General features: G+C 42.9%; 3 protein-coding genes across 3 annotated transcripts; 1 reads left to right on the forward strand and 2 right to left on the reverse strand.

Annotated features, from left to right (window-relative positions):
* Positions 1-23,283: 23,283 nt before the first annotated feature.
* On the reverse strand, positions 23,284-89,776 carry arhgap35a (Rho GTPase activating protein 35a). The gene is made up of 7 exons (XM_061073564.1): positions 89,130-89,776; positions 44,867-48,718; positions 38,544-38,685; positions 31,877-31,954; positions 29,725-29,856; positions 28,035-28,140; positions 23,284-27,145 (listed from the first exon to the last, which is right to left on the reverse strand). The coding sequence occupies exons 2-7, from the start codon at positions 48,599-48,601 to the stop codon at positions 26,665-26,667; spliced, it is 4,674 nt and encodes a 1,557-aa protein (XP_060929547.1). The 5' UTR covers positions 48,602-48,718; positions 89,130-89,776; the 3' UTR covers positions 23,284-26,664.
* Positions 89,777-92,994: 3,218 nt separating this feature from the next.
* On the forward strand, positions 92,995-99,423 carry ap2s1 (adaptor related protein complex 2 subunit sigma 1). The gene is made up of 5 exons (XM_061073751.1): positions 92,995-93,138; positions 94,063-94,212; positions 94,691-94,804; positions 96,519-96,578; positions 97,468-99,423. Exons 1-5 carry the CDS (start codon positions 93,136-93,138, stop codon positions 97,567-97,569), a joined length of 429 nt encoding a protein of 142 aa, XP_060929734.1. The 5' UTR covers positions 92,995-93,135; the 3' UTR covers positions 97,570-99,423.
* Positions 99,227-113,099, reverse strand: rab4b (RAB4B, member RAS oncogene family). Its single transcript, XM_061073752.1, has 8 exons — positions 112,943-113,099; positions 108,884-108,964; positions 107,591-107,705; positions 107,440-107,502; positions 104,774-104,928; positions 104,334-104,429; positions 103,995-104,165; positions 99,227-103,867 (listed from the first exon to the last, which is right to left on the reverse strand). Exons 1-7 carry the CDS (start codon positions 112,956-112,958, stop codon positions 104,050-104,052), a joined length of 642 nt encoding a protein of 213 aa, XP_060929735.1. The 5' UTR covers positions 112,959-113,099; the 3' UTR covers positions 99,227-103,867; positions 103,995-104,049.
* Between the last annotated feature and the right edge of the window lie 31,080 nt (positions 113,100-144,179).

Below are 144,179 nucleotides of genomic sequence, written 5' to 3' on the forward strand. Positions count from 1 at the left end.
CACACACACACACACACACACACACACACACACACACACACACACACACACACACACACACACACACACAATCTGTCCTGCACACTGTAGATTAGTTAAAAGCCCTTATCCTGCGACTTGCTGTTTAAATCTCGGCGTCACGTTCAAGACAAATGCGTTGTCGTTTTTTTTCCCCTCTCAGTAAATGAAGACACCTCTCCTTTCCCACGTCCTTCTCCTCTATCTCCTCCTGTTGCTCTCTTCATTTTCTTTTTATCTCTTTCTACTTGTTTAGTTCGGGCGGCCCTCCCTCCCCTCCCTCTACCTCTCACGGTTGCTTCACTAACCCGCCCCCCCCCCCTTCCTCACCCCTCTCCCATTCCTCTTTACCCTCTCCCTCCCCGTTCTTTTCTCCCACCCTCTCTCCCTCACTCTATCACTTTCTCACTAGATTACCCCATCTCTCTCTCCCTCTCTCCCAGCCTCACCTACTCGATATTCCAGCCTTGTTCTCCTGCAGTCTCCAGCACAACTTTTTGACCCACTTCCTCTCCCCTCCCTGGCCCCCTGATCAAAGCCTGCAGGACGGCATCGCCTTGGGCAGAGGAGAGGGAGAGCGCGAGATGGGGGGATGAAGGGATCCGAGTGGAGAGAAGAGAGGAAGAGACAGATCGAGAAGGGGATAGAGCGGCACGAGAGAGGGGGAACAGAGAGATCACAAGGACGGGGGAAGAGGAGCCAGGTGCCCTCTCAGCCCAAGGACAAAAGCTCTTCCTGGCTGATCACACACACACACACACAGTGAGTCCTGTCAGCGCCGTCAGTCCTGCTCATGTTCGTTGTCGGTGACGACGGCGTTGACATTAATGTGGCGCGATAAAAAAATACCTGTTTTTTTTCTCTCTCCCTGCGACTCAAACCCCCAAAACAGCTCAACTTTACAAGCGGTGCGGCCATTAAAATTCAACAGGATGTTTAATAAATTACACTTTCAGATTACATGTTGTCCCATCTTGTTATTCTGTTTTGCACGCAGGCGTCGCACAGGTGAGCGCGCTGACAGTGTGTATCTGTATCTCAGCGGGTGTCAGTCACAGTGAAAACTCCACTTCTCACCGAGTCAATTTGACCTGAATGTTTTATTTTCTTAAAACAAGGGATTAAATACTCATGTTATGTTTTGTTTTTACTCAGTTTGTTCAATAAAGCTGCATTTTTCTATATTTTATGGCAGAAAAACTTCCTTCTTTTTTTTTTGGAAATTCTCTTTTTATTTAGAAAGGCACATTTCCATCACATACATTAAATACAGCTTTAGTCTGTCAAGGACATAAGAAAGGATGGATGTAGTAAGTTTGGGTGATTTTGTTCATACTGCCTTTCTGGGGTTTTGTTTTATGGACCTAAATGACTCCATGTAGGAACAATAACAGAGGTAAAGATAACACAACCGGGGAGCGCACATCACATCAAAAAAAGGAGGATCACACAAAACACAAGTATATTCAAATAAAATCAGATCTAACTGGTTTTACATACTCAGTCCATTTGGTCCAGGTCTTATAAAAAATGTCTTTCTCGACCTTGAGGAAAAAGAGATCTTTTACATAACATAGATCTCATACACAATTTCAATCCATTCATCAATGGTGGGAGGGTCCACTTTTAACCATTTCCCCATTTCTTACTAGCTGCCAACAGTATAGCGAGCAGTTTTTTGTCTTTTATGTTCCACGTTTCAAACAATATATTGCCCAAAAACAAAGTTTCACATTTTAATGGGATGTTCACATTAAATACATTGTTAATATGTTTGTGGATCTCTTCCCAGTAAGACCTCATTGCTTGGCAGTCCCAGAAAATATGGAAGTGGTTGGCTCCAATAGATCCAGAAAACTTCCTTCTCTTTCCTCGTTGGGAGACAATTGCTCCGAGAAAAATGACGACAGTTCATTACAAATGATTTGCAGCGACCTCTGCTAATTCAAATAAGTGTTTCAGGACTCCGTTATGGACAGGAGTGATTTGATAAAGGTGGAGTTGTCTCGCGGTGCGCAGCCTTTCCTCTCGGCGGAGTCGTTATAATTTTAAGAGTCTGCGATCTGGGCTCGGGATGGAAGATCTGTCCATCCCTGTGGCCTTGTCGGCTGGGCGGTCAGGACGGAGGAACACCGGCCCATTTGTACCCAGAGCGAGGCGGCGTGTACGTTAACATTCCCCGCGCATCCCGACAAAGAGCACTAATTATAAATAAATTAGGGACACGACACGGTGTGCCACAGGGGGGACCAGCCAGAGCAGTCACAGAATAGAGAGACTGATAGAGAGAGAAGAGGGTGTGTAAAAGAAACAGAAAGGAGGTTGGGGGGGGGAAGGAGGAGGAGGAGGAGAGGAGAAGACAGAGGAGAGCAGACAGGAGAGAGTTGGCAATGACATAGAGGAGCAAGTAGGAGAAGAAAGTAGATAAGAAAATAGAGGAATGGAGCACAGGGAGGCCTGGGGATAGAGGAAGTGAAGGGGAGGAGGGGGGGACGGAGGGGGGGGGTACAAGGCCTGAATTCTCAAAATATAGCTTGAACAAACATCTGCTGCCAAAGACCCGACAAGATTCTCTCTAGATGACACGGCCAGAGCAATATGTTTGAAAAGAGATAGAAAAAGGTGGCAGGGAAATTAACAACCGGAAATGAAACAGAGGGAGGAGGCGTCGGGAAATAAAGAGACGCGATACAAGATGAACCCGTCAGGAAACAAATTCATCTGCTCCGTATCTGTGAGGAAGCGACTCCCGTTATTTTTTAAGGATTTAAATAATACAAATCAGATTAAATAAATACTACGCAATCATGGTAAGGTGGCGATATCTGGCAAAGTGTTGTACACACACTAGTAGTCAACACTCGCTACCTGTCACTCCGGCTTATCTGAGAGGAGTTGTCAACCAAGCAAGTGCATGTCAAGAGACTGTGTGTGTGTGTGTGTGTGTGTGTGTGTGTGTGTGTGTGTGTGTGTGTGTGTGTGTGTGTGTGTGTGTGTGTGTGTGTGTGTGTGTGTTTGTGGAAAGAAGAGATCTGTTTCTGTCCGTGTGCACAGGTGTGTGTGTGTGTGTGTGTGTGTGTGTGTGTGTGTGTGTGTGTGTGTGTTCACCGGCGCACACGTGCTCACGCCCCCGTGTTTGTTTGTTGCACGGTGTGTGCGTGTGTGTGTGTGTGTGTGTGTGTGTGTGTGTCTGGAATAAGTGTCTGAGCGGCGCCGGGAGAGCACCACGCCTCTTATCTAAATGGATCACACTTCAGAGTGTGCCACCATTTCTCAGGAGCTGCCATCTCCGTGCAGACAGACAGACAGAAACACAGACAGAGGGGGGTTTTTTTTGGGCGGGGGTGGTTGGGGTGGGGTGGGGTGGGGGGGCTGAGCCGACTTGCTCCACACTCAAGGTTACGTCCTGCCTGAAGTTTGAGAACTGATGACTGTCGCCACAGCAGAAAAAAATAACCGCCGTCTTTACACTTGGGGCATTTCTCCGTGTGACGCTCCGGGAATGTGTCTCTTAAATGATGGAGGGATGAACCTGCTCTCATGATGCAGCCGGGAGACATTCATCGATTCATCGTCTCCCAACAACCGCTCTGTGTCCCTCGCTCGGGAGGTCAGAGGTCAGCCGACTGTGACACAGACAGAGAGAGGTCAGCGGACTGACCTGCGATCGGCCCCTGACATAGTGACGCCCCCCCCCCCCGCCTGACACGGCAGGTAGTCATGGCTACTGAGCTGCAGACAAACATGATGACAGAATCCAACTTAAAAGGGGAGGGGCTAAAAGGGTAAAAAAACAACAATATGCGATTCCACTCATCTCTACCACAAAGTTATCCACACACACACACACATATACACATATACACAGACACAGACACACACAGACACAGACACAGACACACACACACACACACACACACACAGTAACAACAAACCATTAACATCATCATCACACACCGTCTGCACCTGATTTGCAGAACCAACCCCTACACACGGTTCTTCAAGGTGCAAATAACACAGAAGCGTCCGTGTTCCCCATTATCAAAGTCCACGCTCGTGTCTGTAGTCTCTAAACTTTCTGTGCGAAGGAGAGTTGAAGAAGAAGAAGAAGAAGAAGAAAGGTAAAGAGGGGGGTGGGGGGGGGTGAGAAGAGAGGAGCAGCTTGTTGCATTAGCATTCCGGCAGCAGAGAGGCTGTCTGTTTGCCTCTGGCAGCAGCCGAGAGAGGGGGACACTCTCTGCATCCTCACGCAGCCCGTCTATCTCTCCCTCTGTCACTGTCTATCTCTCCGTCTGTCGGTCTCTGCCTGTCTCCCTCTCTCTCGCCGCGCCGCTCTGCCTGTCGGTTACGTTCTCCCGCTCCACTCCGCCACTGCCTGTCACCGTTTTTCCTCCACTCTGGACAATTTTCTCCCCCGCCTCTTTTCGTAACCGGTCCATCTTTGAGTGTCATCTTTCCTTTTAGTAATTTCTGTTTTGACCCTTTTTTTCTCTTCACCTCCACATTCATGACCTCATGTGCCCCCCCCGACACACACACACACCTCACAGTCTCCCCAAGTGACGTTTGCTATTCGCTCACAGAGGAAACCCAGAGGCTTGAGCCTGAGGGCCACAGGTGAGTCATGAGGCTGCAGTTCATCCTGTCGCGTGACGCTGACACTTCAAACCTATTTGTTTTCCTGTTTGTCTACCAGATTCATCCACTTGTGTATCCATTGAATGAATAAATACACATTCAAACCTGCGCAATTGAGCATTTTGTGCTCTTGAACACACACTCTCACTGGTGCAGACAGTTAAGATCGCCTCATTAGATCCTTGCGTTACAGCCATAAATGTCACAGACAATTTGTGAGGGTTAATCTGAATTAGAATTCAAAATGAATCCGTGTGTGACCACGTCTTCAATGTAAATACAGTCGTCCGGGCCGGTGCCGCAGGACGTCGGTTAAGCGCAAAGGCAAATCTCCTCCCCGCTGTTGCCATGGCGACTTTAATAAACACAGCCTTGACCATTCCACGCATGCAGATACATCAAAAGCGATCCATTAAATAGTATCATGTTCACTCTCAATTATTCATTGAATGTATTAAAGGTTGCATTTTTGCATTAATTATTAAACGTAATTCCTGCTGTAAATGAACATAAGAAGGAGAAATGGAGGAGCACGGCCAAAGCAGAGCGTTAAATTTAATCTCCTTCACTCAGACTCTGTACGTCGGTCTGAGAAGAAGAAGTAGAGAAAAGATGTTCCCTCTCTCGCTTATCTGGGCTGGAGGATGACAGCATGTGGACAAATGTACTGTGTCGTCCATAAGGAGCGGAGCAGTGATTACATCGTTCTGGTTCTGTTCTCAGAATTGGATCTGAAATGAGGTTCAAGTCTCGTCCTTCAGCTTTTAGCCTTCAAGGGTGTTTGAATCCATATTAGATGAAAAGTGTATTGTTGGCATTTTCCTACGTGGGACAGCACAGTGGCAGCAGGACTATAATAAAAAGCACAATGCTCCGGCTTTTGAAATATTTGTGAGCGGACTGATCCAAACTATCACGTCTTTGCTTTGCTGGAAACCAGACTGAAATCTGCAAAGACTAACAAAATGAAATGGATGCAGGAAAAATTTCCTCTGGTTGATATAAAATGTCTGAGGTGTATGGCCCAGAACTAAATTCTGACATATTACAAATTCTATATTCATATTTAAGTTTATACTTCAAACAAAGCTTCAACCTTCATGGAGCAGTTTCCTTTTGTTGTCTATGTTCACCATCACCTGGGTTAAAGGTGCTTGCTGCAGATGTAAGATCATTTTGATATGGATGGATAAAATGAAAAAGATTTTTTTTTTTAAAAGCTGCAGTTTAACTGATTATTTCAAGAAGACAGTGTTTTCCTTTTGTCTTTAAACATGTCTGGGAGGAATCGTTAACTCGTGCTTCTGCCTCCCACTGCGCAACTGTAGGGAAACAGTTACAGTTCATTTTATATTAATTTTATCACTTCATTAAGGTTGAACTAGAATCCTAATAAGATAATACACAAGTCATGGCTGAGCAATCCACTCATGATTGTCTAGTCCTGAGTAGAAAACTAAAAGATACAAGTGGTCTGATAACCTTTGTCATTTAGGTTATCAGTCCACTTCTTTCATAACCTCCTTGGCTGATGTTATGAAATTAAAATCCAATTTCACAGGGGTTTAACATAGTAGCCTCCTAGAACAGATGTTATTCTACAATAAAGGTAAAAAAAAAAAAAAAGTTTAAAGATGTAACCCTTAAGAATGAATGAAACAAACTAAAAACAGTGCAGAGCCAAACAACAGGAAGATGGGCATCGTCCCACCACTTACAGCCTGCACTGTTTGTTCAGGTGTGTGCCCCCATTTGACTTGAATTCCAACTTCTCTAGACCCAGTCTGTCGCTCTCTCTGACACGAAAGACCTCAAACATTTAGAGAACTCAACTTTTGTCTGCATTCTCTTCCGGATTATGTGATAATCCAGCAGTTTACTGTCGTCTTCTCCCTGAAAACAATGAGCCAGACTGCAAGACAGTGACTACGGCTTAAAAAACACAATCAGACGACAATGAAAAAAAAAAAGCCTTAAATGAAAACCTTCAATCGTGATGGAAGGAAATCAGCGTATCAGTATGATGAGTACTCACCATTATACTCTGAAGATTACCCTGCTTTATCAAATTTAATTAGATTATAAAGGCTTAGCCTCAGAGTAGTTGCGGGTGAGTGAATCCCATGCTGTTCGGGAGCTGAGCTCCAGCCAAGCCAACTTCTTACTGTAGCCACTGAGACCAAATGCATTCAAACAAATTAATAGTCCATTAAATTAAAGCTAAACTCAGCCAGCTAATAGTGCCTTAAAAGCACATTAGCATTAGCAGAGACACTGGTTGGTCTCATAGGGCGGCGGGATGAGTTAGCGGCCGAGGTGATTCTTTTCCTTCCATATATGGGCCATCTGGAGGTCCGTCCCCCCAACAACACCGTGAGTGATGCTTTGACCTCACCCCAACACGATCAATTCCTTGTTTTCTTCTTTTCCTCCCCCTTTCTTTCCTCCTCACCCATTGTCACTGAAACTCATCCCTCTCATTTAAAAGCTGCTGCATTTCCCTCGTCTCAATTAATCTCACTCTTTCCCTCCGTTTGCCCTTCTTGCTTTTCCTTTCCTCGCATCCCTGCATCCATCTTGTTGCGGTCCTCCCCCTTCCTCTTTGCCCTTCCCCCCCCCAAGGCCCAGGCACCACTCTGGTATTCCCAAAGTCATCAGCAATCAGACATCTTCAATGGATTAATTACACCGTCCTCACACGCAGCTCGACTGAGCATCCACGCTCCCCAGCTCCTCAGACCCAGATGCTCCCTCCTCACCTCCGCCCACTGGCAGAGCCTCCAAACGCTTTCTTCTCGCCCTCTTTTCATCTCTTTCTTCCGCTAAACCTCTACCTTCACCTCCGGACCCCGACCCAACCGCCCCGCTCTCTAAAAATGACCACAGCAGTCGTCCTCCTCTTCCCTGGGCCTGCGGAGCCTCTCTAATTGGACATTGATTGGTGGGGCCCACTCCATGATCTCCCCTGAATATCGGGATCACACTAATTGAAGAATTATCTTGGGTGAGACTTGAGCCACGGAAAAGGAAGAGGGAGAAGAGGCAAATACAGACAAAACGCTTCAGCTTAAAGAAAAGCGATACGGTTCACGCAGGGGTGTAACCAGGCGCACGCACGGGCACTCATGTACAAAATGAGGAAAAGACATAAGACATAAATCGGTATAGACACTTTGCCACATGGTGGGATTCACGAAATGCTGCACTGATCATTGTTGTCTGATATAGAGTAACTTCAGCCAGTGAAGCAGAGGTTTAACAGTTTAACTACCGGCCTCACTTTATTTTGAGCACAAACACACACAGTGTCCTTTTTCACTCCACACACACAGAAACACGCACACACCCACTTCACATCAATCATGGATCCCAGACCATAACCCCCAAAAGCGTGAGTGCTGCTTTGAGTCATTCTAAAATCATGATGGATGACAACTTCCCAAAGCAATCCCTCTGCGTGCCAGCATCATTTAACTAAAGGCATCAACCTGCCCCAGCCAATAGCACTCCTCCGTTTCCCCAGACTGAGAGCGCCGGACTTCGTCTTTCAAAACCCCCTAACGTGATTCTGGCAAAAAAAGAATAATAACAGTCCACCCACCCCGAGGAGACGTATGCAGGATGCCACAGAGGAATGAGCTTCACCCAAGTTCCTGATCATGAATCCCTTTTCAGGAGCGGCGAGGAGGTGAAGCCGACCTCAGGCTCGCGCTTCTCCGAGCAGCTTTACCCCCGGAGTGCGAGATGACAAAACATTTAGCCCGATCTCGCTCGCAGCTCACTGACAGGCAGCAACAAAAGAACATCCTCGGAGGAATTCAAAATCATTGAATGAATGTCAATTAATTTCACAAGACAGAGTTGAATTGATTAGAATATAAAACAATCTTTCTCGAAAGCAAAAGGGAATTGATGTCCAAGGCCTTCAAACAGCGAGAGTGGGAAGACAGAAAAACGACAAAATGAAAGAAAGACAGATGATGCTGTGTGTGTACGTGTGCATGTGCTTGTGTGCCCAGGTGCCCAATTGTGTGTGTGTGCATGTGTGTGAGCTCAGCAGTTGTGTTGCACGCTTGGTTGGCAGGGTGTGTGTAAAGTAATTAACATGATAGGCTCCCTCTCAGCCTGATAGCCTGTTCCCTGCAGCGAGGTCGTTCAGCAGACACCAACAGACAGCTGAGCTGTGTCTTAGACACAACCCTGGATCACATCTCTAATGCACACACACACACATGCATGCACGCACACGCACACGCACACGCACACGCACACGCACACACACACACACACACACACACACACACACACACACACACACACACACACACACACACACACACACACACACTCACTCACTCACTCATTCACACAAACACACACTAGTGCCTGGCACTGACAAATGCTTTAAACATACAGCCATCAGCAGGAATGACATAGTACAGTAGAATATTGCATGATAGCTGACAAGCAGCTCATTCGATATGAAACTGGCATTTCTTAATTCAGTCAGTCAATCATACGGACAAAATGCAAAACGATGTATTCAACAGACGTGTGGCAGCAAAACCAACACACTGTCAAGGCTGCATCATGTCAATATCTTTTTTTTTTTTTAATAATAAATACATCTAAGATGTTTGTCATGCACATCTGGATCTGAACTATAAAAATGCATTCTGATATGTTTATTCTTTCTTTGTATAATATTTTTATGTATTAAAAAATGTATCTAAAGACAATGTGTGCTGCGGAGGATTTCCAGAATTTTGAGTTCACACAGGAACGTCCTCCTGAGAAACCGGGAGGATCTCTGGACTACGTGTCTGAAAGCAGCTTTATAGGGATGCACCCTCATGAACCTGCAGCTTCTCTCGGCTTCATGAGCTTTGCTGCGAGTTCCGGTTCATTGTTTAACTGTACGACCCACAACCTGCTGTTGGTTCACCATCACTGGTCTCAGAATCTTTTACTGATGCAGCAAGAAGTGGTTTTCAACACAAAACAAAAATAAAGACCCAGTTAGCTTTTACCCTGTGAACAATGACGAATATTTTCGCTGCTCCGGAGTCAAACGTAGTCGTTACGGGGGAAACAAGCACATATGAGTTGTAACTGAAAATATGTTAATTTTACCAAACTGAAAAGGAAACTGACCAAAACCATAATACAGACAGAGAGACTGACTGAATGTCAGGAGCTCACATAGTTCAGTCACAGCAGGTGAACTGAATTTCCATGACCTCTGAACTATCACCAAGTTCAACAAATACTTAATAAGTCATTACAGCAATCACAACTTGTTTTCTCTGTTCCAAAGTACAAAGTCGAAATGAATCATGCTGAGTCAGACTCCAGTGAGTTAGTGCAAAATATAATTATCATCAGATGCATGTGCATCAAATTTCTTCAAGTTGAAATGTTCACATTATATCCAGACGTGTTTTTAATGAATGAATGATGCATTTAATGATGCAATTCAAAAAAGTTAAATTGATCCAATCTATGTCTACAAAAGAAATATGAATGAGAATAAATTTGACATTTAAAAAATACTGAATAACTTTTTAAAAGTCATCTAAATATGTTGTGTTGCAAGATTCTGTTCAGACAGAAATGTGCAACGCAAGTATAGAAATTACTATGAAGCCTCCCTGGACTACAGATCAACGTTAAAATCTGTGAGGTATAAACTTGATCAACTAATAAGACAAAGATGAGGCGAATATATATCTCTATGTTGGAGATAATATGAGCTCCTATACGACCACTGGTGGCTGACAATATCCTTCCCTATTATTCTTCCGTAAAATCTATTGTTTCCCTCCTCTTCATCCCTCGTCACCCCAAGACCTTCGCTCTGGTTCTCTAATCCTAAACCTGAGACCCCCAAACGCCCCCTTCAGCCCCACACAGCCCTCATTTGCTGGGGGATTAGAGCGGGGGCACAGAGGTCAGAGTAAGGCCACCACCAGAGACCCTAAAAGAGAAGAAATGCACACACACCAGGGACAGCAGCAGCAGGAATACACGGGCAAACACACACACATTAGCATTGTGTGAACCCTGCACGCATGACACTGCTTTAAAAGCCGGCATTATGTATTCAAACACTGTAGAAGTGTAGGCCGGACCCACATCCCCAGACACGCTCGGAAACAGACACACATTTGCATGAGCATGTGCAGAACTAAATAAAATGACCTTAACTCTCGAACTAAAAAAAAATACAAAAAGATGTTTGTGCGACTTTATAAAAACAGGACCAAAAAACTTCAGAGTGAAAGAAAGAGAAAGAAGGAGGGAAGACGGCTGATAAATCGCAGCAGCTCAGAGGCGGCAAGACACGCACCTCCGCAAAGAAATCTAAGTGAGAAAGAAAGACAGGAGGGAGAGTTAGCGAGAGAAGAAAAGTGATTGTCAGGGAGAGAAGAAACATCACTCTGAAAACTTCTAAAGAAGGCCCTGCTCTGGGTTTTAAATGCTCTCCTCCCTCTATCACTCCCTCTCTCTTCCCACTTTCCTCTCATCCCTTTCATGAATTAAAAGCACGGCCGGTCTGTGGGGAGAAGCATAGTTAATTCCGATCAGATCTCCTCCTCCCCTCTCTCCGCCTCCCCCCCCCACCCTCCTCCCCCCCTCCCTGGGCGATGGTTGCCGTGCAGTCTGACAGACGGAGATGGGATCTGACAGTAAACAGGCGTGTGGATGCCCGGCTCGTGATTGACACGTAGGCAGGTCGGCGGGGGCCCGCCCCCCTCCTAATCCTGCCCTGTCAGCTCTAATTGGGGAGGTGGGGCTCCATGTCACCAAGGTGACTGATTGACAGGACCCCAGCTTTGCATAGATATGAGGGAAAGGTGGGGAGGTTCACGCAAGGCATAACACGCTTAACACTACTATACTGCTAATAGAGATATGTGTGTGAGTGTGTGTGTGTGAGTGTATGTGAGTGTGTGTGTGTGTGTGTGTGTGTGTGTGTGTGTGTGAGAGTGTGTGTGTTTGTGTGCACTGAAGCACATTCACAGACGCCCAGATGCAGGTGAACACACTCACGAACATGGCTGAGCACACAAATAAACCTACAACAATAACCATGAGCAAAATCAACATGCACACGAGACATCCGAGTGCACACACACTCTCTCTCTCTCTTGACATGCTGTGATGAAGAGCAGAGGGTTGTAAACGCTACAAGCGTTGAGATACCAGACGCAAAGGTCTTCACCATGTCGAGGCCAATGAAAGACAGGGCGGGGGGGTGAGACACTTTGCTATGACACCTCCACCCCATGCACACGCAAACGTACGTGCTAATGTGTTGATTGAAAAACTGTGTGTGAGTAAATGTGTTGGGCGGATGCCTTTAGGACACATTTGATGTTCAGTGGGTCTCATCTTAAAGCTGCATCCCAATCAACAAGATAGAAAAAGAAACAAGAAATGCTAAAAGTCGCAATTCAATAACTAAGGTTGAATGTTCAATATGTTCAACATATGACTTTAGCACGAGGAGTTAGAACCAATCACAGACAGTTAATGATGGGAAAACCAGGGGCCAGTGGTTCATCCTCTGGGAACCATGAATACTTGCTGCTGAGATATGACTGTCTGACTGACAGGCCGACATTACGTAATTCTTTCCGTAACCAATTACTAGAAAAGTGGCAACAACAAACCATGACATCACCCACTGGTTTGTGTGCTGCCGCTTTAAAGCCTATCGTTTGGCGTTTGGCTAAATGTTTAGGGATGTTGAGAAGTAGCATCATTTCTCCATAGATTTCTATAGAATCTGATTTCTATTTGCAACCAGTGGAGTCGCCCCCTGCTGGTCAATTGAGAGAATACAGGTTTCAGGTACTTTCTGGACCCGGTCTACATCCACTTTTCTAAACAGTCTATTTGGATAGCTCTTATGATGTTTGTAAAAATTGTCATGTTTCTGGTAAGTGCAGTTCAAATAACTTATTGGATGCTATGAAAATTGGGTGAAACCTCTTGATTGTAAATTGGTCTGAAGGGTATTTCTCACTCTATTATTTTAGACTTTCGTCAAATTGTGAATGTAAAAAAAAGTAAAGATCGAAAAATGATAAATATGTAAAAATCTAAGAATGAATTATCCCTGTGGTTTAGTTGCTCAGTCTCACAGATATGAACAACTCATGATGAGGGGTCACAAGTGGATGTTACTTTATTTTAATGGTTGGGAACCAGTGAGACCATCAAATCATCTGCTCCCAGGCATCTCAACTTGTACAGCTAATTATAAATTGTTAATTGTTGGACAATATAGCCATTACCTTTTACGTATGAATTTATTTTAGTGATGGTGTGCGTGTGATGGCATGCGTGCACGCGAGTGTGTACGTGCCTGGCGTGTGCGCCGGGTGCGTTTTGATTGACAGCTGCCACTGACCTGTGCCAGTCAGAGTGCCATGCTGCGGGGCGGCGGGGTCGATCGCTACAGAGACGACCTTCGCCCTCATCTGCATCCTGCCTTCATTAGCACAGCCAGGCAAGGAGAATAACAACCCAATAAATTAATAAAGAGAAAGAGGGGAGACGGGGGAGGAGATGGAGGGGAAGGAAGGAGAGAGGGGAGGCAGTGGACAAGAAGAGAGCAGGGAGAGCAAGGGTAAATGTGAAAGAGAGCGAGCGAAGGAAGGAGGGAAGCGGGCACGAGGAAAGGGCAGAGAAAGAGAGGAAGGAGCGACGCACTGAAGTATAGAGGGCTGGAAGTAAGGACATGCTGCAGAAAATACAGTGTGTGCGTGTGTGTGTGTGCGTGTGTGTGTGTACTCTAATAGAAAAAGGCTAATGATGTAGAAGTAAAGAGAAGCTAGCCATCACTAGCAATAAAATCCAAATATCGATAAAAGAGAAAACAACATATATATATTGTGAAAATGCACCAAAGCACAACTGAACTGAGATATACTGGAAACCGATATGGCCAAAAATATCTCGGGGCCTGATTAGGAAATGTGACTCGTGGCCGTGTTTAAACAGAGTATTGATACATCACTATCTGCTCTGGTTCTTTAATGCCTGTATGGACAGAGATGCTCTAACTGGTCCACAGACCGACATTTAAACAGGGAGGAAATGCACCAGATCCCTCCCTCTCTCCCCGGCTCATTCACAATTGGGTTGAATTTAACATCCTAACCACACAGTCAATGTGTCAATAAACTATGAGGTTTAATCATCTCCTGTTGCACCGGATCCAGTCGCACCACAGAGAGGGAAATACCTCTCCAACACCTCCACAACTTACAGTGAAAACACACACACGCGCGCGGCAGAGTCCAGGGGAAGCTTGTCGCATAAATAAATAATGAAGGAGTATGTTGCGCGGGATAGACTGTTGGTTGGGAGCTTTCCCAGGAGGACTCGAGTAATGATGCTTTCTCATCTTCTCAGCAGAGTTGTATGGCACACTGCGCCTTCCATTACTCCGCTGTGATGGACGGAGATATGGTCCATTCCTGTGGCAGGAAATCTGTGCTTTGGATTTCTCATTGAATTGTATATTTCAAACTTATCTTGTGTTCTGCATAGTTGAGCTGTGTTTCTCAACATGTGGTTTTATCGGACGTGTCCCTGCCGACCTCTCAGATCTGCTAAAACTCCATCACATTGACACAACCAGTCTTTATCAAGATGTTTTGGTTTTAATTGATTATTTTATAGTATTTATTATATAAAATTGGATGATGTGAATAATTTACATGACTCAAATGCAAAAAATGTTGAAGATGAAGTTTCAACCATTGATCTATTACAAGTGCAATGCTCTACACATGCCAGTTTGGAGCGTAGATGGATGTGTCTCCACTTCCTCCCACTAAATGAAACTAGAATATCACAGATATGAATGCTGCTCTCTGCGCAGTAGTGTTCAAGCCATTGAGCCATGGCAGCGAGGTTCCACTAATAGATATGTATTGGACTTTTTAGTTTGGTCCATGTCCCATCCACTATAATGGAGGAGGTGCGATTTATGATCTATAGAGCACACTTTGGCTTTAATTATAGGGCGCTGCCATCTTTTTATACAGTTTATAAACAGGCCCTTAGCGTTGTCCATAATGATGCTATAATTACAACTTCCTTGCACAGTGAGAGTCACCTGCAGTGATTGAGACACAGTAAGTAAAGACCAGCTGTGGACTTGGTGAGGACAAGGTGGACACCTCAGAGTCCAGAGGCTGAACAAAGAGCTGTTCACCTGTTTGTTGAAAAGTTCAGTGGAGCTCCACTCAGAAGTCTGAACTAGAGAATCAGTTCCTCTCGTCCTGATTGATTTCACTTATGAGTACCAGTCCCTGCTGCTACAGAGCACCAGTCAACTATATATTATTTTTATTATTTACGAATTTCCAGATAAACTTTGAGACCCTAACCCATACATACAGAACTCATATTGAAATAAGATACTTGGTGACTATTCTAATAATTCACACTGTTGCTTGCCTGCTACCTACAGTAGTTTTCACACATTCTTAACTTAAGCTGTCAGTGCAGAAGAGGAATAAAGCTGCACAGAGATCAGTTCTGACTGCAACCTGTGTTAGAAAAGACTTTACAGCTTGAAACATCATTGAGATCATGACAGCCACGTCAGTCGAAATCTGAAGAGACAACAACACCTGCAACATGCGGCCTGCTATAACCACCTAATAAATCGCATTGCATCGACAGATCCCATCTGTTGAGAAGGCTCGGGTGTAATGTGCCTGGCCCTGTTTCCCCTGCCGTCCCTCTGACTGAGAGGAGCTGCCTGCTCAGGGTTCAGGAGCGTGAGCGCAGAGGCCTGCTGTGCTGGGGAGGAAATTCTCAGGGCGATCGATGGGGAGGATTAGGGCCGGCTTTGGGGCTCAGAGGCCTGGATCTGAGCAGTATTCTCAGTGGGGCCCCAGGGAGAGCTGGAGAGGAAAGCTGGAGGGGAGAGAAGAGGAGGGCCAGGGGGAGAGAGAGGAGTGAGGGCTAACCTGGAACTGTCAGGAGGCTGAGAGAGGGTCAGCCAGGCTGGGAATAGAAGAGCTGCCAGGGTCCCAGTTGACAGTATGAATGGCACTGAAATCCTGCCACCCACTCCGATAAACACACAGTGGCCAGTGTGATTGGATAATCTGCGGAACACAGGGAAAAGAAAAGGATATTCAATTTTAAAAAAAGAGGAAGAGAGGAAACAGATTTACAAACACGGATGAAGTTGGTTATTTGGTCTCTTCACACTCTGCGTCTTCTAATTTTCTTCGGGCCAAATCGGTAGTTGTCCTCTAACTTGATGAGTGCAGCGCACAACAAAAGGCTCACTCCGTCTGTGTCTGCCTCTGATGCTCATGATTGGTCAGCCTGTTCGCCAGCTCGCCGCTCTCCCCCGGGTACAGACGGTTGGATCCATGATTCATTTTGCAATGAGGAGAGGAAAAAAAAGAAAGAAGGAGAGAGCGCGTGTGAGAGAAGAAACAGCCAAGACCACTGGGAAATTATACGGTGGAGCGGCATGGTGGATCTGGAATTAAACGGCATAATTAATCAAGCAAAAAAACAAGCACGTTGCTCATACATTTATTATTTGCATTTTTTCCACTTCAGGAGATGTAATCAGCAGATATACGTTGGAGCCCCGGATCCGTGTTGCCGGGACCTGGAGGCCGAGCCCCCATTTCGACCGCTGAACCTAAAAGCGTAAAGTGGGATCAGTTCTGCTCAAAGCTTTACTTTTTTTTCCTGGCTGACTATTATCTCCACACAATGCCCTCTGCCTCCAAAGCAATCTCCACAACAAGCAGAACAAGTCCCACGGAATCGTGTGGTGTTCTCTCGGCCCTTTAAATTAGGGTGTCTGCAAAATTGGGTTCACAGCTCTCGGCTCTCTGCGGAGTTGTTCTGCATTACGCAGTGTGTGCACTTGACCCGATGAGGAGCAAATACTAGTCACTTTCAGAGTAATGCCGCAGAAATATCAGAAAAATAGGATCTCATGGATGTAAGAGGTGGACAAAGCAATATAAACACCTTGGTAATAAGTTAACCATTGCACACACGGGCCACAGGGGTCACGTTAGGTTGCCTAGCAATTAGCAAAACCAGTGTGGACGACTGTATGTCTGTCATGACAGCCGTTTGGTATGAGCTGAGACTGGTCGGCTAATGATGTGCAAGTTGTGCACGGATGGAAATTCATTTACCAGGGCAGCGATAGCCAGGTCTGCTTTGTGCACTCTTGTTTTGAAGCTGCTGATTGACGTGCAACATAACAGGACCTGATATTTGTAGTTTTTTAATGAGGATTTAGTTACTTGAAAGCATTTCTTCCTATACGAGTGGCCTTTTGATCATTTACTCTGTGATGTTTTTTTCAAGGTGCCATTATAAAAAGTGAAGTCAGTCAAGGAGAAGCAGCCTGAGCTGCTTACTACAACATGAGGAGTTCAACCGAAACGCTCTGGTTCTCCTTTCATACATGTTCCATTTAATAATGTTTGGTAAATTTGCTGTAACACTGAAAAATTCAAAATTATTGGACCAACTTTAAAAAATCTTCAATTTACAACACAGAAATTAATTAAGTTTGATCTAATTAAAGTTAATAATTGCTTGAACTAGCGCAGTGGCCTTTCTGTTAGGATTGGGCTCCGTGTCTGTGGTGAAGCTGAAGCTGCAGCGATTCTCAAACTGGAAACGTGACCTGCAGTGATCGCACCTCAGCAACTAAAGATGAGACTTAGTCAACACAACTCTGCAGCTGAACCACCGCTGCTGCACAAACAGCTGTTCACCTGTTCAAGGTTCAGCGAAGCTCAACTCAGTTCCTACAACCCCCGAATCGGAGAATCAGTTGTTGTTGCTGTTGCTGTGATGCCTGTTGCCTGTTCTTTCAAGTTTATTACCATTAGACGTATCGTGTATCCAAATTGCACCAAATTGGTCACTGCACTTCCTCCAGCCTTTAACAATACACATGCCAATTATGAAGCCAATAAGATGAACTGCTCTGGAAATACAGAGCTCCACGCACAGACAGACAGATTTCTTGATTAAGTAGGTAGATATTACTTTGAGTTGAACAAACCTCATTCATTTGTGTTAGCAGCTGGAGTGTTTGTATAAGTTGGTAAAACATTTTAATAAAAAGCAAAGATTCGAGAACACTTAAGCCTATTTGTGTGTGTGTGTGTGTGTGTACCCTGTCTTTCAACGCGTGTGCTCTTGGATGGAAACAAGAGACCTAGACGACAAACAGTCCTTGCATTAGGCATTAAGTTTTAGCAAGGTATATTTAAGACTTGTTAAAAACATAATGACAGAAACTTACGATTTATGTTGAGTACGACAGATATAAAGAAATATCAAAGCAACTAACGATAAGGTGAAGTAGTCTCATGGAGAATACACCTCCCAACACCACATTATCTAACTACAGACAGAAATATTTTCCCACAACCAAGCTGAGTGAACTGAGATCCATTCTAACCAAGGTTTTTCCAGACTATAAGTTGGTTGTATTTGTAGTTTTAATTCTATAATCTAATATCATTAAGAAATAACTAAAACACACAGAGACATTGCAAACTATGCATAGCAACGTTTTCTCCTTAAACAATTTAAAGGTCAACCGAGGTAAAGTTAAATGAACTAGAATTAGACATTTTAAGACCCTGCAGAAACCCTGATTATCATCAAGTAAATCCTGTAGAAGTAGTTCACACGTAGTATATCTTCATTTATGCACATCACGTATGCAGTTTTCTTACTTTGATTTATTATTTGTTAGTTGTATGTGTTTTTTCTGCTAATCTGTATTATATCTGACTTCCCCTGCTCTGTTTTTGTGCTAGTGATCAATGAAGTCGCATCTTATTACAATAAGAAAATCTCCGTGCAGCAGTACTAATAATATCGATAAAAATCTCAATCTGTGTGACACTTGAATTCAGCACTTCATCTCTCACCTGGGCTCCCTGTGCTTCAGCCCTCATTAGGCCCATTATGCATGAATACATCCGCCTATAGAGTCAAAAACCTATCGCTTCTCCAGCTGCTCAATAAGGCTTGTTCCTGGAGCAGCGTCATCAATCGAGTTATCAATATGGAAATACCACTGTGACCCAGACATTAATCAATGGGGCCCCTCCGGGAGTACCGGGGGGGGGCAGGGAGGGCAGGGGCACCTAAAAACCATCAATGAGACGGATCGGGCCTTGGTCCCACTCGGACAGTGCGTATTGATGGGAGCGTTTCCACCTGTGGCGGCGGCCGCGGCGCACAGACAGGCCCGCATCTGAATTCAATAGCCACCACCGCAGCTGCGAGCTCCAGCCCAAGAAAGACACGGTTGAGCGGAGGTACGTGCCTCGACTCATCATCAGAGCCAGTCTCTTTCTCTCTCCCTTTTTCTTTTTTTTCTCTCCCATTCCAGCCTCCTCCACATATACAGTACGTCCCCTAAGTGCTGCTCTCTCTCCGGCGGGCGGGCAACTTCCCTGGTCATGGCTCTGAACCGGAGGAAGCACTTCACATCTCTAATACTGAGCAACAATGACTTCAAATTAGGAGGCGGCCGTGCAAATGTTGAAAGATAGAAGTAAGATTATCCGGAGGAGGAGAGGAGGAAGTGGATCCAGTAGGTGGCGGTAATGCACCTTGACATTGGTCACCACCCGTCAATTAAACCAAACAAAGATGAAACACAAATATCTTGTCTAAATCAGGTTAAGGAAGTGGATTTCATTATTTAAGGATTTTTTTTTTTTTTTACAAAGATACAAAAACAACATTGATGTTCTCTTTCCATCATCTGGCTCCAGAACTTATGTTATTTGTTTTGGTCTCGTCCACACCCGAGGTGTTTATAACAAGATATTTCCCACCGTATTGAATTCTCCCAGTCTTATTAAAAAAATATGTCTTCTTCTATTACTTGTACAAAAACAATAATGCAATATTATACATTTAACCCGATCCTGTTAAACGTTTTTTATATTTTTATTCTTTATATTTCGTATATTTATGTTCTAATATTCATACTTGTTATATATAGTGTGTTATGAGCCTGATACATTGCTGCTGTCACACAGACATTTCACAGTTTGTGATCAATAAATTGAACTCTTTGAATAACTAATCTACAGTAATCCAAATATTGTAATTATATAAATTAAACCAAACTATGTGTTAAAGTAAATGTCAGTTCCGAAAGTAGTGAGGTAAGAGGTTTTTGTGGACGGGACTATTTGAACTTTGTGTGACTTTGTCCCCATGTGTTGTGTTGACGTTGTTACAAAGTTAAAAACCAAAGACTTCACGTTAATTTTGTCTTCACTCACCCCCTCCCTCATCCCCCTGTCTCACCCCCTGCCTCACCCTCACCCCCCCACCACACACCTCTCTGAGGCCAGGTTTCCTGCTCCATCCTCAAACTGCGAGAGGAGGAAGTCGGGTTCTCGACATCAATGGGAGATGTGTTCACCTCAGTGTGAGCTCAGGATTAAACCTTCTTCTTCCCTGTCGACATCCACAGTCTTCACCACACCTGTCGGGCCCACGTGGCTCCGCAAGCGCTTCTCTTTACCCGGATACAGCAGAGGAGCGGTGCCTGATGGGTAACTGTGGGACAACACCGACTCCCAGTGGCGCAGCTGCGTGTGTACAGGGAAAAGTGCCTTTGGAGAAATATTTTACAGAGGAAGAAAAGGGGAGTGGAATAGTTTTTAGTATTAAATGGCTTGTGATAAATACAAATAAAAACAAAATAAAACAAAAATTAAATAAAGACAAAATTCAATTTAATAAAACCAAACTAAATTTTTTAAAGAGAGAATGACCTTCACCAAGACCCAACAGTCCCCTAATGAAACCACATTTACATTCAGTAGATCCAGATTGTTGGATCTAGTGAATTGGATCCAGATTGTTATTTGGATCTACACCAAATTCCTCGTAAAATATCAGTCCTCTAAACATGTATTTTTAATCAAGATCCATAATAAGTTATTCTCTGAGAAATCTGAGAAAAATTCCCCAAATCGCAACGTTAAAGAAAGTGAAAGAAAGTTCCTGGATGAACCCCCTGATCTGAATCTGCACCAAATTGTAATGACTCCCCCCCCCCCCCCCCCCCCCCCCGACCCATTTCACATCCTCCCATTAAGTTTCATGATAATCCCTCCAGTAGTTTTTACTATCAGACAAACCATTCATTAACAGTCAGTGTAAATAAGAGCCAATGTCAATAATATGTCAAAGCTTTAATAAAAACAAAGATAAAAGTGAACGGATTCAAAAGGCGTTGGAGAATGAGTCTGTTAAAGTTCACCGGGGGGGGGGGATTCCATAATGTGTTGACTCTGACAGCAAAGGTTCAGTCACCCTCTGTTACAAGGTGAGACCTGGGACTAACCAACATGGCTCCATCTGTGGATCTTAGTGCTTGAGAGGAGACGAACCAGGTCAATACAGCTGACAGGTATCTGGGTGCAAGGTCACCAGGCAGAATGAAGCCGTATGAGCTTGTAATTTGTGCAAATTGACTTCACACTCATGACTTATCCTGACATTCCCGATTGGTTTCATCCCCCGTCCTTGACTTCCAATCAAACCACACTCCACTCGCTCCCTCACGACACTTCTTAAAGGTTAGAGTTCAAGGGTCGTGTGTCCTGTGTGCACACAGGCCTGCCCTTTTCACACCCAATCAGCTGCTCTACTTTTTCCCCACTGCGCCAGAATGGAGAGATGCACCACAAAGGTCATGGAAATAGATTTCCTTTGGTTTGACTCAATGAAAAGGTCAGATGAGGGCACCATGAAATGGCAGCGAGGCCTTCACGTCGTCCTCTCGGGGACCCGAGTCCTCACATCACCCTGAGATGGCACGGGATGAGCCCGTCTGTGGGCCGTCCCTCAGGAAGTGGGAGGGTCCCGTGGGCCGTTGTGACCCCGGCTGGTCCCCGACTGTGGTAAGTGTCCCCACAAAAGTGTGAAGAGAGAGAAGAGCGACAAACTATGACGCAGAGTTTATCACATTATTTAACACAAATTCGTGTGACTCAGGGGGATGTAAAGGTAATTTACTTAACTCCCTCACTCAATGCCATCATTACTCTAAGAACACGTTCCTGTAGATTCATGCTGTACAACATCCGGAGAATACGTCCCCTTCTCACTCAGAAGGCAGTGCAGGTTCTGGTCCAGGCCCTGGTCATCTCACGCCTGACTACTGTAACTCCCTCCTGGCTGGTCTACCTGCTAGTGCCATCCGACCTTTACAGCTCATTCAGAATGCAGCAGCTCGACTGGTTTTGAACCAATAGGGTTAGTTAAATACTAATAATTCTTGAAACTAACAATTTAGTAGCACTTAAATGGCGCTTACTTATCGCACTTTGTAGTTTTGCTTTATTTTTGAAGAAATTGTACTTTCTTGATTCTTGTTGTTCTTGGTTTTACCCTCGGGGTTAAATGCACTTATTGTAAGTCACTTTGGATAAAAGCGTCAGCTAAATGAAAAAATGTAAAATGTAAATGTAACTAACAGTGTTACACAAACTGACCTGCCGCTGACAAAGGATTATGGAAATTACTCTTTACTTTCTTTATCATGTGTCAATGTAAAATGTGTGTGTGTCAGTGTAGGGCCTGTCCTTGTGAAGGTGTGTTTTTTTTCCACACCCCAAAACATTTTCTGGGTTCATCAGAAGAACAGATTGTCCATAAACTCAAAGGTTTGTGGCAGCACAGTGAAACAGTGGTTAGCACTGTCGCCTCATGGCAAGAAGGTTTGAATCCCTGGATCTCCCCCGTGTCTGTTTTGGTTTTCCATGAGCTGCTCCTCCATCAGTCCAACATGACGACACGCAGATTGGAGTTAGCTGATCAGAGACTGTAAATGAACTGAAAGTGAATGGTGGTTTGTTGGTGTAGGTCAGCTAGAATTGAACCCAGATCCCCCTTCCGACCCTTACAATTGAAGTGGTATAGATGATAGATGAATGTAAAGTATGTAGAAATCGCAAAATGCTTCCTGTCCTTGAGCAAGGCTAGAACCCTGAACGGCTTCCAGTGACCTCTGAAAGACTCTGGACCACTTCACTCTTTGTAAAGCAACTGTACAAATTTATAATTTAAATTTAGCAAATAATGACAAAGTGAAAGCATGTTTTTAAAGATAAAAAAAAAGTCTTTTATAAAAGTACAATACTTTATAGAAGCTCATTTGGCAGTAATCAAAGGTTTGTGTAGAATGATGAGGAAAAGAAATGCAAAATTTATTTCCATTTAAAATTAAACACAGTAAAGTCTGAATGATGTCTGAACACATAAGGAGAATAGATGTAAATCATCAAACTGGAGGTCTTTACTGCAGAAACTTGCTCAGGATTTCATGTGTTCCACGAGTCAGCAGTAAATCAATGAGACGAGAAAAGCAGGAGTTTTACAAGATTTGATTTATTAACTATGATACAGATCACATAAGGCCTTGCTGTATACACCATTCCCATTTTAGACAAATTACCATACTCAGCAAATAATGACAGTTTTTTTGTTTGTTATCTTTTCATTTTACAGTACTTCTTTTTTTTTTTCATATTTTCTTCCCCCCCACCCACCCCATCATTTCTTAATATTTTTTTTTTTTATCATCTCTTTAAATAGTGAGAGTGGTGGAGCCCTCTTCCTTTGCTCGGGAAGAAATCATGCACTATACTGGGCTGGTCTCTCAGTCGTTCACAAAGAAATAGTTAAAAAATGCTTTGTATTATTTAATTATTAAAATAAAACATAAAAAGAAACTTTTTTTTTTCTATCACCACTGACTAAAGGGCAAAGTGTTAGAACCCCCTAACATACCAATAAACAACCATTTGAATATAGTTTTGCTTGTTTCTCATTTTAAATTAACAGACATCTGTCACCATTGTTGCAAAAAAAGAAGGAAAGAAAGAAAAGCAATGCAGCCACATATTATCTCTGAACCAGTCACATTTTTTTTTTAAAATTCAATTGTTCTTCAAAACTGTCACTTTGCTTCCCATCGCTCCCTTGACCCTTTTTTCCACAGTCTTTGGCTGCCTCACAGTCAGTTCAGTATTAACACATTGATATACACGGGGAACGCCACTGGCCGACGTTCGCACACAAGTACCAGTGGTCACCCCTGCTTCCTCCCTCCGTCTCCCAAATAATGATCCCATTCACCCGTTTGCCGCCCCCCCCCCCCCTCCACCTCACTCTGCCCCTCGTCTCTGAGGCTCAGTGTGTATAATCTGGACGAGCTAACAGGGTGACACAGCCACCGGGGTGATGACCGCGATGAGAGCTGCATCCTTCACGTCTGTGCCGATCGGGCTCGTGGCCGTGAGCCAAGCACAGCGTGTTTGCACGTTAGCTCAGACCCCTTTAAACATTCACCCTTTAAACACAGACACTCACAAACACAGACACACAAGGTAAATAGGTAGTGTAGACTGATAAAAGCTCCTTTTAGAGTTCAGTGATTGGTTAAAAGGTTTTTTTTCTCTCTCGTTTCAGCCAGACAGGAGAATCTGTGGAGACACGCATTTCAGTGTCAAACAGGAGTGACCTTGGTGAGCATCTGCTTAACGTTAACACATGTATGTTCACATGAGAACTCTTTCTCCAGCTCATGCAAACAACACACACACACACACAAACACACACTTCAAAAGCTTAGATGAAGGCTCAGCAATTCTGCTCGAGCCCCATCTCGCTGGTTTCTACGGTAACAGCAAGCCGGGCCGAGGAATTCTGTGATGCTCCACTCCAGTCATGCAGACAGATGAATGGACTGTCTGTTCTGACCCAACTGTCTCACACAGACAGGGACTGACTAGCAGGAGGGGGGTGGGGGGGTGGTGTAGTGGTTACACTCTTGCAAATTATATTTCGAGTCCTCGAGTCTCTTCTCCACAGGCGCAGCGCTGTGTTGTTAAGAGAATGTCGCTGGTACCTGGAGCGACGGCTGCCAGTTACTTCCAAGAATAAAAAGCCTCCCACCTGTCTCGGGTCGAGTCTCGCGCCCGGCTCTTGCGTTCTGGCCTGTGGTGCTACATCTTGTAAATCATCACCTCCTTAATCTCAAAGGACGAGGAGGAGCCACACACCGTTTATAAACACCTGACTTGCTTTGGCTGCCACGGGGGAAAGCGGACACTGACCATCAAAAAAGAGAGAGAGGCAATTTCACCCGCTGCATGTCTGACCAGCTGCTCTGTGGCCGGATGCTTTGTGGCTACAGAGCCTGAATCTATGGAATCTCATCTGATCTGTGCCCAATTTATAAACTGCTGTTCCTCTTTTATTTACACTCTTGAGTTCTAATGTTAATTTTTTTCTAGCCGAAATAAAACATTACAATGCATCTTGACAACTGCACCTAATGAGAGAATCTGATGCTACAACAACCAGTTTGAAAATGGTGCTACGCCCATGCAGTAGTGGAAGTGAGGTTATGGCTGCAATACCCATTTCTTCCTCTAGATGTCAGTGGTGTGCTCCAAGAGAGAAAGGGAGATGGTGAAAGAGAGAGAGAGACAGGGAGGGTCGAGTGGACTGACAATATAAAGTGAATGGTGGCTGTCATGTCTCGGCAGCTCCAATTTAAAATGTGCCTTCAAAGTGCTCAGAAAAGTGCTTTTTGAACAAGGTCCTCACTACGAAAACTGCACCGACCGACTCGCGCGTCAAACCACCGTAAGAGAAGCAACATGACAGGTGAAGTCCGACACTGGAATTATTCCCACTATTCTCCTCATGTAGGGAAATTCAGGTGAAAGAAAAAGTTCATGGACATCAGCTCACACAAATGGATCGTCAGACAGCCAGACGCTTACCCACAAGGCCGTTCATTGACAGATGAGGCTCAGGTTCAAGTGAATTTTCTCAAATGTAAAAAAAATACACTTGGGAATGTGAACGTAGAATTATGAAATCCACTTTTTTTAGCCGTTTACTTTGTTTGTTTCAAAACTCAGGGCATGAGGTCAAAGATCAAATAAAGATAGAGCGATAGCAATCAGGAGGAAGGAAGGAACCTTCCCAGAATGCCACGGGTGTAAGAGCACCCATAATCCTTTGCTCCGATTTGCTGCCCAGCAGATCCTGTTGGTTGAGTTTTTTTTTCTTTCTGTGCTTGGCATGCTGCCTCGACTGAGACTGATTTTGTCCGTGTGTGTGTGTGTGTGTGTGTGTTTGTGTGTGTGAGGGGTTGACGGATAGGAATGTGTGAGTCGCAGAGGACAGAACATCCTGCCGGGTGAGTAGTAACACATGTTTCTTGCTAAAGTCTTCTCTGTACAGTGGTGAAATAAACACGTCCACGACTCGCGCTCTGCTACACTCCCAGCCACGGCCTCCAGGTAGGTACAGCAGGTGGGTCCGCTTGCAAAAATAAAATTAAAAAGAATTCCAAATTTCCTAGCACAATCACAGACTCGGGAATTGAGGAGAATGGTTGTCGGAGGCACACTGGCCACTGTGTGTGTGTGCGTGTGTAGTGTAGTGTAGCAATCCCAACATTACAGATTTCACATTCCCCATTTTGCACTTTACTTCCGAGTCCCTCCCTGAGTCCGATTAACAGTGACTGGCAACGTCTCCCTCTTCATTAGTGTGTTTGTGTGTTGGTATAAGGCAAGGAGAGAGACAAAGGGATACAAGTGGCGACGGGGAAGAGAAAGATCATACAGCCGGTTCAGAGGCTCTGCACTGTTCCCCTTTTCGGTCTTGTGTGTGTGTCCATTTTTTCTAAAAGCAACGGAGGCTCAAACTCCTCTTCTTCTCCCAAACATGTAGGTTTCTCCCTGTACATACTGCATCTCACTCAAAGTCTCCCAACTTCTCCTGTCCTCCTTTCAATACGTCCTCTTCAGTTCCTTCCCAAATTTCAAGATATCTTATTTTGAACCTTTGAACCTCTCTGAATCCTGTCCTCTTCTTAGTTTTTTTCTTCTTCTCTTTCCCTTGATCCCTGGTTCACAGCGTGTGTTGTTCCGTATGGGGGTGGTGGGGGTGCAGGGAGGGTGGCAGCAGGGCTGGGATGGGGGACTGAGGAGTAGCAGGCGGGGAGTGGGGTGGGGTCTGGTGATGATGGTGGTGGTGGTGGTGATGATGGAGAGGAGGGCCGTAGTGGGGGATGACAGGAGGCGTGGCAGGGAGGACGTAGGGAGCCGGGGACGGAGTCGGCGAGGATGAGTAGCCTCCAGCCATGCTGGAGTACGCCGAGGTTCCTCCCGAGGAGTAGGAGGAGGTGGGGGAGCCGGGGAGGCCATCGGCCAGCGGCTGGTTGTAGAAGAAGTACATGCACTGGTGGATGAAGCTCTCGATCAGTGTCTGGTAGATGCGGGTGGCGGTCAGGGCGTCCATGGTGGTGAAGTCTGGTCTCATCAGTGTGGGCCAGAAACAGATGGACAGGTTCTCACTGGTCATCAGGTTCGACTTGTTGTTCTGACTCACCCTGACAAACAGAGAAAGCAAAAAGAGGAATGAATTGGCCGTAATTCAGTACTCTCCAGATTTGTAATAAAATCCCTCAGGTGAGTTCTGTAGGGCTGCGATTAACAATTATTAATTGATTTGCCGATCATTTCAAAGTCCTAACTGATGTCATCATATATCTTGTTTAGTCAGTTTACAAAGATACAAATTAAAGAACAGAAAATCACATTTGAGAAACTACAACCAGAACAGTCCTAGACTTCCTGCTAAAAACAATAAGCAAAGTTTTATATTAATGTTTTCATTATTATTTGGACTTGTGAAGGAGATCAACAGAGTCAGAAGGGTTCACATCTGAGGACCATGATCTCACTGACCTACACTGCTGCTCCCACAGCAATATGCTACTATGACTAAGAATCCACCTCTTGTGCTTATCCTCAATATCTCTGCACACCAAGTTCAGACTTTAATTCTGAAAACAAGATAATGAACTACAATTTATTCAATTGGTTCACAATCTTTTCAGCTTGGGACATCTTAAGATGAAGCAATACCGGAGATCTAATTAAAGCTGACAGCTCTGTTGTAAACATATTGTCTCAGTAGCTGATTTTACAAACATAAAGGAAATGCTTTATTATACAGAACAGAAACGCAAAAAATTACTGATGTCTATTTTCCTAGTGACGCATCAGAGTTACCTTGGGACCTAATGATGGTCTAACATAACATAAAAATCCTCTTACAAAAGGGATATTAAATAACCACTGTATTACCACAGATCATGACTCAACCTCTACATGGTCTGTGTGCCAGTTTCTATGATGTCACTGCGAGGTCACTTGACCAGCGGTTTAGTCGGCGCGGCTGCCAGGGGCCGCCTCTGACCCGCCGCATTCACTCACTTGAGCAAGTGGCTGGTGACATATTTGAAGACCTCGTAATTCTCCTTGGGGAAGCGGCGCAGAATGTCCTTCATCGTCTGGAAGCGCTGCTCCCTATCGTTGATCTCTGAATGGTGGAAAGAGAGAGAGAGAGAGAGATGTTAGGTTAGAGGAGGGAAGAAAAGAGGCTGAAAGTAAAGATTAGGGGGAATCTGAGGAAGAGATGTCAAGGGAGTGAGAATGAAGGGTGAAGGAAAGATGAGAGGGGGATTGGGAGGGCAGTGGCCAAGAGGAGATTTTGAAGATCACAGTGAGAGGAATTGGATTCAGCCCTCAAAAGGATCTGGACAGGACTCAGGAGTTTATTCTACAATCGCCAGAGATTCTCACAACTGAATGACGAAGACACACACACACACACGCACACACTCAAAAGGACTTAATATTACAGTTATCATGAATAAATCAGACAAAGACTTTACACATTCCAGAGGAACATACCAGGCGTTCACCCATCACAGTGTCCTACAGCAACACACACACACACATGCACACATGCACTGGGTGTGTTGAGCCTGATGGCAGCGAGGAGTGAGTCAGAGGAGCTGACGTCACCCACTAACACAGTCCATCCTGTGTGTCTGAGAGCGCGAGGCAGAGAGCAGCAGCGGCGGCGGCAGCGGCGAGAGCAGCAGATGTTCTCCTCCACATCCCAAATGTGATTTACAATCAGGGAATCTGAGTTTGTATTCCCACAATGAGGTCAGTGTGGATCAGAAACAGATTTACTGCGGAGTGACTTCACACGGGCCCGGTTCCCTCCCGCTGTTCATCCATCATCCGCAATCAAAACTTAACCCAACTTCCTACAGCTCATTTAAAGTAATGTCACCATGACAACATCCACCTAAATCCACACAAGCCCTGTGTCATCTGAACCTCCCTCATTCCCCACCTCCCAGTCTGGTAACAGTTAAATAAATAAAGCATAAATAATTAAATAAATGAAAACAGTAAAAAGCCCAATTTGCCGTTTTCTTCGAAAGCTTCTTCATCTCGGACTCCACCCCACATTCGTTTTCACTCTCTCCTCTTCTTCCTCTGTTGCGACACAGTCTGCAAGAGCTTTATCAGGGCTACGTCACGGCTGACGGGTCTCACTGCGGCCATTAAACACACACACATACACACACAAATACAAGCACACACACGCACGCAGAGCTCGGTGAGCATCAACAACCCTTCAGCCCGTGGGTAAATCTCTCCAGCGAGATGCAAGACTGAGCTACGCCTTCAATCTCCGTTGCGACAGATTACAGGACACAAAAAGAAAAAGAGAGGCGGTGCAGAGTGCAGCAGAACCGTCATTTATCTCAAATATGACCGTTTTCTTATGACTTCATTCAGAGCCACGTTATACATAGCGCTGGTGTGTCACTCCATCATGTGCAATCATCCCCGCCTCCTCCTCCACCCTCTCTTTCTATACTCCCTCCCTCCGGCTCCTGGGCGAGTGGCAAATCCAATTCTCCCCATGGATGGATTTGGATTTGCAAGACTTTTTGCTTGTTATGTTTAAGAAAAGTTACAACGAATGGAAAAAAGTATTTCGGGCAAAATCCAAAATGCCTCGGGTTTTAAAGACAAACTCTGCCCGAAGACCGTCTGTCCTCCCGCCCACCCCCCGCCGTACCAGAGCCCCACTACTTACTGAAGGCATCCACCAGCTCTCCCTGCATGTGGTAGGGCACCAGAGGGTCCGGCAGCTCGGAGAAGAAGGCCTTCATGGCTCCGGCCACTGTGTTGATGGTGAAGTCCTTCTCCACCAGGTCCAGGTTGTGGTCTGGGAAAAGAAAAAGGACGTTTGAATCCCACATCACTGTTACATCCATACATGAATATACAAGAGAGGTCGAGATAATAAACATCTTATAAACACTCTCTGAAATAAAAGCCACAGAAGCTCTGCTGTATTGTTTGCTCTATACCAATGGTATTAAAGCTTTTTTTTAAATTGTATGTCCTCTCAGGAATTTCAGGACAGAAGTCTGAAACAAAACTCTGCCAATATAATAAAGTTTCAAACTTACAAAAAAAGAAAAATGTCTCGTTCTATTTTCCTTGCTTAGACTTTTATGTCATATCTTCTGGTGTTTTATGTTGTAGTGTGTCTGAACCTGGGGACAGCGGTACGTATTGCTTATATATCTCTGGGTTTTATGAGAAAATATTGCAAAAAACACTGGAGTTTTTAAAAGAAAAGAAAACAAACTTTTGTAGGATTTATAAATCAATTCTATAATTATGTGTATGTAATCACATGTGTATGTAGTCACATTTTCAAAAATCAGAAACAGTTTTGTTATTGATTTTACAGAAAAAGTGCTTGATCATGATATGAAGAGGTATTATAATGCAAAACTATATTTACAGTGTTTACTTTACTGTTTTCATGTTTGTTGATTTTTATATAATAACAGGATAATTAAAAAACATTAAAGCCTAGATCACACCACACACTTTTCAGCCCAATTTTTCAGTGTCAGACAAGCTTTGAAAGTCAGTTCGGAGACAAATCAGCGTTCAATCAGCAGTTGCCCTTTGCTATGTGTAAACTCTTCAAAGATGCAATTTGAGAGACTTTGCAACCAACAGAGTCTCCAACTACATTTCTAGCAGGCTAAATATCAATTCTGCGACAACTACAGCCAATCAGAGTGCAGGACAGGATATTGTGAATGTACATGTAGTGTTGAGGTGCCGGCTGACTTCTTACATCTTCTTACATCTGACTGCTTACATTTGTTTGTAATCATGGAAAACAAGCAATAACCATGCATGTCAGGGACAGGGGAACTCAAACTCACTGCAGGATTAAGCAAAAACGACTAAACTGATCCCACCGAACTTGACCTGGGAGCCTGTGATCATCTTTGCTGACGCATTATTGGATCATTCTCATTAATTAAAGCGGCTAAATAAAAGTAGAAGGAACACAAAAAGAAACAGCTCAGAGAACCAAAGACAGCAAAACCACTTAAGCACCACTCTTGTAGAAAGAGTGTGTGCGTGTATGTGAGCAAGCGACTTAATTAAAAAAGTAATTTCCTGATAACATTTTGCCTCACAAAGGTAGAATGTGTAGAAAGAGAAAACTAATACAGATAAGGTTTGAGAGTTTCTTTCACAGTCTGAGAGGAGCTCCCACTTTGAGAGGTTCCAAAGTGCAGAGCTTCTGATGCTGCTTCCTCCTGTAATACGTTATCGGAATCTTCAGGGAACTGATGAAGTGCCATCTTCAGTGCGGCTATGAGACACATGCGCTGTAGCTTCACCTGTAATTGTCTTGTCCCGTCGGCCCGGGGCTCAGAATGATTCAGCGCAGCGCTTCAGTTCTGATTACCTGAGCTGGATTTAACCTCAACCAGGCGTGGACGCCCTCACACACATCCACACAGACCATCTTGCTCTGCTATCTATCTCGACAGCGACATGCTTCATTAACCAAACCAATCTGGAGGTAATTAACTGCCCACACCAGACAGACACACACATGGAGACACACATCGTGGGGTTTGGTACACGCACACGTGTGAGCATGCACACACACACAGGAGCAGGTAGATGACTGAGGAGGCAGTTCTGCAGTCTAAAAGGAAGCGAAGGCCAATTCCCTCAGTTGGATTAATGCTCCCCGGTTAATTAAGGAGATCCCGACTTGTTATAGATAGAAGCAGATGTGCACACACACACACACACACACACACACTCGTGGCCTTGTATTCACACACACAGCCTGTCTGTGAATGTTTGAAGCAAGGATGAAAAGTAAGTGTGAGCCCTGTGAACAGACAGTAACTCACCTTGGTCAAATTGCCGCTGCATGCTCTCCATCTCTGATTTGTTCCCACTGACCCTGTAGATTCCCTCTGTGCTCAAGCCTGAGGAAGAGAGAGAGAGAGAGACAGAGAGAGGGATGTTATTAGCTTAGTGTTTTTCTCCATTTGTTTAATTTGCCACAATTATCAGGTATTTATTCTTCTTCTGAAACTGTGTTTTTACTACAAGGTGAATAGATTCCCTCTGAGGGGCTGATAAAGGAGAGCCACTGCGGGCTGCTCTAATAGCCTCTCCCCACATCCCCTACCATCTAAACACGGTATTAGCACTATTTATTAAACCTATAAAGCACTCCTGCAGGCCTGCTAACAGCCCACTAGTGCACTGTGACAAACAGAGGCTACCTTGGTGCCTTACACATTAAAAAAGGGAATGGTGGAGACCGAGTAATTTTCCTATACAACTTCAGTCATTGGAGGTTATTCAGTTAGACATGGCAGAGACATTTAGACAGAGAAAATGCATCCATGTTCACTTCATTGTCACAACAAGGACGAAAAGCAGCCACACCAAAATGTCCATTTTTGAGTTTTAGTAATAGGCAATTACCAAATTTCTATTTAGAGGTGCAAAATATTCTGTAAAGGGCAGCTCGGGGTCTAAGACACTGATGGCAGCCGAGCCGAAGTAACTAGAAAAAGCAGATGTAATCAGTACTATACTGAAAACACACAAAGGAGAACTATCACTACATGGAGAGGTTTACAGATAACTTTGATTCATCTAATCTTGATAAAACAGCAATGAAGAATACTGCAGCAAATTCACAGATCAATATTAGAGGAATGTAACAGGAACTCTGTATTCGTCACCTCAAAAAAACAAGAAAAAAGGGCAGGACTGCTGCAGTCAGCTGTTTTTCCCCTGTTTGTCTTTATCTCACCTCCTGTTTGAAACATGCAGATTTACAGACACTTCACGTTTCAACAGCAGGTGCAGACACGTGTGATACAGTTCTGATCTTTTTGTTGAACTGATAAATACCAATTATCTCAGCTAATATTTCCTCACATCCTGCATCATTTTCTAAAACCAATTGGACCCTACTGTACATATACAATGTTAGTACATACCCCATGAATTGAATAAGTGAATTTTGCTGAAGCTGTATTCTGCACTTGATAGTATTTTGCAGTAAACGTTGACTACATCCACCCAAGTTTTAGTATTAAGAATAATCAGTGTTGTTACGGTTGTGCCATGGCGTCCAGACACCAGAGTTTTGAAGCGCCGAAAACAGAGAACTTTCGAAAGGCTTCTTCTGGAGTTTGAGAAACACCAGGGCTGTGTTTTATATAGACAGGTTTAAAACGGAGATGTTTGGAAACAATGACACTTTCACCTGCATTTGCTTGCTGATGGGTTCTACCAGTGGTGAATGAAAAATGTTGTAAACTGAACAGTTCCATCTTTTGTTGATTATTTTTCACTACTGTTGTTTTTTTATTCCTTCTTAGTATTTTCTGTAACCAAGCAACCAGCTGCAGAGTATTATTACTGATATAGAGAAAAAAATGATTGTGTTTTCCCATTAGTAGTATATCTTAGAAATACATCCAAGGAAAACACAAGCAACCGGGTCACAGCAGGACAGTGACTGAAAGGAAAGGCATGTGTATAACAGGAGAGAGAGAATGCCCCCTTCATCTTGGTTCATTAATACTTTTTTCCAGTTTACAAAAAGATAAGATTTCACCTCCCAACCCTTGATTCCCTCTCCGTACACATTTTGCTGGCAATCGGGGAGACAAAGAGCAATCCAGAGCGGGTGAGCGAGATAGGGAGTGGCAGAAAAAGAGGGAGAGATAGGCAGAGGCAGGGAGGAAATGAGAGAGCTCTCAGTCAAGGCATACAGCATCGATCTCCTCCTTCTACCAATCAATTATCCACAAAAGCTTTTCTAGCCAGACACTAAGAAAACAGGGATGGGACAGATAGGGAGAGGGGAGTAGTGTAGCAGCGGTGGGGGAGAGAGAGTGTGAGGGAGATTGGGGGAAAATAGGACAAGCACCCAAGGATGAGGAGCGATAGTGGGGGAGTGTGAGGACGCATAGGAGTCAGGGTCAGACTGATGAAAGAAGGAATGAGAAAAAATAAAGGGATTAAGATAAGGAGGGGTATATACGAGGCTAGGAACTGTGCTTGAAACAACAAAATGTATTGAAGACGGAGGTTGTGGAAGAGGGGAAAGAATGAAAGAGCAGCAGAGGAAGAAGCGCCAGAAAGGTGAGCTCTGCGAGGCAGCATCCTCTTCCTCTGGGTTCAAACAAGGAACGGGCACTTCCTGAGGTCAATGTAAATCTGAGCACTTCCTGCAACAAACAAATGTTTCTTCTACATCCTCTACTTGCCCTAGCCCTGATGAAAAAACACAACTTAACTAACTATAGTGCATTTTAGGCTAGATCATTACATTGATCAGACTTTTGCATATATCCTCATATGCTTCCTGCAACACTCAAGGGGCCAAAAACACACCTGAGAACCTGCAATCCCACAAACTAGGAGAGAACGATAAATGCTGCTGCAGTAAGCAGTTGCGCTCCGATGGCACGTTACTGTCTAACAACACTCCAGCTCAGGCACCAGCGTTTCTCTGGGTTCAGCCCAGAGGCTGACTTCATAGTTTACCATGGAGACAGGCAGTCGCTGGGTGCTGCCCTTTACGTCGCTATGGAGGCTCCTTAGGCCAGTAGATATGCCTGCACACCCTAACGCACAGTCATCACCTCAGCACCCTAGAGCAGAGCACACTGAGCCTACCGCGCTGGGAGCCGAGGAGAGATAACAGCAGTCACTCTAAGGATTGATTTTTATAAAGCTGCTTTTCTACCACCTCCGAATGCATGAAAATAACACAAAATAGCAAAGCCACTCCTATTATACTCCAGGACAAAGGGAGAGAGCCACGGCGCATGAATGAAAAAAGCAACAAAGACGACGTTTGAATAGAAAAATGTAAAAGCAGAAAGCAGAAATTCTGAGTTTTTCTTCAGTACGTTTGTGCATGTAGAGCCAAAATAACAGGACTGCAGGATTGTTTATGTTTTCGAATGCGTTCAAAATACCAGTCTGGTTTGGGAAAAACATAACATAGATAACACACATATTAAGAACTCAGCTCAGACGCGAGTTCAGGTGAGGGGTGGAGCATGGGTTTTTGTTTACAGTATATCAACATCTGCATTGGCCCTCAACGCCAAACATATTGAACTCTGTTGTCTTTCTAAATGGGCGTTAGCTTCTATGTCGTCTATGTGTATGACACATCTTTTTCTTTCTGATTCTTATTTTTTCAGTTTGGCTTCCATTGTGTGCTATAAACATGAAGAATTATAAACATAAGTGCAACTCTGAAAGCCGCAATATATATATTATATATATATGTTATATATATATATATATATATAAGTATATACATTTGTGTCCAATGGTATCATTCTTTAGTGTAAAAAATGAAAGTTAAGTTAAGAAAGAACTAACTATAAGAGGATTATCAATGACATTTTGACATAAAAGAAGTAAGGTGGGAGACTGCGTTTGGGTTTAAGTTAACCATGAGTATTTCTGTTTGAGGTAAAGGGAAAAGGGAAGGATGTAGGTCAAAGCTGCTGGTCTAGGGTCAGCCTTTTGACGTCACTCATTATCAGCTCACACTAAAGTGACAAACACAGTGACGGCGCTGTGTGGTCTTTTCCTGTGTGTGTCTTTATACGCACAGATTGTAGACGTAGATACGGGATAAGTAAAGTCTGACTTACGGCCACTACAATCCAAACTAAATAAGACATTGTAACTCATTTCCCCTTCCAGTCTTAGTAATTCTCTGTATACGTGTGCCATTCTGCTATACATGTAAACAATACGGTTCTGGAAACATTCTCAGTTGATCCGTGTGAGGCTGTAATACTCGCACATACTCACAAGAACAAGTTAAACCCATAGAAAAGAGATGAGCCTAAACGTTAATCCAATTTCCGACGTTGTGATATTGATCGGACAGAGGGAGCTATCGGGTAGGACATTACCTGGCAACCCCCTGGCTAAAAACACACACACAACATCCTGACAAGAGGAAGGGGGGGAAATAAAATTACAGTGAATTGAAAGGTGAGGATAGGACCGGGGGAGAAATAGAAATATGGGTTAGGAAGATGATGAGAGTAATCAAAAGTGACAAGTGAAGGTACTTGGAGAGACAGAGAGAGAAGGATGGGCGGATCAGGAGAAACAAGGACACCACGCAGAGAGAGGAGGGGAGAGGAAACATGGGATTAGGAGGAATACTGAGAGAGTGAGCGAGGGTAAAAAAGTGGAAAAGCACCTCTGAACGAGCAGCGCATTCATCTTAAGTGCGCACGCACACACACAGCTTGTACAGACGTAAATTCAACCAGTTTTTCTCCTTCATCCAGAAGTAACTGCCGTGACTGCTCCAGTTAACATGTGAACGGGTGAGGTGAAATCCAATGTGATGCCTTGTTATCTAGAGCTGTGCCCCGACACTCCTACACTGAGGAAGGCGGTGGATGTTTTGAACGGCTGCAGTAATCCACAAATACATGCTCTTTTATCAGCACAGAGATTACAATGGAATGCATTGGCACGTCAGTGAGCAACAGCAGTGTGTTGACAAACTCACTTTTTTGAACTCTGGAGGCTGATTAAGAGAATCTCAAGGAAAGAGTGTTGGTATTTTAATTAAACATTACCTAGATGTATTAAAGTATTGTTAACCACAATAAATAACATTTAGGATAAAAACCCAATAACTCTGAAATCTTGTAAATAGACTTATATTGAGCATTTTTTGTCTTATTGATCAAATTCACAAACACAGTCATGCAGCTAAATTTGGGGTTCAGTATCTTCACAAGAGTTCCAACTGGACAAGCTGGGAATCAAACCACGGACCATGTCAATAACATCGTCCTTTAGCATCCGATAGGGAATTTACATTTCACAGTTATAAATACTTTCTAGTCTGATTCCAGTATTTTGAGACACAATATTTTTTCAACTAAATGTTTCATTCAGCATTACTACCAAATAATCTCAAATCATAGACAATTTTTGCTGTTGATTGTAAACTTAGATTAAGTTATTATATACTGAGATAATTAAATGCCTAAGTGGTGATAATTCCCAAGGGCTCACTTTCTTTTTCTTGCCACTAATGTTGGTCAAATGAATAGAGGACAGATCTTTCAACTTGATTACAGTAGTTGGGTTGACTGTATAAGCTGTTCTTGATTTCCAGAGGAGTTTCAAGGAAATTAAAAACTTAAATATCCAATTAATAAAAAGGTTGAGCTGTTAATTGTTAGTGGGGTTAGATATCCTTACTATGGGGATGTGAACAAATATCTATACACATGTATTGTCCCTGCACTAAGTCGCCTGTGAACAGCTGGTGGGAGGTTGGGAGGCAAGCTGGCAGTCCTGGGGCAGTGGGACACAAGAACAGCCTGGCAGGGGGTCTGGCATCTGGGCAATAAGGTTAGATGAGACTATGATACCACATCTGTGTTCCCAGTACTCTCCCAGAGAGGAGAGGAAGAGGAGAGGAAGAGGAGAGGAGAGGAGAGGAGAGGAGAGGAGAGGAGAGGAGAGGAGAGGAGAGGAGAGGAGAGGAGAGGAGAGGAGAGGAGAGGAGAGGAGAGGAGAGGAGAGGAGAGGAGAGGAGAGGAGAGGAGAGGAGAGGAGAGGAGAGGAGAGGAGAGGTTGGGAGGCAAGCTGGCAGTCCTGGGGCAGTGGGACACAAGAACAGCCTGGCAGGGGGTCTGGCATCTGGGCAATAAGGTTAGATGAGACTATGATACCACATCTGTGTTCCCAGTACTCTCCCAGAGAGGAGAGGAAGAGGAGAGGAAGAGGAGAGGAGAGGAGAGGAGAGGAGAGGAGAGGAGAGGAGAGGAGAGGAGAGGAGAGGAGAGGAGAGGAGAGGAGAGGAGAGGAGAGGAGAGGAGAGGAGAGGAGAGGAGAAGAAGAGGTTGTAGATAGTTGGAGGCAACAAATGAAAGACATGTTCGCTAAACAGAAGGTTAAATATATAATATTTCAAGTAAAACACTTTCACATTATACTTAATGATAGACCTATTTGTTTTTTCTTATCACCCCATTTATCTGAATGCGTCTCTAATGACTCCCTCTCAAGGTAATACAAAATAATAGGTAAAGATTTATGTAATGTGATATGTAAACAGGCACAATACTTTTCTACACTTAATTTAGCCTTTGTCATCATTTAGGTTATTAAAACAAAACTGGGTAACGTCCCTGGAACCATTTACCAAACCTTAACAAAGACCAGAGAAGACACAACCGAGAGCAAGGATGCATGTGCACTTGTATGTTAACATGCTGGAAAATGAGTGGGATTTTAAGAGAGATCGATATTGTGACAATCTTAGTGGTGAATGAAACAAACCCGCCAACATTGCAAGAGGATTAAAATTAAAACATTTTATGAAAAGAGAGTAATTAAAAGAGACAGGTATCACACAGAAACAAACCTGGAAAAAAATATATTGAAATGACTGAAACAACAACCTGTGCTGTGAACAACTGGATAACTTTAAATATACTCAGAGTACACCTTAGTACTTAAAGTATAAGAGATTCTTACCGGTCGTTTCAATGAAGCGGATGCACTTCTCGATGAAGACTGGGATTGGCCTCTCAGGGGAGACCACAGTGGCCAGTGGCACCCCGAAGTAGTTGCTTTCACAGGGTTTTGAGATGGAATGCCTGGGTTTGGCTCGAGGTTTCTGAAAGAGGAAAGTTGAGAGGATTAGTGAGAGTCCCTCAGAGGAAATCCAATATTATTTGAGCCTAATTGACATGGACACGTCTGACGTAAGCAAACATTTCCAAAATGACATCGAGCCCTGGGGGCAATTTTATTTAAATTACTTGATTTAGAGGGAAAAGATCATGACCTTGTTTTAAAATGTTTTATCAACACACACATGCACACACCCATCCCACACATTCCTTCGAACTGATAAGTGATCACACATTCCTGTCTTAAAGCCTCTTGTGTGCGTCAGTGAGAAATATATCAGCTTCTCCGTCACTCTGCTCTATTCATCCTTCCTTTGGAATCACACAATGTTTCTCTTCTGCCTACTCTCTACTGCACTGCAGCTCTCAGATAATCAAACTCTCTTGTTTTTTAATCACTTTTTAACTCCTGTTAAGAGACCTCCAATACACCCCTGCAACATCCTCTACCTGCCTCTGTATGGCTGAAGCATCAGCAGTAATTGTACTGTGCTCTAATGGTCTTCGGCGGGACTGTTTTGACGGCCCCTAAGGCCTGCATCTCTAGTTAGTCTGTCAGCCCCCCCTGAGGCACTGTCCTGGCAGGCTGGGTGGTGGTGAGGCAAGGATGCATGGTTGGCTGCTTACATGGAGTGTGGGTGCAGAGCAGGCCTGAGAGACAGACACAAGAGAAGGAGCAGGAGTGCTCATTAGAGAGAGGGAGCCCAGCATGCCCTCTGCTCCATTTACTGGCCTTGCTCCCCTCCACCAAACATGCTGGATACCACGTATACACATTCTCGCTTACAGCGGTACTCACGGAAACAAGCAGGGGAACACTAATTGAGACTGGGGTGATCAACGAGGGCTCACCTAGGCTATTGTCGGAATATTAAGAGAAACTATTCTGGGTTTTTTTATCTTCTTTTTCAACTGGCTCAAAATTGCCAAGCTATTATCAGTTTTTACACGACAGATATATATGTACCCCTATGTTATCTGCTAGTATGTGCTTGTTAGAGATTTATCATTATCACTGCATATGTATGACAATAACCAAAAAAGACCTAGCTAGGCAGGAAACATATTATAATACCTATGCTGTCAAAAATGTTAGGTATATTTGTATTTTTTTCTCAATTCTATTCAAGCCAATCAATTATATCCAAGGGCACTTCTCAAAACAATAACATCATTAACTCTATATTTTCTCTTACGTTCAACTGCATGTCACAAGAATCAGGTCCCATGTTGACTCCGCTGAGAGAGAGCTCGTTTTAGTCATTGAAACTTTGTACTGTTATTATGTAATGATCTTGGTTATTCTATAAACCCAGCTTTATGATGCATGAGCCTCTGCTCTAATGTACTGCTCTGCAAGGATATGAGGCTTAAACAAATGTAAAATTGTAGACACCAGAGAGAACAGAGTTATACAGAGAATAGCACTATACTCTGGTTTCTGGGGATTCACAGACTTTGATCAGTTCAATGTAAATGTGAAATAATCCTACTGTGGAATCCTCTCATCAAAAAGAAGTCATGTGTATATGTGGAGCAAATCATACAAATCTCATGAGGGCAAAAGAGCTTTATTAATTTCTGAGAATATGGGTATCGAAAGCATAATTTATGTTGTGGTGGTAACTAAATTAAAAGTAGGTTGTTATTGGAGTTTGGATACAAAATGGTTTGAAAACACTTAGAGGATACATCAATGCCAAGGTGATGATTCCCATAAAGTGTGAGATACACCGAAGGAAAACAGGCACAAAATCAGCAACAAGGAAAGCTGTACGTAACAGCTTAGCAGTCGCTGCTGTTGGTACAATTGAAGGAAGAAATGCCCTCAAACAAGCAGCAATTCAAGACCTAGCAAAGCATCTCAGGGGAGGAAACTCTGCATTCTGTTTCTGAACTTCAGGCAATCGCTGACAACAAAGGATTTTGTTCTAAATACGAAAGTTCATAATTTTAATTAGGGTTATTACTCAGTCTGTTTCTGATCTCTTGGTTTTAGCTCCTGTCTCTTTAAGTTGCCCCTTAGATAAAGCCCAAACTGCTCTGATTGGGCAACTTACTAAAACTGTCAGATTTGGATTTGACTGTAGACTTTAGTGTCACAGTTGAGGGCTGGTATCCTTCCTCCAGTCATTAATCAGGTTGATTGATTCAAAACTTTCCAAGAGGAAATCAGACAGTGTAAGCTGTGTGATTTGGGTGTAGGGGAAAATGAGTCCAGTTTTTTTTTGTTCTGTACAAATTTTGACAATTCAATATGAGCTAAAGAAAATCCATGAAATAATCTGTTGTAAACTCCGATGAGATTTATTTAGCTTATTTTATCAGTATTTATTTTAATCTCTCCAGTACTTCAGTAATGTGGATTTGTCTCCCATTTATGACACCAGAGAACAGCTGTCTGAAGATTTGATCTTGAGAGGTGCTTCTCTATTTTTGGACTCTCTGCTGTTTAAATATGTGAACACAGCACACTGCATTCATTCATGTCTTCATTCATATCTTCACCCAGACCTCTTCAAATTTGTTATGCAAAAACATAATATTGGTCATTTTATTAATACTTCTATTGGCCTGTTTTCCTATAATAAGAGCTGGAAAAAGGGCACAGTCACAACTACAACTTCTGAGACATGACTGGTATACTTCTCATTTATCTTTACATTATGACACCTTGTGAGCAAATTCCTGACTGGACCTTCTTCACAAAGCACTGCCAGCTACCTCCACCGCTGTTCTGCCCAATCTCTCTGTGACACTACCCCTCTGAACATACAGAAGTTGTCACACTTATAGGTTTTTAACTGTGTACATAGTGGATATGTAAGGTTTGAGCACAAGAGTATTTAACTGAATTAAAGGGGCAGTAATAATAGAAATTATGAGACTAGACTCCCTGGCAGCTTGAGTTTTTAGCTCAAGGTAGCAGCTCATAATCTATTTGTGTCTCATCACACTAACTGTGTTTTGCATCTTTGCCCCCATCTCACTTTAGCAGAGCGTCTTTATAGTCCCCCCTTTCCTCCTCCACCCACTTCTCTCTCTTTCACTGTCGTCTACCCCTGCAGTTTTGCCTTCTGGCCACTCCTTTTTAGCTGCTGACTGAGACAGGATATGTTGCCAGCACTGAGAAGACAAAACAGACTTCGACCACAAAAGGCAAACAGAACATATCCTTAATAATAGCATGCAGACACCATGGTTAGCGTTTACATACACTCTACGCTGTGGGATGCTGAAAAACAAACCCACAAATGTAAAAAACAAAAACTAAAAGTCAGATCAATTCAACGGTAAACTCGTATCTCTCTCTCTACTGAATCTTTATTTCTCGTCTCCCTCACACCTATTTCTTGCACGAGGACACTAGACTGTAGCTAGGTGACTGAGGAATTTGAAGCATTCCTCTTACTGGCTGAGGAGGTTTGAAAAAATAAAAAGCTGCAGGAGAGAGAGAGAGGAAACATTTCCGGACTCTCGCTGAGGGAGGGCGGGCGGGACAAAGACACGGTTGGTCATTGCCTGTGGTAAAGTGGGTTTTAAAATTGGCTCAGTTCGGGCTGAGCGGTAAAAAATCATAACAACAATTATCACAATATGATTGTCTTCAATAGCAATATAACAAAAGCTTAGTGTATATATAAATAATGCTTGTTGAGAGCTCTTGAATAAATAAAAACTTGAAAGCAATAATGATTTGACACCAAAATAATTAAAGATATCTAATTAAATGAACATGTCTATTATAAAAAAAAATTGACCCAGCCCTATCTAGCTTAGTCTTTAGTTTACTGTGGATAACTGACCTGAACCCACCCATCAGAAACTTAACAAGTACCGTTGATCACGTTCGTTTGACTTTGTACTTGATTTTTCATGCTGTACGTGCCTGTAATCTAGCCGAACATCGGCTTCAGATCGGGTTCGAACACAAAAATGTCTGTCGGGTTTGGGTCAAGCTCAGTTAATTTTCGCTTTTCTCTCTGACAGGTTTGGACATAAAATTTTTGGCCTCTGCCGCACTCAAATCTAGTTTCAATTATTTGTCCCTACCTGTCATGACAGTAATTGATTGACAAGACACAAAGGCTCGAGCCTGAAAAGTGTTCACACTGCATAACATCCAAGGCTCCACTATTAAACCAAATGAAACTCTGGCTTTGAATTAAATCTGGTCGATTACACGCCAGCAACGGGAGCGGCTGATTCTATCACCAGGTCACAACTACTATACATTTCCCTCAGATGTTCAAAACTCAATAACACATCATCCTGAGAGGATTTCAAGGTGCAGCAGATTGGAAATGGGCTCTTATCTTTGAAATGGCTGCTTAGAAAAACAGGTGATGGAACTTGATCACTTTCTTACAACCACAATTAAGCCATAACGGCCTGTAATGTGAATATCCAGATCTCAGACCTGCTGTAGGACACAAATCAGAGGCTCTAATTAGAGTAATGATGAGAGCACCGATCTAAATTCTGCTGGCTTTAATTTTCCTGGGGATTTGTTTATTAGACAAGTAGGTTTATAATGTGTCATGTGATACTTAATTGATCCCTCTTTCGAGTTGGGTTGAGTAAAATTCAGTAAAATTGGAGATTGTATGAGGCATGGGGCTTGGACTGTGATGTGCACTTCATTGGTAGTTGTCTGACTGATGAGCTACCTGATGCCTGGTGTTTGAGCGATCCTGGCACACCTTCTTCAGAAGGACAAATGGCACTGAGTAAACTATGAACAAAGTCAGTTTGTGCATAAAGGAGAGCACGCAGTTGAAGCAGTTAAGAGCTATGTGAGATGACAGCCTTCATGCAGGTACTTGGACATCACAGCTGAGTGTGTGAAAACATTAATCATCCTCCTCCTGTTACACCCTACTGACAGCCACGGTAGTTATCACAGGCGCACATGCACAACGAAGACAACTGTAACTCCTATTCAACTGGCACCTCTGTGCCAAGCCATGTGTGTGAATGAATAGCATGCCAAGCTGATAAGCCTAACGGTGTAAGGTCGTAAGTATTGCGCCGCAAGACATGTGAGGGACAGAAATGAACGCGGAGGGGCAGACTAGAAAAGAATTGAAGTTGGTGGTGGGGGGAAGCCTTCAGCAGAAAAATAGAAAGGAAAGACAGATATGAGGAGAACATAATAGGGAGAGAAACAGAGTGTGACAAGAATATGAAAAGAGGCAGAAAGTATGAATCAGTATGAGGGGAGGACAAACACTATTAATATGAAATAAAGGATGAAAAGAAAGCCAACCTGTGAAAGAGTAGAATTGGGAAGCACGTACTTCACTGCAGTGCTACAACAGTGAACAGTAAAAACCACTGCTCTCACTAGATGATGCTGATGTTGATCACTAATGGGACATTAACTGAGTCCTTTAGCATTTATGTTGTCAAGCACGGGCCATTGAGACAAGAAGTCGTGTACAAGTAAGTATGAAGGCAAGTTGATTACAGAATCACGTTGTGTAAATTACAAGTAGAGTGGGGTACTTCAAATGTAATGCTCCTTACTACTGTAATGTCATGAAATGCAGGGATTTGTAGAGAGACATGACATTCGATTTAATTTATTTTTATGTGCCATTATAATAAGAATTGTAAGATGGAAGTTGACGCTTTCAAAACATCATTATTTCAGCTCTCATATACTGGAAAACCAGATGCAATCAAGCAGACATGCACAAGCTCTCATAAAGCAACTGTGGCACAGTCCCACTCATTAAGAGTTCTGTCTTCTGGTGTAAAAGTTTGGTTCCCTCTGATGATCTGGATAGTTAAGAAGGCTCCCGCAGAGCTGTCAGGGGAAAACATGGAAGACATGCTTTCAGAGGAACCAACCCCCAGTATGTCATGTTTTCACTGAGCTATACTGAACTGATCAGTTGTAGCTCAAACTTTGTAGTTAACATTGACAATCCACCAAAGCAAACAAGTGTTGTATCTCAGCCCCTAGATTATACAGCGGAACAAATTACCTATGTATACATAACAACATTGTTTTTTGCTGAGGTAGACATTGAAAATGACTTAATCAAAATTACCAAGTGTTGTACTTGGGGATTGTTCCTGGGTAAATATGAAACATCTTAAAACAACATTTGCTAACTACTGTTCAGACAATATTAATACTTGGAAGCTAATACTAACCTTAGTATTCCTGCGCAGGCTCTTAAGGATATTCCTTCTTTTAGGGTCCTCAATCTCCTCAATGGAGTTGTCCTTTTGGGCTCCTGCGTCATCCTGGCTAGCCTTGGGTGGACCCACCATCTCATCATCACTGCCAATAGAGAAGCTTGTCCTGAAACTGCTGAACTTGCCAAGTCGTTTGGATCTGTCTCTGTAAAGCTTCGGTTTTACCCCGATGGCAGACAACTTTCTCCTGCGTTCCAGTGAGCTACTGTCCGCCTCACTGTCGGAACCATTCCCTCCAGCGCTCCCGTTGGAGTGACCTTTGCTGGCGTTACGGATGGTGATAATTTTGCCCTGTGTGCTGTCATGAGGGACAGAGTAAATATTCTCCTCTTCTGTGAGTCGAGGTTTGCTAACAGCATCCATGGGCTCGGCATAGTCGGAAGGGTCATAGCGACCATCGCTACCTGGAGCCCAGGTGACAGCTTGGGGCAAAGAGCGACGGTTGGTACCACCTTGCTGGTCCATGAAGGGGCTGAGGTTAACCTTACGGACAGGCTTGGGCTTCACTTGAGGAGGAATCTTGTTGTTAAGCTTGCTCTCAAAGGTGCTAAGCTCAGAAATGACAGAGAAGGTATCACTTGAATCCAGATCTGGCAGCTTGAAGCTCCCAAGGTGAGAACTCAGGCTACCATCCTCCCTCAGTGTGGGGTAAGGGGATGATGGGTCAATGTCATCCTCAGAGTCCATCAGAATGTTAACTGGACTAGGAGAGCCACAGCGAGGGCTTATGCTGTCGTTGGTACATGCCTCAGCCACATGATCATACATGTGTGTGGCCTCAACAATAGTGTGCTTCTCAACCACGTCCTTGAGGAAGGGCTGGAAAAGGTCTATCTTATGAAGGCCCCCTACCACCCCACCATGTCCACATATTACTGTATTAAACCTGGCCTCAAGTTCATGGGCAAGTTCATCTCCCTGACTGACCTGCTCCTTGGCTGACTCTGAGTCTGACAACTCCATCTGACTCTCCCCTACGGCTAGCAACTGGACTGGGATGATGTCTTGGACCTCACACAGGAAAGCACATAAGGTCTCCATAGAGGCCTTGCGCCGAGCAGAGTAAACTGCAATATAGCCATGGACCAGCCTGGTCTTGCGGAGGGAGAATGTGGAATGGAAAGAGAGTAGTGACAGTTCAATATTCTGCCTCTGACCTCCTATACTGAGATCCAGGAGAATGGAGGTGCCACTGCTAAGAGAAGAGGCAGGACGACAATGCTGGGGCAACAGGAAGGGAGCAAGCAGCTGGTCTAGGTCGTATGTGTCTCCGCACATCAGGCACATAACAATCCTCAAGTCTGCCTCTAGACCTGGCTGGGACTGTGAATCTCTGAAGGCAGAGGATGGAGGGGGCAAGGGAGGGGAACTGCTCCCTACGCCTCTCCTTAAATCTAAGAGACCCTTTAGCATCTGGTTGATCTGCCTCTCGCTTACATTGCGTGTGTAGCCCATACCTGGAGAGGCAGGGTCTAGGTATGTACACTGCAGCTTTCCAGCCACCTGCTGTCCCTGTTGGATCAGAGTCTGAGCTGTCTCACCCCCAATATCCCCTATGGACCCCACACCCCGCTTGGTGACCAGAATGAGGGACAGCGGGAGTTGTGCTAAGCTGTTTTCCCTTTCCCTTCTGCTTATAGTTGACTCTCTAAGCTTCTCTATACTCTCAACAACATACGAGAGGGATTCTTTTGAGTTGTACAAACACAGGCAGCCATGGGGTGTGAAAGTTGGTGTGTGGAAGGAATTGACTGGCAGACGTACGTTGCCCTCAATAGGACGAAGGGCTAACTCATACATCTTGCCATCTAACACATACCGGTCATCACTGCTGCACAAGGCCCTTATCTCATTTGCCATCTCTCTGGCTAGCCCATCTTTTCCTAGGATGACAAGATTTATCCGTTCAGCTCTACCCCCTTCCAGTCTTGAAGTGTCTGATGATGGGTAGCGGGTAGGGAATCTGGAGGACAGAATTTGCTCTAACTTGCTGTCCACACAGTGGGGGCTGTTGGGACAGGTGTCCTTTGTGGGGTGGTAGACAAAGTGGATATGTTTCAATACAAGAGCATCCCTTTCTGCCTGCAGTTTCTGCAGGGCTTTAAACCTTTGTTCTTCACCCAACACCTCCTGAATGGCTCCCATTTTCTCTTTACTTGGCTTTGCATCCACTTCAAGCTCATAAAAGAGCTCAGAGTATTCGAGAAGCAGTTCCTGAAAGTCCTCTTTGGCTCGGTCAATGATTTCCTTCTGGTGTTTGTTGTAGATATCCAGATATTCTGCCTCATCCAGCCACTGGTAAAAGTCTTCATTCATGATGAAGCTTCGGGCCTCCTCCCATGGTTTCCCTGGTGTGATGAAAGGAGAGATACTTAGCTTCTCCTTGAACTCCCATCTCATCTCAGCCCGTTTTCGCTCATTCCTTAGCTGCTCCAGGTGAATCTCATAGATATTTTCAGCTGCAGGGGTCTCCAGAAGGTCCTGGGGGATTCGATCATCCTCTATGTTATCAATGTGTGGTGTGGTCTCCCAAGGGTTGTCATCTAGCACTATAAACCATTGGACGAAATCTCTCTTTGTCTCAAGTACTTTCTGAACTCCAGACCAGCTGAGGTGGTCTATCTCATCCAACTCTGGTAGCAGCACAGACAGGGCCTGTGGCAGAGTAGTTAGATAGGCCTTCCTACGTTTCTCTATATGGTCTTGCTTGAGTCTATGCACATGCTGTTGGAAAAGCTTTTTGGCTTTAATTGTCCCCTCAAGGAAAATGTAGTCCTTGTACTCAGGGGAAGACTGCATGCGACGACTGACATTCAGCCATGTCTCATTGTGGTTTTTCACAATTCTGTTCACCAGCCACTCATAGCGGTCTTTGGCTGAGGCAATTTGTTGACTCTGCTGTTTTAATGCCTCGAAGTAAGGAATAATTTTGGGCTTTCCCCTACCCTTATCTATAAGCTGAACCAGTGTTAGAAAAGCTGAGTCAACATTGACATTAGAGCGTGCTGATGTTTCTACCACCTGCAGGTTCTTCTTGGCAAGGGCAAAGGTGTGTGAGTCTTTAATATAGCGCTCAACGCCTTCATCACATTTGGTAAGAACCAATACCACTGGTTTCTTCGTCTTGGCTAGCTGGTTGTACAGGTTTGTGACAAACTTCATCTGGTCCTCAAAGCTACGGTTCATCCCCCTGCTAACATCCACACAGAGTAAGAAGCCGTCCACCATTAGCTTGCCTTCAGGCATCTGTTTCTGCTCAAAGTCCTGCTCCAGCCCCAGCTGATCTGTGCAAAAGTACATCAGCTTCTCAGCTGAGGCCAGCTTGCTGGAAGCTGCCCTCTTGATGTAAGGCTGGAGCGCTGTGCTTCGGTGCGGCTGGAACGTCTGATCATCGATGAACTCTGTCTGCTCCACAACATTCATACGGCATTCTGGCCCCTCCTCCATTGTCCGCCCAGCCTCTCCCCAGAACAGGAAGTGGTCATTGTTCACCACACGGCCCCCAAAGTCACTTGTGCTGAGGACAGAGGTGTGGTCTAGGTAGAAGTCATCTGCACCTGGCCGGACATAGCGGTTACACAGGCAGGACTTGCCCACCCCACACTGGCCCTTCTCCTTCTCCGTGCCGGACAGCCCGACCGCGACCAGGTTGTAGATGGGTGCCCGGACATCTTGCTTTTTGGCCATCATTATCGCTGGCAGAGGCTCATCCTGCCATGCTGGCTGCTAGCTCTAGGGTGATGGGAAGTATGCCAAGGAAGGTGGGTTTCCATGCAGGAAGGGAGCTCACTGGACTGGGGTTTGGACCTGTATCATACAAAATACAAAGAGAGAAAAATATTTAATGTAAAAATTTACAGAAAAAACATTCCATTCCACTGACAGGCTTTATTATTAGAGAGCTATTGTGTCTCTCATCTAGGCTCCTACTGTGTGGCTATGTGCGGTTAATGATGTTTAATCTGTGATCCTATTTCTCCACTGAATGTTTCCTGAAAAGATTGAGGTCAGTGGCAAAGCAGCTGGAATGCTGCAGATTACTTAACACAGCTGTAGCTTAGAAAAAGGCAATTTTTCCCCATTTAACTCATTCAATTTTTATACCGTCACAACTGCAGTGCTCGCAATAGAGCCTTCCACATTTCACCCGCATGTTCGCTTTGACTTGATATGTGTTTTGGCTTATTAATTGATATCTAACAGTCTCAATGCCAGCAGCAGCAGAATAAAGTTGTGTAGGTTTTTGCGCTATCACAGAAAATAGACATGAATGCACACACACACACACACACACACCACTACTTTGAAAACCGGCACACTAAGCTCCCTGCACCCCAAATGAAAGAGACACACAGGAAGATGAAAGAGATAAGTGTTCCAGAGCTAAAGTTACTAATTGGCCAACTAGGGAAAGCCATCTGCATTTTAAAAGGCTGCACTGCCTGTTGGCTGACTCGTCTCTATCAAAAAGATGGTGTCCTATGTTCCTCACCAAATGGCACACTGCTAACAGATCATAGTTGGCTGATGAGCCCTAAATAATAAACATATTTACCTACAGGAATTTCAACAATTTGGTGTGCTGTCAAAAAATAGCCCTTTCCCCCAGGAGGACAAATGTAGATTTATTCGACCAGTATCCATATAATTTATTACATTTGTGGATGACACCTAAATATAAATTAACGAGAGAGAAGACAGGGGTGTGTGAGATAATGGATTTATGGAATGGCGCTGTTTGACAGTATATTTTTTGTGGAACAAAAACCTCCTGATTTGGTGAGACAGCCAGCATACAGACTTGCAGTACGAGACCGTCCCCTTCACGTCAAAACTGGCGTTAATAGAGTAAAACAGACATTAAAACCACTATCAATTATGAAAAGCTCTTTTGATAGATACCACAAAAGCAGAAAAAAGTCACTGCTGCTGAATTGAGTTTGTCAAACAACAGAAGACAGTGGATGCGCAAAGATGAACTTCAAAGTCGACAAAAAAATAGAAACACATTACACTGTAACACGATGTTGAGAAATCAACCCCACAACTAACAAACTATCAAAACTGCATCCATAGTATAAGCCTGTGTCTTGTTTCTGAGTACAACTAATCAAAGTTCAAAGCTGACACTTAGAGCAAAGCCTTGAAACATTGAGTCTAAAGCAAATTCCAATAAGATTATAAATTAACACTACAGAGGCAAGACCTCCTTAGTGCTTCCCCAGGTGTAAAACCAAGTAGCAGCTGAAAAAAGGGAATCAATATCAAAAAGAATGTCTTGTGTGTCTTGTGTTTGTAGAGGAAACTTGCATGAAAAATGTATCAGGGTGCACACAGACCCAGTCCCTGCAGTCATAAGGTGCGGTGTGCTCAGCCAGACTTGCTGGTCGATGCATGCAAATAGGTATGCGGACTGAGGATTATGGTTAATTTAAGGTTTTCTCTTTCAGTAAAAGTGTGTTTTAACTGCATCGTCTGGAAATAGTTTAGGTAATGTATTAAATACAGCCTTGACTGGATGAGAAGACCTGTAGTCGTGGAATCTAAAGAGCTCAAGTCAGCAGGTTAAAAGCGCACCTGTGTCCTGACCTCGTCATGTTCACATTACAGCGCAGACGGCCTTAACTGCAATCAGCCACAGAAAAAAACATGACCTGCTGCCCTTGGATATGGTCCACTGGCTAAACAGAACATGCACCCAGCCTGCTAATCATCATTTTTTTAATGTATCGCATCTCCGTGATCCTCTCCTGAGCGACCCAGCGACCACATTCACAGACATAAAACTGAAAGGTTACATTCCAAATACATTAAATATGAAGTCCACTGATAATCAGTAATGGATCCTTATCATCTGCTCTCTTTTTAATTTACTGCTAATGCAATTATGTGTGGCAGATGTCCCTGACTGCATACTAAACGGTGTCCAACGTTTTTTCGTTTGGAGGTCAAAATGGATTTCAGGTGGGATTGTGGGCTCAGTCATCGCAAAGGTTGCTGCGGACTGTATCTCTGTGGAGCAAACTGTTGTGACATGCTTGAAATAGCTGCCTACTGAGCTGACAGAGGGTGTTACATTAACAGATAAGTATGAAAGTCATGGAATAGACCCACATCAGCACATATGACCTATATGAGCTCACACTTGCATACATGCATGTGCACGCACGCACACACACTCACGTATATAGCCTCCGAGATTTTATCCCATCTATCTTGTTGATCACTGTGTTTTGTGTGAAATAGGTCATGTTCGGGACCAGTTGTGAGAGTGTCTGGATTAAATAAAGTCGAGCACTCACAAAGTCCCTCTGGTGCAAGAGGCTCAACACTCACACTGATGCATTGGTAGCATCTGCTTCAATTACCCCACCTATATTTTTTTTCTAAGAATGTTCATATGTGTGCACTTTGTATGTGAATCTACAAGCTCATACACATCTAGTGACACACAACTAACACAGTACTGCAGTAAAGAGTGGATTAGGATTGTGTGTCTGTCACAGAGGGCTGTAGGAGTTTTGCAATAATCTCAAAGGGAATGGCGAACAGAGGAGACATATTGCACTTATCTGTTTTTCTGCTCTGTCCCATAGTGACATGTCAGTGCAGGAAGTTAAGAATTCAATCATAAGTGACGTGGGGATGCAGTGGTTTAGAACCCAGCAGAAGATGATAATGGAGGAAAATAAAACGCCTCATGAGACCGGCTGATGTACCCAAAGTGAGACACATATGTGACATTACAAGCACACATTTCAGCTCGTTTCAACAGCCTGTCTACCGGCGGTCTAAGTGCAGCATTTCATACACAATAGATCTAGTCATTTAGGGAATACATTTCCTCTTTCCGCAGACCTAGAAAGACACCACTGCCTGTGCTCTAGCTTTGGTGCAGCAGTCCAGTTGCAGTCTCCCAGTTCCCCTGAGGCATGGTGTCTGCTGCGCATGTCCAGCCACATACCATTGTCTCGAGGCCGAGGGCTGTTTAGGGCTGAGGCAGAGATAGCTTAGGGCCTGCGTTGCATCTGCCTCTGACCCTGAATCATGAGGGTAAGCAGAAAAGGAGAAGGAGAGAGAAAGGGAGGAGGTGAAGGAGATGCAGGAAGGAGTGGAAGGCACTGGGGGAGGAGACAGGGGGGTGGGAAGTTAGTGCAAACTGAGAGAATGGGGGTATTTAGAAGAATGGGTATGAGGGGAAGGGGAGAGAGGTCAGTGGCCTGGGTCATGTGAGCTGCACATTGCAATCCCCTCAGGCAAGAGGGCCAGGGCGTGGTGAGGCCTGGATGAGTTGGCCTGATGAAAAGATAGGATGCATGTGTAGGGCAAAGGAGTGCAGCCTGAAGCAAACACTGGGGTGGCAGTGCGTGAAGTTCATCATAACACGTGCTACAAAGGGCAGCAGGGAAGAGGCTGTGTTCACTGGCCATGAAGAGAGAGACCATGTAGCTTTCACGCGGTGGCTGCATTCCTTTCATTACAAAGTTAAGAAGAGTAAGCAAGGGAGCATTGCCCACGAGTTTAAAATAACTGTCAGTCAGGTCTGTTTTGATATACCCCCAAAAAAATCCTTATTGCTTTGAAACCGGAGCCTAACTGAAGAGTGCACTTGGACTGACACAATATGAATATAACAGCGAATAACACCGATGTTTTTCTAATATAAGAGGGAGCATATATCCTTAAATCCATTACACCGCTTATCCTTTGAGTCAGAGGGCGAGCTAGAGTCGAGTAGGGAAACACCCTACACAGATTACCAGCATATCACAGAACCAGTATACAGAGACAAACAACCATTCACACTCAAATTCACTTTACAACAAGTATGTCTCAGGGAAGAAGCGGGACTACTCAGAGAAAAATCCACAGAGACACAGAGAGATACAAACTCGGCAAAGAAAGACCCCTGCCAAAAATCTAACTTTCTTGTTGTGAGGAAACAGTGCTAACCCACCTCAACTTTTGAGATGCTCTTTGTGGGTTTCTTTGTCAAAAGTATCAAATAATTCTCACTGGCTGACAAATTTCCTACTAAAAACTGCTAAACGAGAATAAACAAGCTTGCTTGCACCGTTCACCAGCAAGCGCTCTGGTTGTATAATATTATAGACTCAGGAAGGCTGGGAGTTGACAGAAACATAGGTCATGAAATAGTCATGAAAGAGTGTGATGGTGATGATGATGACAGAAAGGCAGCAGGGAAAATCTCTCTCCACCCTGTTCACTAAAATACAAGACAGAGTGGCCATCCTATTGCTTCAGACCACAAAGTGCCTTCCATCTCTGTTTTACTCATCCGGCCAAATGTAAATTTACAGCCAGTTGTGCGTCCGCTTAGCTCTTTTGTCTCTCTCAGCTTTGACCTGCAACATTGTTTGTTCCGTCGAACGGCATCTCCATCACTCGCTCCCACGCTCCTCTTCCCTCCCATATTCACACCCTCTCTGGAGACGTGTTGTCCATTAGTAAGAAACTGAGGTTGTGGGCAGAGGACTGACGTGTGGGTGGGTGGACTCAGTCCTTACACTGACCCCACTTCCTGATGAGATGTGCTCTCTCCATGGACAAGGGTTTGGAAGGACGAATACAGAGAGTAAAGAGGGCGTGGGTGCTGATGAAAATGGATCCAAAACCACAAAATGCAAATTTAACAATGCATAACCATAAATCAACTTTACCAACGACTTAAATGTACAACATGTTACTTCAGACGCTAGGTGTCTCACAAACAAAACAATAACAAAAGACCTAGTTTAATGATTTTGTGAAGCAGCGTGCGAGTTGTTGGATTTAAAAAATCTACCTCAAAGGACACAAGCGCAAATCATGTTCACAACATTGTCGTTTTTAGACATATTTATATAGAATTGTTACATCTTATAACTTTAAACATGTATTCATATGTAAGTGGGTTCACACTCCACATCGGACATACTGAAGTGCTCTGTGGTCCAGCGTATCTTCTAAAACACAAGTAATTTGTCTCTTTCACGAGGGCAAACAGGAAATATAAATTTCCTTGCCGTTTCCATCCACTGTATGTGAGCAGACACCGGCAGAAAACATAAACACTGCAATCAAACCATCGCTAATGTGTTTCACATGTGGCCAGGCACACAAAAAATACACAAAATACACTGCCAAAACCACACAAGCAAATCCCATAATAAATTATTCTTACGAGAACAAAACACAGATTAAAAAGAGTTTAGGACGGTCTGAATCAATCCACCTCATTTACCGTAAAACACAATTTTGGAAATCTCATCACAACACACAAAACTCACCAACTGCTATTGCAGAAGTAATCTTTGTTATCAGAGTTTCACTCAAACCAATTAAATCCCTCGTCCGTTGACACTATCGTCTATTTGGATTTATATAGACGTAAAACCCATTTGGTTAATTTCTGCATGTTAGCGGTAGCACCCATTCATTCAACTAATGAACAACTCCAATTTGTACAATATCAAATTATTAATACTTAGTCACTCGCTTCAATTATAACCTGAGCGTGTCCGTGCTGCAGCAGAGCAAAGACGTTTGATCATGTGCCGACGGAGGAGAGACGACCGACACGGTTCAGGGTTTGGTGTCAAAGTGAATGGTACGGATTTATCCTGAAGCCCAAAAGGGAACCGGATGACGCTAATGAGGTAATTGGCAAATGTTGTCTGTTGAAGGCTGCAGCATCTGGAGGGAGTTCACACACTCACACACACACACACACACACTAACACCTTGAAGTGCACCACAACAGTGAAGCCTGACCGCAGCAAAGACAAAGATCTGAGTAAGCGCTCTGTTGATATTAAACCATCAAATGTCTTTTCTTAGCACCCCGTTTACTGACATGCATTTATATTAATGCGGCAACAACACATCCATCACATATCCAGGTCCTGATCCACGAAGAACTGGTCACTTATGTCACTCTGTGGATTAGCTGCGGCTATTTGCATATTTCTATTTGCAAAATCACAAGTGGCGTTGTCTATTAGCATGATCCGATGGCGTGGTGATGTATCCACATGAAAAAAACATCACATAAGACGCAAATAACAAATCCCCCCCTGTTGTTTTCTCACATTTTACATGCTGACAGAAAACACATATTTAATACAGGCATCTTCTACTCCTGCACAACTTAACCTACAATACCCAGTACTCAGTCCACATTTATCGCATTTTTTTTATGTATTATATCATTATTACTATAATCACTGTCATTAGCTGTAGTATAATATTATGACAACTAAAATGTAACGTTGCTGGCGGCTGGCGGCTCTCAGCTTCACGTTCACTTCCTCCCTCCACCTTGCACTGCGGAGATAGAGGGCTAGCTGCTAATAGACCCCCTGAGGAGAGGAGCAAATGGGCAGACAGAGGGAGGAAGGATGCAGGATAAGAGCAGAGGAAAAAAAAGGGCACGAGCTGGACAAAGACGTAAACAAAAACTCAACAATTGAGAATGTACAATATCAGTCTAAGAATAAGACAGAAGGAAGAGGGCACAGAAGGCTATATACAGTGTAATTTGAAATTCAAGACTGTAACTGAACACTTCAAGACAGAGGAGGGAGCAAAGTTTAAGTCCGATAAAGAAGTGATCTTGAAAGACTGGACAGTCTATTTAGGGAGTGGAAGGAGAGAGAGCAGGGAGGGCAGGAGAGGGAGTGTGTCACTGCGGTTTAACCTCTTCAACTGCAGCAGAAGGCCTCACAGATAGCACAGCTAAATATAATGTGCTGGAAACATGGACAATGACGGCTATAAATTTAAACGGCGACCACATGAATCCTCACACGTGCACAAATATGAACGCAAATACTCACAGCGCGGTGCCGTTGCCACTGAAAAGGTCACTTCTTTGTAAAGCTGACAGCGAGTGAGTGAAAAGTGAGCTCTGTGACCTTCACATACCACTGCTACCACTGTTATTTTACTCAACTTAAATTATTTATCAAGCAAACACTAAAAACATTCTCTGATTTAGGTTTTTCAAAATGTGTCGAGTTGCTGCTTCTTTTCATGTGACTTTAATTTCAATATATCTCCTGAGTTTTGGTCAGACAAATTCAGGCTTTTCAAAAATATACCTTCGGCTTTAGAAAGTATTTCTCAATATTCAGTCTCTTCCTTCACTCTCTCTACCCACTTGTACTATCTTGTCAATTAAAGCTATTTGACCAATTGATACATTGTTTTTTTACTTGACAATAATTCCTAAGATGTCATTATCAACCACTTAGGACAAAGAAATGTAATGTGAGGGATGATTTTTTTTACTGTTTAACCATATAATGTATTATAAACAACTATAGAGAAATAGAAAAAACTAAACATATAGGACTTGAATTAAGATGCTAAACATGTAAACATTAATGCACATCTTTTCTGCGTTGTTTATTCTATGAGATTAACATTTTCATATCTTCTGATATCTGGACATTTAATTGCTGATACCGATGAGGCTCACACCAGTTGATATTGTCAGCTAACCGATAAATCAGTCAGGCTCTTGTGAAAATCCTCATTAGGTGCAGAAAAGCTGGATGCGTAGCGCCTGGACTGACAGAGGATATGGGAACCGAACACCAAGATCTGTGCATTCTCGACACACACACTGTTGTACATGGAAACATTTGCTCCTGAAAGTCCCTGTTCAACAGGCTACACAACAACATGGACATCAACAACTGTTGCTTTACATGCAAGGTCAGACAAACAGACAAGCCTGTGTTTTCTCTTTGGCACAGAAGCTCATGTGTGGGCCTCGACTCTGCCTCCCTCTTAATTCCCTCAGCCAGAACTGCCTCGCTCCTCGCTTCTTTCACTGCCTCTGGCCCTTGTCTGATTCTCCCAATATTTCCCTCCTTGCCGCCCCTCAGCTGTCTCCTCCTGCAGTAGTACCTAACCTCGCAGGCCAGCCCCTGTCAGAGTAGCAGACTGTCTGCTGGTGATGTTACACGCACACATCTGATCCCCGTTCCCCCGCCAGCAGGCTTGTCAGCATCAGCACAACTGTGTGCACACACTCCGACATCCAATACAGTTGTCCTGTCCTCCAAGCCTAACAGCCCAAACAAACAGCCACAACACAGACAGATTTAGACTGTACGCAAATGTGTCCAATACACTCAACGGGACAGGGTATTAAATGCAGATGGGGCATGAACACAAACACACACACAACTGGTTGGTGGTAATATATGACAGCATTTTGCTTCCTCTTTGTTAAGTAGGAGCGGGGGGGAGGTAGGTGGGTCATACAGCCAGCTGCTAATCTTCCACCTGAGGGAGCCGCCAATTGTATCGGCTAGTGTAACTAGTTTGACAAAAAGTGTGTGTGTGTGTGCAACATTCATCTTTCAAGACCAGGGGCCAGATATCAATTGAAGAATACATTTCCCAAGTTTTTCTAGCAAAACAAAAATTCGACATTTGTCTTCGTCAAAATATATGTCCACGTCTTGGTGCATTAGCGTTAATGGGAAATTGCATCCAGTGCATCCTCTCTTGTTTACAAATGAAATCAGACATGAGTGCATGAATGATTGCCTCAATAAAAGAACCCTTAAACCACAGAGGGGATTGTTGGAGGAGTAGAAGAAGTGAACAGTTGCAGAACCGAAGTCTGTCCTCTTTATGTGCCACAGATGACTCTCACCTCTGGGTACAAAGGCTTAATATAGTCAGGAAATATCTGGATAAAACAAATATTGCAGCTCTACCTGTCTTAGATTTCCAATAACGCGACTCAGTGACTCACATATATTCAAAGCCACAATTACCCTCAGAAGGGAAAGTATCCACATAAAATAAGATGATTCGTGAGCGACAGATCAACTGCAAACATTACCCTTAATTTAAGTGCCATTATTAACCCATTTTCAGTGGAGCGCTCATCCTTGGCTGTAGAGCGAGTTCCTAATAGATGTGCAGGGTGTGTTTTCCAGATGGTGAACGGGACGGGAAAGCTGTGCACGCTCTCGGTTAATGCTGCCGCCACTACAGCTTCGGTTTTATCACTTTATCAACCGCTGTGAAGATTCTAACTGCCAGACTCAACTCTCGGCACAGTCTTGATTGCAACAACTGCTTGATCGCAGCTACATCACGTCCATTGTTTAGCCTAACGAAGACAAAGTTTCCACTGTGTAGCGTATGGGCTGCATTCACCTGTTTCAATTACACTCCCTGCATCCTGCTTTAGCTGGGTAGTGGAAGGATAGGGTGGAAAGACCAGTGCAAAATGGCTACTGCTGCTTCGGAGAGGTTACATATCAACATCTAATTTAGCAAATTACACGCAGCCATATTTTGAGATGCATAAGGTGCCCCAGTAGCTGGTAAAGGTTTTTATTTAGCCTCACTACACTCCCAAAACAAAACAAAATATGATTAGGCATAATCAGCCATAGTCTATATCTTAGGTACACATTGTTATATACTAAATACTAAGACATTAATAAATTGCAGCAGCCTCTGAAAATCATCAGACCAGACAGACTCGAATAAAAACACTGGATTCAGAAATGTGTAGCAGCCGTGACTTCAACACCTGAATATCTTCCCTCTGAAGTTTAAGCATTTTTTTTCTTGACTCAGAATATGGAGATAATGCTGCTTAACTCCCTCCATCTGGACTTATAACCTGCAGCCTCTGTATATAATCAGGCGTTATGATCTCTACAGGGAGATCTTACATTAACCAGGGATGAACCAAACTGTTACTAGGTGACAGATGGTCTTTGCACACACACACACACAAAAACGGCTGTCATATACACCTACACCATATGCTCCCAACGTAGATACGGCACGTTCACTTCTCACACGTACACATGCCCTCTAACTCGCCTCCTCACCGCTTGAATTGAAGAAGTTCAAACAAATTGTGTTTTTTAAAAGTCTTTTTACCCCCAACCTCTTCTCTGCCAAGATAAATGTTCATGCACTGCTGATTCTTGAGGCCAATTAAATCTGAAAATGACAGAAATGAAGGAACATGGATTGGCCAAAAGGGAAATGCAAGATATTATAAACCCAGTTTTTTTTGCAGAATACTGGAAAGTGGAAGCTCGGAAACATAAAGCTCTGGCTGTGAATCCGCGAGTGCCAGCAGCTCCGGTAGATCACTGAGAGGCTGTGAATGTCACGCTGCATGCTGTCTGTTCTTGTCATGTTCTCATGTGTGGTGTCTAAGTGCTAATGGGCTGGACCGGGCCGCAGCATCCTCATAGCATCATCGCGCCCTGCCAGTAGCGCAAGAAGACAAACTAGTCAATAGGTGCCACTTTCACTTGCATCTCAAGTCAATCTTCTTAATCCTTCCCAGCTCGGTGGAAGGCTAATAAAGCAGGCAGCAGTAATAAAAAGGTACACGTCTGGACACTGCACTTGCCAACTGGTTCTGACAGCCTCTCTGATAGTTTCAGACACGAGCCAGATTCAAACAATAGCTGCAGACACAACAGCCCACTAAAAATTGTTGTGCAATTATTTTTTCCATTGAACTGGACATTTTGTTCCCGCCAGCTGATCGACTAAGCTGGTAATGGTGGTGAAGAACACCTTGTTATAATCAAATTGATTTAGAAAACTACAAAATGCTTTCTGAAGGCTTGTATTGTTTGTAGACACCAGGACAAAGCTGTATTTTTCATTTTGAGAAGAAATTATTTTTCCATCGATAAACGCAACCTTTCAAAAACTTGGATGCCCCTAACTTTTAAAGAGAAGCAAAATAAAACTAGACAAAATAACAAAAGCCTGTTGCTTGTGGATGTATCGCGAGGGACAGACATGCGTGTGTGTGTGGAATCGAAACTGAGGCAAGAAACCCCCCGTTCAGACCTGATCCACACAGACCTGATCCACACAGCGCTAAGTACAGGGTCTAACGCACCCAAACACGTCGTCAATGGGTCCTGAGATCTACTCAGACCACATTCAGAGGGGGTCACATTCTTTGCGCTGTGTGAATGCAAATGCGACCTGGGCCACGTATGGACCACCTACTCAGCTGACGTCCTCTGACCCACTACAGTTTCATAATGAACCATACTTATTTTTATACTCTCTGCGTTTGTGGTCAACGCCACAATATTATAACTAACCACCACATAATGATTGATACTTTCCGAAAATCAGCCCCTACCGACTCACACACATAAACATCATCAGACTCATCTGTAACCTCAGACTGGGCTAAAACAACATGTATTTGATTAATTGTATAGAGAACGGGGAAGTAAGATCCTATCACAAGTGGTCACATGAGACACATTCAGGAGGCATTTTCATACCAGGTGTGATCAGACAAAGCTACCGATGTCCACTTGTGATCAGATCTCTCAGGAAGGTTGTACATACTGGACCAGGTCTGAGGAGAACTGAAGAGTTTTCATCGACGTGAGGTGAGAAGGGGAAGGAGAGAGTTAGCATTGGGGGGAGGAGAGGAGGTGGTTAACACAAGCAGCTTCTGGTAAGTGCTTAGCACTTGCGGTTGGCTAATGGTACACAGACAGGGCTACTTTACGACCGCTCATCTGCACTTCTTGCTGCCACCCTGACAAGCCTGAACATGAAAGAAATAAGCCCCTCTTAAAAGGATAGACAACCACTTTCCCTGCGTCTTTGTCCTTTATCTTCCCCGCAGTCGTCTCCCACTGCACTTCAAATTCCTGTCATTTTACTCTTTCACTTCTTGCTCGATGCCGTAATGTCAACCGCCCATACTGCTCGCCATCTAAGAGCACAGTAGCATCATGCTACATGTCCTAGGAGCAGGATAACCTTATGAAGGGAGACAAGTGCTTGACAAACAAACACTAAATCACACACGGAGGGAGCTAAAACAAAGGTAACACAGCGCTCTATAACAACGGATGACACAAGGGGGAGGAGGAAAACTGAAGAGCCTCAGAATGAAGTGGAGGACGGCTGCCAGAGACGGGTGAGTCACGGCCGAGAGAAGAAAAATAGCTAATGATACAATTGAAAACACCTGAACCTGCCACAGTGTCAATTAAAGATAATGACTTTTTACTCGTTGCCACAGAAACCAACTGTTGGCACAAAGGCAGATGGCTGCAGAGACCCCTCCCCCGCCCCTCCTCATCCTCTACCACTTTCTGGTTTTTTTTCAATAGCTTCACTCTCTTTCTGCCCTCCCGCGAGCAACACCACAGTGCAATTCATGCAGGGGCAATAGAGAGCCAAACAAATAAAACATTTCCATGCTTTAATAACTCTGAGCTAAAATACCCCCGGCTTTGTCTCTACGGTGACAGAATATCCGATCCGAGTTCAGAGGTGAATGAGTGACAAGGAAAGGTGGCTAGTTAGGCCAACTACGGAAAGTCTCCTGCGGTCTAACGTAGCTCACAAGCTGTAGCCCAGCATCTAGATGTAAACACGTCACCTTTTAGCACTTCGCTAGCTGTTCTCGTGTGTGCACATGTGGGAGTGTCACCTCTGAGCTCCTTCTACAGTCTGAGTGGAGGAGGCTGACAGGCTCTAGGGCAGCTAGTCCAGGGGTTACAGGGGTTATGCTTGGTCATCCATTTTAAATCAGTCTCCAGACAGACACTAGAGCGCCATTACAGCTCAAGACTTTGCTGCTCTGAGCGGATCTGCCTGCAGCTGCAGCAGTATTAGGGGCCAAGGCCGAGCTCTGCCTGCGGAGGCTCACTTACTGCAGCCGTCTCCACTGTCCACTTGCTTCTTCCCATACATAGCAGTGGTCTGATATTAGCAAAGTGACATAAAAACACAGGGGCCAGGGTATTGTGTAACTGCTGGGCTATTCTAGTAAAGACATTGCGATACTGTATTCGGGGGTTATCACACTTACAAGATTTATGTTACCACAATAACTCTAAATGTAGTAATATGATTTGTCCCTGAGCAGCACTAAGTGGAAGAAAATGACAAAAAGATGGATGACATGACAGGTCTCAAGAATATCCTATCCTTTTTTTTGTACAAGGTAGATCTGTTGTCCATCCTAATGAAGTTATTGCAGAGGACACATTGCCACTATTTATTTTCATTATTTTGTGCCGAGGCTAAAATATCTGTTTTGAACAGAACAACATGTGAGACCTAAATGTATAACTACAGCATAAGGGCTCATGAAGCTAATGCACCCAGTGAGCTGCAGAGACTATATATAATTTACATGTGAGTAACAAATTTGGAATGTGTCAGTGGGACTATTTTTTTGAACTTTGAAGAGAGTCAGGCTAACTGCTTCCCCATGCTACCATTCTTTATGCTAATCTGAGCGAATGGCCCTCTGGCTCCAGCTCCATAGTAAGGGTGTCGTATCAATCTTCTCTCTGCAAGAAAGCAAATAAGGGTAATTTTCAAAATGTCAAGCTATTGATTTAATACTGCATATACTGTATATTTCTTCCTGGCTTAGAAAGTGTTGGCCCCTCCGAGAGACCTTTGCCTGTGTTGAGAGTGGCAGTTAGAGGCAATGAGCTGGCTAGAAGTCAGGATCTGATACGAAAGGTTGCAGAGATTTGCAAACTATAAGAGAAGTGTGTAGCTATACTCTGCAACGCTTTAAACACAGATAGTCATATAGAAAACAAAAATCAATCTTGACCTCTGTTGACATTATCCTCCTCCATGTTTCTTAAAGTTAAACATGTGCTATGGTATGTATTTATTATGTAAATTATGATTATTATTCCTCAAACTCGTTTCTAAGTCCTGTTCCCGAAGGAAGAAAAGTCGCAGGAAAAGGCAGGGGGTGAAAATTACTTCATTCTTTCTGCTTAAACAGGAAAGGAACCAGGTTGGATTTTATTGCTGTTCTTCTGGCTCCGATCCAAGTGTTAACCCCCCACCTCCCACGACACACACACACACACACACACACACACACACACATTCCTATACTAAGTAATGATGCCAGAACTCCTCCACCCATCCCAGTTTCTCCCTCTGATTGGCAATGTTGCTCCACACTACTTCATATCCCAGGGTTCTCATATGAGCCAACTGGCCAATCACGTTACCTGATATGGCTCCATATTCTCCAGGAAGGCAGAATAAGGATATCAGGATGAAAAACTGTGCTGGAATTCATGCTGCGTTTTAGTCTGCTATTCCCTCTCTTATTAAAAAATACACTGGTCAAACCAACCTTACATTTTGTGCTTCATTACTGTATTCTAAGCCCCAATGTAGCATTTTTAATAGGGTTTGGCTGATGGATTATACCATCGTTAAACGATAACCGACAGCCCAGACTATAATTGTAGAGTCTACTATAAAAAGATAAAATAGATTAATAACTCGTTTAGGATTTCCCCAAAAGCTTTACTTCCCTCTCCACTGATCAAAGGTAACTGGGCAGATGCAGGTAATGAGTTCAGGACGAAAGGAAGTGAAATGAAAAAAACTGTAGAGTTTGGGTTTTTCGACAGCGCCTGAAGTCTCAAAACTAAACTTATGGGGTAAATGTAGTTTGCAATGCATACGTTGCTTTATGTCGAATCCCAAAGTTATCTGTGAACTTCATCAGGCAATGGTCTGCACTTTTGGGGGTACTCACTGTCAACGAGTCTGTAATCATGGTGGAATTGTCGTATAATATTAATTTTATTTTATACGACAATAAGTCTTGACCTCACTTTGTAGGTTCCTAGTGTATTATGAGTTGGTGGTAGCCTGGGTGCCAGACGAACTTAGCCCCGCCCACAACATTTGTTGTTCGGGAAGTTCGGTCTGGCATCGCTCCGTTGGGGAGAAACTATGATAGACCCGAAGCTGGTCGATCCAATCAAATCGTCAGGGCGGGATTTATACGATGATTGACAGATGATCTACAGTGAAGTAATCAACCACGTCACCAGAGAGCGCTGCCTGCAGAGCTGAGATGCATCGATGCTGCCATCGAGTCTGTTCCAGCAGACATCGACAGCGCATTCATTTTGAAAGAGGAACGCGATCAAGGCATTTGTAGATCGAACAGATGTTTTTGCCGTCCTCCTAGAGGATTCATAAAAAGTTTAATTTATCAGCTGGCCCCGATGCTGCAGCCACACAAGCAGTCATATAAATAAAAAGAGAGTGGGGGAGCCACTACGCTCCTCAGCACATATGAGACAAAAAGACACAAGGTGGGACGCTGTTGTAGTTAATGTTGGAGCAACAAGGAAGTGTAAAACGATTAGCTGCCGTTTCTCCTCCTCGCTGGCTCCTGCAGAGCCATGACAGCGGAGCTCTGCAGCGCAGCGTGCGGATCAGCAGCTCCGTGGATTTCTGGTAGGGACGGATCTCTCTCAGAGCCCCGGTCCCGGGCCGGTAGCGAGGCTCTGAGAGAGATCCGTAGCGGGCTTCTTCACGCCGCCGCCGGCCGGGGCTCTCACGAGCAGCCCTGGTCACCGGCTGCTTCCTGGGGGCTTTGCCTCCGGTGGATATACGAGCGGCATTTCCATTGATTTATTTAGAGAGTGAACAAACTCGTGAAACAGACAACTGACAACGACTATGCGTCGCTTGACATACGTCACATACTACGTTGCTCTGATTGGTTGTAGGTCTATCCAATTGAGCGAAGAGGCCTTTTGTTTCCTGGTTCTTCAGAAACACGCCCCATAATCACAGCCCAATGGAGCGGTCTCAGACTCATATTCTGACTAGAATAATGAGTATGACAACGTCAGGCTAAGTTGGTGGTGCCATTTTTATAGAATATAAAATAATTGAACTGACTCTTAATTGATGATTGCATTAATAAGGATTTAAATGAGTCATTACATCTACTGAAAAGTATGTTATTGTGTGCTTTAGTTTTTTTGTATTGTATGTTCCAAAATAAAGTCATGAACAGGAATACAAATTATTCCTGTTTGCATGGTTGTGATGACGCCACAAGAGACCATCATGACTTGCAGAAATCAAAGTAAATATATTCCTGTCAAAACTTTCCACTTTTCAGCCCTAGACCGGTTTTACTGCAGCCTGTGCACTTGAGTGTTTCAGATGCAGCACCACTCGCTCTTCCTGCCGACGTCATCTTAGATAACGCTCACCTCACAAAGACACACAAACACACACACCCGGCTGGCCGTACCATCCTTAAGCCTTTCTAATCCCTGATCTCAGACAAAGGAGGGGTCTCACACACGCTACCTGTCTCCCTCCCTGAAGATGCAAGACCGTCTACTGACGAGCCGCAGGCTAAGGTCATTACTGTGATTTTGGTGTGAAGGTAAAGAGGGATTATTTTACCCGTGTCCACTCAACACACATCAGGGGACTAAAGGTTCTCTCTTTTGTGTTTATCCCTCGCTCTTTTTCTAACAAATCTCTCCAGCTCACGTTTCTCCTTTTTCTTTTTCCTCTCCTGTCTCCATGGGGATTTGGGCAGAGAGGAAGAGGTTGAAGGAGGGAGTAGAGGAGCTTTGAGCCAGTCAACAAGTTTTTTTATATCAAGAGATAACGCAAGTATGTGAGAGCTGCGTGTGCTCAACAGGCACAGTGACCAGATGACCTTGAGTGGACTCTTTCATAGAAAGCCAATGTATATAGCAGGGGGGACACGACTAAACATTTAAACAAGATACAATCTTGGAAGGGTGGGGGGGCCGGAAAGAAAGGAATAAACGAATTAAAGCCAGATAAAGCCGTGTTCCCATTGCACTCTGGAGACTGGCTGCCATGGTAGTGGAAAGGGTAGCGAGGAAGAGAAGGCTCTTGGAACGGATGAAAGGGAAAGTGGTGAGCCGAGGCAAAAAATAAAACTGTTTACTACAGCTATTCACAACTTTATAAGAGAAAAAAGTTATTTTAGATTTGTCAGTACAGCAGCTACTTTTCAATTTACACACCATATTGATTTAAGGCAATGTACCCAGATATTGGCGTCCAATAACCTTTAAAATCCTTCAGTGGCTGTGGCACATGGCGATAGCAGCAGACTGCTCCTGGCTCCCATCCCACAATCCACTCTGATGTTTAGGTTTTCAAGTGAGGCTCTTGCCTCAGTAGAAACAACATATGATAGAGGCTTAATCAAATTCCTGGCACAATCGGGAAGCATGATAATGAATGATCAGAATTAAACGAGAAGAATTCCAAGACAAATGATGCACAGAGGAGTGGCGAGAACAATTTAACCACAAGCTGACATTGTTCAGAATAGTAAATATTGCCCTGTTAAAATAAATCCACTGCTCATCCTCGACTGCCTATTAAACCCTATCCCTTCATCTCCCCATTAACTGGTCTGTCAGGCTTGTCTGTTTGCTGGGCTGCTCGACACAATGACATGTTTACCTCCACTCAGATTCCCATTTAGATCCCTGAAGAAGCAGAAGGAGGTGAGAGTATGTGTGTGTGTGAGTATGTGCATGTGTGTGTCCGACAATAGAGCATTGCTGTAATTTTGCTATCACCACATATATTTGAATGGTTTTCAAAGTAAACAGAGGTAAACATTGGAGTGGGTTGGTTTAGTCCAACTCCTGTGACAGAATATTATCACTAGGAATAAAATAAGCAAAAATTAATAAGGTCATAAAAACAACAATAGTTTAACGGAGTAAAATGACAAGTATCCTGCTTGCAGTGTGTATAGGTGTGACGTAAGCACACAGGATACAATCAAACCATCCACATTAATCAAGCAAAACCTCCCCTTGCTCCAATGACACCAGTAGAATCCAAGGGCAGTAAGAGGATGTTGAGGGACCTGGAGCATAGTGAGGCCTTACAGCATAAGCACACTAAATCTGGGGATTGGATTTTGCAGGGATGCAGTAGTGCAGTGCAAAGCCAGCGAGTCATCCCTGTTGCGTATTTGGTCATGTTTGATAGGCTTTTTCAGACACCAAGTGTGGATAATGCCCGGAAAATTGGGTTCGGGCATGTTATGGACTTTACCATTCAATTACGAAGAGTGCAGCAGGACAATGTCCAGGTCAGATGCATTCACACAGCAGGAAAATCTCCAGAACATTCAGACGAGGGCCGGTGCCTTGGTGGAGCACGTAAATCATGTATTTTTATACCACCTTGCTCGCTGGGATTTCATGCTGTCTATTCATATGGGCTCAATTAGACATTTTACAGACATTTTACTAGAATGCTTGCAATAAAATTCCAGAGTTTAATGCATATTTGAACACAATGCATTAAGTGCCATATAACCAAAATGCCGTGAAGGCTGTTTCATAGATTCCAACATCAAACATTTGAGGTCTACACTGGTCGGTAACATCTCCATTATAACAAGACAGAAGGTCGATGTGTATCTGAGATCGGTTGGAAAAGTCTGAAAGCCGATCTCATGCATCTACAGTGATAAGAGTCTAACTGACCTGGAAGAACATTTAAAACATGCCCACCACAACACACTCAGAATGATGCCTCCCAGACGGTGAAACAAAGCATTAATGTGGAGACATGCTATACTCTAATCGACTCGCCTGGAAATGAGGCCAGATTATCGGAACACAGTTTCCTGTATAGCAATGTTGGTATATGGCTCCGCATGCAATGTCAGTGACATTACAGACGGTCTATATTCCATACAATACCTAATTAATTCAACAGCTATGACCAGACTTCCTTATAGAAGGGGGAAAGTCAACACATACAATACAGGAATATATTTGAAAGTGTTGATGTGACAAATGTCTGATCAATACAGGGACATATCACTTTACGGCATTTTTACACCTTAATGTCTGGAGCAAGGTTTGTGTGATTGTTACATTGTTTACATTTGATCCAATTTGTTGTGGCTTCAAATTGGAATTAAGGTAGCGCACTTACATTTGACATACTTACATCCTATTGTAACCTACAGGACTGTGTCTAAATACTTGACATTGATAGGTTTGCAGACGGGTGTGTATCTGACATCTGTGTGTATTCAATTCTGCTTTTGTTTTCACTAACTTTGGTGAATAAAGTGCATAGAATAAATTTGTCTTTCTTTTTGAACGGATGAAATGAATGAACCAGTTCACTCTATTACTTCTGTCGCCACTGTAATATAATTATGGTAATACCAACAGCAAAAACAACGTCTTCGTCGTTTAAACATTATATTGTCAAAGGACTACAAGCAATCCTATGAGCCACTTCCGCTTCTTATTTCTTCTTCTGTTGTTTGATGCTCTCTCAACTCCTAGCAATTGGTCAGAAAGTCCCAACTATCCAAAAGCAAAAAATGGATTAGCCATGGTTCAGTTTGATCTGAGATCCCACTTTTTTAGTCAGGGTCAATTTTGGTCGGAGTCCACGCTGTGCTCAAGACACCTTTCACAGTTTTTGCTGAAAAGCTGATAGTTCCACATCAAACAAGGTATCATGAAAGTGCCCTTAGAAGACAATCCAATACCGTCTTACACTCCGGAATGGCCGGCTTCCATATTCCACTGAACAACGCAAATCTAAAATCCTATTCATATGTATAAAGCACAGAACTTAAGAGGAATTCAATTATCTTCTCTCCATGGATAAGTGTGTGTGTGTGTGATGTGTTGCCTGTGTGTGTAGTACGTATACTCTCCATGTGTTCTAAGAGAGGTCCCAGTGGGACCAGTATCCATGTATAGACCAGCAAGGGAAAAAAAAAGAGCCGTCCACATTCAGCTATGGGTTTTCTCATATCACACACTATCAGTAAACCATACAGCCGGTCTACTGGAAGGCAAATTTATGCACACACACACACATCACCGTATCATGAATGTGTCTGCAGGCAAATTATTCCGCTTCTGCTTTGACAGCATTTTCTCAGAGCCCTCAACTCACACACTGACACATCTCCATGCAGACACAGGAGACATCCTCTCCTGCTGGCTGAAAGCCAAAGACACACACACTCTCGCATAATTATCCATGCGAGGTGTGTGTGGTGCAATGACACGTCTCACACACACACGCACACACAGGTGCTTGTCTGCATTTTGAAGACAAGGATGTGGAGGTTTACACAAGGTTTATGAATGTGGTTGGAAGATACTACGTGTTGACAAGATGCTAATACATGTGTATCGCACATGAACATCATAACTGACCGAGATTTTTTTTTATTCAAGCCACACACACACACCAAACATGCAGCACTTGTGGTATAATAGGAGAACATGCAGCATAAAGACAGCACAAAGAGCTGGACCTGACTGGTGACAACACTCCCATTCATCACCATGCCCCTGAGACTCTACATCCCTCCACAGTGACAGCAGTCAGCAGAGCACACACACAGACACACGCACGCAGGCACAGTTACGTTACCAAGAGCACAAACGCACAGCACAACAGCCCATGTCAGCACACCAGCAATCGAAAAGGGTTACTTGTTCTTGTGTTTGTGTCTTTGTGCGTATGTGTGTGTTAGTGTGAATGTGTGTGTGCTTGCGCGCTCTCGTATCCACATATATTATTCATCTGCATGCGAGCACATGAACGAAGAGTCTCTGGTAGGAGAGATAAAGGGCTTCTTTATTTCAGCCTTTCGCTCGTGTGTGAATGAATGTGTGCATGTGTGTTCTCTTCCAATCATCTATTAAAAAGACCATTGGTAAAAAGGAGGACTGGAAACCTATAGTAGAGCTCCACTAAACGAAGCAAACATTTCTAGGACAAGGAAAAATAAAGAGGATGAGGCAGAAAAAGCGGATCAATTATCCGATGGAGAAATAAGAGAAAGTGGCAAAAGAAAGGCAATGAATGAGGGACTGAGGCTCGTTGAAGGCAAAGGAGGAGCTTGGGGGGGGCTTGCTGTTGTCATATTTTCATTTTAGTGCGCAACCTTGAATTTACCAAGAGAACATTTGCAGAATTCAGACACATAAAGTGCCAGAAAACATTACAGATCCGCCCTCCTTTGCCAGCCCACAGTACTCAGCATTCATCCTCCCCATCAGCACTAACAAGCCAACACTGTCAACGCTCACAGTGGGCTTTATTCCATCGACAACGCAGTCTGCTTCCACAAAACCAAACATACACGCTGGCACAGGCATACAGAATTACACATGAAAACATCGCAAAAAGAAAAAACCCAAAGAGAACAAAAATCATTCTTTTTCATATTGATACGAAAAGCCAAATTTTCTGGGCTCTCTCATCCTTCTCCATCTCTCTGTGCCTAGATAAAACACAGAGTCTAGTCATCAGATGGGCAGCAGACAAGAGGATGGGATACGCTTCAGAAAGCAGAAGAGCATTTTTGTTTGAAGCTGTATTGTATGCTTTGAGGAGCATTCCCGTGATTCCAACTGCATGTATTCATATCTGCATGAGAAGAGGGATTAAAACCTAGTTTCATCCAGGGACCTGCAGGGACAATGAACCAGGTCTGAAGGAGTCATTGATTTTACGTTGAAAGATTGCAACTTTTAAATCACACGATATCCAATTGTAATTATAAAAAGGCACAATTAGAAGTATCTTAACAAGCTGATGTAATCGAAAGTTTGCGCCAACAACTGTTGATTTCAGCAGCGATAATGACAATTGTTATTGGCAAATTCACTCAGCTGTAGCTAATGAATGCTAATGAAGTTAGCCTATGACTAACCGTTGTCTCATTGAAAAGCCCCCGGCTTTGCTACATGCATCTTCACTGGGTTGCTGAGGATATAAGAACTGTGTAATTTTGATGTAGAAAACATCAAGCGAAGGGGAATTGTATTTGTAATAGACCAGCTGAGTGTTGTAACATTTAATTGGTCTGAAATCAAAGAAACATCCCCACTTCCTCCCATTGTCCAAAAATGAAGCCAAAAATTCCCTAACACAGGGTGAAGCCATCTTGAGAATTTGCCAGAGTTTGCACAATCGTGATCGTGTTGTGGAGCCGCTATAACAAGGTCTCATACAAAGACATGCTCGACCAATCGCTAGTATGTCTCAGCTGTCAATCATGATGCTCCACACCAATTTTATAGCATCAAATAACCAAAACTAACCAAACTTACTGATGAGAACTACCTTAAATGACAGAAGCCATCATTCAAGGTTTATTTTGTTTAGTCCATGTCCCAGACACTAACATGCAGGATAAAGGGACCTCAACTGCTTCCAGCCGTGAGAGGGTGATCAAGACTATTTGGCTTCACTTTTTCAGAGTTGTCTTTTCGTCCATATTTATGTACAGTCTATGTGTAAGATAGGAAGATAGCTGCAAGCTAGACAGTTGTTGGGTGTAATTGTCCGACAGCTGGAGGAGAGAGCTGTCGGGTTGTATTTAAGAAGGAGGTCCTGTTTTTTAGGCTTTTCAGTTTAAAGATTTAAAGCTATGAAGCAGCTAGCGAGCCCTGTCAAGTAAAATAAATCAACGTTAAAGCAGCTACAGTATCGAGCTGTTAACTGTTCCAGTGAGTGTAACCTGTTATTATCCTAACTGGCGAACTACGCAGCTTGAAAATATGTACATTACTGAAAAATTTTGAGCACTATATCACTTACATGTGTTACTTGATTATATTCATGTTCAAAACAAGACAGGTTTATGGTGATGTGACTGACTGGTGATCTGGTTTCTTTAGCAACCACACCCACAACCTACCGGAGCTGCAGTACGACTGTGATAACGATCAACGTGTCTCCTAAAGGAACTCTATTGCCCTGGTCCCAGAGGTTTACAAAAGAACTACATGTTGTGTATGTATGTGCAGACACTGAAGGAGAAACTACCGCACAGAGCTTCTATATTTTACGAGAAAACCTATTAAAGCCCATCATGCATGTATTAAAGTGGTGCAGTGCAGGGATTCAGGGATTTGTAGTGTCTGTGTATTAACATGTTTCCAGCTCAAAATCTCAGGCTGCTATCTCGTGGACTGAAACAAAAGAGGGTAGTAACTGTGTGCACGCACTTCCATAGGCAGAAAGACGCACACACGCGTAAGTGCACACACAAATACCCACAATAGAAAGTCGGTCAATGAATGGGAGGGGGCCGGCAGACTAACAGGTGCTGTGTTGGTGGAAGATATTGCTTCTGTCCACCTCAGCGTTTCTAAACACTCAGTTATCTTGCCTCTCCACAGGAGGAGGTCATTCCTTTTCACTTTTCTCCTGTGCATCATCGTCCTCCCCTGAATTTTCTTTCCCCTTCTTGCTCCTGCCGCTTTCTCCCGTCTCATTTATCTTCTCCCCACCTATCCTTTTATATCCTTCCTCCTTTTCCATTTTTTCCACTGCGTTCTCCTGCTTTTCCTTTTCCACTCCCCTCCTTCCTCGCCGTCTCCCGCGCTCGCAGCGGAACAGTCCATTCAGCAACAAAACAAAGCTGCCTACAGCATCACACACTGGCTAATCAAGCGAGACCAGAATGCAGCAGCCCTTAGATCCGCTAAACAGCACCACGATACTGGGCAGCACTGGGACTCTGGTACAGCGGGGGGGGGGGGGGGGGGGGTTTGTCACGTAAGGATGAGAGGCAGCGGGAGACAGATGTGCACATGACAATATTACCTGATAAGTGTTTGCGGATGATAAGAGCCAAAAGTAATTTTCATACCAAAGCTGCAGGATGTGTTGTGTCTGTAGATGTGCCTCACCTAAATTAATGCAAATATATACTATCAAGCTAAAAATGGTTAAAGCAATGAGTTGGACAGTACAAAAGGATAAAAGGTAAAGGCGCGGCAGACAGGAGGGCTGGAGGAGGGCATGGACGAGAGGCAGAAAGATAATGGGGTGAAGAAAACTCCCTGACAGACCATCACTAGTGAGGAATCGCATTCATGACGATGATGAAACCCAACAATGGTCCGTTGCAATCTCCTCCTGGACCGAGGATGAGCGTTTTACAAGCCGGCAATGCCAGCCACTCCTCTGCGAAGGAAAATAACTGCTGTTCGGCTTCAGGGAAAATTCAAAACATGACAAAGAAAGCTGGTCCTGCAAGATGCAGAGATAGGAGAGATATGTAAACACAGCAGCACAGCAACAAGAGAGAGGGGGCAACATCAAGCGCTGGGATGCGAACAAAGCGTTACTGTAAGCTGGCAAAAAGTTGAAATCACTCATCCACCTATATGAATAAATATTCACACACATCGTCAGTGCACAGATTGATCTCCGAAGGGATCAGAGGGTGTTGGTGACATGAGAAACTTGTCCTCTTCGTACTGCAGTAGGAAGAGTGAGGGCCTGAGAACAAGGCCGGGGAAGAGGGTGGAGGTAGAGTGTTCAACTACAGCACACTCTGCCAAATATGTTATGATAACACTCACCGCTTCCCCCTGGTTCCTAGTCTGGCTTCAACCTTTTGATTTTTGAGCCATTATTGCCAAAACCTCAGCTGCCACTATAGGGTTTTCTTTGTTTATTTGATGTGCATCATTGTTTCCTGATTTATGTGTTAAGGTGGTGATAGAATGACAAGAACTCAAAGGTGTGCACCTGCAGCAAGTTTTAAGTTGTATCATGTTGTCCAGTATCATGATAAGAGAGAGTAGACTTTTTTAAATCGCAATATCGGTCTTGGTTTCTGAATCTTTACAGCCGGATTTGTATGATCATTGTACACATATATTTATACATATTCACCACCATGCGACTGAAGTCTATTTTGAGTTCCTAGTTTTCAATTTGAATAAACTGTCTAACTACCCATCTCATCTTGATTGTGAATGTTGTCCTCAACATGTACTTTGAAAACCACGTTAACATAAAGAGAACGCAAACAGAGCTCAAACAGAAAAAGGGCTTAAAGTAATCTTGCCTGTTCCTTTGTTACATTACCAACCAATGAAAAATAGAAAATAACAGTCCCCTGTCGAGACAGAGTATTACATTAACCCCCCGTCAAAAAACAAATAGCCATTATTAGACTAACATTTTTGGGAGAATTGAAAAAGCAATTTATAAAACATGTGCTTTAGACCTTTAATATGTTGATTTAACATTGGGCAGAGCAAGGCAAGCTGTTTCCTTCTGTTTCTACATTCAAGCTAAGCTAATTGGCCATTTCATGTTCAAGGGACACATGTGAATGGCATTGATCTCTTCATCTTTTCTCCGAGGAAAGCTATTTAGCATATTTCACAAAATATCAAAGTCAGCACCTAAAAGTCAAATCCTAAATTTTCTAAATGAGTTTCATTTTGGATTAGTGATATTCTGAGGGTGGTGTTAATAGCTTCAGGGGTTTGAGGGTTGTAATGCAGGCAGGACAGAATGTCTGGGAGTGATGGAGGGATGGAAGGGATATCGGAGGAAACCGTGGTATGACAGTGAAGAAGACACGGGAGAGTGTGGTGTGAGGAGGAGAGAGTGTGATGGCAGGTAGCAGAGAGGAGAGCGTGTAGTGAGACGGAGAGGTGCATGAGATGGTGTGGAGGAGAGGAGAGTGTGATGGCAGGATGGGATTTGAGTCTTTTAACTTCATTAGTTCTGCCTCAGTCTGGGGTCTGTAGATTATGTCTAATTAAGCAGCTTAACATGGCTTAAAAAGCACCACACAGAAAGCACAAGAGCCTTATCTGTCAACCTGCTCAAACGATTCTCCGCTTCCGCTTTTCTTCCCGTGGCAGACGAACATAAATTCCCTTTGCATGGCCTTTGTGCGAGAGAGATTAGAGGCTCTGACATTGGCGCGAGCTGGATAGCTAGCAGCGGCAGCGATAGCGGTGTGGGCTGTGGAGAGAGAGCCTGTGTGGCGAGCGGTGGCGGAGGCAAACGCTTCCTTTCAGACTGCAGGGGGAGAGAGTCAATAAAGAAGGGTGGGGCTCAACACAAGTTCTACTGTTCTTCTAATCATTACTGGTACACCGGCAAAAACGAGGCCATACAGTCTGCTCATTCTCAGAGTGTAACAAGAGGCCACCAACCAGTGAAGCTCAAGTAATGCTCTCAAATTAAAAAGGTGATTAGTTGCTCAACAGGTGTATGAGCCAAAGAGAATCAATATTCCCTCCAAAATACTGAGATGGTTAATAGGAACAGCTGTGTTAACATCATATCCTGGTTTATAAAGCTGGATAAAACGCTCATCCCGGCTTTGAGAAACCTGGACAGACTCACTGCTGTATGAGAACAAGTCGATGTTTCCGACTGAGGTCATGAGTCGTCAGCTAGGTACTAAAACCGTTTTAAGACATGACTGCGGGTAATTTCCCAAAAATTGGGTTCGGAGTTTACCAAGAATCTGCTTTTCACACAACGTGTCGGCTCTTATCACTACAAACTCCTTCGACGTCTTCGTAGGTGTCTTCTACGTGTGTGTCACCGCCTTTTCAGCGGGAGATCATTTTGCGTTTGTCGGGCGTAAGAAGTGTCATCATAACCCCCGCTCCCTCTCGGCAAATCCTGCGGTGGAACTATCTGTTGTGATCTCATATAGAATTCTCCTTAATTTCTACGGACTTTTTCCGCCTGGCCCCCTGGTATAAACATAATCCAGAGCCCAACACTCTGACAATTAAGTTCAGTGAATATCTGAAAACAGCTTTAGTGACGTCCCAAAGATCGATCCCACCACTGTTTGAATCCTCAAACTGCACCACCTAAAACTATTAGAGTCATAACTCATGTTGCAATAAACATCAGGGGCTTGTTTTGAATGTATTTTGTCTAATATGGCCAAAACCAACAGTGAAAACTTGGATATTGTAATGGCTGAAGAGAAAATCATATTGGGGTAGGGAGACCCGTCCACAAACGTGAAGGTCGGTGTGTGCGATCTCCAGCACCTCCAGTCTGCATTTTCTTTTGGCAAGATAATAAATTTAAATTGCACCTGACGGCGGTACCAACAGTGTTTGTAAGGTTTGTGATAGCGCTGTATAAATGTGCGAATGTGCCTTCTACTGCAAAGCGCTTCAAGTGGTTGATAAGACCGGCAAAGCCCTGTAGAAATACATTTGTATTTACTTCTGCAGAATATAGTTTGAAGCATCATCACTTTAGCCACACAATGCTTCATGTATTAAAGGGGGTTGTGACACATTTTACCTACATTGCACTTTTCCTTATATGTTTGATGAATTATTCAGCTCATTATAAAAAAACCTTTACCAATCAACATTATTTCTGCTGGACTGGGTGAAATGCTGAAACACCTCATCACAACAGCACAGCACTTAAACACACTTCAAATGAAAAGTGTGTTTGTGTGCATTTCCGTTCCACCTCTTACTACACACCACCTTTTCATTATGGAGCTGGAGTACCGTCCCAGTGACAGACACATTGGGTGACGTCAGAAACGCTTGGCCGCCGTATGTCAGCTCAGAGCGACTACGCTGACTGTTATACAAGACTGAGGAGGAGTTATCATGAGCTGCAACGAAACACAGGAGGTCACAGGGAATTTGGCTCCATGACAATGCAACATCCACCCCACCTCAGGGAAGTGTGTTCCCAGACAGAGCTACACAAAAAACACCCCTCTTTCCCACTATCTATCTCACTCCTTAACTTTCTTTCCTTCTACCTCAGCCACGCTGGTCAGCAAAAATAAAACCACGTGCAGACAAACGAATTCCCTCTAACCCAGGAACACTATGCAGGATGTACAAAAATTGCATCCTGTGTAATTTCAGTTTGGGCAAAGTAAAATGGCTGCCCTCAAAACAGGTCCATCTTGTTAACATGCACAAACACACCAGGGGATACTGGAAACTGCACGCGCACACGCACATGCAAACATACACATACACACACACAAACTTGCTGTAATGTGCAAATGTTAATGAGTAGCCTAAGAGCGAAAGCCTGAAAGATTCTTATTCTGACACCAACTCATCAAAGTCACTACAGGTGCGACGCCTATAGGCTGAGAAAAAAAAAAAGGTTACAAAAAAGGAATTACAGAATGAGAGGAAAGAGAGAGGGGGGGGGAGTAGAGGACAATGGTTTGAGAGAAGAGAAGAGCCAGGTAGAGATAAAGAGATAAAGTCAAAGCCTGACTGATCTAGTGAAGAGAAAGAGAGTGCAGGACTTGGAACGGAGGGAGAGATGAAGAGAGAGCTGCTATCTGATAGAAGGGATTTTGCCTTCCCTGGAACAGTAATTTACTAAAGCCATCCTACAGAGGCCCATCAGTAGCGATCTGCTGGCAGATTAGGCGACAAAATCTCATCCCTCGCTCTCCCTCCAGCCAATCAGCGACAGGCGGCGAGCGCAGGGGCAGATGATGAGGGGAGGACAGAGGAGGGGAGGGACTAAATTTCCTGTCTCAGTCTGTTGAATTTAGGAAGGCCACATACATAAACACAGATGCACACATGCACGCAGAGCACATACAGGAGATTGGATTGGAGTTGGAGCTATCACTGTTGCATTTTCCCACCCTCAGGATACAGCAGCTAACTCTGTTTGGTCGCAGGAGCTGGGGATTTGTCATTTATAATCAGTTTTCTGCTCGTTTCCCCTGAACTCACTTGTCCTCTTTGCAGTTTGTATCCTGCCCCAAAGGTCTTTGCAGCATTCCTCAGTTGTATTGGTCCGGCGACTCTACCCTGCTCCTTCCTCCCTGACTCTCCTACCACTTTGCCTCTAACATTGGACGGGTTTTGTTCTAGTTTGTGCAGTAAATGTATTTAACCGTTTGGCGCATTTGGACCAAAGATAAAATGGTTTGGAAACCAAAAGGTCTGTTCCCGATTGGAAACCCCAAAAAAATCTGGTTCCAGAGCAAACCGCACTGATGTCTGTGAAAGAGGCGATGAAGAAGGGAACAATGGGGGAAGTATGTGAGGAGTTGACTAAAAAAGCCTGAATCTGTTAAAAGAACACATACTCTGGTACTCCGTATGATCCACCATCTTGTGCCGGATTGATTTATTGGTATCGAGGTTAATGTTTGCAGAAATGTGCAAATATGAATATCGGTGTTTTACAGAATAAACAATGCAGAAAATAACTTTATTTTCATAATAAAGGTCCTAACTGTTTGACTGTATTTGTGTTTTCTTATAATTTGCATTTATTCATAAGAAAGTTGGTTATGGTTCAAATTCTACATATATTATCTGTTCAGTTTTCCTGTCGTTTCCCCTGGCTGAAAGTCTATTTCAATAAATATACAGAGACAAATGTTTCTTCTACGTGTACACATGCTTGGCCAATAAATATAATTCTGATTCAGAATCAGTCCATTTTTTAAAATATACATATCATTTCTTACTTCCTAATATCGACATTGACATCGTCCTGAAAAATCCTTTGTGGACGGGCTCTTCTTGCTACTTCTGTTCACTTTCTCTGTGCACTGTGCAATGCCCTTTGTTAATGACAAATCCTCAATTACAATGGTAACATGGTGGAAACACGGGTTGATTCACTGGGTAGCACCAAGACTCTGAGAACTCTGAACAGATCCAGTTTAAAAACCAGAGCAAATTTAGTGGAAAAAGGATTTTAGTGGAAAAAGGATATCAGTGTGTCTGTTTCCAACCCCTCCCTCTTTCCAGTTCCCTCTCTCCATGCACTGCAGAGGTCTGTCAAGTGCCCCAGCTGTGCAAGCAGTGAGAACTGTTACCATGGTACATCATTGCCGAGCCCCAGGAGCACCGCCCCTCATGGGGCTCACAGGGTCTCACAACCGCTGCACAAGTGTTAAGCATACGATGTTAAACATTACAGAACGAGTCGACAACCCAGCGTGTGCCAGGCTGCTAGAACAGAAGTGGCAAACTTCCACAGCATGAAACGCAAATCTCGACCTAACAAATTCCTGATTACTATTGAAATTAGCCAAAACAAGGACAGTCTGCAGAATAATTTTGTTTTTAATATATCACACAGTCATGAATGAGCTCTATTTGGCGATAGAGGAGCGAGAGAACATCGACATCCTGTGTCTCCCTCTTTAGCACTGACATGTGAAGAAAACAAACAAAGTATAAACAACAGTGAGCGGTTCCTTTCCTCTCTATGCCATCACTGCTTCCCCTCTCCCCCCCTTGGAACTGCTGCCCAACCTCACAGGATCCCTGAGGACCCCCCCCTCTCTCTCTGAGGAGACGGCTGACATCACCCACCCATGTCTCCTGTCAACTGTGACCTCTGGAGGAGCAGGCGGAGGGGAAAGGAGGAAAAGGAAAAGGCCTGAGATGTAAGCTGCGCTCTGTGGTCTAAAAGCTGCATGTGAACACTCTCCAGAGTTGCACAATTTCCTAGAATCTGATCCAATAAGTCCAAACAGCAGGGACAGAGAGGGGGTATATTTACATGGAGAATTATTGTGGATGGGAGTCTCTGTAATATACGAGTATGTTGAAACAGGGCTTGCTGAAGGTCTGACAGTGTGCTCGTGCGTAAGGCCTGATTAATGGTTCATGGACAGGTTAAACTAGTCTCAGGCACTTGTTTGGGTGGTTCCACCAAATAGCACAAAAACAAGAGGTGCCATGCAATCAAACAAGCGTGACTCAAAACAATCTGACAGGTTTGGGTCACACCTAAGCTGATGGCTTTGATATACTCTTAGATTTCTCTTGCATTTCTTGTCCAATTTGATCAACTCTTGTCATTCCTACTTACTTCCCTCTTCTCCTCTTGATCTTTCAGACATTCTCATTCGTATTCTCGCAATGTATGCCCAGCAGTAGGAAGGTAAAATAGAAGCATCAACATCATCTTTATAATGTTAACTTCTGTTTTTGTCATTTTATGGCTGACATTTGACAGGAAACTCATAAAGGCAAAGTAATTGACTATTATTTCTGCCACAGTAACTGTGACTGTTCATTTACGAGACAACAATGAGAATGGAACGCCATTCAATCACCGGTCCCAAACATGACGAGACTCACTGCTGGCTTTGTTTAAAATCATTATTTTAAAGGTTGACGTTTGTTTCATTGTGCATTTCACCAAATCAAAATCCCATCTATCACAAAGAGGTTGTTTACAACATTCCTTCACCATGTCTATTTGTTGTGTATTGCAACATATGGAGGAAGAACCAGCACGAGGTAATTAGGTGTTACAGCAGTCAATATGCATTTTACAAACTGTTATCTAAGGTCATGCGGAAACTATGCAGTCAGGGCAGAACTGGACTTGTGGGTAAAAGTAAAAAGCAGTTCCAGTTTTAAGCAGTTAAAACAACATTGTTTTCGATTGTGCTGATAAGAAGCATTGGTAGTGTTGTATCTGTAATAATGGACGTGGCAGATGAAGAGACCCTGATAACAGTTATAGACTTTATGTTTGTTGTCATGTTGAAAAGTCTTTTGACCACGCTACAGAATCTGCCACTACAGGCTGAGGATTCTCATCAATCAGATCTCATCAACAACTGTAAACAAAAGAAACATTTCCCAACAGTATTTTCCCGCAATCACTGTAAGATAAAAAGGGCATTAGTCATTCAGAGTCACTAGTGATTAACCACCTGCCTTTCGGAGAAACTGCATGACTGAAAACAAAAACAAGCAGGCAGAGCCATACGCTGACAGATTCCCTCACCTGCAGGAGCCCCAGACTATTATGATGGACAGATTATCTTAACTGTGTGGGTTTCACTTAGAATCAGCAGGTCAAGTAAATTCAGTGTGATTCAGACTAAGAAATCTGCAGATTATCTTTCTTGATTAATAAATCGATAATTTAGTGTTTAAATTGTCAGCAAACAGTGAAAAACATTATTAGAGTCCAAGCTAACATATTGAAATGTCTTGAGCTCTGAAATCTATCTAAGTAAAACAAATGTTTCGACTATTACTCCAACTAACTCAAGTAAGCTTGGTCACCCTTGAGTTGCATTGTGGGATATGTAGGATCCAGTGTTTTTGGAGCTTGAATTGTTCTGAGCACAAAAAGTCAGTGTCCCATTTGTGACCATTTCGAGCATTATTGCATAAATATGTTTCGCTTGTGTGTGTCCCAAGATTTCATGAAAATAAATCACTTATTTAATAATTTTGTCATTATTTGGTAAAAAGTATATTCTACCTTTCATGTTTCACTTTAGAAACTCACATCCTCATGTACAAATGCTAGTCCACGTGTAAAGAGGGACACGCTTCCGCCACTCTCTGTAATATACACAGACTCCTCACCTTTCCACGAAACACTGTGACCTAAATAACACATTAACTTCTAATAAGTCATCTAGACGGATGACGAGTCAATACAAGAACTGTGCAGACAAATGGTCTGACAAATAAACACACCAAGCTGAGATTCACCTTTCTCCCGTCTCATGTTCTCTCTGGCAGTCACATGAATTTAAGCTGCAACAGGCCCGGCTCGTCCTGACCTGACAAACTGCATTCCCAACGACCTTTTCCCTCATTGTGCAAAAAGGCCTGAAATCTCCTCTCTCCAACAACTGTGACTAACACGAGCCGTGGTGTGGCGAAGGCTGTCCTTACTCTCCCTCTGAAACAACCCTCCAACCCAAAAACAACCCCTACAAATGTTTACATTCTTCAGCCATGTTTCCCTTATTTTTATCTTCACAACTCATGACATGTTAGTCGGCAACAAAGGAAGAGGCATGAATCCAGCAGCCAGAAGTTTTTTGTCTTTACAATCAGCAATGATATATCAGTGTAACAGCATCATTAGAAATAGAAACAGCAACAAAAACTATAGTTGGGGTTTTCAGCCTGAAAAATATCTGACTATCCCACTTTTGAACCCCATGAACGGTAACTTCAATAAGATAATCTCATCCTGTTTGAACGATTTCACACGACCTCAACTCCACTTGTATTCCCTGTAAAACTTGCTACAACATGATCTGTGAGAGATTGCCTCTGACAGTCTGCACAATACTGTTTCGGTCAGCTGATCTTTGATAACTGCAAAGTATGAAATACAGTTTTGGAGTTGAAAATGAAACGAGGGAGACACCAGCCCTCATCAGGAATGCTACAAAATGGTGGATCCTCAGGAGCTGCTGCAGCACTGCAACAGGAAATGAACTCTGACATAAACGCTATGGACCTTGGGGCCCCTACTGCATCCTGGGAAATTATGGCACTGAGAAGAGAAATGACCCATGTAAGCCCCGTGAAAACCCAACTCGGAGCGAATCCATTTTCAGTCCTCAAAATGCCACAGTGGACATTATTCAACATTCATGGCGCTATTTTCTAATTGCCCCTAGATTCATGCATTACAGGTGATTCATCACTGAGAGGGTTTATTTAGCACAAATAAATGTGCTGTTTGCTCAACAGTACCAATCGCAGTAATGAGGGCGAAACCAGGCCAACGCAGGGACTGCCAGAAATCACGGTCTGTCTTTCATTCATGCAGATGGGCTGGACAGTCAGTAACAAAAGGAGAAGCACAGAGATAGACCGTGTGAGCAGTAATAGGAATGACAGTGAGTGTTATCATCCTCAGAAAGCATTACACAGTACTACGCAGACTGCTTTGGGTGTGCCTCCTCAATCGTTTAAATCCATCTTTGCCTCTGACGCCGCCGTTAGTCGCCGCTCTCTGCTCTATGGCCGGTTTCCAAGCCGTTAGACAATAGTATGGACATAATTAGCTAAGTGGTGGCTGGATGACAGGCAGTGGCGCTGCAATCGATAACGGCAGGCCCAGCCATCTGCAGGGGTTGAGCTGTGCTTACTCATCAGCCCTGGGCTTGCACGAGCCCTGGCTCAGGCCAGAATGTGGGAGTGGGCCAGATAAAAGACGTGAAGGTGTCTGGGGCTCCCGGCCGGTGATAACGAATGGCTATGAACAGCCACCTTATCTTCTCACCTTAAAGAGGATATGATGTCCACTGTCACAGAGCTGCCTAATGGCCAGAACCACCCTGACATTTATGTTGTTAGGATGAGGAAGGGTCAGCCACTGTTATTCTCATTGTGTGTATGTGTGCGTGGAGCAGTGTCCACAATTTTCCAGCCATTTCAGTGCCCTCATGACAACAGTTATCCATTTCCACTGCCACATTCCTAGCTTTCAAAGTTGAGTTGCATCACCCATGAATGCTAATCACTAACAACCAGGTAATGATTTGCAAATGTTAAAATGCCCGGGGCAGGCTCCAAGTTAAGAATACCCAATCAAAACATTGTAAGAAAAAAAAAACACCCCTTGTCCAAATACAAGTGTTGTGTGTTCCTGTTTGTGTGGGAAAGAGACAGCGTCAGCACATGTTCACTGGGGAGATGCCAAAGGGCATCACAGTGGCGGCCAGATCCCCCTGAAGTGGCGTCTGAGACAAATATCTAGTGACAAGGTGATGCCCTTCCTGTGTCCTTTACCACAGCTGACAATAACATTACAGGCGCAAAAAGTTTGGAGGAAATAAACAGAAACATTTCAGAGATAAAGTGAAAAAGAGAAGAAAGAGACAAAGAGGCAGAGGGGAAGCAGAAGGGATCGATAGAGCTTACAGGATGAGTATGAGGAGGGTGAGAAAAACTTCAGGTCAAACGAGGATCTTTCTTCTTTTTGTGCAGGCCTTTTCCTCCGCTCTCCATTTCTGTCACTCTCCTTTCGCCCTGACGCTCATCAGTCTGTGATTAAACCTGCCAACTTTAATAAGAGGACGTTGGAAGCAGCACACCTCCGTGCCTCCCCCTCTCCTCCTCTCTCTGTCTGAGTGCTGCAGGTGTACGATGACACCTCCAATAAAGTTGTCCGAACACCAGACAGAAGCAGCGTGTTCGAGACACTGAGATAAACAGACAACACACTGGGATAGAAGACTTAAATAAACCTTGTGCTCCTGCAGTGTCGATTTGCAATAACATTCACATACTAAATACCTAATATAATATATATTGACATGGTGCAGATTCACACCCAAAGAGATAGTTAAGATGCCCAGTATATGTGTCATAGTCAACGGGAAGTCAAGTGTTTTTGCTTACAAGACATCGACACTGGCATCAACCATTATCGGCACAAGCTCTCTAATCTCAAAGTCTCTCCAAGTTGACATCTTTGTTCATCATGGCTCCTCTTTTTCATCCTGAGATATTTGTATAGTTCTAGTTTTGCGTCTGTGGCTTGTTATAAGCGTCATTAATTGATATACCTACACATTTCCCTGCTGTATTCTCACATGGGCTCACTCACATTGGGGAGCAAAATAAGTTCTAAGTAACTATCACCTGCAGTGAGTAAGTGTTTAAAATTGACTAGTATATTCAGATCAGGTGGAGGCACTGGGTAATATGCTGATTATTAGAAAATACTAGACAGGTACATTGTGGTTCAAGGAACCATAAAACCAAAGGGTGATATGAAGGTAAAGGTCATTGATGAGAATGGCTTAAATAGCTAGTTTTAATAGGCAGGGATGTCCTTCTACAAGCAACACTGCCCAGATCAGCTTCAGCCTTGGCCTGTGGCGTCAAGGCTGAAACGAATTTCACAAAATCAATTTGCATTGCATTCACAAGCACTGACTTTTCATGAAATAATTTTACGAACTGTAATATTTTTTAATAAAGGTTTCTAAAAGGCATTTGGTTGGGTATTCTGTTCAAAGGGGTTATTTCTGAATATAAATTAAAGTCCATTGTTGCCCTCCTCTGACTCTTCTCTTCACCTTTGACCCGACAATCCTCTTCTTCTCCTCACCCTATTCACTCCTCCTTCAGCCTCCCATTTTCCCGCCATGCAACCACTCATAGGTGGACTTCCTACAGGAAACTCAGGGGCTCCATGAGGGAGAACTTCCAGAGAGAAAGTCAAAAAATGACACGCAGGGGCTTCTCCTCCTGACTGGAGTGTAATTTTGGTGGTGAAGCCTGGGGCCTTGCAGATGAGATTAGGGTAGGTCAGCACGACAGGTTGAGGCAGAGATGAAAACTAAGCGTTGGGTTAGTGTGGGAAATGTGTGAGTGTGTGTAAGTGTCCGCAGACGATAAACATGCTCAGAGTTATATCCTTTAATACGTGTGTAGGTGGATCTCAGGGCAGTCTCTTTGTCTCTGAGGGTGAGAGGTTTCCATCGTCTGTAGCCTCTCAAAATCCCAGGTTTAGCAAAAACACTGACTCACTCGAAAACAAATCAGAAGCCATTAGGCCCTTCACCTGATAATGTAATGGCGTGCTGTATGTAATGATGCATAACAAGCCTCCCTTATCACACTTGTCCCCGACAACAAAACTCACAAAACATGGAGTCACAGAAGGGTAAGAAGCATGGGGGCACCGCATGTAGGTGGTGCAAACAAGTCCAACCTACTGAACTCCGGGCAGTGGCCTCATTTCATTGGCAGCGACTCAATCATAACATCTTATCTACGGACGTGCTGAGTCATGGAATTCTGCTGTGGCCAATAGCCAAGCAGCAGGGTTACTTATGGCTGTCATTGATTGGTCGATCCCTGAGCACAGAGCTGAAAGGGCACATACCAGGAACACAGCCTGAAGCAGAAACTGGCAGCAGTTTGCTTGCGTTTTACTTTACTCTCTCATTCTTCGTAACTTTTTTTTTCCTCTCTTCCCCTCCAACTGACTACACACTTTGTTGTGTCACTCTCTCGCTGCTCCTAGTTCTAGTTTCTCCCAGTTTCTCCCCTCGTGTTCTCCCTCTCTACGACCCCTCTGTCCCTCTGTTGTGTAATTGTATCTGGAATAGCAAAGCAGGGCCGCTCACACACACACAGAGGTCACCATTCCTCTGTGGCTTACATCCTGGTCCTTTATCTCCATGGTCACCATGCTTCCAAACAGCTCCAAGCCGCCCATGTCGTATTTTTCCACATAGAAACATGATAGCTCGTTTTAAGTATCTGAACATCCAACCATTACAACCATTGATCATATCTGAAGTCATTACTTCCCACTCGCAATCTGCATTAATAATGCATTTGCATTGGAAAAGCAATACCATAATAAAGTGGGATTGGGATATGGAGCAAATGTACTCTTTGTTTCTGATTGATTTCATAGGTGACTCATTTGTTATAAAGGGCCTACGCAGAGGATACTATTTAATCTTCATGTCACTCAAACATTCACTAGTGCTGTTCTGGGGTCAGCTCCCTTATACATAAATTGGCCATTCAGGATACAGTTAAACCGCCTCTAAAACAGTGTGGGGGCACACTACAGAGGCTTTTATATCAAGCCGTCCCCATCTGCAAAATCTGTAATGAGCAAAGGGAGCTGAAACAGTGGGGAGAGAAGAGAACCTCAGTTCAACTGAGGCAGGCACACTTTCTAATGGAAATTCAGATACAATCATCCCAGAATGCACTTCTCTCTGCCTAATAATCGGCCACCAGAACAAGGCAGCCATTGAGAGGAGAGTGACTGTAATCTGGTCCACCAAACTCCAAAGCTGCCCGCTATAATTAGCTTCTTTTCTCCATCAAACACAGGCTCACACTGACTCACAAGCAAACCTCTCCTGTAGAACAAGAGAGAGAGGAGATTTGGCGCAATTTTCGGACGAGCAGGGAAATTTCCCATCCTCTGCAGATACATAGAGTCGCCCCACGTTGACAGGTATCGCTGTGAAATCTGCAAATGAGCAGGTGAGAGGCCGTCGTTTCATTCAGCGGCACAATGGTTTGGGGACATAAAAGCCTGAGTTGACATGGAAATATTGCGGCGAGGGACAAGTTATCAAATTAAGTGGTATTACAAGTCAGACACATATTGTTCCTTAATAATAACATGCTCACAGCAGGACTTAGTGTTCAAAGCGTGTTTAAGACTAAAAAGCTCAAGTAATTTTCTGCTTTTTATTTGATTATTGGTCCAGTTTTAAAACAAAGTTCAAATGAGGAATCAGAATTAGACACAATATGAAAACAGAATCCCTCCTATGTTGTCAGTTCTGAAAACTGTTTATCTGTCCATATTATATGGGACAGTCTCACGTTCTGTGTCCGCATCAAAAGGATGTATCTGCATCTCTGACCTACATCCTGACCAGCAAAGCCCGCCTCTAATCCCAGGAACATGTTCTAGCCCAGGGATTCACAACACAATCCGCAGCCCAGAGGCGGGCGGACAGACAGACAGGATTGAGTGGGTATATGCTGCTAGCTAGCCTGCTGCCTGGGCAAATGGCATGGCCATTAGAGGAAGAAGAGGCTTCCTGGAGAGGTGTGACCGCGCTGCAAAGGGCCCAATCAAGCAGAGAACAGAAGTGCTGACAGCTGCTAATACATTTACCTAGGAGCAGAGAGACTGGCACACCAGTGAAAATGTGTATACGTCTGTGATTTCCTCTTTTTTAGCATGGTACTCTCCATGAGGTCGATTAAACTCAAAGGGTTAGAAACCAGAGCTGATGCAGAATAATGAGTCAAGTCAGGCTCAGCTCACATGCGTCTATAGTGATTATATTACAAGTGGACAGATCAGTATAGTACTGGTGTGACTGCCCCCACGAAGATCCTCCGACTACATGCTGTCGGTCTGAGACGCCTGGGGCCACATTCCTTTAGCAGGGTGTACACAACTAGTCCTGGGTTCCCCTGAAGGACCACCTGAACTAACCTAAATGGAGATATCAGATATTAAAGTGTGACAACAGGCAGAAATTGTATATTTTTTAGAAAAGCCCATCTAAAACACAAATGGATCAAGCAAGTTGGGTGATTCTGTCCAGGGTGAACCCCGCCTCTCACCCACTGGGATTGCCTCCCTCAGGGGATAGGTGGCATTGATAACGGATGGACACCAAGTAATATACCTGGTCTGCACTGCTTTAATTTCTTCTTCATTTAAGGACGAGGCAGTGAAAGTGCATATCTGCTTCCCTGTGGTTAAACACATTAAAAATCTTTGCAAACAGGACTGATGTACATGTTTATGAGAATATAAATCAGGGAGTTTGGATCACAAGTGGTCATTGGAGACACGTGTTGAGATGCATTCTTTAAAACCAACTCCCTCCCAGTACGGGTGTTAATTCTAGGTGGATCTTGATTGTTTGAAACAACATACAAACCAGAATATATCAATTATCAAATGACAAGTGTCCTGAAGATCTCCCTTCTGGTTGTCAGTGACACAGCAGTACAGCCATCTTGCTGTGCACCTCTGTGTTCAGGCCATATCAAAAACCGACACTGATGTTCAAACACTTGTGTCAACCTGTGAAATTGTTCCAAATCAATATCAAATCAATAATCCAGAGGCAGGTGGAGCGATCACTTTAGAAATAAAAGTACTGACGTGTAGGGAAAGGACTGGTGAAAAGGGAGTGGCTGACGGGGCAGTGACCACTTTGCAGAGGCAGTTAAAATAAATCTGTGACACACCGGTGACTAGTTCTGGCACAAAAACACCCGACAGATTATTGGTTGTGTTAAATGCAAACATCAGGTGCCTTTTAATCAGCCTATTGGCAGCATAGAGAGGGAGACATGCATCATCTGGAGAGTCAGGGTAAATATTCCCAACCTGGGATATTTAACTGGTGGAGAAACCGCTACACGTTCAATCCAGAGAGATTTGTCATTTTTGCTGTGGTTGCCAGGTACAGTTGAAGGAAAAGGGAACCGGGGAGAGTTTCAGGGCGTATGCACATTAGGTAAGTGTGTCACCAGGAAGCCCTGTACATGCAGCCTTCAGGTTTTTGCAAATTCAGGAGGTTTAAGAGCTCCGGTTCTGACCTACAATCTGATGACGGCTACCAAAGTGTTGAGCGTAGGCAGGCAGCTCAAATTAATGGTATAAAACTTCTCCAAAAACCCTCTGGTGTGGTGCATTTATTCCTCCAGGAGGTGACTGGCACATTGATGAAACAAGCGAAACATGCAGTTGCTTGACAGATGGTGAGAGAGTCCAACACAAACATCCTATTTCCCCTCTGCTAGGTCCACAGAGTCCTCGTGTTTTAAAGGGAACCGGTGCAGCCTCTCCAGACCTGATAACACCAATGCATTCCAGGTGGTGTTGTGCAAACAATTTTTAATGTTTGAACAAAATCCATTTTTTTATGACCTCCCTTTTTTTTCTCCTCCTGGAAACTTGTCATTTAAACAAGAAACATTCGGGGGCAGCTGTATTCGTTCATTTCTCTCAAATCCACCCATGCATTATTATTATTATTTTGAATGATCATTATAATTAATAATGAATACTTTTAAGGGCTTCAAATCACACCAGCCCTCAATGGGGAGGCGGAGGGAGGGGAGGGGGGGCGAGGTTGACTCCCAGTTTTCTTGTCAGCTTTGACCAAACCCATGCAGCAAAGTAAAGGGAAATAAAGGCCTTGAAACGCCTTTTAAACACAGTTGAGCTGTTAAAATGGTCCCTTCACATGTTGTACAGGAGAGAGAGAGAGACAGAGAGAGAGAGAGTGTGGTGTACATACCATAGCATTCCTCCCTCTCCAGATCCCGTCCACTCCTTTTCCTCCCTCTCACGGCCGGGGAAAGACTTTCTTCTTCTTTTAAAAACAGAAGAGACAGAACCTCTCACGTCGATTCTTCTTCTTCTCCTCCTCCTCTTCTTCTTTCTCTTTCTGTCTCTTTCTCTCTCTACCAGTCCACAAGCTGCGTGTCCCCCGCTGCTCGTGCCCGACAGCCCTGAAGTTTTCACATGCACGTTCTCTCTCTCTTCGTGTGTCTCTCGCAGGGAGAAAAACAACTAAAAGCTCGTCGGGAGGAGGAGAGAGAGAGAGAAATGAAGCTGCTGCTCAAACTCCAGTCTGCACACCGACAAATGGGGAAGGGGGAGGAGAGGAGCCGCTGCTGCTGCTGCTTTCTCCACCTCGCTTCGCCACCACGTTGTTTTGACCAATTATTATTTCCTTTGTTGTGTGAAGAAATAAAGGTTCCGTGTGGAAACGCAGCGTCCCGTCGTCACCCGGCTCACACGTTCGATTCCCGGCGGAACCACCGCTAGCCCCCCGCACGTTCGGACCCCGACAGGCCCAAAAGTGTGACGGTGTGTACAAGGCTCTGCTGCTTTTTTTTCAGCTTCCCAATAATGGCGGACCTTCTCCCGAATCCAGCATCTCCCCTCCGATTCACCCAGAGAGAGAGAGAGAGAGAGAGAGAGAGAGTGAGGGAGCGAGTGAGAGAGACACTGAGCGAGTGAGGGAGAGAGACACTGGGAGAGAATGGGGAAAAGAGAGAGAGCGAGGGAGGGAGATAGAGAGAGAGAGTCTCCCAGTGGTTCATGGACACAATTACAACACACACACACACACAGTTTATATGTTTATATAAAATGATATCAATTTTTATTAAAAAAAAAGTATACATAAAAACAATAAACAATCATCTGCAAATACATCAATATATGATGCACCACAATAGCTTAAAGTATCACGAATGGTCAACTTTCCCCTTAACTAGCTACAACATCATAAAACTGCTGCTGGTATCAGTACAAATAATAATTCAATAAATATTAATACTTTAAATAAATATGGTACAAACGCATTTGCTCTTCTACCCTAGTAAAAACAACAGGGGGTATTCACTGGTAACGGAATATTTATACATAAAGGATTTACTTCTGTCACTACTGATGACAACATATATTCATGATATTTGATGCTTTGTAAGATATGATAGAAAAACACATGAAACAGATGCTACAACAATCCAAATTAAAGTTCTGCCTCCTCAAAGCTCTTGTTACATAGTTTTTATCGGTGGTTATTTACCTCATGATGATCAACTGCAGAGCTCAGTTTACTGGATGTTTTATGAGCTACTTCATCATAGATGTCAAACTGCTCTGCTCTTGTCTGTTGCATCACTGTTTACAAGCTGAAACAAGGGAATCTCATCACGATTGTAATTAATTCATTTTAGTTTTGGTCCATTTGCCGTCTTTGCCCCGTGCCTTCCACTCCACTTCCTCTCACAAGTAATTTCCATTCCCCCCCGTACAAACTCAAACATTAGTCACTGACTTACACGTTTTCATCTTCCACAGCTGCATCACGTGGAATAGATTTGTTGTGCGTTCACCCGAAAATGCCTTTCGGGCCGCACAAAGGTAAAACAGTTAATAGCTTTACAGGGAAAATCAATCATCTCAAAGGTTAGTCCTAATTATACAGTGTGTTTTGTGCACTGAGTCATCCACTTGGTAAAAGAGTTGCTGTGCAGTTCTCTGTCTGTCGAAGAGTTCAGCCACTCAGTGATGAACAATCTAAACTCCTGAGGAAGATGTCAGATTTTTTTGGGGTTGTTTTTTCAGGAAGACAATGCATTTACTTCCACATACTTGGAGAAACGTCTGCCATGTTGTACAAGACAACTGGCTGTACTAACAGCTCAAACAGATGTTCACTATCTTACACTGGGGCTTTCTCCTGGAATTCTCCTCTTTCTATTTCTTGTGAACTTCCCCGGACATGCACTTCCAATCCATTACTCCAAGGGCTGGGTGAAAAGAAAACAAAAACTTCATAATACTGAAAAACCCAATAAACTATTTTGCAGTGAAATTTGTCTCTTTAGGGGAAATACTACACCCTGGACACAATTTGAACATTATGTCAGAGGCGTTAAAGATGAAGTCAAAGTGAAAGCTGCAAAATCGCCTCGGCTGTTGAATTGAAATTCAAAACCATAAGAAATAACATTTGTGAATATAATTTCTGTTTTTACAACATGAGTAGTACAATTATGATGTATAATGTGCTACGTGTCCTTTGACAGGCTGAAATGGGATCCACCATTAAACGCAAAGCCGGGCAGGGTTCAAGGTGCGCTGCCCGCCGTTTGAGGCCACAAGCTTCTGTCCAATCACGTTGGTTCCCTGTGTTCTCAGCAATATTTGCTTGACCCCAATCACACAGAGCGAGATTAGCAGGGGTCAAAGTTTCTGTTGAATAATCTGCCACTGTTTTATGTCTCTTTCTCCTATACCGCAGTTGGCCAAACACGGGACAGGCCCAGGTCATAAAACTTTTATTTTTTCTTACGCTTCATTTACGATACACACTGCTTATTTGTTCTATTTCATTCTCATATAAAGATCACCATAGGGTTGGACACACCAGAATGAAAACACAGCTGCGACCAATATGTGGAAGAAAAACTCCACACTTACCATTTACTCAATGGTTGGTTTCCCCTTTCATTTTATTCCCCTTTTTTCCCTATCCTACCTCAGCCCTCTCTGTATTTGCAGCTGAAATATTTCTGGGTCCCAAGGGCAGGCGCATTCCTCCACTCACAGTTGTGCAATCCCTGACAATCACAGCCACCCCCCCCCCCCCCCATCCCCCCTCTGACTCCCTAAAAGCCCTGAATGCTCGGAGAGGCGAGCTGTCCAAGCTGTCTGGGCGATGTTCTGTGGTGAGTTGGCTGCCCGACCAGTCCAGTAAACAAACTCTCAGCCCTGACTCTGCAGAAAACAACCCACAGATAATGTAACCTCAACAGGATGGAAATATATAGTGCTACTTTTTATATTATTTTATTTGTGTGTATGGAAATAACTTTGAGGGGTGTCAGATGTGTGGAACATGTAACCACACACAACATGAAACACGCATTTTGAGAAGTTGCTACTAACAAAAAAAACAATGACAATAATACCAATAATAAAAATATCAACCATTATAATAAGAGTTTTATTATTATTATTAATATTATTAAGAGTTTTATATTATAATTAATATTATTATTATTTTGTTATTATATTAGGATTATTATTCTTATAATATATTACATGATATAATATAATATAAAAATACATTATATAATATAATATAATGTAATATTATAATATAATATAATGTATTATTATATTATATTATATTGATAAATACATGCAATGTAATTTAATGATATATAATATAAGATAATATGATGTAATATAATATAATGTATTATTATATTATATTAATGTATTATTATAATATATTATATTATATTACATTACATTACATTACATATATTATATTTGACATGGTAAATACGGACACTGCAGTTTGTTAGACGTAATAAGGCATTATAACGCTTATTTAATGATTCCAATTTAGTAATAAAAAGAATACATTATTCATTAGTAAGTATTATTAATAGTGTTTTGTTACTGCAAATTAAATGCTTCTACGGCAGAAAACAGCAATTTACGACCTTTTTTTGCTTCTCATGTGATCCACAGCGCGAAGGGCCGCTGGTGCTTGTAGTTTCAAATGACCTTCTGTCTGTTCTCAACGCGACGGTAGGAACTACATCCTCCAGCATGCAGCGCAATTCAGCCTAGTTTAGCTCTTCCGGTTAGCTCGGGGAAGATAGCGGACGAGCGGTCGAAGAAAATACTGATGTTTTTGTCTGAATTCCTGGAATAATCGTTCAGGAACGAGCTGCTGTGAGGTTTCAAAGGTCCAACTTCTGGAGACGAAAATGGTGAATATGTCCGAGATGAACACGGGTCCAGTAGCTTCTCATTCCATTAGCCTGTTAGCGTTGGATGCGCCTTCAGTCAGTAGGACACGTTAGCCACAGCTAGCTAGTACGTTAGCTCACTTGTCATCGCAGACTAGGGCCACATATGTGAAGTCAGGATGTTTTACCTCACACACTAACCTCTAGTGAGCTGAAGTGAATCACACATCATTTAGTTTTACTCTCTCTAATGTCTCATTCTATTCTCATGTCCAGATAAACGGGTGCGGCTCAGCGAAGACTAGCTGTCACGTTAGCTTAAGCTAACAGGTATTTTTTCTCCACAGTTAAACAGCTGCACAGTTTAACGAGAGCAGCATAAGTTAGCAGGATATGAATTGTGTTTATTAATATGTTACTAGCAGGCGATGGTCGTGGCCGACAGAGGAGCGGTCGATGGGCTCTGTGTGTGTCAGAGCTCGACGTGGAAGAAGAAGCTACTCAGATATTGTAGATTAATAGATTACTAACACCACAAATTCAAAAAGCCAAACCACGACTCAAAGTACTTCATTGAAAAACACTGACGTTAAATCGCGTAATCAAGATCAGTACTTAACCCTTTTGTATGGAAAGTGACTCAAACAATATGAAATGAATATTTTACTACCAATTATTCTTGCTCCCTTTGTATACAATGTGGAGTAGTTTATATTTTCTTAAATATAAGATAAATGTACTGAAGTAAAATGTACAATATTTCCTTCTGAAATGCAGTTTAATAGAAGAGGGCGAGAATACTTAAAGTACCTTTTTAGTACAGTGCTTGAGTGGCTGTACTTAGTAACATTTCATTGATGGCCACATCCTATTGACACATATTTCCGTAAACTACTCCCGTTCTAATCTTATTTGTCTTCCTGTGTTTTTTCTTCCATCACATAGATCCGCTTCATCCTCATTCAGAACCGAGCAGGGAAGACGCGACTGGCCAAATGGTACATGCAGTTCGACGATGACGAGAAGCAGAAGTTGATTGAGGAAGTTCACGCTGTGGTTACTGTCCGGGATGCCAAACACACCAACTTTGTGGAGGTATGGGATCCGTCAGTATCTTCTGTATACATGTGTGGTTCTTTATTTTTGTGGGTGGTTCGGGGACATGCCCAGATCTCCTACTTTGTTTAGTAGAACCAGGCCTTGTTTCAATGACCACAGTGTAATGACTGAAACCGCGCTGTCGTTAAAAATCTCAGTCGTGGCCACTTCACAGTAAAATAATTGAGTGACTCATGTGTGTCCCACATTACAAGCTTTTTCCACAAGCTACTTAAACAAATCATAAAGCAGTTTTCACAATTCCTAAAGCGATTCGAGGAAAGAACTCAGTGGGTCGTATTCGAGACAATGACACTTCCCATCAGTTTTATGATGCAATATGTTCCAAGTAATTATAGATATACTGGGTGTGTATTATCTCAAAGTTTCAAAGCTTAAGCTCAACTTAAGCTGCTGCTGTCATAATATGAGGGGGCAAAAATGTTGAGAGCTTTTTTCTCTGTTGTTCTCAAAGTTCAGGAACTTCAAGATCATTTACCGGCGTTATGCTGGCCTGTACTTCTGTATTTGTGTGGACGTGACGGATAACAACCTGGCATACCTCGAGGGAATCCACAATTTTGTTGAGGTAACAGACACACAAACACATGATGTATAGATTTAGCAAGTGAACTATGATGATTTGGTTCTCATGGTTCGATTGCTTCCTGGAATGTCTGTTGATGATTTCTTTCAAGATGTTCTGTCCTCTTCTGTCTTGCTTCTCCTTATTAAACCTGGACACTTGTGAGATACATGGGGCTTCAATCAAATTCAAATGTTTTTTTGTTCAGGATTTAAGTTTACTTGTGATACACCTCACATTGGAAAACAATTGCTTTCCACACTGACTTCAGGATTTGGATTATCAGCTTGTTGCAAGTAAAACAAATGAGTCACAGTCAAACATTCAGCATGACCGTTCATGTCAGTGCAAATTACCAAACACAGAGGGAGCTTCATTAAAGGGATAGTTCACCCAAAAATGAAAATTCCCTCATTATCTACTTACCACAATGCAGATGGAAGGGCGGGTGTGGGGTCATCCAAGTTCCCATAAGCCCCGACATTCAAGCTCGACTTGAAACAGCCTCATTTACACCATGTCTTTAGCCTAAATGTCTGCTGTGATCCACGTGTGAATGCGGCTCCAGATGAGGCAGTGGTATCCCCCGAGTCTCATAGAGCAAAATGTGTCTGTGTAGATAATTACATTACGTGGAAAGAAACAAGTTTGCCCACGTTTTGAGAAAAAAATGTGTGAAGAGCGATAATTGTGGCTGTGAGCTTAAGTTGAACAAAACTTTCATAAATGGTATAAAACCCTTTTCCAGACATATTTCTGTGAAACGCATATTTCTATTGTCTCTTGATTGAGCTGCACATTGTCACTTATGAGTTTAGAGTTACTATTATACACAGTGTGGTGCAATTAACGTGCTAAAGGAGTCAGCGGAAGAAATATCAAGGGGCAATTTTAACCTTCGAAGAATATATAGAGGGATTTATTCTAAATCTTGGTTGTTATGTGAAGGCATTAGACAGCTAAAGTCCGGTCTTATCACTTAGTTGAAGTGCTGTTTAACTGCTTTTTCTTTTTCTAATAGTATTCAGTTTAATAAATCAAATAGCAGCAGCTCAAACTGACCCTGGAGTACGATCGACTGTTTGTTCAGGACAGAACAAACAGTCGTTTTCTATCCAGGGCCGTCAGGAGTGAAGGTCATTGGATGTAATGTTTGACTATAAAGGAATGCACGTACACGCACTCTGAAGCACACAACCGTCTTCATTTTCTACTTTTTAAACTTGTTGTTTGCAACCGGCCACGTACCCGACGAGAAACAACCCATTCAAAAATTAATCCTGTTGATTTGTTTTTCATCATATTTTTTCTCTATGCCCAAGTTAATACAAAAGGAGATGAAGTGCACGTCCGCTTGCTACGGGACGTCACGTCGCTCATTTGAACAGTCACTGATGCTAATTTGAAACAAGGGGTCTGTAATTCGGTCACGCTCCGTGACAATATATCAATGCTTCAAAATAATTGCACAGGGAAACAAGATAAGGACCACATTCATTTTAATTTGGTGTGTTTTATATGGATGTGTTTGTAGTGGAAATTAGCTTATTACATGGTTGTTAAGTGGCTTCTGACGCCTCCATAGTGTCAGTTTATTTCTGCACCAATGGGTCACATTAAAACATTATTACCGCATTAATATATATATATTTTTTTCTAATGTATTCTTAGATTATCTGTTATCTGATGAATTCCTGTTCTCGTCTTTCCTTTTAAGGTGCTGAATGAGTATTTTCACAACGTGTGTGAACTGGACCTGGTGTTCAACTTCTATAAGGTAAGAAAAACACTATCTTTTACCTTGTGAGATTCTCAAACGATTTAATCAACACCTTGATCGAGCAGAAGGAGCAGAGGTGAAAAGGCAGACGAGAACACTTCTTTCATCACAATACCATGGCAACCAATTAAGTACTTACAACTAGAAATAACTCACTGAGTGAAATCCATCTAAACGATTATCCTCTATATTTTTCATAGAAGGAAACGCTAAGCAGCAAACACCTCCGACACCCAACCCCCCCCCAGCCGCTGTCAGTGTTGTTGCTAATTAGCGAAAGCATATGAACATCCGCCCACGTGCTAGCACAAAGCAATTTGATGCAGTGTTACAACCAGAAGTGAAAATTGTTTATCATTAATTCGCTCTCTTTCTCTTCTACTGATTCCAAACTAAAAGGTTTCAAAGCCTTAGTGACTCACTACTCGCGTTATAGTTAAATTCTAGTCATACAATTAATTTTTTCTGAGCACCTTGTAACACCGGTAACATCGACTATAGTCAACATTGTTTCTTAGTCTTTGCTGTATTGGTATGTAGTCGTATGGATGTAGCCGGATCTCTCCAGTCAGAGTTAGTCATGTGCGCTAATGTTAGCGTCTCAGTGTGTTTTGTCACCCACTGGTTATTTTGACATTTCGATGACACAGCAGTGGAGTTCTCATGCTGACCACAGGCCAGGTGATGACTGGACAATGTAAACATCATTTTCCAGAAACCTCAACAGTTTCATGTGTAGAGCAGGAGATAATGTCCCTCTGGGTTTAGTAACAACATGTGGTTTGTGGTATCTGAGCTCTGTTTTCGTCCTTAATTTCCACAATCCTGTCATTTCCTTTCCTACCCTCTAACGTACCGCCTCTCTCTCTCTCTCTGTGTTTCTAAGGTGTACACGGTGGTGGATGAGATGTTCCTCGCTGGAGAGATCAGGGAGACCAGTCAGACCAAGGTCCTCAAGCAGCTCCTCATGCTCCAGTCGCTCGAGTAGAAACAAGACAACCGTCCTCCCTACCTGCTCGGCGTTCTGCTGCCCTGGGACCTGCACCAACCTCCTGTTTCTCTGGAAAGGATCCCCATCATTGTCTTTCAGGAGGATTTTTTTTTTTTAAATAGAAATACACAATATTGTTTACATATGATATATAATGTAGAAGTTCAGTAAATCTCTTTGTTATGGCAGTCTATGGCTACATCCATACTACTACGTTTTCTTTTGAAAAGCATCAACTCTGCGAGTTCACACTAACAATAATTCACACTAGAGACTTTAAAACTGAGAAGTTAAGAAACGTTGCTGACTTTGTTTCAGCTCGAAAACTGCATGGCGCGGGTTTGTCCTGACGGGCATAAACACAGATGTATGGAAAAGGTGGTGAAGAAAGTCTGGCAGTTGCTGATTGGGTCTCACAACGTATCCTTCGCTTATTCATCAGACTCCTATCGTGTTTTTCCTGCAAATACTAGAACGCACAGGTCAGTGTACCTCAGTGGTCAAGAGATTTCACGCATGCTAGTATAAGATTAAACCTGATATGGATCCGCTTGTGGGGGACAGGTGTGTAGGTCGTTTATGTTTCAAAGTGGCATTTGCCAACAGAATCGTAGTAGTATGGATGCAGCCTCTGTTAAAATACTTTTGTGTTGTATTCTTGATGAAGTCACTCGATACAAAGGCTGTACATTTCAACATGTTGACATTTCGTATACCATTTCAGTTACAGTCAGCTTTATATTGGGTTGCCTTGTCCTAACGCCAGAGGCAGCAGAAATTAGTAATTTCATGTTGTTAGTAATTGCATTCATCTCTATTGAGTGTGGAAACACTGACATAAATCCATCAGTGTGACACTGCTACCCCCTCTTCCCCCTCCTCCTCCTTCTGTCCTCCCTTTATTAACCTCAACTTTCATTTAATGGCACTATTAGAACTAACAAGCACCTGTATGTGTATAAAGAAGGTGTGTAATGATCGGATGTTTGCATTGAGAACTTAAAATCACCGGGCAGCCGTCTCTATGAAACCACGCAAGCAAAGACCTGGCAAGTGTTGCAAGTGTTGGACTCACCAAGGCTGCTCTGCGTTTTAAATCTGGATCACAGTAGAAAGCAAACTCCAACTAGAAAAGGCCCTTTAAAGCAATCGACCCAGTGCGGCAAGTCCCTAATTGACTGGAGTGTACTTAGGACGAGTACCATTGTGACTGTGTTATGACAACCTGGTGTTCTCACGGATGATGAGAAACGCAGTTAGTTATGTTAACTCAAGATGGCGTCTGTAATCATCTTATGTGGTGCTCGTTGGTCACACTTAAAACGCAAATGCACCCAGACGGAATAAGACCCGGGCAAAGAGGATATTTTACACAAAGCAGATTCTGTGACGCTTGCTTCGATTGGTTTGTGCGTTCGCGTGTGTTGAATATTGTGAAATGAACAGTCATTCCAGTGAAACTCTTGAGTCTGAGCAGTATTTACATGTTTAAGATCCATACAACAAACTGGTTTTTAAATTTCCTCAGAAGCTTCATGAACTTGAAATTGACACAAAAAAAAGGCCAAAACTTTGCTGGACTTCGATGTTGATGAAATTCCTTTTCATACTCTGATTTAACAAGATCCACTCAGAGAGGCAGTTTCAAGCGTCATTGTTGTTTAACAATTTGTTTATTGTATGGTTAAATCTGGCATTATTACTGAAACATGTTCTGCTTCCCTTCTCATCCACATGTGAGTTTATTGGTGGAAAATGTGTGCGTGTGTGTGTGTATGTATTGTCTCCAATTCAACTACCCACATCAATATGTCCCATTATATGTAAATAAACAGATGAAGTGATACATGAGCATTGACTGTTTCTGATCAATCAATATGAAAAGGACATTTTTCCCAAAATTAGATCCTGACACTGTCCAACATTATCTGATAAATAAGATGTATAAAATTAGGTTCTATTTATTCTCATACATGTACCTTTTTAACCATATGTTAGCTTGATGAGTAATAAAGTATGTATTAGATTTGAACAAAACATGTTATCAACTGGCTGAACCAATGGGCTCTGAAGGTCTAGAAAGCCACTAACTGGTGACTTGCCTGTTCAGTACCTTAGCACCATCTAGTGGCCAAACATCTTCCACAGTAAATAATACAATGTAGTTATGAGGTCATCCTGACAGCTTGTCTCGGATCGATAAATCAGTCAATATATCCACATCAGCTACATTAAGCCACTCTAGCTGTTACTGCATCGACCCAGAAACATAAATCCAGACAATTGGACACAGAGGACATTTACTCTTCATCACTCGAGTCCTGTGATATCCTAACATCGCCCCGACTGCCTTCCACAACAAATGACTTGCCTGAAGAATGGAGGTTGAGCCGAATGAATCATGTACACAGATTCAATTGTTAAACTTACAGGTCTGTTAACTCAGCAGAGCCATAAACCTGATGCAAGACAAGTTGTTGCTAAACTAGAATTACCGCCCTGTGGTGGTGTGCCTCAGCCAAACAGTGTAGCTTCAGTATACACACATTTTTTTCAGACTTTTCCAGTCACCGTGACCTTTCACCACTGAAATATAATCAGTTAATCTTTTCGTCTAAGTGACAACTGGTCAAACAGAAATTAAAATATCATGTTCAAGGGGCCAAAAACAACAATTGTGAGGCGACTTTAACCTTTGACGACCTACATGCTATTAGCTCATCCGAGATTGTAAGTGAACATTTTAATTTCATTTGAAAGAATTCTCTGGAGAAAAGGCTTGTGTGAGGTCACAGTGACCTTTGACCTCCAAAATCCTACATGTCCAAATTAATTTTTGTACCAAATTTGAAGAAATTCCCACAAGGCCTGAAAAAACACAATGTCTCCGGCCGTTGAACAGGAATAGAAACCTAAGATTCATAAACACTCATGATTGGAATAAACTTTAAACAACTGAGCATTTTAACAGGAAGTTAACATTAACATGCAGAAGACAGGTGGTACTGGAAAAACAAGCAGTTTACTGGGAATTGCATAATCATAATCAATGAGCAACACTCACACACAAGACAAATTGTATTTACAGCACAGGTTAGTAGAGATGTACAGTAGTATTAAGGTTGATTATACAACATTAGTTACTAGGCAACAACTGCGTTGGATTGCATTCATCACACGATTGAAGAGGTGAGAAAATGAAGTTTATCATATGGCTATTTGGATCAGCTCTTACTGACTGTACTAAGAATACATACAAATGAATGCAGGCTCCCTCTGGTTCTACAGTGTCTAACCACTCAGATGTTTTGATAACTGACTCGTGACTGAGTGATCAGAGATGTTGCTGCAGCTCAGGAAGTCAACATCCTATCATCTTTACCTCCATGTCAGCAGGAAGTGAAAAACAAACACGCCTCATGACAGTAGACAAAAACAATTAAATCGAATTAAGACTTTCAGTTGTTATTTAGTAAGAAATGATTAACATCTACAATTAAAATGTTTATTACAGTTCAAGTCAAATAAAATGTACAATTCTATAGTTACAGCATACAAACAAAATATGAAAATTCAAAAGTAAAAGTGCACTTGCAGAAGGAGACAAACTATCACACTATTGCCAATATTTTATGATTTTTTCCCCCTGACCATCTGTCTCTTGATATCCGATAATATCTCATGTCGCTCCTCGGCGTGCTGGCTCACAGGAGCTTAAACACATATGGTTTTCTTTCAACATTCATTTCGGTATTTCGCCTTGGGACACCCGCCTCCGCGCTGTCGCCCAGAAACTATTTTAAACCACGCCGGTCCTGACTGGCAGGCAGATGTGACGTCGGCCACTAGAGGGACTTCCTCCTTCTACAACAAACCCGTGGTCATGTCATCACCTCAGACTTCCGGTTCTAGGAGCATCCTCTCAGACAGCAGGTGGATCCCAACAGGCCAGCAAACTGTTCATAGGGCGAGCTAACCACACGGTCGCTGAGCGCTACCTGAACGCTGCATAGCTTCCTGAGTTAAGTAGCTAGCCACCATACTAGCTACTCACCACTTCCAACTTTAACAGAGGAGATAACAATCATGGACCCTGCCCTCACCATGGACAAGAGCAAGGAACTGCAGAGGTTGTGAACATGCAGTAACACGATCTCGGGGGCAGATACCCACTCTGTGTGTTCAGCATGCCTCATGCTGGACCACGCCTGAGAATCGCTAACTTCTCAAGGCGCCTGTGAGCATTGTGCATGCCTTTCCATAAAAACCCGCTAGTGCCCCAAGCTAGCTTGTCAGTGGTGGATCCTATGATGGGACAGCCGTCCTCCATCCACAGGAGTCAGGGAGAGCACCCAGGGAAACACCATCCCTGCAGGAGCCAGCAGGACGCCGTGGCATCGCTACATGACCCTGCCGAGCATGAAACCGACCGGAGGTCCGGACATGGTGTGATCATGAGGGATGGCTCCGACTCGGTGGATGACTCCATTAGCCTCGGCTCTGATTGGAGGGGAGGTGGACGTGGAATCCACTTTCACCCCACCAGCTGCGAAGCTGAAGACTGATGATGATGCATGCAGCCCAAACCCGGCTTGCAGCACGGACCTGCACCATGTCTGTAAGAAAGCAGCGACTAAGCTTGGCAATGCGTGGGTTGAAGTTTGCAGGCAGTTTTTGTTATGATATCCTTTGGGCTGGGTCAGTGTGACCTGTTCTCTCAGTGGTGCAGACAGAAGCAGTGCAGTTTTGGTTATTAACTCACAACCTCATATTCCCAGCAGCGCCACAAGCGTCAGTGTCATACAGAAAGAGGAAACCGTGTTTGAGAGGGGAATTTCCCAGGTTCTCTTTGGGACAACGCAGGGCCGGCTCTCAGGACAAAACATCTGGGTTGGCTCAACAAACATTGTGCAGCAGAGCTGCTTCGTGCTCAGTAATCAGAAGTGAAAACTACTCAGCGGGTTAAATCCAGGTTCCTGACATTTATCAAGGCGCACTTACAGCCATGCATGATTCAACAGCGTTGAGCTGCTGTAAGGGAACTGGGTGGGCGGCTGAAAAGTTTCCCCAAACATGGCACTGAGGCAAAACCAACTGTGGTTTCCTGTGACGTCCCTCATGCAGTATGTGCATGTAGAACAGTGTGAATCAAAGGGAGGTCATGGAGAGAGAAAAATCGCAGCAGGAGGAGTCAGAATCAGTTTTAGTTTTGCAGAGACTGATGACGCTTGGTTTGTCTTTCACTGTGATCGGAACAGAGACTTGAACATGGTGTGAATCTGATGACATATCTATAGATTTTTGAGACTTTGGGATAAAATAAAGAGCATTAGTTCTCTTTTTTTGTGCTTTCAACCTGAACCACAAGCTTCTCTATGTGGATGTAGAATGATGTGACAGGACCAGTTCCTATCACACATTAGAGACATAGAGACTGGGAATAATATACTGTAGATCCACAATATTAAGTATATTACTAAGGCCAATACTCTACATTAAAACTATGCATTTTAAGGCAAACCAAAAAAAGACTTAAACACACATCAGAGTGACTAACCTGGGTTCTACAATAGGACTTTAAGTGTCAATTTAAAAATCAGAAATAACTGATGAGCTGCCTCAGTCTTAAGATCAGATAAAAATTAACAGCCAAAACCTTGGAAACCTTCGTAAATATTTGAATAACATCTGGTTTAAATTTCTATATGAAAATTTCGCGTTGAAAATCTGTCTATGTTTAGACTCTTTATAACTCAGTCACCATCAATACAACTCTGAACTTATAAGTACAGTGAACATAATGGCAAATAAAAACATATCATCGAAAATAAAGTCAAAAGCGCCGACCAAACGAATCATGAGTCCTACCAGACTGTCTGAATAATGAACAGATGCAACTCAATTTACAGATAATAACTTACAAACAATGACGTGCAAATGCAGAAAGCATGAGATTGTTACTGAAACCAGGATGAAAAAAATAAACACAGAGAGAAGAACAGCAGGGCAGCCTATACACACAACCCTCGACTTATCCATGTCTGGTCAGTGACTTGAGAAAGTAATTGTTGAAGAAGAGGAGGATTCCCCGTCTTTACGATAGCAGTGTGTTCATAATGAGGGGTTTCCCTGTCCAGACACAGGGGCAATGCTGACCCCCTCAGGTAAGATGTAGTGACTCTTACCAGAGGTCAGGGGTCAAGGGGTTGCAGTGATCTCCACGATCATTTGTCCAGGTGATCCAAGGTGTGTGAGTCCGCAGAGAGAGGGACGACACACCGAAAAACACCTGGAGCTGAGATGTGAGAAGAGAAAGGAGATGAGGAGGTAATCACTCATTCATCAATACTGAGTAAAATAAAAAAGAAACTAGAGGTGTATTTAAATGTACCACCGCTACAGCCTTAAGAACACACACTGACCTGTAGGGGGTGCCCCGTCTCCGTCGGCCTGTAGGTGAGCGTAGGGTCACGATCCCTAGCAATTACAATGCTGCTTATTCTGTGCGGGGGTGCCTCTCGGCTGCCGCAGCTGCCTCAACGACGCATCTCCATACTGGATACCTGAACCCATCCTCTCTGGGTCTAACTCACCTGCGAAAGAAATGAAAACTGTTGGCAACGCAGACATGTGCAGAACGATACACTGGACTCAAGGTCCTCACAGGTTCACTTACTCATGCACAGAGATCAAAGTAAACACGTGCAAACGTCTGCAAACCTGCACACGGACGCTCAACCTCCTTATCAAACAAAGTCTACCTGATTCTATCTTGTTGAGGATGATGCGAGCGCACTTCAGAAAACCCTCCTCCACATTCTCCCCTGTCAGAGCACTGGTCTCCAGAAAAATCAGCTCTTCATGGACATGAAAATACAAGAAACAAAAAAATTAGACAAGAGACACAATCGGCAAGCATCCATGGAAATAGGGACTGGGAAACTAACCGAAAATGTAAAACCTGTATAGGGTTTTTTACGTATCCAAAGATTGATTTATTTTTTGTTTTTGTACCCGACCTAATTTTCAAGGTTAAAGTGGAGGAGTGTGTCTCATAATATAATTGCTCATTAATCCTAATCGATGTAAAAGTTTGAAATTATCGTGATATTGATTTGAAAGTCGCCAAGCCCTACATGAAAAGCAATCAATCAAAAAAAGAGACAAACTGGAAATGTGTGATGAATTTCACATCACTTACCGTTCTCCTGAGCAAAGCGAGAGGCCTCTAAGAAGGTCACCTCCCTGTCTGCGTCCAGGTCTTTCTTGTTGCCGCACAGGATAATAACAATGTTGGGACTCGCCAGTGTCCGTGCATCTGTCAGCCAGTTGGTCAGGGCATTATATGTCTCCCGGCTGTGAGACAGGAGGACAGATGGACACCATGTTGTTTACTGCTGAGGGTAAAGCATCGCCCTTTAATATGTTAAACTGAATTTATTTTTCTTTATCTGCACAGACTCCTTTTTATTAATAATTAGCATTCTTGCTAGAATCTGGCACATTAACAGTGTTTTATACTGATGTTCATTGACATGCTCTGTCTCTATCAAATACATAAATAAACACGCGTGTGAATATTTTTGCCTCCATAAACACACAATGTTGTATAAACAAAGTCCTGGCCTGTTGGAGACTATGGAGATATTTCAGTTCCTTAAATAAGCTCTCGTAAAGTTGTGCATGTACTTTTACTTTCCTTCCTCAAACCGTATCCTCATATAAACACATGAGGATCATCAGCAGGTTATTTCCATCTCAGATGTATCACAAGGGCTAAAGTTACTGTTTGCTAGTTGAAAAATATAGGATGGCTGAACAAAAACCAACAAGCACAACATTAACATGTTTAACTTAAGAAATCAAACAAACTTCATGTTTGGTTTGTGTATAATGGCAAAGGAAGAGAATGTTTATTAATGACTTTTAAAGACTATCTTAATAACTTGGTAAAACACAATCACATACAACTTCATAATACACAGTTATAATGTAAATATTTAGTAAGAAGGATAAAGAGTTTGCCTTCTGAAAGAGAAAACTAATCTGTTCCACTGGCTGCCAAGAAAAGCCAAAATGCAGCAACTAAATATTTCATCAAGACCAGAATATAAAGCTCTATTTATACTTATTATAAAAACAATAGTCAAGGATTGCAATGTGTTATGGCTTTTAAAGTAAATTAAAATTAAGCAAAACAAACGCTGGTTAAAGAGAGCGTAACAAAGCAAGCTCTGCTCAAAGCTAACAACAAACAACCTTATTATCTAGGGGCTGGGTAGCATCGATCAGCAGAGTCGCCTCTTGTATACACATGATTTCATGTGATTAATCTACTTTCAGATTTAACAAATTTAATTTACTTTATCAAAGTAGCTCCAGAGAACAAAAGGACAAAAAGCTTGAGAAGAAACAGAGTGTTTGCAGATGCTGCTTTTTCACTTTGTCCATAAGAAACAGTTTGTCAACTGTTTTGTTTTTTTACAACTTTACTTTCAGTTGTGCAATCTGCCTTCAAACTTCGAACCTTTTTAACTTTCCTGTTACAACCTTTGTTGGAAGGTGATCACAATTATCATGGAAACTTCTTTGTACTGACGCCACTACTGATCACCATGGAGACAGGACCCTGGTGTCCGTGGTAACGTGAGGCCGGTAAGCTGAAGGGTGTGGGTCAGTGGAGTTTTGTTTAACAGCTGCTTTCACTGACAGATTAAGAATGACTCTCGCTCCTCGTCCACACACTGATGAGACCAAGCAGCTCAGTCACAATCCGCTTCACATGTTCTCTTCTGTTCCTTCCACCTTTACACCTGTGAAAAGTGATACAAGTCTCTATCTCCCACTCAAGTTTTCCATCGCCTCCTTTTTGTGCTCCCTCCCTCTCTCTTTCCCTCCTCCCTGCAGTATTCTCCGTCCACTCTCCGTTTTCTTCCTCTGGGGACACTTTTGGTGATGGACTTTTGCTTTCTATTCTGTTGCTGGCTGCCAGAAGACACCTCTATATTACAGCTCCTGTCACACTGCCCTCCATCGCCCTCCACTCCAGTACAGACACTTCAGTATCACAAACACACACTATATTATTTTCCTATCTCTCTGCATCACTGCATTCACAACCGCTCGAATGCAACTGTAAGCTAGTGAAATTCAGACGAGTGAGTAGATTCTGGTGCATATTCATTGTAGGTATAGTCAAAATTTCTGGAGATGTTATGGACAGATGATACAGACTGAAATCAACAATATACTGTATGTGTTTATTCACACCAACACATTATAAATAGAAAACTATTGAGAGTTAATAGTGGGTAAGTAATATTCCATTTTTAGTTTAAACCAGATTCAATTACAGCTTAAAATGTCATTTTGTCGTTTGAAGTAGTAGTTTTAATTCTGTATCACAAATAGTATAATTTGTGGTTAGGCAGAGGGACAGTTGGGTTCTTGCCTGATACTGGCTGTGCCCAACGCACTGATACTGGCATGAAATAACGACAACAACCACACAACTTCCTGCTCGGGAAACACACAACAGAGCCGTCTCTCTTGCTAACGTGCCATGCTAGCAGTCAATACAGTGCTAGAGGGAGGTACATGGTACACAACCAGATGAACACACAACAGGTTCACCAGTTGCCTCTTTTAGTATTTGAGGTCAGGCAGGACCTGTAGTAGCATTAACACGATTTGATTGGCTGCTGCCTACGTTGCCGCTTGAGAATCTGAGCAAGCAGCAAAAGCAAAGCAAAATAACGGAACCACAATGTAGAACGACAACACAGAACATGTCCCCATTCAAAGTGGATGAGCAGTGTTTCAGTTGAAGCCTCCAGCGTGTATGTGTGAGTGCAGTGATGGTTTCACCTGGTAATGTCATAGACCAGGAGGGCTCCAGCTGCTCCTCTATAGTAGCTGCGAGTTACAGAACTGAGGAGAAAACACAGACAATTTGGTTGATAATCATTCATCTATAATATCATTGACATATGGCTCAGAAACTTCAATGTGTCCTTACCGGAATCGTTCCTGTCCAGCAGTGTCCCATATCTGCAGCTTAACTGTCTTTCCAGCCACGTTCACCACTCTGGATCCAAACTCCACGCCGATGGTGTGGTTGGAGTCCTGTTTAACTGTGACAGGGACGCAGCGAGAAGAGTGTGAAAAATTCTATAATGAGAACTAACAGCTAAACAGAAAAATAAAGCAACTCTCCATTTCTTTCCCTAAGCATTATCATGTGGTTAATAAAGAAAAGCCTTTCCAACAGGTGCAATGCAATGGGGACTTTCAACTCTGCTCTTTGTATCTTACTTGTGATCTGTGATACGTTGGTGTGTTGTGCTTGTGTAAAACATTGAGTAGTTTGATCTTCGTACATATCACATCCACGTTGGATACAAGAGGGAGTCGAGATGAGATGAGATTAACACTGTCAACCCCTCCTCCCTCTCTCCCTCTGCACTGACAGCACTGCAACCTTACACCGCTTTAATCAAATTAATACAAGCGTGTGTGTGTGTGTGTGTGTGTGTGTATAGGTGTGTGTGTGTGAATCTCTGTGTGCTCATAAAGAAAAACTGTGGAGCTTGACACGACTACCAGCAAATATCACACTGATCATTTAGTTTTTTTTCCTACCTGCAGGTGAAACAGAAACCAGTTTTACTTGTGAGTCATCTTCAGTGTCAACTTACTAACTTTTAATAGATAATTTAAAAGAACAACTGATCCCAAACTTAAACAGTCTTATGAAGTCTTCCTTAGATATTTATATTCTCATTTATATTTTCAGTTTTCACTAGAAATGTCATCAGCACGGCTAATGGCTCGCTGTGAATTTCTGCTTTATTCTCACATAGGCTCACTTGGACATTTTCAGGACATTTCACTAGGGGGCTGACAGGAGAAGTTCAGGGAAACTTCCGGAGCAACTGACTTTTGCATTTTATCGTTATTTAACTTTTATTGTAAAGCAAATAAAAGTTATACAGGAACACTAACTGTGTATCTTCTATTTAGATTGTCTTAGTCCAAAACAGTCGAAAGCAGAGAACTATGCTGTCATGTGTTGTATCCTGCTGGCTCAATAATCATCTACTCTGGTTTGATTCATTATGGAAGTCTATGAATAACTTTCTCAGGAGGAACTAAATTCCACAGAGTCTAACCCCACAGGAGCGTGAGAGGCTTTATGTGATATGGGAATCTGTGACACTAATTACATGACAATCTGTGTAATAACACTCTAATTAATTCACTCTTATCCAACCCTGAAGCGACAAATGAGCTTTAAAGAAGGAACACTTACACTTGCTCTCAATGAACTGGTGCAGGAGGCAGGATTTCCCAGTCCCAGCACTGCCAATCACCAGGAACTTAAACAGGAAGTCTGAAAGCAGAGGAGAGGAGGAAGAGATCAATGTAACACTAAGCCTGCTGCTCTTTGCACTTCCATCCTCAGAGACAATCCGTCAGATTTCCTCTTAATCCCATTGAGCTGCTACTTTCACAGTGTTCAACAACCTTAAATTAGCCTACAAATCGCAAAGCCTAGCATGTAATCACCATAACATGCTACTTCTGATTCTAATTTAATATGCTTGTTTGTCTGAGGTGAAAAAAACAAATGTGTTTGAAGCCGTGAAGAAGCAACAGCCCTTAATAAAACATGTCATTAGAGCAAAGCCCCGGCCGTGGAGCTATTAAACTTGGTTTCGGGTAACTGACTCATCAAGGGATTGAATGACGTCAGCCAGCTGGCTGTACAGATGTTGTTGTTTTGGTGAGTCGGGTCGACACCATTGACGCATAAGATGCAGAATGACCCGGGACCCTGACATGCAAGGCCAGCACAGGCAACCTTTGTGTGCTGTGACCAAAGTTAGTGCAAAGGGCATTTGCGTGTGTAGATCCATGAGACATGAAACAATGACGATGTTCAGACCTGGAATTTACATCCATCAAATACCTGATTACTCAGTCCACATTCGGAGGTGGTCATTTCTCTGTGTGAACTAAAATGTGTCCTCCTGCACCGCATTAGAGATAGCCTACTGAAATCTGCACAATCTGAAGTACATCCTCATTCAGGCCACAACAGGCCACAACAACACTTAAGAATACAGAGGATACAACAACAAAAACAGATGACTAGAAGACAGATTGTCTTTGATGGGGATCTCAAAATAAATAAATCAATAAAATGAAACAGCAACAAAATAATGCCATGATGAAATTTTCTCCAAGCAATGGAAGATAAAGTGCAGCGATGAATTGTGCTCAGTGTTCAAAGGTATAACTTTTGTGCAAAGGTCATCGTTAACACAGCTTATCTCTAAGAAATACAATGTTTTTTCTGCTGTATTTGAGCACGTTGTGTTTTTCTGCTTTAAGTAGAATACATAGGAGAATATAAGAAAATCTGGAAATGGCTGTGTTTTTCCTAAGAATATGAGAGGAAAACTAAGATAGCACTACATAACAACTTTCCCTCTGAGCTTCTTCTTCAGTTAGAATTTGAAGGTGCAGTGTGTACTTTTTGGTTGAAGCCTAAGTGCAGGCTCTACGTGCAGGAGTAATGGTCTGGCAAATCATTAGTGTAGAGATTAGCCAGGTGAACATCCTGTGAATATTCAGCTTCACACAAGGTTAACAGAAAGAGTCACTGCGGAAAAAGAACGGAGAGATGGATGAGATAGATTTTCAGTTCCTGTGTGACATTTACCCTAATCAAGCTAGGGCTTTTGGAGCCACCTTCATCTGCCAACACACACAGCCGCTGGCTCTGTTTACGGTGCACCTTTGTTTGTTGAGGCGGATGTTTTCTCAAGCAACACAAGTCAGAGGACAAATTCGTGGTAATGGAACAGCTCCAGCAAAGCACCAGCACTTACAAGCACTTACAGTTTTTCTCCTGCAACAATCTCAACCGCACATTGTCAACGGCCATGACAGTAGGACTGACAGATTCTAAGGCTAACAGATCTGTATTAAAAGTCTGCCTCAGCATCTTCCCAGACATTACATATTCCCACGCGAGATCTACAGACAATAATCAAGCTGTCATTATGTCAAAGCAATGAGGAGAGAGGAATGCAGCACTGCCCTCTCAAAAGCAGCCTTTAAGGCGATTGTATTTATTTATTTATAAACACGTTGATATCACATAACCCCCGAGGGAACAGACTAACACTTATCTGCATTCACTTACACTGTGACAACATTTCACAAACTCAGACCTAAATTATTTTCCCCGTTTCCTCTACAGACAAAGTGCACAGAGCAATTACTATTGCAACTAACATTAAGTCATTATCGATCATTCTTCTGATATTTCCTCAAATAATAATTTGCTATTAAAATGACAGCTGTGAAAATAGTCTTCTATGCAGTGTCCAAGGGGCAGATAGGGGATATATTCTGTTAACTTTCATATATCACATTCATGTACTTTTTTTTATTTCACTATTTCCACCACTGGCCGTGCTGGAGAAGAGACAGCACAGGAGATTGAGACAGAAATCAATAAAGGGCTATTACAGCTACCATCAGAGAGATGGGAGGAGGTTTCATGCAAGGAGCGAAGGAGACAGGGAACAAGTGGAAACAGAGAGTGCAACAGAACAGGAGGATGGTGTGCATTTTAAAAACAACTGGGACTATTGTGTCAGAGCTTTTGTGCTGGGAATTCTTTAAACCAGAGTCATACTAGTCCTTTCTAGAGCCATCAAAGGCCTGCTGATGTTATTGCCAGATTATTGCCCGAAGACAAAATCAAGAAATATGTTGCAAGTTGATTATGTGCTCCAACACGTTAATAACATTCAGCGTTGTCTGCAGAGTGTGCATCACAGCTGAGCAGATGGTGGTGCAGAGTCCAACAGTGTCTTTACAGTCAGATGCACACTTGTGAAATTAAACGCTGGAAACTAAATAAACAATGACCTCTATCTCTATCATATGTGTATATACCATCTATGTTTAATGCATCACAGATGTTCTGATAGCAGTACCAGCATTGGAAATGCCTGCTATACTGTCAGAAATACTGGGTCAGGCATCCACACAAATCTATGTTCTGATCTACCACATTTTCTATAGTATTTTAGTTTCATATAGATACAACTGCAATACTCTTTATCTGGAAATCCCTTATTCTTCGCCGCTCCAACACAGCAGTTGCATTGCACTGCCAAGTCCTGTTGTTAGAAAGGCGAAGAAGTGATTCCCGGTGGTGCAGTGTCAGCCACAGCTGGCTAAAATGTCAGCAATTTGAAAATATTCCATGCCTGTAGAAGTCTCACAAGCAAAACAACAATGTGTTGTTTGCAAGAAATCAGTTTCAAGGGGTGGCACTGGTGTTTCCAATTACAAATGTAGCAATCGGCCGTAAAATAACGATAGCAATCATCACTAGCATACAGCTTTTAAAATTGGTTGTAGAAGTATTTAAAAAAAAAACAGTGGTATTGAATTGGTACTCTGTGTCAAACGATATTTAAAGTCCAGTTATCAGAATCCCTATTAGGAGTAGGGAAATATATATGTAAATAAAATACATATTTCTAAAGTCTATATCAGAAAGGTTTTCTTACATCAATCTGGATCAATATCAGCCTCAATAATAGTGTGATAGAGTATTATTGATTGATAGTGTTTTACTTATTTCTTCTGTCAGTGCTCATGGACTATGGATGTGTTACAAGAACATACTACACACATTACACCCATGTCACAGACAGGCGCAGCCATGTCTTTATTTGCTTAAAAGGCAAATGATCTGTGGTGAGAAGAGAAGTCAAATGTTACGGGAACAGAACGACACCTCCCAGCTGCTGCTCCACAGGGAACTCGGGGCTGATCCTATCTGCCTCCATCAAACAGGCCCCGCAGCTGATATCCACCCTTTAAATACTAAAACACACACACAGCACCTTCACCAAAAGCAAACAGTCTCCCAGTCCTGCAAGGTCACTGGTCCGGCTCCAGGTCCCAGTCCCCTCGGTGCTGCAGCCACGTCCTTCGAGTGTCAACATGTTATCACAAAGTGCGAAGTTTGAAGCAACTTTTACCTGGGCAGCCGCCTCACCGTCTTGTTTATCACCGTATGAGGAAGCAGCCTGCTCCGCCATTGTACGACAGAGGTGTCGGTTTGTCACAAGCTGAACGCGGGCACCTCCACCGTGTATTTAACCGGACTGTCAGCAGGAAGATGTTGTTTACTCGCCATTAAAAGACGCAGACGTGACGAGGCGGCAGGTTAGCTAGCTGCTAGCCTGAGCTAACCGTGCAGCCCGCTAACTAGCAGCGTCGCTAAGAGCCGCGCAGCTAGCGAGCTTTGAATGACAGCACAAGCCCCCCCACGTACCGTACGTCTCCGACATGTCGACCCTCGCTGTGTGGAGGACCCGGTCCGCCCTGTGGAGCTGCTCTCTCGGGTGTCTGACAGCTGTGTGCTCGCTGGGCTCACACCTCTCCCGGCTGTTTATCTGTCTACGACGCCTGAGGTTTCCTCGTTCAGCTTCCTCCAGATACACTGACTGCGTCACACGTCATCCGCCGGAGGCCGTGACGCGCGGGTGCTTGTGGTCATCACACTGTTATTATGACGTAAACAAATAACAGCAATAACATTAAAGGTAATTAAAATTAGAGGTAAACATCGATTTCACACAATGTTTATTCAACTGATCTGTATCCACTTCAAATGTTTACAGAAAGAAAACAAATGCAACGATCAACTATTTTAGCTATTCAATCAATGTCTGGAAGGATTATATATATATATATCGTTTTTCATCTTAGTGTGGAATTTGTTATACATGTTTACTATGACACCGGCTGCATCATAAACTCAATGATTCTGTTTGGTTCGTTTCACAGAATGGCAAACATGTGCCATTCTTTCACAGGATTTCTTTAATTTCAAGAATAAAACAAGACTTTACAGAATATATTAACACTTAATAATATACTAAATATATATAAACTTTACAGAATGTATCAAATCTTTACAGAATATATACAAACTTTAAACAATATATGAAGACTTTACCTGATGTATCAAAACTTTACGCCATGAATCAAAACTTTACAGAGTATATCAAGACTTTACAGAATATATCAAAATTTTAAAGAAAAAATGAAGACTTTACGGAATACATCAAATCTTTCCACAATATATCAAGACTTTACACAATGTATCAAGTCTTTATAACTTATGCACTAAATACACTAAATTAAATCGCTTCCCCTCCTCCCGCCCCCTGTATATTTAAACATATTTTGTGTACTGTTTAATTTTTTCAAATGTTATTATTAATATCCTCGTATTTATCCACATTATTGTTTATTTAACTGTGCTGTCATTTTAGCTGTATATTTTCTGTGTTACGCACTTATATTGCAAAACAAACTAATTTAAATTGGGAGTTTTCACACTGGAAAAAGACAATTGTTTACCAAATGAAAAGAAGTGAATTGGGAGCCGTATTATGCTGGTTCAACAATTAAGCATTTTCAGTGTATTATAATATGAAAATAAAAATCTGAAAGGTCAGCATTAAACCAACTTATTAGTCTTTATCATAAAGCCGAGTTCTCAAGATCTCGACCATCGTTTGAATCTTTCGGCTATTTAGGGCCCGAGCACCGATCAGTGGGAGACAGTGAGACAGTGAGACACTATTGATATTGTAAGGACGTTTTTTTTTGTTGCACACACTACATCAGTGCCCCTACTTGAACAGATCTATTAGTCTGTATGTAATAATATTGATGGCGCCACCTACTGGCAACAGGAAATAAGCTTTGTTTTACAACTATAATTCAATTTACATAAAGTTTTCACAGCGTGATCGTGATGTGCAATTAATAGTGTGGACCACTATGAGCAATTAGCAGGAAAGAATCGACATCACGTGATGGACGCAGGAAGGGAAGCGTTTATCCTCTCCGCAGTGCACAAAACGCATGCACACTTCAAAAAACATGTGCTCAGGCCCGTTCAATGCTGCATTTCAGTCCTAGAAATTGTTGTCTATTTTTGTTTTACTGTCGGAGATGGTTTAATTTAATTATTGAGTATTTCTACTTTACTGTCTTAGTACTTTTACTTGAAATGGAATGTTACTTTACTGTTTTGGTGCTTTTACCTCAGTGAATGATCCGAATTCTTCTTCCACCATTGGTTAAGTTTATTTTGTGAGAGCTGCCAACTTTTCAAAAAACCTTGGAGTGAGATTTTGTTGGGGGTGACCAACATTTTGCCACACACGTTGGTGGCTCAAATATCAGGGAATTGGAATTAATTTGGCGCTGTACCCATGTTGTGCATTCAGGTGGTTTGTGGGGCCCAAAGTCGTTGATAGGGGCGGCCTACTGGAGATGTATAACATTGGTTACATTCTGTGAAGCAAAGACATAGCTGAAGTTCCACCCCCAGGAAATTTTGGTTTAAGTAGATGTTCTTTCCTGCATTCTAGTGGATTTTTGGGTGGTATGCTAAAGATGTGCAATACCTGAACTTATTTGGATTCATGTTCATCAGATCATGACTTGTAGGGCCTTCTAGACTTGAGCTGAACATTCAACCAGAAAACTATTGTTGTGCCTCAATGACTGTCTATGTACCACAATATAGCCTTATTAATAGTTGATTGACATGTTCATTACAATGGTATTCAACTAATTCTTAACTGAAGCCTAACCTACATTGTTAATAATTGCATTTTTAAGAGCAGTTGATGATTTATGTTCAGCAAAAAACTAGTTTTTCGATTAGCTAGGGAGAAATATTTTTCATTATTCAAAGCCTCCCACCACACGTTCAATCAAACAAAAAAATGCAAAGTGCTTAAACAATAGCCTTTTTAAGCAATACAATGGATCAACACATGACAAAAATAACTAAAAATGAGGTATCAGATGCAGATCAGACGCTGGTTAGTCATTTTCTAAGATCTGTGGGCAAGGTTGTACTGGCCTGTGGCCAGTGGTGTATAAGGTACTTTAAAGCCATACTTGAGTAAAAGTACAGATATCTTACCTGAAAGTGACTTCAGTAAAAGTAAAAGTCACCCGCCAGAAAATGACTTGAGTAAAAGTCTTAAAGTAGCTCATATTAAATGTACTTAAGTATCAAAAGTATCTGGTGTTGAAATGTACTTAAGTATCAAAAGTTAAAGTACAAGTACCAAAATTTAAAATGCAAAGTGCTTTTTATAGTAGGCCTATACAGACACAAAACAACCCAAAATGTTTCTCCTCAAGATTTATTTCGACTGACTGAAAAATTATAACAACAATGTGCATATAATGTATATAATGTATAATTTTACAATTTCTGAAACCTAGATGCTGAGGTTCAAATAGTAATGGACCAGCGAATCTGAACTTCTAGAGACAACAAAGAATCAAATATAAACAAGTGCCTCTTGTGTCTGCCAAGAACATTAATAAACCACAGTATAACCACTAAAACATTCTGTAAATATCACTTAACATGGACCTCTCATCAGTAGCAGGAGTGATACACAATTCCCCTTATGATAACTCAGCAAATGGAAACAAGTTCTAGGTACACAAAATAAGATAGTTTCTCTTTTGTTAACAGCTTGCACAATGCTTGTACAGAGAAGAAAAAAGCATTGGACACAGTCTCGCTTTGCTGCCAAATTTCAGACAGAAAAATAAAGACTGAACTGAACCGAGCTCCTGCATGAGCACCAGGATAATTCTAAAGGGAATAGATGGATGGGGAATGTGCTCATGTTGATTAAGTCCCTGCCCACACACATCGCAACTCCCCATTGGATGGTTTAGTGAGGTCCTCAGATCGGCCCTGGCGGAGCGTCGAGAAAACGATCAAACTGGACTCTAGAGCAGGGGTTTTCAACTGGTTTTGTCCCAGGGACCACCATTCTGACTAGAAAGGAATCCGCGGCCCACTGATGTGCCTACGCGCGTGCCTACGTGTGTGTGCGTGTGTGCATGTGGATAGAAGGAAGTTTAAACATTTGGTTTTCCATGTTGGTTTTATTTAAAAACCTCAAACAAATCTATATCTACCCAAAAACCTCAAACAAATCTAGAATTGATGCTTAAGAATTAGAAACAAAATTAAAATGCAGTTTGTAGTTGTACTGCATCTAAGAACCATATGAACATCAATATATAACGTTCATGACTTAAATGTACAGACATGTAGCTGACATGTTGAGAGAATGTTAAAGTAACTGATCAATAACAATCAACATAAACTGGGGCTACAACTGAAGAGGGAAGATGACAAAGTAATGCAGAATATGTCACAAATGATAATCCTATAATATAACACAAACAATTGAGGCCTACTTAAGTTTAATCTCATGATCACCAGCACCTTTATATTATTTTAGACATATTTTTCTTATTATATATATTTTTCACGATATTCAAGAGTAATCTGGAAATGTGTCGAAATATCAAAGTGAATTTCGCGGACCTCCTGCAATGCCGTCGCAGACCACCAGGGGGCCGCGGACCCCCGGTTGAAAACCCCTGCTCTAGAGGAAGTAAAACTCATAACATAGTTGCTGAAGATGAACCTGCGGAGGGATCATCACCGGTACAGCCTGCTCAACCCCGGTCGGCCAAGGCAGCACGAACAACCTCCGGACGCTTGGGTCCCGAGGCAGAAGGCATGCGAGTGAGCGAGCGAGAGAGGTGCGTCTCTGCCCCAAATTTTTTTTTTGGCGTGAGATGTTGGATGTGTGGCGTGAGTGCGTGTGAAAACATGCAAAAGCGTGTGTCACACGGCGAAAGCGTGAGAGTTGGCAGCTCTGTAAACAGTCTTTATAAAGACTCACTCCTTCCTTAGTAATACCTTCCAGTGTTTCCCCTAGGTTTACAGCTTTGGGGGGGGGGGGCGACGGTGGCGGCAGAGCGTCACGGGGGGGGGGGGGGGGGGGAGCAGGGACAGGGACACAAAAACTTAAAGGAATCATGATGTTAATGTGTTTCTTTTAATGATTTTGAACTTTACATTGGATTTCTGACCGGTGCTGACAGGCTATTCTGTGATGCTCAGACGTCATGTGTTTGTCCAGTTTGTCCTCGCTGTAGGACTGGCAGGTAGACTCTATAAATGGCCGGGTCTGGTTTCCTCTCACAACTGCCTGTTTATGCTGTCTACTTATTCGACAGAACATTCCTAAAACCAAAAAGAAAACTGAAATAATCCCCTATTCATTCTCTATGAACTGTAATGTATCTATCTATTTATTTATGCATGCATGTATATATGTATGTATATAATGTATGTTTTTACTGACTTCCATAAGTAACCTGGATTGCCGGAATCCGGAAAAATGTTTGGATCCGGTACTTATGTTTATCGCGTCTACACGAAGCCCTGTCACGAAAAAACGGAAACGTTGGAGCGGAGTGGTTGAAATCGCTGTAAAGACGTTATGGAGCATGCGCATGAAGTGAAAGAAGACTAAAGTCAAGATCCTATTAGCAATCTTCTCATAATGGCTTCTCTACCACCTGAAATCACTGTTACCACAGCAATCAAACAGGACGAGTTAGAATAGAGCACCTCGCCATAACCCTCGTTTGTGTTAAGTTACCGTTTTGAAACTTCCGTCTGTAATAAAAATCTTTTCACGTCAGATTTGCCAGTGAACAATGGTCCGATGAAAATAGATTAAACAGTGATAGAAGGAAGTGACGCAGCGGGGTTAATAATGGTTGCGAGGCGAGGTGCGTTTACGTTTAAATACAACAAGCGGAGAAGGCAGAATCGCGGGCTGGCCGGCGCTGAGAAATGCGCGTCCCGTGCAGCACGTGGGCTCTTCTCTGAACTCGGACCCGGAGCCACTGACTAGCAAAGCCTTATTCATTATTAGTGTGCAAGTCGATCACGACGTTGCAAATAGAACTTTATTAACTTCACACAACCTGTATAATATAATAATACTTGTCTGTATGGGCCTAACAATAACAATAGCCTAACCTTGACATGTCAGGCTAGGGTTGCCAAATCCCTGAAAAATAAATAAGAGACACCTCATTGGCAGGGCCGGCCGAATAAACAAAATTAACTGAATAAAATAAGAATCTTTCTTAAACAGAAACCTGTCTTGCTTAACTTAAAACTGTATACATTAATATAAAACAATAGAACGAAAGCAGAACATCCATCCTGAAATAGTGCATATTTTTATTTTTTAGTGCGCCGGCACACCGTGCAGTGCGCTTTATTGAAATTTCCGCGCACATTTTCCACCCTGGTGTTTGCTTTTTCCCATTACATGTATTTTTGCATCCTTTTCTGCATTTTTCTCGGAGGAGTACGAGTCGTACTGCTGCTCGAAGCTGTACCGCCCCGTAAGGCAGTGTCTGTGTCACTGTCGCCCGTGCTGCTTTGTTGTCTTCCACTATCTTCTCCTTATACGTACTTATCTTCGTCTATCTTCTCCGCGAGCAACAGTACCTCCTTGACCAATGGGATGAGCGTGTTCTGTATCATCGTACTCGTGTGTGAATATGCTGTCAGCTCATTGATCCCAGAGCAGGACATTGCCCGGGAACAAGTTAACCGTAAATTTTCATATAAAGCGCCCTGTTATTCATTTTCCATTGGTATTTTACTGACTATTTTTTGAATCTCACAGTAATACGGGACAAAGTGCTTCCCTTTTCAGCTCAATACGGGACGGGGGCTTTTGTTTCTAAATACAGGACGATTCTGTTTTTCAAGGGACGGCTGGCAACCCTATGTCAGGCTTACAAAAACAATATGCTATCTATCTAGATATCTATCTATATGGTTGTGTAGTTGAGGGTGGCGGTGGCGGCCACCTAACCAGCTTTGTGGGGTGGGGGGGGGGCCCGCTTGCAAAAGTTTGAGAACCCCTGCCCTAGAGGAACCGCTCACATGCTAACGTTAGCTAGCTTCAGCTCGAGCAGCAGAGTTAATACGCCACTTCCTGTCTCTGTCTGCTGCACCCGGCTGCTCCACCTGAATAATGAGGAGGATTTGATGCTGTTGTGAACAAGTCTCTGCAGAAAACCTGCTGCTGTGTTTCTCATGTCTGAAACAGGAAGTCTGGACACATTCCTCTGAGTTTTACCCACAGGTCTTGTCTGAAAGCAGCTTAACCAACAAACTAACTTCCCCTCGCCCTCTTCTCCTCTGTTAGTGACCTAATTGGTTTATTTGGCCTCAAAATGAAAAACTTCTTTAACAGAAACCCTTTGTTTTATGCTGCATCCTTTATGAGCTGCGTCTTAACACCAACTGTAAACGACCTCAACATCTCTGCTTCCTGAATGTGATCATTCAAAAATCAAAACAGTCAACATTAAACGACACTTTTTCAAAACACTTCAGGAAACTCTGAAATGATAAACCTGTGTATTTGTGTTTCAGTGTGTCCTGCAGACGTCCAGCAACTGATGGTGATTAAAGAAGAGGTTCCCCCTGAGCAGCAGCAGTGGAGCCCCCTTGTGGACCAGGAGGACACAGAGCCCCCCCACATTAAAGAGGAACAGGAGGAACTGTGGACCAATCAGGATGGACAGCAGCTTCAAGGACTGGAGGAGGCTGATCTCAAGTTCACATTGACTCCTGTCGCGGTGAAGAGTGAAGAAGATGAAGAGGAACTTAAATTGTCAAAGCTTCATCCAAATGAGACGAAGGAGAACAGAGCGGATTGTGGAGGACCAGAACCAGCCAGGAACTCAGGTCCTGATGGACGTTTACAACCAGGTCCTGAAGACAAGACTGAAGACTCTTCTGAGACTGAATACAGTGAGGATGATTGGATGGAGACCAGGGAAACTCAGACTGGTTTAAATACAAGAAATAACAAACAGCCTCTAAGTGATATGGGATGTAAGACAGAAAAAAACCTGTTTAGTTGCTCTGAGTGTGGTAAAAGATTTAACTATAGGAGCAATCTAAATACACATATGAGGAGTCATACAGGAGAGAAACCGTTCAGTTGCTCTGAGTGTGGTAAAAGATTTAACTATAGGAGCAATCTAAATACACATATGAGGAGTCATACAGGAGAGAAACTGTTCAGCTGCGCTGAGTGTGGTAAAAGATTTAACCATAGGAGCTATCTAAATACACATATGAGGAGTCATACAGGAGAGAAACCGTTCAGTTGCTCTGAGTGTAGTAAAATATATAAACATAGGAGCCATCTAAATACACATATGAGGAGTCATACAGGAGAGAAACTATTCAGCTGCACTGAGTGTGGTAAAAGATTTAACCAAAGGAGCAATCTAAATAGACATATGAGGAGTCATACAGGAGAGAAACCGTTTGGTTGCTCTGAGTGTGACAAAAGATTTACCCAAAGGAGCCATCTAAATATACATATGAGGATTCATACAGGTTAGAAACCGTTCAGTTGCTCTGAGTGTAGTAAAATATATAAACATAGGAGCCATCTAAATACACATATGAGGAGTCATACAGGAGAGAAACTATTCAGCTGCACTGAGTGTGACAAAAGATTTACCCAAAGGAGCCATCTAAATATACATATGAGGATTCATACAGGTTAGAAACCCTTTAGTTGATCTGAGTGTGGTAAAAGATTTAAGATTCAGTCATATTGTATGAGACGTGAGGATTCATAAAGGAGAGAAACAAAATATTTGTTAGGGTTTTTCAGCAGTTATTCATATTATACATATTCATAGTTCACTGTTTTAAATAATTTGTTTATATATCTTTTTTCTACTGATTTCTACTTAATTTTTCTATTTTTCATAATGTCCTTCATGTCACTTTAGGGTTAAAGTGTGTTCCTTGCACAGTATGAATGTGTGTTCTGAACTAGTTCATATGATTAAATATGTTTGTTTTAAAACAATGGTTTCGTGAGATCCAATGACAGTGTGTGTTCTCCTTTATGTATTGAATGTGTTTCCAAGAATAAAAGTTTCCTCGCCCTCTTCTTTGTTTCTGTACGAACGGAGGCTGCACTGGCTACAGTTGAATTGTTTCATCACGAGACAAATTAATCAGCTTCTCACAGTCAGACATGTTTGTCACGTTTGACGTGAAGTCGGAACTGGGCAATCTCAGGTCAGAAGATCTGACATGAGTCGTCTGGACCGCAGCATTACACTCACCCACACGGACAGTGAAGTAGCGATGACGGAGGAGCCCTCGTTGACGTGAATGACGGTAAATGTTAAACAGCAGGATTGTTAAATTCAGAGACAGCTGTGATGTCCCCAATCTATAAAATGTAATCATAACAAGTACCTCATTGAAAAAAAAGTGGACTATGGCCAAAATGGCCACTAAATGCAAAATAGCAGGCTTCCTGTTGCGTTTTTCCAATTGCACCTCTAGACTTTTTTGTTTGTCTGGTCTTGATACACCTGTGTATCGATTTTTGTGAAGATCGGTCAATGTGAACACGTTCCGGGGGTCTCGGGGGGGCACTGTTGAGCCATTTTGCGACGCCCATTGAAAATTCCTCCAGAATACGTAAATTTTCACCACTCTCTGCTTGATAAGAATTTGAGCATGTAAAAGCCCTCAAAAAGCCAATTCATTTGCCTGAATAATAATAATAATAATCCTTACAACTCAATAGGGCCTCGCCTGTCAGTGCTCGGGCCCTAATTATATTTATATGCTTGTGTGATGGTTAGTTTCCATCGGTCAATCTGTTTGATACTGGACTCAGAAGATCTAAGATCTATAAAAGGGCAGTGATTCAAAACCAACACATTTAATCTAATGAGCAATAATTAGCAGGCAAGGATGGACATCAAGTTATGGACGCAGGAAGGGAAGAGTTTATCCTGGTTTTAAGTTGAATTCTTAGTCTATTCGATGCATGAACACATAAACGTATGTTTGAGTGTGTGTGTGTGTGTGTGCACCAATAAGCCAGGAGGTGGCAGGCAAACATAAAGAGACGTTAGGACTTCATTTTCGAGAGACAGCATCATGTGAAGACTTAAACCTTTTCAGATGCTGAAGCCTAAACGGGACATAACATGATCCTGTATTTTCTAGGACACTGTTAATTTTGTTATGTTGCACAATTGTATTTCTGTTGTTCTGTTATGGATTCATATTAACACTTCTGCTTGAACACCCCACTCCAAAACAGAAATTAGAACATCCACATGTAGCATCACAATCTGTGGTAAAGGGAGTTATGCATACATGTGGTGTCTTTGGTATGCAGACGATGGGTTTACCTTGGGAATAATTTCTCAAACCAACGTCTTTTGAGGTTTTAGAGGAGAAAATAATCTCTTCTCTTGTTCTTCTTTGCTTATTCATTTATCACCTTTCCATACTTTCATACACACACACTCACACAGAGCCCACGAGGTGGAGAGCAGGGCCGCCCAAGGGCAACAGGTGATAAATTACAGAGCCTTCCACTCTGCTACTATCTCTCGGAGTTCCTCCCTGGCTTTGTTCTGCTTTGGCAGATCCCCCCCCCCACCCACCATCCATCCACTTCAGCCATGTTAAAAGCTCTTTTCATAAGATTAAAGGCAGAAGGAAACACAAGGCTCAGCGTCGTGTGGGGGCACAGATGTTTTCCTAAGGTGGGCTACAAGAAATGCCGGCCTCAAAGGTGTGGGAGCAGACAAAAAGAGGAAAGCTCTTCCGGTAGGTGCAGGGGCGTCTGATTGTTTCTTTGTCCTATTTCTTGTCCTCTTGTTCCTGAGCAGGTGTCTTCTGCAGGGAAAACAAGGTGCGTGTCTGCGACTGTTGCCTGGGATGTTTGGGGAATTTTGACCTTGGACTGAACAGTTTAGACCAGCAGCAGAGAGAGAGAGAGAGAGAGAGAGAGAGAGAGAGAGAGAGAGAGAGAGAGAGAGAGAGAGAGAGAGAAAGAGAGAGAGAGAGAGAGGCCCCCCCGCTGGATTCACGTGTACTTTTAGAAAGAAATCTCAAATGGAAAATCGCTATGGAGGTAGGGAGGGAGGGGGAGGTGCATAGAAAACAGTGATCAGACGCTTTGATGTCCCGTCAACCTCAGGTTTAAAGAAATGATGAGCACATAGGGGAAGCCTTGTGTAAAACCACCAACATTCACAAACATTGAGTCATTTTCCACAAGATTATTGGAGTGAATCATCATTTGACACAGATGACCTCTGTGGTCGGCCGGTGGCATCACTGCAAACATAAATGTGTAGGTTACATCATGACTCACTGCCTGTACAGTTAAAACACAGGGGTTCTAGACAACCTGCTGTTTTATACACAGAGAAACAAAGGGATTCAACAAAGCAACGGCTATTAAGTCACATGTGATGATGAATAAGGCCACGAGGTGTGAGCTCATTAATGAGTTGAAACAAGCACAAGAATTGCTTGAAGACTGAAGGGTATTCACTTGAGCTGACGGACATGGTTGGAGAGGCCAAGCGACTGCGGCAACACGTGATCTTTGAAAAATCACAAATTCAAAAGCCAACGGTCAGACGCCTGCCTGTTTCCAATTACAAATGTAGCAATCGGATAATAAAAAAATGATAGCAATCATCACTAGCATTAGTATTTTAAATTAGTATTTTTTTTAGCACAAGTATTTTAAAAAAAGCAGTGGTATTGAATTGGTACTCTGTGTCAAATGATATTTAAAGTCCAGTTATCAGAATCCCTATTAGGAGTGGGGGAATATATATGTAAATAAAAATATATTTCTAAAGTCTATATCAGAAAGGTTTTCTTACATCAATCTGGATCAATATCGGCCTCAATAATAGTGTGATAGAGTATTTTCCTTATTTTGTGTTTTCCTTATTTCTTCTGTCAGTGCTCATGGACTAGTCTTTATCATAAAGCCGAGTTCTTAAGATCTCGACCATCGTTTGAATCTTTTGGCTATTTAGGGCCCGAGCACCGAATGGTGGGAGACAGTGAGACATGAGGCCCTATTGAAATTGTAAGGACATTTTATTGCTCACGCTACATCAGAGCCCCTACTTAAACAAATCTATAGGTCTGTATGTAATAATACTGATGAGGCCACCTACTGGCAACAGGAAATAAGCTTTGTTTTACAACTATCATTCAATTTATAGTGTGGACCATTATGAGCAATTAGCAGGCAAGAATTGACATCACGTGACGGACGCAGAAAGGGAAGCGTTTATCCTCTCCGCAGTGCACAAAACGCATGCAACGCTTCAAAAAGCATGTGCTCAGGCCCATTCAGTGCTACTTTTCAGTCCTAGAAATTGTTGTTTATTTTTGGTTTTACTGTTTGAGATGGTTTAATTTAATTATTGAGTATTTCTACTTCACTGTCTTAGTACTTTTACTTGAAATGGAATATTACTTTACTGTCTTGGTGCTTTTACCTCAGTGAATGATCCGAATTCTTCTTCCACCATTGGTTAAGTTTATTTTGTGGCTTATACAGAGTATTTCAAATATGCAGTATTCGCAATTTCGTTGCCTCTTCGTCCTCCAGTCCAACAGGGGTCGCTGCTGGCTCGGAGTCGCTGTTTTCCTGCCGCTGGCTCTCTTTGTTCTCTCAGAGACTCAGAGCGCAGAGAGGAGCAACATGGCAGCCATGCAGCTGCTGCGTGTGTCGGTACATGAGCGGATCAGCGCAGCCGCTGAAGACTTCCTGCTGCAGGTGGAGAAAGGAGGAGGAAAGGATCAAGTCCCGGAGCTGAGAGCAATGCTCTCCGAGCGGCTAATGGCGGCGGAGGAGGAGATCTTCGGGGTGCTTGAGGAAACCTTGGCAGAGTACGAGGAGCGAGTGGAGCGGTCCGAAAGGTCCGAGCGGGAGATCTGCCGCCAGAGGAGGCTGCTCGATGCCGCGATGCAGCCCGAAGTCCGGCTGCACAGAGCTGGTCAGTCCCTAGAGCAGTGGTTCTCACAGATTTATATATAATGACTATATGTCTCGTCTGCGTTGCCGGCCAACGGAGACGAACGTCCGCACATGGCGGCCATCTTGCTACGGGGCAGCTCGCTCACCCATAACATTGTGTTGGTAGTGGTAAATAACCATAACTTACTCAATTTTCTACCGATTTTTAAACGGATTGGTCTGTTATAAACGTCAGAGATGTAGTAACGACACGGCATTGTTATGAATAATTGTTTTGTTTTAAAAAATAGTATTATGTTCCAAAAATAGGTACAAGATTTCCCTTTACAAATATACATCAAGAAATGCTACATGTTGAAATCCCCACCCTTTACAGAGATGTATACTTATGAATAATTATAATAATAACCATGGGTTTTCATATGAAAATAACATTAAACAAAACAGATAGGTTCAATAAATACACACATGCACAAGATACAGAATGGCAACATGAGATATATGTATACTTTTATAATAGGAATATTACTAATATAATAAAATAATTTGAATTATTAAATGTTTAGTTTAAACAAGTGACACACACACTACCTCACAGAGAGACACACACATGCGTACAGAGATACACACACTCATCGCTACATCTTTCACTATAGAGACATCATGTAGCACAAGAGCATTGATTTCTGCTGATAGCAAAGTGGTACAATTCAATCACACAACACACACACACTTTCTGTCACACACCGACACACACACACACACAGAGATTAGATGGATCTTTTTTGTTACTGAGGGAGAGTAAAGCGCCTTAGTCTAACAGACATGGCGGTGGATGTCTGATCAGAAACACAGGCCAGAAGACGAGAGACTGTTTATATTATCATCATCATCAGAGGATGTTATTATTACTGATGTAACTTCAGACTAAACTCCAAAAGGTTTCCTGCTGTATGTCAAAAGTCCAGTTCACTCAAATCACAGAGACATATCTCCCTTCTATCTGTGGTGGTGGAACGCCACAGAACAAACGTTGTTTTCCACAAAGACACATGGATGTCAATGCAAACATCGACAGAACTTAACTGATAATCAATAAATCGTTTAAATAGCTGCTTTGAGGTTCTATAGTATGAGAATATGCTGCTGTTCTTAGTTTTATTTATACAACCATAACTGGAATCATTTTGTGATGTGGGTTAAACTGTCACTTTATACTTTATTATGGTATTTATGGACTGTGCACATTAATAACAACACTGTAAATATGTCAGAGTTTGTCAAGAGGATACGTTTCATCTGTGGTACCTTGCCAGATTGCTTGGCCTGATTTATAATCATGAGTAGCACCTGACCAGTACACCAGTTAGCCAACAGCTTTGGTTTCTTTTCTATTTGCATGTGTTTTCTTTTTTCTGAGCCACCGTAGTATCTGCTGCTGCCTCCAAAGATCCACATCCCTCAGACTCCAATCCGCAAGTAGTTTCAGGCAAAACCGCATAACAGTGACACACACACACACACACACACACACACACACACACACACACACACACACACACACACACACACACACACACACACACACACACCCTCTCCACTGTTTTATTTAGCTGCTGTCGCATGTTGTTGCTCTGTAAGCTCAGTGTAGCAGTTTTTGCGATGTGGTGTAGCCTTAGCTTAAAAAACAGGGACACAACTAATGTAAGCAGCGTATGGTGGTGGCTGTCTATTCCATACTGCGTGTCGCTGATGTGCAGCACAAAGACATCCTCTGACCCGATCCTCTTTCGTACAATGTACATGACCTCCAGCAGTTTGATGGGCTGTGATTGTCCGAAACTCGATGATGCCTGGCAAATGACCCACCAATGCTGCCCTGATGACCCTCACTGTGCCCTCTGATGGAATCCCCAGGCCTCCATTGTTTCTTAGTGACAGCAGGTGGTAGCTCTGGTCCTTGATGGCAGATGCAGTGTCTGTCACCAGGCTGGCACGGCAGACATCACAGGACAGCTTCTTCAGTGCCCGTCGCACAACAAATCCTGAAATTTGAGTTAGTATAATAATATCATAACTTATAATAATAAATAATAAGCATGGGGAAATTAAGGGGACATTTCTCTTTTTGGACTATCGTCAGATTGTTTTCCCACAGATTTGACTACTGGCTCTATCGGTTATAGGCAAAATCGACATTCAGTCAGCCTTTACCTGAAATGTACACGAGAGCGTTGTCCACAAGACCATCGAAGCGGACGGGAAGGTAGCTGTGGTCATGTATTAGGGCAGGAATGTCAGCAAACAGGGATGGAAGATCTTCTTCTCCTCCTGCTGCAAAGGACATATCTACAGCTGACAGGCTTGTAGAGGTATCGATGACCGCTGGTCGGGACTCTGTCTCATCCTGCACTGTCACATTGCCTCTGCATGGTTTGAGAGCTCCACACTGGGCCATCAGCTTCCTAAATATGTATTTGAACTGGCTGGCATTAGGGTTATTATTCCAGCCACCTTAAAAAAACACAAGATATACGAGTATATTACACAGCTATTCAATATATGCTTTAAAATGTTTTATGCTTAAAAAAAAACAAGACAAATTAGAACTAGCCACCCCTAAATGATCTTTCCACATAAATTAAGTTGAATGACATTATCAAACAATTCAGACTGTATCAGTGGTGATACATTTTGCAAACAGATAGTCAAACACACAGACATTTTTCTAAATATTCAAAATAGTTTGTGACACTTCGAGGTAATGTGTATGTCTTCAGAAAACACATTTTACCAAAAATGAAAAAAACAAGAACATATGGGCCGACCAACTGAAAACAATACAAGCATTTGCTGAAGCTTTGTGTCACTTAGTGTTGCGGCTGGTAAATATAAATTATGAACCCTACCAGATGCTCTTATGGAGTTAAAGAGAAGTTCCAAGTGGTCCTGGCTGAATCTGTACGTCAAGACTTATCGCTGTCCTTCAATCAGCACAGGAACCATCAACAGCAACGTATCAATGTTTATGATGTAGCCCAGGACAGAGAGGAACCTTCAAAAGCAAATATTGTATTACTATGATGATTCTGCCAAAACAGGACACAAGAAAGCAGGGATGCAAACTAACAGTATAGGGTGAAAATAGTGAATGCTCCCAGAGCAGCACTTCTCAGGGCAGACACTAATCCCCATTTCAAACAATTCACTTCTTTGCCATTTGGGGGAGGGGGGCTGACTAGTTTGCATCCCTGACCTTAAACTATAATCAGTGTGAGGTTTAGGATCCGAAAAATTACTTTTAGGACACTAAACCTTCTTGAATCAATTCACAACTTAACATGCAGACCATGCAATACCTACCGTTATGACACCGATATCTGGGAAGAAAAAACTGAATACAAGAGAATTGGAACACAGACAAATTTGCAGGCAGCGAACACATTGGAGCAAGATATTATCATATGAATAATATATAATACGTACCACTTTATGAACTTGACGCAGACAGAAAAGAGCATCTCATGAACTCGATGCAGAAGATAGTAGATAAACAAGAGAACATAGCATCTGTTGAACTTATTAATTGGACTTGAGGGATGCACTGAAACCGGTAGAGTTTTACCTTAGATAATTTAATGATTTGTAAATTGACTACTTGTATATATCTAACGAAGAATAAAATAAACCCCTATTTTCTAAATCATCAGTCTCATTCTGATAATTTTAATAATAATTAAGAATTTGTACTGGGTATTGGCGACAACAAATGGTGTCAGTGCATCACTAATTGAACAGTCACTATTTTAAAATACCTCTTTGTTCGGTAAAGGGGTTTGCCATCCTCCATCTTCAAAGTGAGCAAGTACCCCCTGGCTTTTATCAAGACCTCCGTGGTGCTTGTCCAATTCCTAGAACCAAGGGGGGCTTTGAACCCTCTGGCTCTGGGATTGCGACTGTTCAAGATGTCAAACAGCCTGTCTGTTATCTATAAACAAATGTATATATTAACTGAAAGCACTGAAAATCATCACTATAACTTAGTGTCAACAGGTATCAGATAGTAAACACCCAAGTATGAGGCATAGTTTCATTTCTCTCCATTTCCTCTCCATTTCCTCTGTGGCTATGCTTTTTAAAATTAAATTGCTGCATTGCTTTAATCCTGTAAATCTGAGATTTGACAATAAGGGTGCTTTGAGGAAAGTATGTGGTAGGTATAAACAGTTTTAACCAAGTTCTTGCATATTGTTGAATTTGAGGAGGGTCATAATTATTTAATCGTTCCTGATGCAAAAATGAAAAAAAAGAAAAGAAAAAGATAACAGGTTAATCCTGGTGGCATTCACATTTAACAAACCTCGCTTTGGGGTAGCTGACCAACAGATCAACAACAAAGGGAGGGTGGGTGTTAAAAGGTTAAAGGGGTTAAAGCAATTATCACTCAAATGTTGGTAAGAACAGTAGAATGTTGGTAAAAGTTTTTTGTCAATGATGCAAATCCCTAGCTGCATTACCTTAATCAATTCTGAAGTAGCCTCACAACCTTTGAACTCTGCATAGCCCACGTCCTGCAAGGTGCGGAGCGCCACTGCCACAGAGTTACTCAAACTCTTAGCAGCCAGGAGGACCTTGATTGAGTTTATAAGGAGAAATGTTCTCTACAGCGCTACAAGATGCGAAAATCATCAAAAAGTATAAAAACACAATAAAGTAATTAAATTTGCCCGGGAGTGTGGTGTGTAGGGCTTGAAAAGGCACATGATCTCCCTTCACTTTTTCCCTTTTCCCTGTGAGCCCTTCTGTAAAATGAGAGGATCAAGGAAACGAAGAGTCGACAACAAAATACTTTTTCACTGAAGTCCAATCGAAGGCTGTATGTCTGATATGCCGAGAAACTGTCGCAGTTTTCATGGAGTACAACATCAGCCGTCACTTTGCTACGAAGCATGCTAACTACGCTAGCAAGCAGTCAACGCAAGAACGGGTGGCTGCAGCTCAGAGGTTGGCGACTTATTTACAGACTCAGCAACATTTTTTTCACAGACAAACTGCGATTAAAGAGTCATCTACCAAGGCATGTTTTTTGGGGGCATTCGAAATAGCAAAGGCTAGCAAGCCTTTCTCTGAAGGCGAGTTTTTGTTAAATGGCCTTGCAAATAAGTCCTTTGCTACTTGGTAAAGGCCAAATCATGTAATGATTTTTCCATGTCATTTATATTAGTTCACAAAAACACTCAATCCATCTGTTCCTGGCCCGGCCCCTCTGTCAAATTTTAGAACCCATTGTGGCCCGCGAGTCAAAAAGTTTGCCCACCCCTGCTTTAGACCATGCAGATGGAGTGTAAGGGCAAAATCTCTCTGGGCCTTGGTGTACTCTACGCCCTGCCTCTGCAGGAGATGAACCGGAAGATCTGAAATTCAATTAGCAACACTGATTCAGTAGGTCTCCTTTTAATAGTAACTAGGAAGCCAACAAAGAACATAAATTACACAAAATATTTGTTTTATTATTTTACCTAAGTAGCATTCAAGCTTGTCTTTCAGCTCTTCGTTGATGAGATTTTTCTCCTTCAGTTTCTCCAGAAGAGCCTGCATGTTGTTCTTGGCCCTATTTCTCTCCTCAAGGCATTACGTCGGCTTCACACCGGACGCGTTTTCGCGTCGCGTAAACGTTAGGCTGTCACACCGGACGCGTAAGCGTCGCGTAGATCCCTAGCACGCCGGGGCCAGGCTGCACACCGGACGGTCATCCTGCGATTCCTCTCCGTGATCACACATACAGCTGATATTTGTCATTAACGGCAACGGTGTCCCAGCATTTGTCCTTTTTAATGTACAACACGGCCGAAGATCGTACAGCTCACTGTACTACTTCTCCACTTCAATTATTAATTTAATGTCATCCATCTTCAAGAACTTCTCCGCTGTTTGCTCCGTTCAATGTCGGGTGTCGAGGGTAAATTACGTATTCTCCACTCAAGCCTGTGTGGAGAGTAGGTAGACAACCCCCCCCCCCCTCTCTCTCTCTCTCTTTTTATCTTTATGACTGCTTGTGTGTCTGTATCCGGAGGGGCAGAGGGGGACATTTAATAATGTGATTGGTAAAATTGGTAAAATTAAAACTCCAGGACAACAGAAGGGGAATACAAACTATGGGATGCATATTTTATCATTTATATCATATAAAATATGTCCCCAATATCGTTTAAAATCATTTTTCACTGTGTTTCCCGGAGCGCTACGCTCGCGTCAAGCGCAAAAAATAGACTCGACGCCGAAACTATCGCTGCACGACGCGAGGCAGTTTTGGTGCAGCACTGCACTTCAGCGTCCGGTGTGGCCGGCACAAGAGATTAACATGGGAGTGGATGGGAGCCAGCTGTTATTTAAGGCTTGGCGGTGCGCTTACGCAACGCCTACGCGACGCCAACGCGACGCCAACGCGTCTGGTGTGTAGCCGGCCTGAGTCTTCTCCCGCTGCAGTTTCCTCACTCTCGCTGAGGCTTCTTCAAGTTTGGCCTTTATAGCCTTAGGGGAAGCAGGCAATGCATATAAGTGGTTAGTGGCCTGCCGCTTGCGCACCAATCTCCTCTCTCCAGTGGCTCCCTGTTGTTTTGGCAAAATATACAAATAAATAAATTATAGTAATATGGAAATTAACGCGTCCAGAGTCGCCGCCGCTGCCGACTGCCGTACCCGGTCCCCTCCGACGGCCCGCCTTCCGCACCGGCGACGACTCTGGACGCGTGTCGGGCCCTTCTCGGGGATCACCTCAGCTACGTCGCCCTCTGGGGGAACCCTCCGGTCCGGGGGGGCCCCTCCGGCGGTGCGCCTCGGCTGGCGCCTAGCAGCTGACTCAGAACTGGTGCGGACCAGGGGAATCCGACTGTTTAATTAGTATCGGATCGGTATCGGCCGATACTAAACCTCAGATATCGGTATCGGAGGTGAAAAAAGCGGATCGGTGCATCCCTACTTACAACATCAGGCATCAAGTCCATTGGCAGGTTGTCATCCGCCCTTCTAGAAGTGGTTGTGGTTCTTGTTGTTACCGACTAAAATAAACAGTAAAGAAGTTTGAATGTCTAAAATGTGCTGTAATAAACAACACATTATATAACTTGCAGAAACAAAAAACTAAAATGTGACATTTAATCACGTATTTATATTGATACATCAATCTTATACACCTTAAATTATTGTTGGTCAGTGATACACATACCCTTTGAAGATGAGCTGGAAAGTTGAAAATGGTTGGCAGAACACCATCTTTAAGCCGGACAATCTGCCCCGTCCTGGGGTGTCCAAAAGAAACATGCAGTGATAGTGTTAACAAACATATTCTAAAAAGCCTTGTGTCAACAACAATCTAGCAATACTATTATGTCATAGCCCCGCTGTTCCTGTACATACTTCCACTGAGTAAAAAAAACGATTATCCAAAAAATAAATCATAATATTGTAATATCCTACTGGTGAAAGGTGATCCCTCGTTTCGAGACAACGGCTATTGGAGCATCCGTAGGCTGCACAAAAGGATGGCATCTTCACTGGCAATAAAGTCAGCAATTTCCTGTAGAAATCATAATGTAAGATGTATTTAACAAACCAACCCGATCGGAAATCATGTGAAACTTCAGTAATATTGAAAAGAAAGAACAATTCTGCCTCAACCATAAATGTAAAATTACTCGGTACTAGCCTAGCCTAGCCTGGCAGTGATACACAACTAAGCTGCACGATTAAGTCATTTTTCCATTTCAACATGTTCAAGCATCCATAATTCTAACAATGTTAATAACGTTTGTAAGAAACCAAACCACTTGTAAATCCGTCAAGATTTCAGCGAGATACGAGTATTAGCGTTTGTGCAGATCACTGACCCTACCTCAGTTACAACAGGTCTTTCCAGAAAGCTTACCCGTAGCTTACGACTCCGCCGAGAGCCATTTTGTCATGTATATGTCTATGGCGCGAACACTCTCCAGTGGGGGCGCGATGTCACAGATGGAGAAAAAAAAAATAAAAAATGACCGCCGACCTGTCACTGGTTAGTTAAAGCTCCCTCAGTGGTGAAATACAAGGCGTCGACTGACACAAACAAATCAAATACTGTTTTGTGAGTTGCACGTACGCTTCCGAGTATAAAAGTAACCGCAGGCATGGTCAGCGCTCACCCTCACTGAGACAACACCCTGCAGAGTTTGTGCGATTGCTCTTGTTTCCTCTATCATTCAGATATTAATTTCTTTATAAACAGTCTTTATAAAGACTCACTCCTTCCTTAGTAATACCTTCCTGCACGTGCAGTAGGCCTATTCGTAGCCTAATCTAAGGGGTAATTTGCTCCACAGTCTTTTTAGAATGCTCGTAGCCCCAAGAGCTAGCCTTCTAGCTAGCTAACTTCTTCCAACTGCAGCTTGCCCTTTTCTCCTTAACACCTTCCTTTACATCTTCAATCATCCACCGTGTTGCAACAAATAAAACACCAGCACTTGAATACTATTCTGCGCTGTCCCTGTCTACATTGTGTACTGTTCCTTTTGTTAGGAACCATTGCCTAGCACAGCTTTATTCATTATTAGTGTGCAAGTCGCTCACAGCCACACATACAAACACACTCACAAGACCACGACGTTGCAATTAGAACTTTATTAACTTCACACAACCTGTATAATATAATACTTGTCTGTATGGGCCTAACAATAACAATAGCCTAACCTTGACATGTCAGGCTAGGGTTGCCAAATCCCTGAAAAATAGGGACACCTCATTGGCAGGGCCGTCCGACCCGATACCCTTCACCCTTCCTGGCGTGGTGAATAAGATGCATATTTTTGAGTGACATGAACACATGAAAAAAAATTATTATCCAGCAATTCCCTTTAATAATAAACAAAATTAACTGAATAAAATAAGAATCTTTCTTAAACAGAAACCTGTCTTGCTTAATTTAAAACTGTATACATTAATATAAAACAATAAAAGAAAGCAGAACATCCATCCTGAAATAGTGCATATTTTTATTTTTATCTTTTAGTGCGCCGGCACACCTTGCAGTGCGCTTTATTGAAATTTTCGCGCACATTTTCCACCCTGGTGTTTGCTCTTTCCCATTACATGTATTTTTGCATCCTTTTCTGCATTTTTCTCGGAGGAGTACAAGTCGTACTGCTGCTCGAAGCTGTACCGCCCCGTAAAGCAGTGTCTGTGTCACTGTCGCCCGTGCTGCTTTGTTGTCTTCCACTATCTTCTCCTTATACGTACTTATCTTCATCTATCTTCTCCGCGAGCAACAGTACCTCCTTGACCAATGGGATGAGCGAATTCTGTATCATCGTACTCGTGTGTGAATATGCTGTCAGCTCATTGATCCCAGAGCAGGACATTGCCCGGGAACAAGTTAACCATAAATTTTCATATAAAGCGCCCTGTTATTAATTTTCCATTGTCATTTTACTGACGATTTTTTAAATCTCACAGTAATATGGGACAAAGTGCTTCCCTTTTCAGCTCAATACGGGACGGGTGCTTTTGTTTTGTAAATACAGGACGATTCTGTTTTTCAAGGGACGGCTGGCAACCCTATGTCAGGCTTATAATAACAATATGCTATCTATCTAGATATCTATCTATATGGTGGTGTAGTTGAGGGTGGCGGTGGCGGCCACCTAACCAGCTTTGGGGGGGGGGGGGGCCCGCTTGCAAAAGTTTGAGAACCCCTGCCCTAGAGGAACCGCTCACATGCTAACGTTAGCTAGCTTCAGCTCGAGCAGCAGCGTTAATACGCCACTTCCTGTCTCTGTCTGCTGCTCCACCTCTCACCTGAATAATGAGGAGGATTTGATGCTGTTGTGAACAAGTCTCTGCAGAAAACCTGCTGCTGTGTTGCTCATGTCTGAAACAGGAAGTCTGGACACATTCCTCTGAGTTTTACCCACAGGTCTTGTCTGAAAGCAGCTTAACCAACAAACTAACTTCCCCTCGCCCTCTTCTCCTCTGTTAGTGACCTAATTGGTTTATTTGGCCTCAAAATGAAAACCTTTTTTACCAGAAACCCTTTGTTTTATGCTGCATCCTTTATGAGCTGCGTCTTAACACTAACTGTAAACGACCTCAACATCTATACTTCCTGAATGTGATCATTCAAAAATCACAACAGTCAACATTAAACAACACTTTTTCAAAACACTTCAGGAAACTCTGAAATGATAAACCTGTGTATTTGTGTTTCAGTGTGTCCTGCAGATGTCCAGCAACTGATGGTGATTAAAGAAGAGGTTCCCCCTGAGCAGCAGCAGTGGAGCCCCCTTGTGGACCCGGAGGACCCAGAGCCCCCCCACCTTAAAGAGGAACAGGAGGAACTGTGGACCAATCAGGGTGGACAGCAGCTTCAAGGACTGGAGGAGGCTGATATCAAGTTCACATTGACTCCTGTCGCGGTGAAGAGTGAAGAAGATGAAGAGAAACTTAAATAGACAAAGCTTCATCCAAATGAGACAAAGGAGAACAGAGCGGACTGTGGAGCACCAGAACCAGCCAGGAACTCAGGTCCTGATGGACGTTTACAACCAGGTCCTGAAGATAAGACTGAAGACTCTTCTGAGACTGACGACAGTGAGGATGATTGGATGGAGACCAGGGAACCTCAGACTGGTTTAAATACAAGAAATAACAAACAGCCTCTAAGTGATATGGTATGTAAGACAGAAAAAAAACTGTTTAGTTGCTCTGAGTGTGGTAAAAGATTTAACCATAGTGGCAATCTAAATACACATATGAGGATTCATACAGGAGAGAAACCGTTCAGTTGCTCTGAGTGTGGTAAAAGATTTAACCATAGGGGCAATCTAAATACACATATGACGAGTCATACAGGAGAGAAACAGTTTGGTTGCTCTGAGTGTGGTACAAGATTTTGCCATACGAACAGTCTAAATAGACATATGAGGAAACATACAGGTGAGAAACCCTTTAGTTGCTCTGCGTGTGGTAAAAGATTTCACCAAAGGAGCAATCTAAATATACATATGAGGAGTCAGACAGGTGAGAAACCGTTTAGTTGCCCCGAGTGTGATGAAAGATTTTGCCATACGAACAGTCTAAATAAACATATGAGGAGTCATAAAGGTGAGAAACCCTTTAGTTGATCTGAGTGTGGTAAAAGATCTAAGATTCAGTCATATTGTATGAGACGTGAGGATTCATAAAGGAGAGAAACAAAATATTTGTTAGGGTTTTTCATTAGTTATACATATTATACATATTCATAGTTCACTGTTTTAAATAATTTGTTTATATATCTTGTTTCTACTGATTTCTACTTAATTTATCTATTTTTCGTAATGTCCTTCATGTCATTTTAGGGTTAAAGTGTGTTTCTTGCACAGTATGAATGTGTGTTCTTAACTAGTTCATATGATTAAATATGTTTGTTTTAAGACAATGGTTTCGTGAGATCCAATGACAGTGTGTGTTCTCCTTTATGTATTGAATGTGTTTCCAAGAATAAAAGTTTCCTCGCCCTCTTCTTTGTTTCTGTACGAACGGAGGCTGCACTGGCTACAGTTGAATTGTTTCATCACGAGACAAATTAATCAGCTTCTCACAATCAGACATGTTTGTTACGTGTGACGTGAAGTCAGAACTGGGCAATTTTTGGTCAGAATATCTGACATGAGTCGTCTGGACCGCAGCATTACACTCACACTCACACACACGGACAGTGAAGCAGCGATGACGGAGGAGCCCTCGTTGACGTGAATGACGGTAAATGTCAAACAGCAGGATTGTTAAATTCAGAGACAGCTGTGATGTCCCCAATCTATAAAATGTAATTATAGTTATTTGTATATGCTTGTGTTTGTACTGTGATGGTTCGGTTCAGTCGGTCAATCTGTGTGATACTGGACCCAGAAGATCTAAGATCTATATAAAACAATATAGGGCAGTGATTCAAAACAAACATATTTAATCTAATGAGCAATAATAAGCAGGCTAGGATGGACATCACGTGACGGACGCAGGAAGGGAAGTGTTTATCCTCGCTTTAAGTTGAATTCTTAGTCTATTCGATACATGAACACATAAACGTATGTTTGAGTGTGTGTGTATGTGTGTGCACCAATAAGCCAGGAGGTGGCAGGCAAACACAGCGAGACGTGACGACTGCATTTTCGAGAGACAGCATCATGTGTCGACTTAAACCTTTTCAGATGCTGAAGCCTGAACGTGACATAACATGATCCTGTATTTTCTAGGATACCGTTAATATTGTTTTGTTGCACAATTGTATTTCTGTTATTCTGTTATGGATACATATTAACACTTCTGCTTGAACACCCCACTCCAAAACAGAAATTAGAACATTCACATGTAGCATCACAATCTGTGGTAAAGGGAGTTATGCATACATGTGGTGTCTTTGGAATGCAGACGATGGGTTTTCCTTGGGAATAATTTCTCAAACCAACGTCTTTTGAGGTTTTAGAGGAGAAAATAATCTCTTCTCTTGTTCTTCTTTGCTTATTCATTCATCACCTTTCCATACTTTCATACACACACACTCACACAGAGCCCACGAGGTGGACAGCAGGGCCGCCCAAGGGCAACAGGTGATAAATTACAGAGCCTTCCACTCTGCTACTATCTCTCGGAGTTCCTCCCTGGCTTTGTTCTGCTTTGGCAGATCCCCCCACCCCCCACCCCCACCCCCCACCCACCATCCATCCACTTCCAGCCATGTTAAAAGCTCTTTTCATAAGATTAAAGGCAGAAGGAAACACAAGGCTCAGCATCGTGTGGGGGCACGGATGTTTTCCTAAGGTGGGCTACAAGAAACGTGCCTCAAAGGTGTGCGAGTAGACAAAAAGAGGAAAGCTCTTCCGGTAAGTGCAGGGGCGTCTGATTGTTTCTTTGTCCTACTTCTTGTCCTCTTGTTCCTGAGCAGGTGTCTTCTGCAGGGAAAACAAGGTGCGTGTCTGCGACTGTTGCATGGGATGTTTGGGGGATTTTGACCTTGGACTGAACAGTTTAGACCAGCAGCATAGAGAGAAAGAGAGAGAAAGGCCCCATGCTGGATTCACGTGTACTTTTAGAAAGAAATCTCAAATGGAAAATAGCTAGGGAGGGAGGGAGGGAGGGGGAGGTGCTTAGAAAACAGTGATCAGACGCTTTGATGTCCCGTCAACCTCAGGTTAAAAGAAATGATGAGCACATAGGGGAAGCCCCGTGTAAAACCACTAACATTCACAGTGTTTACAACAAACATTGAGTCATTTTCCACAAGATCATTGGAGTGAATCATCATTTGACACAGATGAGCTCTGCGGTCGGCCGGTGGCATCACTGCAAACATAAAGGTGTAGGTGACATCATGACTCACTATCCGTACAGTTAAAACACAGGGGCTCTAGACAACCTGCTGTTTTTATACATAGAGAAACAAAGGGATTCAACAAAGCAACGGCTATTAAGACACATGTGATGAATAAGGCCACGAGGTGTGAGCTCGTTAATGAGTTGAAACAAGCACAAGAATTGCCTGAAGGCTGAGGGTATTCACTTGTGCCGACGGACGTTGCTGGTAGAGGACGAGCGAGTGCGGTAATACACAATCTTTGAAAAATCTCAAATTCAAAAGCCAACGGTTAGACGCCTGCAGACAGACAGTCATGTGTTGGAGTGGAAGACGACCTGTGCAGCTCTGATTCGGACTAAGAGGCTGTATTTATGTGCATACCCACTCCGAACAGTCAGTGCTTGTGCAGCTGTTTGTTTGCACGCCCGGGTATTGACTTTAATTTCTACCTCACCACACTGTGCTTCACTCAGCCAACCCCGAGCAGAGTGCTGCACATTAGATCAGAGGGACCCCGGTTATTTGAATGATTCAATGTAAAGTGAACGGGACCCCTCATGTTAACAAGCTGCTGTCTTTAAAACAAGTGAGTAGAGCATCTTGTGAAGTCACACAGAGGGCTGTGTGTGGTGGAGAAAGGTCTGGCATCACGTTCCTCTCCGCTGTTCATATATTTCACCTCTCTTTGATCTTTCCATTATTGAGAGTTGTAATTTAGTGGGTCCAACACAGGCAGCTGTAAATAGACCACAGTAGCACTTTTTTATCTATTAGAAAATAAAACCATAAAGGAAGGACAACTTTATGATGCCCATGTCTTACTTTGAAAACAGTTTTATTATTATTATCTCCACGAAGGAGGTCATGTTTTCATCCCGTCTCTTTGTTAATTTCAAAATTCGATAAAATGTTATTGCAGATCGGGATCAGGAGGAGGATCCAGGATGGTTCATCACTTTCTTTAACATTGTGAGATGCATAGTTACTCAACTTTTTCATTAATTTCCCAAATAATAATGAATGGTTCTTGAGGGAAACAATCTGGCATATTTAGGGGACTGATATTTATGTGCAATTAAGTGCAGCTTGATTGGATTTAGGGATTAATGGATTTCTATGAAAGTTCATGGATGAATGAGACAAAGGCTGAGAAAGGAGGTATTACATTTTGGCACAGATCTGGACAAAGGGGCCGATCCAGGATTTGTTTTCCCAATTTCTTCAACATTGTTTTCATGGATTGTCTTGTTGATTATTCATGCATCCTGATGAAAAAAATCTGGCATATTTAGTGAACTGATGTCTATGATTGTTTCCAATTCGGTGCATCTTGATTTAATTTACAGAGACTGTGTGACTGGCTTGAAGGAGGTATTCAGAGTGTTTTTTGTAGCGCATTTCTTGATATTTCCTTCTCTTTGGGAAATTTACTTTTGTATAACATGGATATCATGAGTAGACTTCTTTGCTTTGTTAGTTCAGGATATGTTTGTGTTCTTTTAACGTTTATCGGGTCCTTCCACCGATATTTCTGTGACTGGGTATAAGTCAAAGTCGAGACGTGGTCATCAGAGGTCAGGGGTTAAGAGCATGAACAGGAGCGGCTGTGTCAGTGGAAAGAATCCTGCTGACCTCTTCAGTGGCAGATCACTATCTTTACCCCAGCAGCTTCCTCCATACAACTTCTACTACCAGAGCACAGAGTCACCTCTCTTCACCTCCACACCAACAACTGCTTCCACCTCTCATGCAGCCACACCACCGCCTGGAGGAGCACAGGAAGTTGTCTGTGGTCAGGAGGAAGTTGTTTACTTCTCAGCCGCAACTTTTGTTTTTCCACTTGGAAGTACAATTTATTAGACTCTCCAAAACCTGTGTCACTTCTTCAAACAGAGATTAAGCCTTGTCTAAATCAAAAGTATTTTTTCCCGGACATTTTGATAAGCAAAAAAAAAAAAAGGGAATCATACAATTATTATCTCTGCAGAAGTGGTTATGTTGTAATTTGAGGTTTGTTTGTGTAGCACAAGCACTCTGTTAGTTAGCAGGATTACACAAAAATTACCAGAGACATTACCACGAAATGTGGTGAAAGGATGTGGTATGAGTCAGAAAAAAACATAATACATTTGAATGTGGATCCTGATCAGGGGATGGATCCGGGATTTCTTTTTCGCTTTCTGTAACTTTGCATGATAGGGCGTTTTTCAAAATTTTTAATGATTTCACAGACAATAATTTATGGATCTTGATGTAAAAACACTGGCAGGGGACTGTTATTTATGAGTGTGTGCAATTTGGTGCATATCCAAATAACTATCTGGATCTAGTGAATTTAGTGGGTTTTCTCAAGGCGACTGTTGGGCCTTCGTGGAGGTATCTGCTCAACTGAGTGTCATTCCAGTTATTCCTTGAATTCCATTTAGCTGCCTCGGTTTCAGGGTCCTGATATTTTCTTCTGGTTCAGTGTCACACTATCATGACTGACTGGGACACTTGAATACAGCAGAACCATTAGTGAAACATATGCTTTTTTATACAAGTCAAAATATGATTGTTTTTGTCATATGAAAATACAACCTGAAATAATAATAATAATAATAATAATAATAATAATAATAATAATAATCCTTACAATTTCAATAGGGTCTCACCAGACACCTTTGATGTCTGTGCTCGGGCCCTAATTAAAAAGAGCACTGTAGAAGACTTGAAGTGAGAGAATTAAAGAAAACACAAGCAAAAAGTGTGTGTTACATTCTGAAAGGAGACAACTCTACTTTGTTGTTGTTCCTGTTGTTCAGGGCGTGCGTATTTCAACCAAATCAAATTCTTATTTGCACATTATGCATAAGACAGTTGCATAAAACCTTGGGATCATCAGCCAGCGGCTGTTGCTGAAATAAAAGCGAGCGAGAGAAAAAAATCACCACACCATATTTCGATCAGCAACATGCTCTGATGCGTTCTGTCGTCTCCTTGGCTCCATTAAAATAATCAATCACAGTGCTCTGCCTCATGTTATGACACATATTGACATATGGAAGGTCTTACCATCCTCCCTCTCTGCATGCCTGCTGGATGTAACATGTTGAGGAATCTCTGCATGATGTCATTCACAATGTGTGGAATTCATACAGATCTGCTATGAAGATCATCTTGCAGTTCGTCCTTGGGGTAAAAAGTGAAGAGGTAGCCAGAGGCGCCACATTTCCTATAGCGGACTGTCGGTGCTTGTTCTCTTTTCAGCTCCAGCCCCACAAAACAACCAAGAAGCCATCATTTTTTCATTCAGGGGTTTATTCTGCAAATCTCATTGTCGGCTCCTTTTCAAAACACACTTAAGTGAAAAGACCCCTCCAGAAAACATCAAGCCTTTCAGAGACACGCCAGACTGCACGTACACAAAGGCCGATGTTTGCCGGAGAAGAAAAGGTTCCGTTCTTTACATTGTATCTGTGTGTGTGTGTGTGTGTGTGTGTGTGTATGTGTGTGCTGAAGTCAGAGGAAATACCTGTGACCCACAAAGTCTCTTTCCCAAATCACTCCAGAATACATTTATAGAACAAAAACGTCCTCAAACACAACACAGCCTGAATTATTAGTCACTCAATCTGTGCCTGTGATGTTATCTCCCCCCCCGACTTGCTTTTCTTTGCCATCTCACAGGTTATCTCTCACGTTCTCAGAGTCACAAAGGGCTCATATACCTCCCTCAGGCACAAACATATGCCAAACCCTTCTCTATATTTCCCCTTCCTGCCACAGCTGTCAGGAAGCCAGGGCATTCATCCTCTCTCCATACACATATAATCCTGTAATTATTTGTTGTGCAAAGACAACTTGCCTCATTTACATTGAGTCTATGGATTGCTGTTATGTCTGTGCAGCAAATACAGATGTTTGACAAATCGCTGTCTGGAGGGATCATTCTTTAATGATTAGACATCTAAACGAAGCCATGTTTGACAATACAGAACTGATGTTGTTAATTTATTAAATGGAGCTCAGGTCACCTGGCAGAATCTAGGTCGATGGAACTTGTCTGAATTGAAATTCAGATGTTAGTGTGTGAACAGGAGACCCTCTCTGAGACCGGATCTTCATTTGCACTCTCCTGCCCGTTCATGCACGCCCTTATTAGCCGGCCCTGCGGCGATGTGTCACGCTGCCTTCCAGCGGGGTCGTGTTTACCATGTTCATGAGAAGAGTTCATATCAACGCCCTCTTCTCCACAACATCAGACCTGGACATTTTTCTGAAAACGTGGAGTTCTTTAGTTTGGGGCGTGTTGGCTCACGTTTTCAGAAATGGCGAAGGGCACTAAGGTTCATGTTTCATAGGTTACTATATTGACATTTTTGGTGAGGAGAACATCCCTAAACTTTTTCTTGTCATTATGCCTTCACATTTCCTGCCTTACATTACCAACATACTAACAAACTTAAGTTTCTCATTTGTTCACCTTTATGGCTTCATGACGGCAACATTCTCATTGACCTTATTGTCCATGTTGCCATTGAACTATCAGGGATCTTCACACAACTTAACCACTCGCACACTGAGCGTACAATGTTCCCCACATCCCACATCGTGACTGCAAGGTCACGTGTTCCATTTGAAGGTAGCGTGAGTGACAGGAAACAGTCACTCCCCTGGGGTTGATGTCAGGGGCCATGACGGATGACATCACTGACCACAACACCTCAATCTCCACAAATCAAAGAGGTGTCTGTGCACATCCTGTCTGTGTCTCAACGAGTTTCAATCATTTCACAGGAAGTAGTTTCTCCTGTTATGAATTATTTTCAAACTCTCTTGTAAGCTATGTGGTTTTGCATCTGTAAACAAATCAATAACAAACTAGGGCACAGAGAAATTGTATCTAAATTATTACTATTGTATTTAATACCTAAATATTTCTTAAAAGGTAACAGATAAGTGCGTTAGTCAGCCAAAGTGCCATTTGAATGCAGGAATCGGCTTCTAAAATTTGTGACATTTTAATATCTTTGAGTTTTATATTGCAGTTAAGAAAAGGCACACAATCACTTGGGTTCTGGGATATTTTGACAGACTGATACTTTAAAGTCTAATTAATAAAAAGATCACTCAAAAAAGAACAATTGATTTGAACCAGAGCCCTCCATTTAATAAGAGCCAGGTAAAGTGGAGCGTTGCTGTCAAAAGCCTGAACATGCTCACGTGTCCTAGTCCCACCTCCCAATCCCTCCTCTCTATTTGTAACAGCAGAGAGGGTCATTGACCTCGGTGAGGCGGGTTAATCTTTGGCTAATGGAGAAACCCTGGGGCCCAGGTGTGTAACACCTGTGCTTTGGTGGGACCGCTCCTGCATGTGAGTGTGGTTCACCTTCATCGCCTCCTCACCACTCTACTCCCCC

This window comes from Limanda limanda, chromosome 6 (genome assembly GCF_963576545.1).
Source record: "Limanda limanda chromosome 6, fLimLim1.1, whole genome shotgun sequence".
In the NCBI taxonomy this organism is placed as follows: domain Eukaryota; kingdom Metazoa; phylum Chordata; class Actinopteri; order Pleuronectiformes; family Pleuronectidae; genus Limanda; species Limanda limanda.

Excerpts from the sequence above, each read along its gene's own strand:
- arhgap35a (XM_061073564.1), bottom strand. The coding sequence starts at position 48,601 with ATGATGGCCAAAAAGCAAGATGTCCGGGCACCCATCTACAACCTGGTC. Across the intron at positions 38,686-44,866 it reads GCCTGCGCAGGAATACTAAG|AAACCTCGAGCCAAACCCAG; the intron begins GTTAGTATTAGC and ends TTCCTCTTTCAG. Across the intron at positions 28,141-29,724 it reads AGAGCTGGTGGATGCCTTCA|AGATCAACGATAGGGAGCAG; the intron begins GTAAGTAGTGGG and ends TCCACCATTCAG.
- ap2s1 (XM_061073751.1), top strand. Across the intron at positions 94,213-94,690 it reads AACACACCAACTTTGTGGAG|TTCAGGAACTTCAAGATCAT; the intron begins GTATGGGATCCG and ends TTGTTCTCAAAG. Across the intron at positions 94,805-96,518 it reads GAATCCACAATTTTGTTGAG|GTGCTGAATGAGTATTTTCA; the intron begins GTAACAGACACA and ends TTTCCTTTTAAG.
- rab4b (XM_061073752.1), bottom strand. Across the intron at positions 107,503-107,590 it reads GCTGGACAGGAACGATTCCG|TTCTGTAACTCGCAGCTACT; the intron begins GTAAGGACACAT and ends TTTTCTCCTCAG. Across the intron at positions 104,929-107,439 it reads CTGGTCTATGACATTACCAG|CCGGGAGACATATAATGCCC; the intron begins GTGAAACCATCA and ends CCTGTCTCACAG.